This window comes from Electrophorus electricus, chromosome 11, assembly GCF_041902795.1.
Source record: "Electrophorus electricus isolate QZ-2024a chromosome 11, ASM4190279v1, whole genome shotgun sequence".
Taxonomy (NCBI): Eukaryota; Metazoa; Chordata; class Actinopteri; order Gymnotiformes; family Gymnotidae; genus Electrophorus; species Electrophorus electricus.
The window spans coordinates 12,457,967-12,602,145 of record NC_137507.1 but is presented as its reverse complement, the minus strand read 5'-3'; the positions used below and the strand labels follow the sequence as shown (position 1 = coordinate 12,602,145).

The window sequence follows — 144,179 nt, the reverse complement described above, 5'->3', positions numbered from 1 at the left end:
ATCTTTCCACATAAGTAATGAGATTCACAAGGTATTAGCAATCATCACAAGCCCCTATTGTACACCTTAATACAGTTTTTCATTCACAAGAACCAGCCTTATCATGTCTTCTACTGACATATTTGCAGAATAAAGATTGCACTGCGTTCACTATCTGAAATTGTCTATACATTTAGTTTAGATAAGGTATGTTTACACCTCAGTGCATTTAAAAACATCCACAGACAATGTGTCTGACAGTTTAACAACTGAGAGACGACACTTTACATTACTAGTATAAAATGTTAATTGAGATCCATGAAATGTTACACATTTTCAGTATAGAAAATAAATCACTGGCTTCTTAACAACACACTTGTGACATTCCATTAATTCAATTCTTAATCAATTAATTAAAGTGCCTCACAATACAAGTGCAAATAAAAAAAAAACTGCGCGTCACGTATCACTAATGACCATTGGTTCACGAACACACCCCAGAAGCTTTACCGGCGAGGGCGTGGGAAGGGGAGTGGGCTTTTCACTGGCACGTCGTGTCGTTTGGTTGTAGCACCTGTTGAAGATGTTAGCGTCCGGCGTTGTTCGTAAGGCTGATGCAGTGTGACCTCTGAACAAATGTGCGTCCCATCGCAGGATCTACGACTGAGTATTGACAGCCAGCGTGTTGACATAGCCGTGTGGGCACATGTCGTTCTCCGAGACGCAGTGGGAGAATTGGGCTGGGTTGCCTCCACGTGCGAATCTCCGGACAGTTCTCACTGTCACGCATTGCTCAATTAATTCCAGGAACTTGCACCCCAAGATGAATATGTTTTTTAGCATAAAAACAGATATGGGCATCTTGTAAAGAAACACAAAGAAACATCTTACCACCAACAACGGTGCATTGACCACAACGCTTGTGAAGAACCTCGCCCAAATCCAGCGGCAGTGCATCCTTGAGGCCGTTAGCTCGTAAAGCCATAGAACTGGTACGCCTAGTGCGACGAAATACACGGATATCACGGTATATTTCAAATATACGTTGGGAATCTCGTTTTTAAGGAGCAACTCGACGAGGGTGAAACTGTCCAGCACGTCTATACATGTGGTCATAAAGCAACTTTGGGAATGGTACCGAATCGCGCCATTTGGATCCTCTATAACTGAATTGATGAGACAGAAAAGCAAAGGCGCCGTGAGCAACATGGTTATCTTGAATCCGGTGATGCCAAATGGCACTTTGAGCACAATCAGATCTAGAATGGAGGTCTCCAAGATGAGTACCACTTTCGGAGTGCACGCAATCACGTAAATGAGCCATGCCAAATAGGCGAACGTGAACTCCCCAAGATTGCAGCCAAAAATCGAGCTCTTCTGATGAAAACCACAAGCCCGCTCTCGCTTACTCCTTGCGTTTTTAATGAAGAAAATCCCCCAGCCTGATATAACTACAAGGTCCGTTGCTATCCAGGAGCACCAGTACAAATCAGTGAATATAATGAGGTAGAAATCCAAGATGCCACCCTGGAGAACGAGCAACATGAAACACAATATCTTATAAAATAGGTTCTTCTTAGATCTCGGGACAAAGAGGGGAGTAGATTGCATGAATTCGCCCGATGTCATGGTGCAAGACGGGGCAGCAGTGGCTGAAGATACCAGGGGTTGGGTGCTGCCTTCCTCCGGGTTGGCACTACCGGTGGTCGTCTGTGTGTCCCTCCTGGACGCGACACTTCGTATGAAGAGCTGCCCGTTTTCCGGTGCTGAGGAGACGGGTGAGTCAGGGTAAATCGCCACTTCGGCTTGAGGATAGCTAGCTACCGTATTGTTTTTTCTAATTTCTGCAATCATGGTATTCATGCCTTTTCTTCTTCACTTGTTTTGTCTCTGCCCGCGTAGTGACAGATGCTTTAAGGGGGAGACAAGCAGGGGCGCGTAAATCCCGTGATGGAGCGCATTGGAATGGAGTGTGCTTTTGTGAGAAAATGATGCGAAAAGAAAATGAAGCGCTTTTTTGGAAAAGGAAAATAAAATACAAAGAGAATTCAAATCTAAATAGTATAACTTAACCTGCAACCTTAAAACATTTAACAGAGATCCTTGCCATTCCCTTCTCCGAGGTTTAAATCTATTTACCCTTTTGCTGTGATGTTAAAATAAGGCACAAGGCCAACCAGAATATCCAATCTAAATATATAACCGTCTGAATAAGCAATTCAAAACTGCTAAGCGTGTATTGCGGTCTGCCAAACAACACGGCATCCAAACGTCCTTGATTTAGCTGATGTACATGCTCGCATCGCTGTGTATCGGAACGTGTAGGGCGTCATGGCTCAACTGAATTAAACTGATGAACACTTATTTAATCCACCTGATACGGCCTGGCGTTAGCAGCAGTTTTAACTATCTCAAGAAATAAAGTTTCTTAAATTGAGATACCCTAAGCCTTGCAAAGCTAATGTGAGTATAGTTATGACAACCTAGCTTTTAGTCAATGAAGCAAAATTCTTCGATGGCCCAATATAACAATACTGTGGGTGAAATGATGGCAGATCATTTGTTGTTAACTAAATTTAAGGCCACCTCATTTGTTCGGAGCACAGAGGATTCTTCCCTGCAATCCATTCTTCAGAACTGTGACTGTCACAAAAAGTCATCTTGAAAAGGTATTCATTAAGAGCAGCTTTGAATATTTTATAATTTATGCATTAAAGTGACAAGATAAACTGATACTTTGATAATAAACTTTAATTTTCAAGTTATGCTGGATGGTTCTGGACCATAGAAAACAAGCACATTTCAGTATAAACATATGTATTTCAACCAAGTTCGACAAGAACCAAATAACAATTGTGTGTTTGTGGATTGGCTACTGACAGCTGAGCTTAATATGCAATACTGAAGCAAATCATAAATTTTACAAGTAATTGACAGTTAAAGTGATGAAACACCCAGCTTCATATTTGAATGCATTTAAGTCTGCTTTCTGGAGTCCAAATTCACAAATGTATCGCTACACTGAGGAGAGACTTTCCATTTGATACCACAGGTGTTCCTGAACCTGTAAAGGTCAACTAGATTTAAAAAAAAAAACCAAAACAAAAAAAACACCACAACTGACCCCTAGGCCAATTAAAGAGAATTAGAGAGAGAAAAGGGAGGGGGAATTAATGTTCAGTGAGAAGTAATCTTTATGAACGTTAAGAGTGCATGTGTGCATTTGACATCAAGAAAGTTAATCTCCATGACCCCACCCATTCATAGTCAGTGCATGAGGAGAGAGGAATAATCCAGAAATCAGTTACAGTGAAACCTTACAAAGCTGCAGTATGCACCAAGTCCCATTTAAGCAGGACCATACCTGGGTACATGATAAGTCAAACCTACACTTTAGAATAAAACCATTAAGATTTATTAGCAATATCATTTCATTTTTTAAATGTATAACTTAGTGTCTTTTTGTAATTTTTGAACTTTGTAAATTGTTTTTTTTTTTTTTTTTTTTAAATCTCTCTTTAGTACATAAAGTGGACACAGACAGACCCGCAGTACAGAGGTTTTCTAGAAAAAGGTTTTAGCATGAGCACACAGACCTGTTTTTCCTTCCTCTTTTCCCCCCTCTTTTTCTGTCTCATCTGATCTTTTATATATTTCATTTCCACTCTGGACTGAAGTCATGATTTTAATGGCCTGCTTAAAAGGCACTGCCATGACACATGGGGAAAGACTCTACCGCTAACTCACTCACACGAGACAATCTTGCCTTGTTTCTGGGATGGAGGGCAGGGGAAGGATTACCAGGGAAGATTAGTGAGGGAGAGAGGAAATGTGGGATTAACAGAGGGACGCTATAGGTAGAGCTCGTAGTAATCGTCCAACTCTTCATGAAACAAGTCCCACTCGTCTTCGGAGTCGGTGACGTCGTCGTCTGTTCCCGCGGCCAGGAGCATGAGAAGCATCTCGCTCAGCTCGAACGTCACCATTTCTTCGTCCTCATTGTCCATGGAGTCGCTGCTCTCCCGCTCGTCCAACAAATCCCAGAGGGGAGTGCGTCTAGAGTTCTGCAGAGCAGATGTCAAAACACAGATTTTGTTTGGCAAAAAAATGCACTTATCAGTATTGAGACAAGAGGAGCAGGATGTTAACCCCGTTGACTCTTTCATTTAAGAGGTGGCCCAGCTCCCTACACCAGTCACTGACTACTGATTTCAACTAATATGGTGGCAATAGAGATGATCAATAACAGAGCTCTGTGTAACATCTGTGACCCTGTCACTACACAGCCTGCAGCAGCAAGCAGGGAGTCATGGACCAACCGCTTTCCATTATATTTTATTAAAAGTCAAGATTTAAAGTTCAATATTTTATTGCTATATTTTTAGATGATTTATAATGTAATACTTTTTAAAGACATCACAAACATGGACAATAGTTACTTATCCAAGAACAGTATGATTCATTAAGGTGGTAAAATTGCAAAAAAAACAAACAAAAAAACAAAAACAAAACCATTTTTACACAGCTGAAAGCAAGAATAGGTTTTCCTCTCCAGAATGGGTGAGCAAATAGCATTTGGAAAACTGGACTGCATTCGACTACAAAGGCAAGTCACTGACAGGAGAGCTCTTACCCTGTTCCTCCCATTGGAGGCAGTCTGCCTTCGCTGGGGCGGTGCCGAAGACTCCTCTAGATGCCCATCAGGGAAGGCGTGCTTATAGAAGCAGTTGGCTCCAAATGGACAAGTTCCACGTCCCTCATCAAAATATCGACATGGTTTACTCCTGTTGAAACATGAGCATAAGGCCAACCTAACCTTGAACAAGAAATATAGTTAAAAAAGATGACCTCTATATTTGTCTTGTTAATTCTTATAACCGGACAAAGACCTCTAAGAGAACAAATCATGAATGATCATGATGAACTGATGACATGCACCTGACTGAGGCTCATTTTGGTTATGATTTTAGGAATATTGTGGTACTCATGAGCTGGTCAGCTACCAACAATCAAACAGTGCAGGTGGACTGTGTCTGTACCCCATGCCATCCTTGTACTTCTGGATAAGATTCTGCTTCTCTTCCTTGTCTTCCACCCAGTACTCGCTTGGGATGACAAAGTTGGACGTGATTCGACACTCTGGGCAGGACCTGGCACAGGATGAAGAACTCAAATCAGAACTCTTTTGGACGAGGGATTATCACTGACTTCTTAAACCACAGATGCACAAGTCCAGAGCAAGGGCATACAAATTGTACAAGGTCCATCAGTCTAAGGCTTACTTTATAATCTTGCTCTCAAATTGCTTAGCACTCCTCCACTTGCGGATGCACTTGAGGCAGTAGCAGTGGCTGCAGTTGGAGAGGATGCCAAAGCGGCGCTCACTGGGGTTGGCCTTCTCAAACACCACCTCCATGCACACGCCACACATCATGTCCTTACTGCGCTGGATGGCGAACGAGATCTCCATGTCTTTCTCATGGGCCTCTATGCACGCCTGCCGTTGATATTTAACGAGAATCCCAAATACTTTAGAGGAATTTAGGGGGGGAAAAAACAATGAAAGGGCAGGATACTCCCAAGCAGAAGCTGCTAAAGCAGCAGGAAGAGCTGAAGGACACACTCACCCTGATATGCTGGGAGCGCTGGGATGTGTCGGTTGGGTGGAGCACCTGCAGGCCGCACATGTCGCATGCATCGCCGTGGAGATAGGCACAATTGAGGCCATAGCGGCACTCACCCACAGCGGCGTAAGGGCACAGCTGCTTCTTCAGCTGGCTGCTGGCTCGCTCCTTCTCATACTCATCCTCAATGATAGGTCCTGGGCCCTCCACAAACACAGGCTCAACTGAGGGAGTGGGGGGTGGGGGTGGTTTAATGTGTGATATTCATAAAACCAAAGAAGGCAAACTCAGCATTTGCAGTTTTATATTATATATATATAGATTTTTTTTTTTGGTACTTTAAAGCCATTTGAGCACAAATAGTCATAGGCCTGCATCCTAAAGTAAGCAGAGGAAAGCATGACCAACAAAACAGCTATAGATTTAAATTCTTTACAATATCCTTCTTTAAAAAAAGTCACATTCGGGGAAAAAAACAAAAACAAAAAACGTCTAAAAACAAATATTGAGATTAACAAATTAAAATCAACATCAAGATAAACTCTAAAAAAAAATGAATAAGAAACCCCAAGCAAGCAATGTGCAGTGCTTGTTATTTTGAGGAAAATTGGGTAACCACCAAGTCAAGGATCATGCTTTTTACTTGGCATGAAGAAAATGTAATGTTTAATACGGATTATGGATGAGACAATCCAGCTGTAATCCCAAAAATGAGGTTCAACTGGCAGAATGAGTAGCTCCTGACAGTTACAGCAGTGACTGAAATTGGTTCATATTGTTTTCCTGTGCCTGCAAATATTCTGTGAGTTCACTGTGTTCTAAGTCTGCCAACCTGAGAAAATTGCACCTGCTTTTCCTAACTGAGCATGTGGCTACCACCCAATGCATGAAAGGGGAACAGCGCTGCGCTCTCAGCTCTCTGCCAAAAAGGCCACAGCATGAAGAGGGAGAACTCTGGTCTAGGCCAGCGAGAACATATGTTTAAGATTTAACATATAAAAACTGTATCTGGCTAAACGAGTAATCATCTTCCTAGAAATTATTTCAGATATAGTTGACATGCATGTGTTTGTTTTCCTAATTCTCAATTGCAATTACCATATAGCCAGTCTGTGGGTCACTATGGGTTTAAAACACACACAGCAAAGAACAGTAAATCATAAATCAGTTTTTTTTCTTCTTTTTTTTTTTTTTTTGACTGGGGGTGGGATGTGCACTTCAGAAACCAAAATGCTGAAAGATGTTTCAGATTTCAGTTCTTGCTCCTGAACATGGAGTGCCAACTCAAATGGTGCAATAAACAATTTGCAGAGGGTAGCAATAGAGTTTAGGATTTATTTAAATTATGGGTAACATACTGCAGAATCTGACAGACTCAGCTATAGTGCACAGTGGAAGCCTTTATGAGCATCCTCACTAAACCAACATTTCGGTATTTCTAATTTCTACAGCCCATGTGACGTGCTCATTCACGTTTAACAAACATTTACTTTGGATACTGCATATTTCCTGGCACTGGCTTACACTGGCCAGTGCCTAGGGTTATAATAATCAAAGAAGGTCATGTGCTCCTTCACATGAAGAGCAGGGCCACTGCCAGTAGCAGGATGCATGCTTTTCTGAAGTTGCAATTTCTGCATAAAGTACAGTAAAGAGAATGGATGAAAACACAGTTGGATATCTCTGGCTCTGGCTGACTTGCACTGGCTTGTATTTATACTGTACTCCCACTTCCCAAACTGCAGTGTTGCACTCTGTCCACATAACACAGCAGACTGTAAATGAAGAAGAAGAAGTAGTAAACCCTGCAACACGTGCGCTTAACTTGCAGTACCCTGCAAGTGATTACGGGTCTGCCGATGTCACACTCACCCCTCCCGCAGTATGGCTGGCCTGGCACAAACTCTGCAGCATTGATCCAGTCCACTGCCCCGGAGCTGTGGGGCCTTTCCTGATCATCGGCTGTACCACCTGGCCCACTGGGCACGGAGTCAGGGGTACCAGCAAGAGCTAGGAGAGCAGTGGGAAGCGGCATCATCCCTGGGAGTTCTTGTTTGGATGGCTTGGTGTGTTCATACCTACATCAAAAATATTAAGAAAAGACTATAGCTAAAGGATAGATAGATACATCTGTGCCAGATGTGGGCTATAATTGGTGGCGGGGGGGTGGCACGATTAGGACAAGCAGGCAGGTTTTCCAGAGGCTTACATTGGGGAAGCCTTTTGCAAATCAGGTGACACAGGCAGCTTGGTGAAATGACAAAGATTTTGTTTGGAGTGAGGATGGAAACCCATACCACAGTGCAGACCATTATTTCGTCTCCACCACCAATAGGAAATTTTCACATTTCATACATTTTTGCACAGTACATATGAATAGTAAATGACTGTACATTAATGAAATCTTTAAGAGTCAAGATTCAAACAGTGTTGCTAATTTGCTTCTAGCCACCTAAATGACACCTTCTAGTCCCCTAAAATTAAAGATTATAGCCATGTATACAATCCACCATAATGAGGTCATATGTAATATCAAAGAACAATTTCTTCAGTCATTACATCAGACACAGCAATCTTTTTATTTAAAAAATCTAAAAGGAATGAATTCCTGATAATACACAATCACTGACTTCCTACACTGCAAAGATGACACATTTCTTAGCGCTACAATGTTTGCTGCAAGATTAGACAGTGATAAGGCGGTCTTAGAGCCTAAACCAAGCAAAACCCCTAAACTGCAGGGGCTAGAACTCGGCAATCAGAATCACAATGGTCACCTGTACTTTCAGTGACTACTAATTTGAACGATTTTGGAGTCGTGGATTTCTTTAACTGCATCGTCTCCAGCTTCCTGCCCATGGTGCCACGCCTCAGTTTTCATAACACTGCGTCAGTGACAAAACTTAGGTTTAGCTGTTCACGGCCACCATTTCAATCACGTATACACACGTACCGTACACATATCCATCAAGCGCGCTGAGCGACAAAACCACCAACGTAATATAAACCATAAACGAAAATAACGTTACTATGACGCCTTCGTGAAAGTTTCCTAAAATAATTTATTTTTGCAAAAAGAAAGAAAGAAAATTTGTTTACGCTAATTTGTTTGTGGACCCGCGGGAGTTCTAAATGGATCTGAATAATCTTGCATTTCTTTGGAATTGTATCCAGTAGGGTTTAGAGAAGCGCAAGATTTAAACAGCCCACACTAGTTCCGTTTAACAGTTTGCCTTGACTTTAAAACGTCAACCGATAATCACTGAAACGTCTTATCGACTACCTGTTGCTTTATTTAATATCAAAAGTACATTAATTCATAGAATTTACAACAGTTTGAATGAAGAATATATTTCCATTCAAACTACAGAATTCGCATTCTGTCAAAGGATGCACGCAAGTCAGTCTCATTTCGTTGTATGCGTTTCTATTCTAAAACATGCAACTGATCACAATTAATCTCACCGTCGCACTGCCAAAGGAATTTTAGATTTCGAATTCAGGAAACACCATAAAAACGTATGGCGGCAGACACACATACATTTCCATTCGAGGGGAGAAAACTAAAACTATTCAGAAAGACGATATAGAATAACAAGCTGACATGATGAAAGCTGGCAACTGTAACTTCACCAATATATGCAAAAGTCATGCTTGTTCGTTCCTTGTTCCTCATTTCACAATGGCAGAAATGTTTCTCTGGAGCCTCTAAAGAAACTGCATCCCTGTATGTGTGGTGTGTGTCTTCATTTATGCAAAAGAAGTGATGGCCTGGTGGTTGCAGCTTCTGCAGAATGGCAGCATGAACTGGGTGAACCCAGCAGCAGCAGAATTGAAGGAATGGGAGGGGGCAGAGACAGACACAGAACGAGAGAGAGAAAAAACATTTTAACACACAGGATTATGTAATTGTGATGCAGGCTGCAGTATGCTCTGTCTGGCCCAGAGGGTTTTGAAGGGGGAGACAGGGGAGGGGAGCGGGGGAGAGACACAAACAAAAGACAACATAAAAGGCAGAATTCATCCACAATTAAGTCAGGCGTACATGGGTGCTGCTTGTATGGCCCCCTTATTAAGAAGCTGGAGGACGCACTCCCACAAAGACAATAATGAGGACAAAGTCCAGGAAAGAAGCGTATGAGGAGACGAGCATGACTGCATGTAGTGCTGCCTAGTGAAGGAATGCCTGACTACCTACCCTGACAGCAAACCCCATCAGACATATACAGGCGTCTTTGTAGACCCAGACCCAAAAGTCACCATTCAAGCGTGGGGTGGGGGTGGGGGTGGGGTGGGGGGCATGATTCGCCCGACATTATGCAATGCTGTCATAAAGCAGGGCTGCAGCACACAAAGGCATTCCCATGCTGCAGAGCTGGTAGGAGCAGTTACTATGGGGATGCACTTGACCGCAGACAGACATGAGGCAAACACTGTCGGTTCTGTCTGGCTGGGAAGCCAATTCTTAGACAGCACAGAAAGACCGTCCCTACACTTCAGCATCGCTGCTTCCACAGGGTTTTCAGCAAGTGAGCAAGAACCCTGTCGAAAGCAAGATGATCTGTGTCTCTGAAAAATAGTGGATGTAGCCTAATGCTTTGTCACTGGGTTTATTTTGTCAGAAATAGAATAGTACAGTGATATCTTACAGTTTAAACCAAGGCCGATACCCTTCAAAATAAAGGATAACTATCTAGACAGAACTACAAAATTAAGAAAGCAGATCTTTTATTAGGGTTGTCTATAGTAACTGGATAAATTGTACAGGCAGTCTAGCAGCAGAGATGGACACGAAACTTCCAACGTTTTGACAGTAAAAACTTTAGATTTCACGTGCAATGGAGCACATCATACACCACAATAACAATTCAAATAGACTTCATTCAGCGACTAATTCATTCCTGCACATTCACATGATGTGCTGTTACTGAGCTAATGCAGTCTGTTAAACATTTGAATGCAGTTTGGCAAACCTTTTTAAAAAAAACATTTTAGGACAGGATAATACACAGAATAAAGTACATGACATCAGTGCCATCTGATCCGTTTCAAATGAGTTTAGCAAAAACTCTGTAAACATCTGGAGCCAGGACAAAGCTTATTCTGTTTAAAACAAAAAACATTTTTTAAAAAGTATATATATTGTTTTGAAGATGACACCAATATAAAATTCTGTAAATGGATATAAGACAGTAGGCTAACTGCCCAATTAACATATTCTAACATGCTTGGAACCTGATAACTTCCTTACAGGTTAACTTCATAAAAATGTATATTTGACAAAGCACGTCTATTTCTTAACACAAAGAAGAGATTCTAACATTCTGAAATGTTACTATACATCACACACATACACATTTCCAAACAATACTACGTCTTACCTGCAACGGTCTCCAAATGCACAACAACCCTTCTGAAAGAACTTGCAGATCATGGCTGGTTTGCTGCTGCTACGGTCATGGGAGTATCGACAGTTGTTCCCCTCTTTGCAAAGACCATGCATGAAATACCTTAATAAATAAACAAGAGGTGTTTGTCTGGATCCACATTTTTTGGTTTCTTCTGGTATGTTTTTGATATTATGGATCACACAACTGTCTGCATAGCACAATTTTGCTATAGCACATTTTTTGGCAAGTCACTTGCCTAAGTGAAAGTAGTTTGTTTTTATACAAGTACAGCATGTTCCTGGGTAAAGAGATGTGTACAAAGAAAATCTTTTTACTAAACAATGAATGTTTTATGGGCTTAACATTTTCCAGCATTTCCATCGTTGAGACCATTGTTCCCAGTGTTAGCTGGTGGTAATAATAGCACAAAACAATAGGGGCTTGTAAACCAAGATTAAGCAGAGAAACTTGATGTTGAAAGCTAGACGCATATAAATCTGATTGTGATTTATAAAGGAAATGGCCAAGACGACTAACTAGGAAAATGGGTTTGAACGTAACTCATTACCTACTGCTCACTGGTGGTAATACTGATAGTGAAACAGCACCCAGCCATGTTCAAAAACAGTCGTTTCGCAAACACATTGCGGAAGCATTGTTTACTTCAAAGCGTTGAGTGAACCGCTCAGCTCGATACTATACTTAAGTGAACCGACCTCGCTACCACATATCACAAGAAACACATCTACTTCTTAACTACAAAAGACGGTCTTGTCAGCCTATGTGTACGGCAAAGAGACGACATATCGGTTTAAAACATATGAGCATTTTTAAATGGGGGAAAAAGGACAAACACATCGCGGATTTGAACTAACCTGCAGGTTACGTGTTTCGTCCAGCCTCCTGTTGTTGTTGGAGCCGCTGTAGATGCAGCCGCTGCCTCCGCCATTGCTGTTTATGTTGAAGCCCAGCACCCGGATCTTCCGGCAAGCTGCGCTCCGTGTCGGGTGTTTTCGGAAAACCGACACGCTAGCTAACGCCAGTGACCACCGTCAGGAGGCACGCAAGTGTTTTAACACGCTTGTATACGCAATTTTAAATAAACCAGTATATACTTCTACACTGACATTTCAAATAATGTTAACAATAATAACAATAATATTTACAACAGCATATAATAATAATAATAATAATAATAAGAAGAAGAAGAAGAAGAAGAAGAAGAAGAAGAAGAAGAAGAATATAGCCGCTATCAATGATCCTTCAAGGTTCAAGCAAATAAGGCCAAAAGTGCAATGACTCTTAAATCACCAACACCTTTAGCCAAGTCCACCAATCTTTGTAGACTGATCCAACTATGAATTCAAGAAGATATACATATATTAACGAATTAATTAATGTCATTTGTGTTATGTTGCTATGTGGTTAATTAAATATGTGACAAAGGTCAGATGTTGTAAAGTTCTGTATCAGTAAAAATGACTATTTAAATTTATACTGCCAGAAACAGCAATTCATTATTATTGTTTATTGTATAGTATAGTGTTTGTTAATTTTTATAACAAGTCATCATTTAATTAGTATTTCAAATAATGCACATCTTCACAGTAAATCATGTCTACCATTACTTTGCAAATATAATACCCTTTTTTAGATAAGATAATGATTTTCATTCATAATATAGAGAAAACTTGTTTTCAGAAGTACGAGAAATCTAGGACATGAGTGATGTGCTTGAACAAAACATTGGGGATCTGTAGCATGCACCTGAATTTGACTCTGGACACCCATATAGAGAAAAAAGGCTTTAGTTTTATTTGGGCATTAGAAAATATGAGAGGTAGACAAATGTATCTTATTAAGAGATCAACTCTTTGGGATTGAAGATTGAATGAAGAGGTTTGGGAGCTGCTATAGTAGGCTATGTGCCCAAGGGAAGTTTTCCATCACAGGTGGTATGTGGCTGCTGGTCCTACATATAATTTATATCTTTGATGTGCTCTAGTGTCAGATAGAACCAGGTGGTTCTTTACATGACCTCTTTTGAAAGGGTTCCACCATACAACAAAATGCTTCCCTGGATGCCGAGATAGACAAGCTGAAAAGCTCCAGAATAGTTTTGCCTGGAATTGGTTCCAGTCATTTTAGTCAGATGTGTATGGTTCTGCAAGTCATTGGGTACAGGAATTCTTGCCTTCCAAACTGTGCTCTTCATAACTTTAGACTTTTGGCTTTGTGCAAATGACAATTTCATTGTTATTCAGCTTCTTCCACTGAAAATCTATGTTTAACTTTGCTAGTCATGGGAATGAGAATTGTTCAAATAACATCTGTCCAATAACATCTCTTATCCCTGTTTGGTTTGTTGCATCAGTGGCTTAAAGAATGTTGTAGAGTGAACATACCTGTTACAGATCTTTCATTTCAGTCACTTAGTACCCACAATCTGCATTGTTCGTTTTATCACTTAGAAAATGGATTAAAGACCAAAACCCTATGCTTGGTTACCAAAATATACACCAGCCATGGGCTCACAAAATTATACAACACAAGAACTGTGTATATATATGGCAATTTCTAAAAAGAGATGTGAGATTGATTCCATAGCAAATAAAGGAAGACATAGTAATTCTCAGTTCTCAGTTATTTTTTAATCCTATGTAAGTGTGCTGTACAGTTTGCAATATTTTCCCATTCCCTTCTTCTTTATTTATTCATGGTAACTAATAACTTTCATCAAGCAACTGTCTCTTGTTTTCAGTGCATTGACAACTTGCTCATCTAGGCTTATGGTAGGAAGGTGTGGTGCTAGTTAGCATGTAAAAGACTCTGTTTCAGACAGTACTGCTGCATTTGCCAAGATTTGAGCAAGAGTATGACGTGCAGAAGTTTATAAAATCCAAGAATGAAATTCAGTTACGTTCTTTTCCTGCTCTCAATACAAGTATTTATCACTTTTGAGTTGGGTGTTAGAGTGAAGAAAAGTGGTCAGGATGGGATGTCCATGGCACGTGGTGGAAGGTTTGCATTGCTTAGAAGAAGGCAGATGGGGCGCAGATTGGATTAATTAGAGCACATGTTGAGTGATTTTAAAGTTAGTGGAGGGACAATCTACAGAATTGATTCTGAATATTTTGAAGGTGTTGGCTCAGGACTTTGTAATGATGTTTGCAGTGAGCAATATGGTCAGTTCAACTCTGACATGGTAAGGCTTGTATTGTACAGCACGTGTGAAAGTATGATTCAATTAAAAGCAACCGTCAGATCAATTCACTGCATATAAAACATTTAATCTATCTGTGTATTTTTGAGTAATTTGTGTTGATAAATTCAAAAGTTTCGTATATGATACATTTCAGGATCACTTTTAGATGTTTGCATCATATGTATCTCTCTCTCGTTTTCTCATTTATTACAGTCTGGTTGCAATGGAATTGAGTCACGAAGGTGTACTAAACTATGAAACTGTGCTGGTTGTCTGGGTCTGTATTCCTGTAAAGCCTCTGTCCGCAAGTGCAAACTAAAGGGATTTTCACACTCTCCCAGTGGGTCAACATCTCTATAGCACATGCATCACAATAATGTCAACAAAATATTTCATATGTGCAGCATATTAAAATACATTAAAATTTTGCTAATTAAATCCTTCAGTTTAAAATCCTACATGGGCTAGTATAAATTTGCTCATTTCATTTCTGATGTAACTATGCTGTGATGGTTTTGATTATTAAATAATTGGTTATTTTATATTTATTGTTGCTACAGGTGGATTCCTTAAAAACCTGGAAAAAGTCTGAAAGAACTACCATATTCCATAAAAGCAGAAACAAAATAAAATGTCTTTTATATAATGTTGATGAATGAGATTAAAATAATTTGGAATGTATCAAAGATAATTCAGAAGGTTCCTGTCCATGCCCTTTTTCTGCATTACTGACCATTCCTACTAAGTGTAATGCTGGGAAATCCTTGTTTTGTAACTTCTGACTGAAAATTTTGTGAAATGTTTCTAAAAGTATTGTTTTAAAAATGCTACTTCCATTGTCACATCTATGCATTTTTCCTGTTGTTGATTTTAAGAACATAATATTTATATAACCTATTTTCTGAGAGAAACAAATTTGAACATTCTATACATGTGTGGTTTTATATTTATAATCACGGTTTCCAATGTACTACATCATGAAGAAAAGGTTTCAAATGTATGAGCACTTCCTGATTTCATAGGCCTCACACACATATGAACACACACATTTTCAAAAAAGGGAAGATGAAATACTGGTCATTTGCCATTGTGCTTTATATAAGCTTCTGAGAAAAGAAGTTTTCAACCACTGGAGCATAAGGAAATAAGAAACAACCTCTCTGTTGTTTGTTATAGAGATTAAGATTGATTTCAGACCCTTCGGAAAAAAAGGCATTAAGGTAAATGATTGTTTTAGTACAGATTTATCTTTTAAAAGTAACTATATTTACATGTTAGAGTTTTAGTGTTCCTGAGAGTTGATATAAAACTGCATTGTGTTGACAACTAAATTTACATTTACAATTAGAAACTCATCACCCTATAGTGAAAACAATACAATCTATACACATTCAGAAATATGTACATCCTAAAGCTGATAAATATACTCACTTAAACTTTAGGTTTTATAGTAAATTTTAACATAGTCTTTTCATTATTTTTTTTCATTTAACATTCATTTTTTTCAGACGCAAAAGTTTTATGTCATCCTTGTTTTTTTCACAGTATGCCAACCAATTTATGGGTGATTGCAGTTCCATCACTCTTACTTCTTATGTTCAGACCCACTGTTCTGATCAATGAAGATAAAACATTTCAGCTTTGCTCCTCTATGAGGGAAAATTCAAAGGACCTGTCCTACCACAACCTGACAGGGATACCACAAGACCTACCAGATGGCACTGAATACTTAGACATATCCCATAACAATATTTCCAGTATTGTCCGGGCAGATCTGTGTAGGCTAAGCCGCCTGTGCTCTTTGAAGATCACTCACTGTGGTCTTCAATTAATCTCTGCTGATGCCTTTTATAATAACTCACAACTCAAGGTTCTCAACATGTCCTATAACCACTTGACCATCATTTCATATTTGCCTTTGCCACAGCTTAGGATCCTAGACCTCTCCTGCAATCGTTTTGATAGCTATGCCCTTCCAGGCTTTTTTAGGAACTTAACACATCTTACCACCTTTGCAATAGGAAGTACAAAAGCAACTTCAGTCGACATTAAGGATTTGACACCTCTTCAGAACACAAGCTTAAAATGGTTTAGTTTTGGATGTGGTTCTGATTTGCAAAAATATGAAAATGGATCTTTTGCCCAGCTCAAGTCATTACAGGAAGTGGCTCTGAGAGTGACACTTTGTAAAAGCTTCGATATATTCACAAAAATGATCATGGACCTTGACCAAGTGCATACAAAGAAAGTCAAGCTACACAAACTCTTCCCAGATAAATGTACTATCTTAAGTGATCCTTTTGAAATCTTTAAGGAGCTCCGTATCCTTAGTAACATAACTATTGTAGACACTTGGATAAACAGCTCCATCATGGTCAAACTAATTCAAAATATCTGGAAATCATCTTTTGAGGAACTTGTATTTCTAAACATAACTTACAATGAGGATACTCCTCATGGATTTCAATTCCCCAGTCAAAACCACACAACAAATTTACGAGCAATTGTTTTTGATGGTGTGAAACACTATCAGTACCAGTATCCTACCGTCAACATGAGCATGGACCTCATTTCTCAACTGACTTACATGAAGTTCTCTGGTACTGGTATGAATATCCTTCCATGCAAATTAATTTCAGTTATACCATCGCTTCAAATTTTAGACCTGTCAGATAATCTCTTAGATGATACTGGGTTTTGGTGGTTTTCTTGCTCATATGAAGATGTGTTTCCTGCTTTGAGGCATCTATCACTGAGTCACAACCGTTTTTATGACCTAGCATTCATTTCTAAAAAGACTTATGAAATGAAGGTATTAACATCCCTTGATTTAAGTTTCAACTCAATTTACATTGGGGAACCATGCTACTGGCCCTCTCACCTGACTGAACTTAATCTTAGCCATAACAATTTGGGCAACACAATATTTAACTACCTTTCTCCTCAATTCAAGAAGATTGATCTCTCCAAAACAGGCATAAGTGCCATTTCTCAAGATGTCCTCTCTCAGTTCCCAAGACTAACTCATCTCTTCCTAAGCTTTAACAGCATACAATGCATCTCCTTCAATCTCCATGCACATGCACTGCAAACACTCTATGTTGATCAGAATGCTATGACATCTATTGGCCAGGATGAGCTGAAGGGCCTCACCAGCCTGGAGACTCTAAAAGCAGGCAATAATCCATTTGTCTGTAACTGTGACTCTTTTTGGTTTGTCACAGTGTTCAACAAGTCCCTTCTCCCTGACTGGCCTTTAGACTACACTTGCAGCACTCCACAATCACAAGCAGGAAAGTACTTGGAGAGTTACCAGCAGGACAAGTTTTCTTGTATGCCAGGACTCCAGGCAGCAGTGGCTCTGCCAGTAGTTATTGTCATTACAGTTGCCTTGGGCATCATATTTTATGCCTTTGATGGCATCTGGTACACTAAAATGCTTTGGGTATGGATAAGGGTGAAAAGGTGTAGCAGCAAACGGGCAGACCGATTGATGAATGCCTCTTTTCGTTACCATGCATTCATTTCATACAGCCAGCATGACTCAGCGTGGGTGGACACCCAGCTAGTGCCAGGATTAGAGGGCTCAGGTTTGTCCATCTGCATTCATGAGCGAGACTTTGTACCTGGCCAGTGGATCATCGACAATATTATTAGCTGTGTGGAAGGTAGCTACAAAACCCTGTTTGTTCTTTCAAATAGCTTTGTTCAGAGTGAATGGTGTAACTATGAGCTCTTCTTTGCTCAACACAGAGCCATTAGTGTAAACGAGGACTCATTAGTCTTTATTCTGTTGGAGCCCATCCCGACTGACTCTCTGCCCAAGAAGTTTCTGAAGCTGAGAACTTTGCTAAGAAAACAAACCTATCTGGAGTGGCCAAAGGATGAACACAAGAAAACATTTTTTTGGTCTAGTCTTAAGGCCATTCTTCGGGCTGCAGACAAAAGCATTATCCTGAAGGAAGCTGCTTTAGACATGACTGAAACTTGTCCTTTACTGAGTACTCAAGGGTAATTTTCCCTTCAAATTGGAAATGGAATTTGTGATTTTATGAGCACATTTTTGCATTAATTATAGCTATAGTTAAAAAAGAACATATTTGAACATGTTACAAATTACATTAGTTAGATAAATGTAACAAAAACGAAATTGTGTGATTTATTTTATTTTGTAAATACTCTCTTTTTGTTTATAAGCCTATTTGTCCATAAACTACTCTGGTTATTCAGGTATTCAGCATATTTACTGTCCATCATGAACAGTTTATATGCCTAATGGTTTGACAATGTCTCCACCTGCTGTTAAATGTCTGTAGCACATAGTATTGCACACAGAGTACTTTCTGTTTAACCTTTTGAACGGAAAATATCATTATTACTTATTTTGATGTTGATATCATTAATTATTATGCCTTTAAATTAAAAAATGAAAGCTATTTAAAATGCTTACAGAATAAAACTGAAAAGCTTAATTCTGTACTTTATCTTAATAAAGTACTTTAATAGAGGAAATGTAGTAGATATTTGTAATGTATCTCTCCTAGTCACATGTAACTTTGTGTCCTATTCCAGTATGGGCTTTAACATTCTGCTAGGAAGGAAATCATGATCCAATCTCTAATTAACTAGAAGACGTTTGTCTGATTGTATTGAATATCATTATACCACAGACACACCAGTGGGACAAAGTTTTACTGAAAATATTGTACACTGAAGGTGAAATGTTAAGGAAATATAGGATCTATTACCTAAACAACAATAAATTTAATTTTTCATTAAAATGGTTAAGAAGAATGAATATTAAACTGCCTATAATAATATATATGGCTTTCTACAATTTATTGAATTCTATTAACATTTTATTTAATCAAGGATAATTGAACAATATATGTATAAACTTTCCATCGTTGATATAAAAACAAATTCTGGCCATTAATTGCATTAATTCAAGCTAGTTATTTCCCTAAACTCAAGAAAGATAATAGGGAGGACGTTTACTCTTGATACTACATAACCCACAAAACCTTCAACTGACGCATGCGCTCTGAGTTTATACTTGTCGCCCTCACCCTCCTTCACTCCCTCCTCCCCATTTCACATAAGATGGTGGTGGGAAGGTGCAGCTGCTGTATATGTTCATAGTGGCTGTGAGAAAGGCTTGATATTTTCACTTAACAGCAGAGAAATAGTTCCCTAAAGAGGTCAGGTCCCTGTTTGCTAAAACTTCGGAAATCATAAAGATTTCTTAACAAGCACGTCTCAGCTGCTGTGAATAAATCTTAAGAAGAACAGATTTAGACAGGGTGAGTATCCCAAAAGCTAAGGCTAGCTAGCTAGCAAATAGTACTCGTCAGATACCGTACCACTAGCTAGCTAGCCAATGGAATGACAAAAGTTTGGTGTGCACTTTATGTAAGTGTTTGTTTTAAGCCAAACCAAACAGACACCCTTCTCATTATTATCTATTTGTTGTTCTGTGTTTTGTTTGATTAAAAAATCTTAAATTTTAGTTTTCAAAGTCTTATATTCATCTTGAGAGATTGTCAGGCTTTGCCGGGATAGTACAGGCCTCACTACTAAAATAATGAGATCAGAGCGACTCTACTGATTAGCATTTGGCACAGTTAGCCAGCAAACCTTGCAAGCTAAGCTAAGTAGCTTTAGCCATCTTAGCTTGTTTGCCGCCTCCACCGTAGTCGTGTTGTTAGCTAGTTTACTTTGTGCAAGTCTTGTGCTTTGTCTGCCTGTTTCTCTGAACTCTGTCTCTGAATTGTAAATGTGTAAGTCTGATGTTTTGTCTGACTAGATAGGTGACGTGTTGCCAGTTGGCTAGCTGGTAAAGTGGCTTGCCTGCCATTCTAACTTTGGTTGTCTGTCGGTTAGCTAGCTATAAACAACAACCATGTCAATTAACTTAACCCACCCACCCACCTACCTAGCTAGCTTTAATAGCTCGCTGCAACCACTCACCGGCTTGTGTTCACACTGTTGGGCAGAGCAACATAAATATTACTTACAAGTGTGTTTAAGTGTTAGTTGATTACTCATGATCAGTATATTGCAATTTCTGCGAATTTAGGTCCTTTTGAGAACTTGTTCTAATTGCTAGCATGCTAGGTTAGCAAGCTGTCCCCGCCCATCGCTTAATTTAGCTAACCAAATGGCTAAAGGGCAACAGTAGTACTAGATATGATTTGGTTCCTCGTTCAGTGAAATTAGACAATGACTTAGTTCATATTTTCATTCTAGTAGCCGTGGGCGTGTTATCGGTCATATAGGTTGTTAGTAGTTGGCTAGCTTGATGATAAATTGTTTGGTCAGCTGCCTCTAGCCAGTTCTGTCCAATGAAAGCTTTATAAATGGCGTGCGTGTTTATATCTGTGTGTATGTATGTGGTTGACTAGCAATGGCTTAATCAGTATTGTCAGATACTCTGAGTTTGCACTCGCCGATGCGGCTAACTGTGAAATTGAACCTTCAGTTTGTTGGCAATGCACTTTTTATGCTTACCGTTTGTTTGGCTCATTCTAATGGGATCATAACATGCAGACTCTGAAGTGTATGTGGTGTTGTATTGAAAGCTATTTTTCCTATGATAAAAGCTATTTATAACATTTTTGTATAACATGTAACATTTCCTTTTTCAAAATTAAGTGTATTTTATGCCAGCAGTGTTGTGCATAAATAACTTATTTAAAACAAGCTTGATAAATTAATAATAATAACAATAATAATTTATTATTATTATTATTAAGCTTTCTGAACCTTTTGAAAACGTGCTTATTCTTCTATACAGTAATATCCAATAGTGAACTATTTATTTCTAAAGCCATACATTTGTGTTCCCAAAGACATCAGATTCTTGAAGTCAAGTATGTGCTTTCTGATAGTTTAATCATAACATCTAGACTTATGTGAGCATCTTGGGTTTTAAAGGTTTAGTTCTTTAGTCTGAATAGTCCTAATTAAAATAAGTTGGCAACAATTGGTTGCCTTTCCTAAATGTCTGACGTATCAGTTATGCATATCTGTAAAACTTTCATCTAAAATGAAAGCTCAATTCAGCATTGTTCATTGCTTATGATCAGTAGGCAGCTGTAATATTTGTTTAGGAGATACTTCAATACAGAACTATTCTGGAAGTAAGCTAGCTTTTGCTGTCTTTTCATATTGTTACTCTTACAATTAGTGACTTCTGCTTTAGGATGGCACCTCTTGGTAGAAAAATGATTCATAAGTTAGAAATCCTAATAAAATGTAGTTGCAAGGGAGAACAGCATCAGCATCACAGGATGGACTGCTTGTTCAGCAACCTGCCAGTTGTTCCCAACCATATTTGGCTTTTATTGAAAGGCAGGCCTGTCCAAATCCTTAGGTCAGCAATAATCTTTTTCCTACATGTTAGTGTATTTTCTAGCCTGCTGTTATAGGATGTTTATATTGTGGCAGCAACATGACGTGGATGCATAGTCTTTGTTATTGACCAATCATATGAAAATAAAAATGAACACACAATGAAAATGGATTTTCCATGTAAACATGGAATGTGCTCTGTTTCTACACATGAAGTGTCTGACAGCTTTTTACTCGTCGTCTTTAAATATTTAATTTGCTAGGAGGTGTGTGTGTGTATATATGTGTGTGTGTATATATATGTGTGTGTGTATATATGTGTGTGTGTATATATGTGTGTGTGTATATATGTGTGTGTGTATATATGTGTGTGTGTGTGTGTGTGTGTATATATATATATATATATATATATATATATATATATATATATATATATATATATATATAAAGAGAAGACTGAATGTCTGATATCACAGATGTGGAAACTGAGACCCTTTCAGATGCATTTTTGAGCACCATGGGCTGTATAATGTAAGTGTAACTACTACATATAATAATTTAGCCTTATTTCTCATAACAATTTGATGTCTGTGTTGTAGCTCAGTGGTAACAGAGCTTTGTAATTGATCTGCAGTTCTTTTATTTTGGTGTTGAACTGTTGTTATTTTGTGTAGCTACCAAAACTCTTTCCTTTTGCTTGTTTGTCTTAGAAAGAATGCAGCATTCATTGGAAATGGAATCTGTTGTCTGGTTGGCATTTTCATCAATAACCTTGCTTATTGTTTGCAAAACATTCCAGATTCTAATGAAAGCCTTTTTTCCACTGGGTCTCCATGTCCCTATTGACTCACAGCTCAATTATCTGCACTGGCTCAATTACTCAGGTAGGCTAGCAATCAAAATATCCTCAGTCATATCACATTACTGTTTTGTCAGAATTGTCAGTGCATTAGCTGTTTATAATATCAAACAGACAAATTAATTGGTAACCACACAACCTTGTTTGTAAATTACTGCGGCTTATGTCTTATGGCTTAATACTTATACCAAATACTAGCAGAAATATACTTTGAGCATTAATTCATCCCAAAAACAGATTAAGGACGAATAGGCCTCTTAGATGGAGACTTTTACTTTTGTAATAAACAAGCAAAATATGGCCACTATGTAAACATGAATAGCAAATGGTGATGGCTTACTCTAATTTCGGCTCAATCTCCTGGTGACTGTATATATTTGTTGCACGAAATGTCAACACCACAATAATGATAACCGTTTCTTGTATTACAACCAATGGTTGTAATGACAACCATTCCTTGTATTTTCTATTGTGCAAGATGTTCCCTCATGCTTCAAAGAGGTTTACGATAACAGAAGAATGTACATCCTCTTGGCTTACACAATGCATAGGCTTATCTGGAAAAAGGCTTATCAGTGAGAGTTTGTTTTCCCTGAGTCTTGGCCACTTTGGAGAAAAGGTCTTTTCTCACTGATCTGAAATTACACAATTACCTGCTAAATTAGTTTTTGCTGAATATTTTTAGGAATCTGATCTGATGAGACTTTCCAAAGTTAGATGATAAAGAACTAATAAAGCAAACTATATTAATTTTATTATACACTTATTACTCAAATAAGATTCAGTTAACCTTTATTCTCATTGTTCTCTCAGACACAGCAAGAAGTACAGTCACAAGATTTAAAGAACATGTTTTTGGTTTGGTGCTGGACCTCATTTTTTTAGGGAAGCTGCAGACAATTGTTTAAATAATTGAATAATATGCTCAACTAGACCTTGAGCAAATTGACGTAAAGTTCCAATCATAATATTTCATCAATAATGATTTGTCAGAGAGTGATGACCTCTGTGTGTTGACAATAGGCTTTTGTCTCCTGCTGGGCTAAAACCCTCTCTGAGACTATTTTGACAGCATAATTGTTTGCCCTGCAGTATGTGTTTGTTGGGGGAAGTGTCCTTGTAGTTTGTGCTTAATTTAGTTTAGAGCTGGTGTAGGAGTGAGTTATTGTGATAATGCAAATAGGAGTTGACAAACTGCTTGAAGTTTTGATGAAAACAATATTGCATCTTAAAGCCCTCGTGTGGGCTATACAGGATGGGTCTCTGCGTGGACTCCGTGCTGCCTCAGGGGTTTAAAAAAACATCCACATGCTGCTAAGACAATCCAGGATCTCAGGAGATGGTTTATTTCAATAAGCTTGTGGGCCCTTCTTGCCTGCTCATGACCTCTTAGGCCTGGAGAAACACTCATGTCCCTACATGTAAAGCAGCAGGACACAGGGAGGGCCCGCCAAGCCCTTTCCTAGCTTTCCATCGCCACTTCCCTTTTAAAGAGTGAACAAGAGGTGCTGGCATCTTTCTCGACAGCCAGTTTGCCTTCAGCAAGGTATTTTTAGCTTACTAAACCCCACCCCCACCCCCATCTTGTCACTCACCCCTGGTGCTCCCCCTGCAGATGCACTGTGCACACTACATTGCACCTTACACTGCCTTGGGCAGAGAATAGAAAGATACACCTAGGTCATAGAATGGCAATGGTGAGGAATTAATCCCATGTTAGGAGCAGGAGCATCCACTTTTTTTTCAGTGCAACATAAAGCTTCTCTGTACTCTGGTCAGAGTGACCTGTTGTGCTTGTGTGATGCAGCACATTTGTCGGATGTTTGGCAAGGCTGAGTCATGCTGTCCTCATATATAGTGCAGGGTAAAGGCTATCTGAATGAAAGCCCTATGCAAAATGTTGGTTCAATGTGCTCTTTACTGATGGGTAGCTTTGTTTTCTCACAAGTGCCACTGAAAGCTTTGTTCAGTAAGTGACAAACTATGGTCGTCATGAGGAAATGGTGTGGCGTGTTTGAGAGCTTAGAAGAGGAAATGCCTCACCCCAAGCTGTACATTTGTTCTGTGCCTCCGTGGTCATAGTAAAGATGAGCAAGAGGGCCTTTCCTTGCGTGACCAAACATTAGTGTATCAGCTATGCTGGCTCATTTTAGTAACTTGTTTAAAATGAGATTTAAGCCTGTATACAGAAACAAAACCTACAGATGACACTGGCCCAGATTGGAGGAGGAGGAGGAATCATCTTTAATAACAGAAGATCATCAGGACATACAAGACAGATGTAAACAGATGGCCGGTTCTCATTTGCTCTTTAAAATGTATATTAATTCCTCAATTAAAGTGGATTACTTCTTTAGGATATTAACAAAGGTTTAATTACCCCTCTCTCCCTATTACAGGCATCTGTTATGGTTCTGTTTCGCTGTCCTTATTCTGTTAGACAGGTTGGTGCTCTGATGGGGAGACGTATGCTTTTTAAAAAAATTTTTTTCATTCCAGTGCTGCATGATTCTAGTTTAAAATTTATTTCTCACACCCAAGAAACATCACACTGTACATTCCTTGCAGTGAAAAGCTTGGCTACAAGCTCTCTAGCAGTGCATGAATGTAAGCAATGCAATACCTGTCACAAATCTCAGTAGACGGTATACAATAGACAGCAAAACTCAACTACACTGATATGCAACCCAAGACAATATGGTTTGAGCAATAGACATTTGGTTTAAAGAAACTCTTTGGAATGTTTTGTATAAATAGAAATGAGAATCCAGTTTATCTGAAGTATTACAAGTGCAATGTGCATAACTGTTGTGTGCATAGAAAATAACATTTAGACTGTATGTACTGCATTGTGAAGCTGAATAGTGTTTGGGAAATGGCTCTTTGTAAAACGGTCAATGTTTGTGTTTGTTTACTGATGGCATCAGACAGAGGTTGCTGCAATATGGTTGTCTGGAGTCTGCAATGACCCATTGTGCTTTGTTCCTGCAAAGTCTTGAGTAAATGTCCTGTAACTGGTAGAGCTCCTCCTGTAATGCATTCAGCAGACTACACAACCCTACATTGGACCTTACACAGGACACGTGCTGCTTTCCATACCACATGTTTCCTGTCAGGATGTTTGCTATGGTGCTTACTCCCTCTTCTGGGGTCCTATTGGTAATGAGAGGTTTGTAGCTCCTAACCTCTGCTTCTTTCCCAAGTCCACCAGCAGTTTTTTTTATTTGCAGATGTACAAGTTGCAGGTTGTTGTCCTGACACCACCGTGTTTGGCTTTCTCCCTCCTCCAGGTAGGCCTGCTCATCAGTGTTGATGAGTCCTACTACAGCAGCATTGTCAGCAAATTTGACATTATTGTTGGTGCTGTTTGTGGGAAGTCTTACAGAGCAGACGACTTCTGTGTCCTGTACTAGTGTTCGGGATGAGAGTTGAAGAGATGACTGTCAACGCTCACTGTCTGTAGTCTCCCCTGTGAGGAAAGTTGAAGATCCACATACACAGGGAAGTGCTCAATGCTAAGGTTGCTTCTAAAGATGGAGGGATGAATTGTACTAAAGGCACAACTAAAGCCCTCTTGCACTCTAGACGTCACTCCGTGTGAGTTATAGTCTGGTGTGTGACCTGAGCATGTTATGAACTCTCCTGTTTACCCATAAAGGTTTCTCTTTGTGTTGCTTTCCTGCTCATCTTGGCTATCTCAGGGATGTCCCAATCTACTTCTTTTGCCCCCGATCCTCATTCGAGTATTTTAATAGTGAGTATATGATGGTACTGAGTCCAATCCAATACTTATATTTTCATTGGTAATATACTTTTGCACACCAATTGTTAGTAAAACCAATCCAAATAAAGCAAAATGCATCATGCTTGAACTGAAATAACTGCTTTATATATATAATGCCTTAAAACAATAAAAATTTATAGAACAATCTGAGAATACCAGTTCATGCAAAATTGTGCTTAAAAGTAGTCTTAATAGCACTCTGTATTGCACAGAGTAATGTAGTATACTAAAACCAGTAAAAGCCCAAGTATTTTTCTTTTGTTAGCAATTGTATGTGGTACTGTACTGTACATGAGCATCTGCTTTCTCAACCAACTACACCTGGTGTTCCATACATACGGCACAAGCACCACCATACCATTCACTGCTTTTTTTCTTTTCTTTTCTTTTACATTGTCCCTCAAAATAATGTGAACCTGTTTTTTGTCCATGTCTCACATATTCAAGAACTGCTTGATTGCCTGCTTGGCTGAATGAGAACCATGAGATTGACTAGCATGCAACACTGCACATTTTAAAGAAAAACTGGAGTCTCTGTGTTTAAACATTACTGTAAAGCTCTGGCATGGCAGTATCTGAAATCTTATTAATGTTGAAGAGGGAGTGATGTACCATGGAAAAACCCCAGAAGCCAATGAAAACCTACATTCTCTATTTCAGACACTGGCTAGTCATCTAAAGTAGTGAATTCATCTGAACTCTTAATTTTCATACCTTGTCACTGGTTTCCTTAATATTTGAAAACAATCTAAAGTATTTGTTGATCACTGTTTTCTTGAGTGTACAGCATAAAACTATTCTATGTATGTTTTTGAGTGTTTTCTTTTTAGATGCTTTATTATATTGATTGTTTTGAAAGCTCCCTTGTTGCTACCACCACATGAAATACTGGTATTTCATCCAGTCCAAGTGGTTGTTGTGCTGTTTTCAGCTTCTATTTCGAAATAATTCCACACTTGACACATTGCCCTGCTTGTGAGGTCCTGATATTGTGCTTCAGTACCGCAAGTTGTGTACATCACGCTAGTTAGGTAAATGACACACTGACAACGGTAACAATGGATCAGACAAGGACCATACTTAAAATAGCAAATCCAGATCCATTAGAATGTCCCTGGATTGGCACCGATATTTCGGTTTATCCTGGGACATTTATGCCTTTTCTCTGAGTCGCATATATGTGCAGACCCATCCACCGTCAGACTTTCTGATTGAGACACTTGATGAATTGTTGATACTGTGCTCAAATGTGCCGGGAAGGAAAGTGCTGCCCAGTTGGCTTTATATAGGGAACCAGCACCACCTCATTACCCCAATATAATTTAATCCAAGTCACACATACATTGGTCCCAATTTGAATAAGTTGTAACTGTGGTTTTGTCGCCAATCCATACCCAATTTTAATTAGATTTCTTGTTACATTCAAATGCTTTCCCTTTTATTAGAAATAAGATACGGCTACATTTTAGATTTATTCAATCAAGTTTATAAACTTTCCACACCCTGATTTCTATGAGTAATAGCCCAATTCCACGGGCTATCTTTGAATACCCAGTGCTACTGTTGAATTTGTGCACCATTTTGAAGTGAATAAAAATATTCCTTCTTTGTCCCTCTGCAGTCTCGTGCCTGCCTTGCCCTCTACTCCTGTTACAATGTTGCTTCTTACCACCTTGTGCCATAGGATGTCCCGTAGCCCTGAGGTCAAGGAGGACCCCATGGAGTGTCCCCTGTGCATGGAGCCTCTGGAGATCGATGACATCAACTTCTTCCCCTGCACCTGTGGCTACCAGATCTGCCGCTTCTGTTGGCACCGCATCCGCACGGACGAGAACGGCCTGTGCCCCGCCTGCAGGAAGGTAGATGCGGGTCTGCCCCGTGCCACCACTCTTAAAAGGGAAAAGAGTTCACTGAAGTGCGCAGAGACTGAAAGCTAGCAGCTAGCTATTTTGTGTAATTAAGCTGTTTCTTTAAATGTGATCCATGTCTGGTATTACCCATCGCAGAATTCTTGGTTTATTCGTTGTGAAAGTGTCAAAAAAGCTTAGGAATCTTATTTGCCTGCTTTTTAGACAAGATTTGGAGAAACATGGTTTTATCTATTAACATAAAAAAAACAGTTCAGTTAAGTTTGAGCATCATTTAATGTACTATAAAATGTACTATAAAAAAAAAAGATTTTCATGTTTTTCTGAGTGTTAAAGCACACATTAAATGCCATGATGTGTCCTACAGCAGAGATGGATTGGAGAATGATTTATGAATACTATATTTCTTACTATAGTTTGGTGAGCTTCTTCACTCCTCTAAATATGAAGGAATATCAGCTATGATTATACCAGTGTGCACCTAGGGTTATGGGTGAGGTTAGCCTAATCTTATCCCTACATGTTATTGAAAGTAACCAAGGCAATCAAACTCAGAGAACTCTAACCACCAAGAAAATAATCTTACAATTGAATTTTTTGATGGCTACAGCTTTCAGGAATTGGTAGGAATTGTAGAGGCCCTTGCTTTGAATGACTAAGCATATCTGTACTCATAGGACATCACTAATTTCTCACACTGCTCAGACTTGATCTTGTTCCACTTTTCTTCCAGTCTCTTCCACAGTTTGGTAACCTTAGCAAGTTTCTTAGCCATAATTTTCTAACCAGTGATCTTCCAGAGAGTCTCGATCAGGTTCAGATCAGTATACGGGGCCAGTCCTTTAATTATTCGCTTTACCTTATTTGTACTGTGACACAGGTCAGTGACTTGCATAAAAATTGCTTGCTAATTGGCAGAAGTTTGTAGGGACGAAACTGTGCTGCTGAAGGAAGTTTGAGTAAAATTCACATGTATAAGAGACCCAACTCCTGCTGCTGCAGAAAACATCCCCCAAAACATGACACTTCCTCCTCCAATCTTAACTGACTTCTTCACACTTTGAATTCAGTGTTTCCCCCAAACATAATGTCTCCCATATAACCCAACTATATTTAAACTTGCTGTCCTCACTAAAGTGAACTTTGGACAAATTCTTCTCTATCCACAGTATGCTTATCAGCAAAGGTTAGTCTAGCCTTTTGCTTCTCTCTTCTTACTGTGGAGTGGGCCTTTTAGTTTGAATTTTTTCAGATGGCAAGATACTGCATGCTGAGGCAGAACCTCACTGAACTGGGGAGCGATTCCAGCTGATTCTACATCATTCAGCTCTTGTGCGTTTGTCTTATGTGGGCACCCAGGATGTTTTGGGGACTTGAATTAATTACTTGAATGTCATTTTAAAGCTTCAGAAATATGGAACTATTGCTCTTGGAATGACCAACTTATCTTGCAGTGGCTGAAAGGGTCATCCTTTCACAGGGTTTCAGACCCCTTGGAGCAGCTCATAAAATGATGGCACCTTGCTTGTAAAATGATGGCACCTGTTGCCAGATAAAAACAGCAGCCAAATAAAAAGGTCAGATCAGTAAGGAAATAGCCAGATTATTCAAATTTCACATTTAAGTTTTTTATATGTTGATGTAGAATATTTTAAAATTATGAAATGCATGTCCTTTCTATTCCTGTGATGATACAGATGATTTGTCTGAAAGACCAGCAGAGTTTGAAATTGAGGAGGAAAAGTTCTCATTTTGAGCTTTGCTGTATTATGTTGATTTTAACATCTAATACAATCACTGCTCTATTTTGTTTGTTGTTGGTTGCTTGCTAATCATGGAGATTTAATTTAAGAAGTGTTGAATTGGTTCTCACCTAATCTTTAGATTCCATTACATAGATTGTCGGACATCAATTGGGCATTTCTGAAAAGCATAGATGTGATCCAGATTTGATCACATTCAGAACACTTTCTCTTAATATGTTTTTAGAATTGTCTTAGTCAGAGGATATCCATATGGGTCTTTTGTGGAGCAGCACTTTATTTTTAGGAAATTGCTCCCCTTGACTGGTGTTCAACATCATGGCAAACGTTGATAGAAAAATTCACACTTGCCCCATTGCCTCAGTGTTTGAGTTTCACTGATGTGGTGCTTTGCAGCTGTCTTGGGAAACGTAACAAACTGAACACTCTCCTTTCACTCTTTTAGTCATAAACACATCTTCCTTGTTCAGTAATCAATAAGACATTCCCCAGTATTCGTCCTACACACAGACTTTACTGTGCCTCACTTTAATGAAACTGCTCTAGCACATAATGCTTCTATAGAGGACAAATCTCAGGCATTTTGCTCCAGTCCTGCCTTTTGTAAGTCCAGCAGGTGACTGCTTGGTGACATGGACAACCTGACAAGGTTTAAAGACGTACCTTCTGACAGAGTTTAAAGACGTGCACTATTAACGATGTGATCACTCTGCTCCAGCCCTACCCAGAGGACCCGGCTGTGTATAAGCCCTTGTCCCAGGAGGAGCTGCAGAGGATCAAGAACGAGAAGAAGCAGAAGCAGAACGAGCGCAAGCATAAGATCACAGAGAACCGCAAGCACCTAGGCAGTGTGCGTGTCGTCCAGAGGAACCTGGTGTTCGTCGTGGGCCTGTCACAGAGACTCGCTGACCCAGAGGTGATTTAACACAGCACACACATGGCCTACACACAGACCATTTGAATAATAATCAGGAGAGAAACTCGCTGTTTAACAAGTTTTGAGAAGAGGCACAGAACACAGTAGAAATCGAGGAGAACATGCAATCACTAGTCGCTTCCTTTATGCTCTTGCAATAGGCTTCATATTGAGCTGTATTGCAGATCATTGCAATATTTACAGAAGTGAACTGAAATCATGACCACAGTGTGGGAGTGATTGTTCAAACATGGTGGGGCATTTGCTCAGTGTGACATCACATCAAGCAGCAAAGCTATTCAGTTCGTGAAAAAACAGCTCTTTAAAAATGGAAAACGTGCAACAGTCATTGCACAGTTATGTGCGAATAAAAATATAATAAGGTTGTTGTAATAATGATGGTCATCAGAATAAAATATTCACGGTTACGAATGACTTCAGACATTTTAGAATGTTTAAGATTTGAAGTCTTTTTTATGAATGCCAAGTAATGTTGACTTCAGGCTGAATGTAATTTGTACATTTTCATTCATTTATTTTGTCATAGCTATCAGTTTTGATAACTATTGATCATATTATGCAATATTACACATCTCTTGATGGTAATATACAGTGTACAAGTGTGATGGAGGTTTTTGTTAAAAAACACATTTTTAATTATATTTCGAGATATGATTTACTCCATATGTCATGACAAGAATATTCTGTGGATTTGCTCTCTGACAAATTGGAAAAGAACTGCCCACCAGCTCTTCTCAGACTCTGTTGGCAGCGTGCTCACGGACATCGGTCTCTCTCACACTCTCACATATTCTCTCTCTATTGCTTTCTCTTACAGTCTCTCTCGCTCTCCCTCTCGTGTTCTCTTACTGCCGGTTTTCTCTCGCTCTCTCTCTGACGTTCTTCTTTCCATCTCTCTCTACGATCGCTGCTGACGTCATGTGCCCTGAATAGCTCCCGGCACAGAACAAATTATTCACGGCGAAAAGTGGAAAGGCAGAGCACAAATATGTATGCCTCTTCCAAGAGAGTCTGAATGAGATTAGCTCCACAAAGCTGAGACCCTCAGACGGAGGGAGGCATGCAAGGCGTTAGGGGACTAAGAGCAAAGCTCAGCTTTAAGTGCTGAAAGTTTCTCTATTTTCTGTCCTCTTTCTCAGAGTTTGATGCCTTCAGGCTTTTGTGCTTTTGCACACTTTATGAATTCTAATTAATTTATTCACTTTATTAGTTCTTCTGTTCTGTTCATGTTTTATTTCTCCCTTCATGTTTGAAGGAAGATTTGGGGGGGGGGGGGGGAAATGGCGAGAGAAGCGGGTGGCCTTGGCCAAACAAAGGCCACAAAGAAAGCTCCGGCTCCTGGGTTCTGCTTTAAGAGTGACTAGAATCTCAAAAGCATTGCTCTGTCAAACCGAATCGTTTTGCCAATGAAACAACATTCAAAGCCCACAGGCTCGGTGGTGTCTCATTCTGGGAGGCTCACCCACAGTTTTATTCCTTTAACAGTGTTGATATGGCTCACATTGTAAACATCCTGTTGATGTTTAGGTCCTCAATTCTGAATGCAATTTGTCCACTCCACAGACCCAGTTTTTCTTATTATTCTTATTTCTTATTCGCATGGCTGTGGGTGTAGCATTCTTTTTATGTGCAGCCTCCAGAATTATTTGTTTACTATGGGTTTGATATCTCCAGAAACATGGTTATTGGATTTAAGATTAAAATTGTTCAATTATAAAATGCCCTCCAAAATAACACTCTTATTCAAATCGTACCTTTGTGTTTTATTCTTTTGTTCTTTTTTGGTAATTTCTTTGTGCTTTACCACATGTCATGTTCTGTTTTTTACTGTATGAAGTTTGATCATCTTGATTATCATTTCCTGATTATTACTCTTTGGCCATATAAAGAGCATTAAAACGTACAATGGATAATTTTTTATAAATCTATTTTAAACATGGCCACCTCCTCGTTGGGCGCCGCTTTATGGAGCATAAACTGGTTCATTTGAGGATTTCAAAGTGATTTGATTATTCATCTGTAAAAAATAATCACTTCTAGAATTGATTTGCTACTTTTTGGTGGGAAAAATAACTTGAATTATTTGTTTCTCTCTTCCCTTTTGAGCACAGTATTTTTACATTATTGCTCCTTTAAATGTAGCTTCCATACTGTGTCCCAGGTCCTGAAGAGACCAGAATATTTTGGGAAGTTTGGGAAGATCCATAAAGTGGTCATCAACAACAGCACCTCCTATGCTGGCTCACAGGTGAACCATGAAGTGTCGTCTTCACAGCTTTCAATGTCCCTAAAAGCCTACCTTTGTTGTCTTTTTAAAATGTCTGTTACTGGCAGTCTTTTTATACTGTCTGTTACTGGCAGAAGCTTGAAGCAGTTTTTTTTTTTTTTTGCATGACTTTGTACAATTCACTCCACTTTCTTCCTTAGGGTCCCAGCGCAAGCGCCTATGTCACTTACATTCGTTCAGAGGATGCTCTCAGAGCTATACAGTGTGTTAACAACGTAGTAGTAGATGGCAGAACACTAAAGGTAATATAATGTAAAGGTTATCTGATCGTGTTTATAATGTATTGTAATAAAAGATGTCATCTTATGGTCCAGGCAACTGACATTACCAGTTTTATTGCAGGCGTCTTTAGGTACAACAAAGTACTGCAGCTACTTTCTAAAAAGCATGCAGTGTCCCAAACCGGACTGCATGTATCTGCATGAGCTGGGCGATGAGGCGGCTAGTTTCACAAAAGAGGAGATGCAGGTACATTAGGCCTGGACATTTTTGGCCTCGTCTTGTCTGATATATGCCAGGCCTGAATCTAAAGCAGGTTGTGTGTCTCATTTTCAGGCAGGAAAACATCAGGAATATGAACAAAAACTTTTACAGGAGCTCTACAAAATGAACCCCAACTTCCTACAGAGTTCTACAGGGCCTGGAGAAAAGACAAAGGGCAAATCAGGCTCTGTACAGAGGTTTGCATTTTCCTGATTCCTGTGTAGATCTTACAGTTTACCTTGTATATTATTTCATAATTGGGAGTCATGGACTAATATTTGACTCCTGTGCTCTGTATTTTTCTGTGCTTATCGGAAGGAGCAGAGGGTACCATAAATTGATGTTCTGTCCCCCTTTTTATGCACAGTTCCAACAGTAGCAACAAAGAGGCGTGGCCATCATTACAACCCATGGAAAAAACGACCAATGGGCTTTTAGAACATCGCAAGAGCCCACCTCTGGATGGAGGCTCAGACTGTGAGCAGCTGACTCCAGATGGGCTTGACTCTGAGCTGGGCCTCGGTCCCCTCCCTGCCCTCTCCTCCTACTCCTCAAACTGTGAACTTTCCAGGTAGACATACCAACACACTGTTTTCATCATTTACACAGTGCTAAATTAGTATTTTTAGAAAGCTCATTAGCAGACTGAGCAAAAAAAAAACTTTAATAGGAGTGGGTATTCCTTTGCTCATTTCCTGTTTTGGTAATGTTGATGAGCTCTAGTTGTAGTTTATCTACTGCACAGACACTAATTAATTAATTAATTAATTAATTAATTTTTAAATTCTGTTTGTCCAGTGTCCAAAATGAGGAAGTCGAAGTTTCTTTGTCCTTTAGGCTGACCATAATGTAATATATCCTAATGTAACGTTAGACACAGAACCCTGTGTCACAATGGCGTACGGAATTGCAGAAATGAAGGTGTATCTAGAAGGCAGGTACAATTTTTGTTTATATAAGCACAGGTGCATCTTTGAACGGTATGTGCAAAGGATGTTGTGAAAGGCAGTCTATAGAGTAGGCTGTGGTGATCAGTTAGTACTTCCTCAGCCAGTCATTAATCATCTTGGCTTCTAAACAGCTGCAATGAGCACACGGATGCATCTCACAAACAGCACATCTCTTACATAATTTAATTACATTATTTGACACAACTTGGAATATTTGATCAGGTCATTAGATCAGCATTTTACTGGCCTGTTGTAGTTTGATATGGAGGGGGAAAAAATCAGATATGCTATGAAGAGGTTTGTCAAGCAAATCACATTGTTGCACATTTTTGACCTGCACAAGGTAACCTTTTGATTTCTGATGTAGATTTCCATTTAATAAACACAGACATTCCTGGTTTTGACAAACTTTTTAGTTGGAATTACAAACATTGCTGAGGTTTTGGAAGTTGTTTAAGGCTCCAGCATCTTGCTAAACTAATCTTAGCATGGCACTGGCTATTAAATTCTATGTTGCGTAGAGAGACATATCAAAATTGGGACAAGTGAGAGAGAATGAAGCCTAGCGCTGTCTCCCGATGTTCAGTGCTTACTATTCCACCATTAAGGTAGGCTAATAGCTTAGCATTGCAGGCTGCTCTGCCAAGGGTCAGTAACTGTCCTAGCTGTCTAGCTGTGTAACATTTAATTGTTCTTTAATAAATGCCATGAAATGTAGCTATGCTTTGATAACTAGCTTCAACCAGTTAGCTTCACTGATGAATTGACTCTTGACTGTGATTGGTGGAAACACCATCACTAGCACTTACAATTCAATCAATTTGCACAACCTTTTTAAAAAAATGTTTTTCCCCTCCTTCTTCCTTATGGCTCTGGTTAATTGAACCATTGCTATTGTCGAACACTGCCTGTTTACACCTCTCTTACCCTATTCTTATATAGAAAGTAAGAGAATGGTGCAGTTTATCATCCTTTATGACAACTGTTTGTCTGTAAAGGTTATTAATTGTATCCATGTACTGTCAAACAGTACCATAACTTTGGTTACACAGGATATCATACCATGAACCTCTGTAATTGGACCACATGTGTATATATAGCAAGCAGCTTTTTGCAGCTGATGGACTCTCAAAAAATTTATAGTTCATTACACCAAATTATCTTGTTGGCAGTTGCCTTTGCATATGGATTCGCAAGTTGGACTGTGTCAGTTCTCATAGAATGATCATGTCTCTTCCTACTCAGCCCTAGTGACAAACCTCCAGAAGCCATCAGTTTAGGGAACGGAGAAACATTATCACAGGTAATTTCTAGACAAGTACAACTCCAGGCTTCATTTTGGAAATATTTAATATAGTAAATAAAAATTTGTGATATTCCTTCTGCTTACACACACCTGCTTGCTCATTCTCCCCTCAGATCCCCTGCAGTGACTCTCCATCGCCACCTCCTGGCTTGCCCAAGCCATGTCTGGTGGTGCCCATCAGTGTAGCAGGCTTGACGGCACGCTCGCCCTTCGAGGGGGCAGCCGCTGAGTCACAGTCTCTCTTCTCTGATAACAGTAACTTCCGGCACCCTAACCCTATCCCCAGCAGCCTCGCAGCCTTCCCCAGCTCCACAAACAGCAACACGGACTGGCCCACTGCTCCCGAACCACAAAGCCTCTTCACCTCAGGTTAGCAGACTCAGTGTATATATCTCTATTTAATTAGCCCAGTGTATATATCTCTCTATCTAATTACATGAGGAATGTAGAGGGTTTTCTGGTCAGATTATAATAAATAATTAAATAATTGGTGTAATGTGACACACAAATTGAGTTTAAATAATATAATTTATGTAATTATATTTCAGTGACACTACAGACTTGCATGAAATAAGCTTTAAAATTTGAGCTGTCCCCTTTGGTCAAATCAACATACATTGAGTGGTTGGATATTTTAGAAAGTCCTGCCTTTAGCAGCTGCAGTGTGCAGCAGTGTAACAGTGAGCCCCAGGATGAGCAAAAGCGTACATGGAGACTGCTGGGAATAGCTGCCCAGAATCACTCAGAGAATAGTTACCTTTTATACAACAGGTGCTAAATACATCATTGCATGAGTTTGGACCTGAAACATGTGAGACAAGCACGTATATCCACCCTGATTCCTAATTCTAACGTAACTCCTGTTCAGGGTCATTTTGGTGGCCCCACATAGCTAGGCAGCTATCATAGATGTACATGCCCTTTTGTATTCTGTAACTGTTACCCTTTGATATGTATTCATATTTTGTAAAGAATCAGATTTTTATCTTTTTCATTTATTTAGATAAGATTATTGAAAGCAAACAGCTTTATATAAAATGTAAGTTGTTGCAGTTTAGTGGTATGCAGCAGCAGACTGATCTGTTTAGCTAGCTTACCTAACATTAACTAGTTATTTAGCTGACTAGTTATATCCCTGCATATTTTGTTAGAAATTCCTAGCAGAAGTATTGTAATCTGGACCATACTGGTGCTCCAGCAATACCAGGAGGCCTCTAAGGCAGGCAAGGTGAACACCTTCTCCAAGTCTGGTACATTGCTTCAGTTACCCTCAGTCTGTCTAGGTGACTACAATACTACTAAAATACCAAGTGCAGTGTTTAATGAATTTGCCACTCTGTCTTCCTAGAGTTGAAGGGTGAAAGTGACAGCTTGTTTCATGTTCCTGGAAGCAACTTTTGAAATAAATAATTAAAGAAATATATACATACATAATTAGTTACATGAATTATTAAATGCATAAATTGTCAAATTTAATTATGGATATTGACTTTTCTTTTTTTAATTATTTAGTGCCACATTGTCATGTATTCCCTCTCCCCCTCCCACCCCACCCCCCAAAAAACACTCCACATAGGATTGACTTTGGTTAACATAGTTTGTAAAATGGTACAAAACATTATTGCATCCATGTTTGAACAACTCATGGAAATTGATCAGAGATTACAGTACCAAATAGCCCCATTTTAGTGTTCTCACTGATTTACACATATTGATCAAGCTTTTTTTTTGAGAGTCTAAAAGAGTATATTGATTTAATCCGGCTTTTTTCAAGACCATGCTTCATATTCTTTGGCAGATACCATACCAGTATCATCCTCTACAGACTGGCAAGCAGCATTCGGTTTCGGCTCGTCCACCAAGCAGCAAGAGGACGACCTCGGGTTTGACCCCTTCGACATCACCCGCAAGGCACTGGCTGACCTCATCGAGAAGGAGCTGTCGGTGCAGGACAAATCCTCACTGTCCATGGGCCACATGACCCCTTCGCTGGGACTGCCCCATGGGCCTGCACACAGCCCTTTCCGCGGCAAGGGCCCGCTACTGCCCACCTCCCATGCACACTTCCCACCAAACTCTGCATTGCCTCCACGCGGCTTCTCACATCTCCCCCAGCGGGCCGTCTACAGCTCGTTCAGCTTTCCAGGCCAGTCACAGGCCTTGCGCCACAGCTGGCTGGCTATGTCGGTGCGTGGGGCAGTTCCGCACCTGAACCACAGCGCTCCCGCTGCCCCCTCCGCCACACAGCACAGCAGCTTCTTGGACTTGACTTTCCCACAGCAGCACAGCACGGGGCTAGGAGGAATACCCATCACAGGTGAGTTTAGCGGGTGGCTAGAGGGCTTGTGGGAAAGGCTGTCATTTCCTGACATTTGTGAGATGGCACACAGAAGCCTTTTGGCCGTGAGAGGTTCACAGGCTTCTGGGAAAAATGGTTTTAAGGACTGGTGAGAGTGAGTGCTGGCCACTGGTCAAGCAATAAGCTTGGAATGCAAAGCTTGATTTTGACTAAGTGTGGGGTTTTTTTTTTTGTTTTTGTTTTTTTTATTTTATTATTATTATTTTTTTTAATAATGTAAAATCACTTAATGGTGCTGCATATCTATGGTATCAGTGTTGTGTAAAGGCCAGTAAAGTTAATGTTTTTAGTTGTTACAGGTACCTTTTCTTCTTTGGGTATTATGCTGAAATTTCATGCATTATGTATTTTTTCCAAGCTTTGAGAATTCCGTAGTAAGGTAAATATTAATATGATGTGCTTTAAAAAAAAGGGATTTTATGTCTGGTGAATGCATTTCTTATGGGGCACTGTTATTCACTAGGTGGCAGTGTGTTGCTTTGTTGGTAATAGGATATAGCTTGTACATGTAGACTGCATCAGTTGTCCTCATTAGGATTATATTTACCAGAATTTTCTTGATCAAGCTCTACAGTGGTGGAAAGGTGTAATAGCTCAGCGATATAAGTTTTAGAAAAGGACACATGGTTCCCCCAGTCCTTGCTTGTCACACATGTGCATCATTAGCAGTCCTCTTCTTTCAGAACTGCTTTAGTAAGCAGTGTATCCCACTGAATTCTTAAAAATGTCACAGTTCAGTTGTGCATTATGTAGATTTGCCCCAAGATCATCATCTCACTGCCTAGACTATGTGGCAGTAACTTTTGAATAGTTAGGATCATCTGCCCCATACATTACTGTGGTGTGTTCTTATGCAGTGTGGTGTAGTTATGCCTTGTGTTTTGTGATTTCATTAGAGATTCACTGATATTAAACTATTGGGCATATAACTCTCTCTCTCTCTCTCTCTCTCTCTCTCTCTCTCTCTCTCTCTCTCTCTCTCTCTCTCTCTCTACCTATCTATCTATCTATCTATCTATAATATAAAGAGAGAAAAAGATGGATAATATATCAAACATTTGTTACAAACGTATTGTAGTGTAATCATTAACTGCGTTCAGTTACACTATTACTTTTCTCTGGCATTTTACAAATATGCCCTGTGATAGGTCATCCCAAAGTCCACCACAGCAGGTCATTTTTTAAGAACAATGTTCATGCTATTCAGTGAATGATCTTCGGTAAACCCACAGATAGATGGAACTCTATTGATCCTGGGGGAAACTGCAGGGAAATTGCAGCACTAGGGATGTCTTAAATGTTTAACTTCCAAGTACATCCAAGTACTGTGTATTCCTATGCACCTTTGGAGGGTGGCACTGTTTCCCTCATTAGATTCTAAACAGTTTATCTTGCATTCATTAATGGATGTTGTTAACATGCAATCCTTGTTATCTAAATACCATATGCTCATACAGTTCTCATCTTAATACCATGTGTTAGAGTCTTTAAAATGTTTGTTCAGACCTTTTATGCAGGACACTACCTGAATTCCCAACCACTGCTGAGTTGAACTGTTCTGTGGTAGAGATGCGGTCTCCCTCAGGAGGGCACAGTGCTACATTTTTATTCAAGCCCTAACCTGACCCCATAGCTAGCAACACTTCAGAGAATAAAATCTGAAATACCACATACCAGTATTGAAGCTCCATGCTTAATGTCAGCCGATCACAAGGACACGCACCGTCATTCATGCGGAGTTCCCCTCATGTAAACACCCTTGGTGCCTGTGCTTCCTCCATGTGCTTATAACCACAGTCTAGCTGACGAACATAGGGTGCACTATGATGAACATAGTTCATCAGCCTCAATGCTGAACTGATTTCTACATATGATAACTGAATTTCTTTTCTGACCAAGGGTGTAATAGTTTACGAGTGCAAAATTGCATTTCAGAACATGACATTTCGTAAGATCTGGAAATTAATGTATGATGCCTAAATGGTGAATGATACTTCTTTCTTAGCAAAAATGTAGAAAATGTAAGATTTTGTCTAATCTTTGTCATACAGAACCAGCTAGACAGTGCGTGCATGTGTGTGGGGTCCTGCTGCTGTGGACTCGTGTCTGTTTTCTTCTTTTCAATGAGATGCATGGAAGCAGCTCGATTACCTTGACCTCCATTTAGTGAGGAATCTTCAGCTTGTTAAGCATGCAGAAGTGAGTGAGTTCAGGCTAGGTCTAGAAGGTGCCTCGCATCTAAAACTATTGTTTCTGAAGGCATGTCATATATGTGGCAGGGCTTCCAGAGAAGAATTTCCTGTCCCCGGATCTTCTGTGCAGCCATAGCAATTAATTCATATAAATCAATTGACTTGAATTCACCTCGTTTAATGATGTTTGCGTTTTCTTTCACGCTAGCTCCCAGACATGTTCTGTGAACTAGTAGTTATCCACTTAATTCAATGCTGCTGCCTTTGGGGTATTTCATTTGTTAAAATGCTGTTTGTTAAAATGCCTGCCTTTTCGTTCAAGTGGATGAATGGAAAATTCAGTGAATATAGACATCCTAAGTTTAGTGTTGCATTTCATGACTAGCAGCATTACAGAATTTTCACTGACTACAGCAGTGGTCAGTTTTTTTTCTGTTTGTAATATTGCTCATGCTCACCCTCTTGGAGAAACTAAAACATCCAATATCCTGATATCATAGAAATGCATTTTACACCATCTGGTCTCGAATGTTTTTTGTTCATTGTTCATATTAATAAATCTATGAACCTGAATCGCTAACATGGCCACTAAGAGTAATAGAAGCCGAGAAAATCCTGGCAGCAAAACAAATGTATAAATTGACAGTGTTGCTTGAAGTGGGTAGCAGAGATCAAATTAGACATCTTGCAGTATATTTGGCTTCACTTTGAAGCCACCAGCAATTTAGCACTTTGAAGTCAACACGCTTCAAACTAGAGAAATTGGGGGAGCACAAGGCAATTACAGCGAAGCAGAAGCCCACGTGGGCAAATGGACTCTCCACAAAAACAGTATTATTGGAAGGAACCTGCAGAATCGAATGCTTGATTTTCTTCAGGCACAGTGAAACATTCTGGCTTCTAAACTTGGAATAGACTTTCTAAGTCCATCCATCATCTCATTTTACATGAATTAAACATTACACCACTTGTTTATCTGTGCATGCAAATAGCCAGACGGGTGATTGTGTTATTGCTTGCTGCACTCCACTCTCAAGAACATTCAAATGAAAAGCAGGATGTTTTGGGGAGAGATTTGGTGGTAATGCTGAATCCTTAACTTTGTGTTTTGTTACCTTTTTGTTTTAGGTTGCCTGCTTAGTTTTTAACCATTGCTCACAGAAGTGAGGTCATTCTGACAACCTTCATAATGAGCAGTGTCTTCAGCTACACATTTTCTCTTTGAAAAAACCCTGTTTACAGCATTTTTAGAAAGGATTGTGACTTTATTAATAGAATTAAATAATTCAAGACACAGCACACTAGACAACACAGGAAATGGATAATAAAAACAAATACAAAACAGATATTGTTAACTGCTTTGCGCTTAAAATGAATGTTCATTTTGACTGTTTTAATGCTGGTTTAAGATGCTCCCATTTTTCTACTCTGGAGAGTCAGTCTCTCACCTCTACCCTCATCAGTGTGACCAAGCTGCTGCTCTTTTAGTTCAGGGTCATTTGAGAGGGCCTTATGCAAATTACTCTGAAGTGACAAAACCATCACACTTGGCGACCTACAGAATAGCTTGTCCATTTGACATAATTAATTAAAAGAGGACTTTTTGTATCATAAATCTCCAATTTCCTGGGTTCAGGAATTGGTTGCTTAGTTTCATTAACTGGCGATTTTCTGTGCTAAAAATTGGTCAGTTTTAATGTTTCTTCCTTTATTAAACGTGCACTCTAGATTGAGTAATTGATCTTATAACAGTTTCCTTCATTAATTTCAATGGAAAACATAAGAGCGAGGGCATATAAACTACTGAAAAAGTGAACATTATTGCTTCATCAGCTTTAAAGTGCTCAACTGGGTGATAGGATCCATGTGTAAGTCACTAAGCTTGACTGAAACAATTTCCTAAACTGACTTTCTGAAATTTTGGATTGGGCCATTGAATCTGTCTGACAGTTCTTCATCTGAGTATTCATGCAGTGTTCAGATTATGCTAATATTCATGCAACCATGGTTTATTCTGTTTCAGCAAGTGTGTAAGAGAAGGTCTGAGCTTCTGCTGGATATACTGCTACAAACATGTTGCCTGTTGTCACACGTGTTCATCACGTCGGCTCCATTTGTCGTCTGGCGCTGTCTTTGCAGGAAAGTTTATTACAGTTTGAAGATCTTTCCACACAGTGCTTTCTAACTAGCCTCCCAGTGTGTATTGTAGTGGGTTTTCTTTCTGCTTTTGGCAGACAGTGCTGGTTCTAGGGGGGGACACAAACAGGCTCCATGTTTGTTTTGTCCTGAGTCCTGGCAGAGAGTTGTGTTATGGAAGAAGACTTTTCTTATGTTATTGTAATAGTGTGTTTGCTTGCTTAGATGTAATTGAGTATTGATTCTATATTGGCAAATCTAGTATGGAATTAACTGATGTGCTCCAACCTAGATCTGTTCCTCATGTGCTACCCCATTTTTGCCTGTCTTCACCTTTTTTTTTTACAGAAAATTGCAGTTCAGTAGAGAGTATAAATGTGAAAGAGTGGCAGGACGGCCTCCGAGCACTTTTACCCAACATCAACATAAATTTTGGAGGGCTGCCCAACTCCTCATCCTCCTCTTCTTCCTCCTCCTCCTCGTCCTCGTGCAGCGTGAACCACACAGGGGGCATCACACACAGCTTGAGCTGGGATGGCACAGCCAGCTGGATGGATCCTGCCATCATCACAGGTAGGCTACCTCCAGGGTCACAGGCAAGTGTCCATTGCTGGCAGGGCACGAAGATTCAGCACCGCCAGTGTTTTAGAACATGACATACATAGTCCACCAGGGGAATTCTTTGCTTTTCAGTCTGAATTTTGCAGTTGCGAATGTGAATTTTTTTTGTCAATATCAGGGTGATGGTCTGTCTAATTTTAATTAATTCTAACTAATTTTGCAGAGAGATGAGTGTCATAGTAACTGTAATGCTTACTTTCCAGATTCCAGAATAGTGTGTGTTCGGTTAGTTTAAAAAAAAATGTGCACAAATTTACAGCCTTTTTATATCAAGTGGAACTCCAGCTACCTGTAGCGTTTCTGAGCTTGACAGAAATGGCCAGTCCCTGTTATGTGTTGAGTTTTTTGCATGTGCGCATGTCACTGCGGAAGTTATCTATGGCATGTTGACTCTGCCTAGAGTTTGTGCAGTCATGAAGAGAAGGGCAAATGAGCTTCTGTTTTCCTTGCTCTTTATCCAGATTTTCAGAGTTTTGATCAATCACTGTTTTTACGCTGATATCTCTGTCCTCAGTTCTCAAACACTGTTATCCTTCCATGTAACAGGGACTTGGGCTGACATTTTGTAAAACAAAATATTTAGCCTATTCTTAACAAACAAATGATGCATTAAAATTGCCTTGCAAGGAAGTAGAAATAATGCATTTAGCAGTTTTTTTTTTTCTGTAACCTTTTCACTAAAAATGTCATATGTAATGGTGTTATATGGGTCAGAGAGGAGGGCACCTGTTCTAGATTAATTTTCCTTCTTGCAAGTTTTAAACAGACCACGCGGTGTACAAATGCAGCCATGAGAACTGAAGCTGGCATGCTCCTATGGCATGTAATACCACACCAGCTTTGCTGATCCTCAGAGCAGACCCTGTGGCACTCCGTGAGAATGTGTTAGAAAATCCATTAGAATCTCTGCCATCTTGAGTCTGTTTTCATCTGTGCTTCAGTGAAGTTATGAAGATACCTTTCTGATCAAAGATAGAGGCTCTTTTCAAGTGTAGAATCTAAGCTGCGAGTAGGCATTGGTTTTAAGCGAGTTGATCCGGCTTTCTGTCATAAACATAAACACGGCAGCAGCTAGCAGAGGTTGATCTGCCTGTAAGTCACGTCTGTTGTCTGGGTGTTTTTGGTGGCTGCCGGGCGACATCTGTCATCTCCAGGAGGTTTGAAATTAATGATTTGCAGCGAAACCTTTGAGCTGGGAACATTTTCAACTTCCTTAAATGTAACATAAAGGTATCTAGAAATGTTCAGTTTCCATGGTAATTAATCTCTTAATAGAACCTTGGTAGGAGTGCCTGGTACCCTGCATTCTAAGAGGTCTTGAGAAGAAAATGGACTCTAACTATTTTAACCAGGGAGGTATGGTTTACTCGAACCACTTGACTGACTTGCTGTTCACCTCTGTGCTGCAGGTATCCCAGCATCCTCGGGTAAGAGTCTGGACTCTCTTCAGGATGACAATCCTCCACACTGGCTTAAGTCCCTGCAGGCCCTCACAGAGATGGACGTCCCATCTGGCTCCACAGTACCCCCCCAACCCCCGCACAGCACATCCTTTGGGCCCCAGGTCCCCCTTCACAGAGCCAGCTGGGCCCCTTATCCACCCCCACCCTCAGCCAACCCTGCCAGCCAGTTCCACTCTCCTCCACCAGGGTTCCAGACAGCATTCAGACCCTCAGCCCAGGCCCCCACAGACCTGCTCCAGAGTGCTGCCATGGACCGCCACTAGGGAATGTGAAACTAACACCTCTTCCTTTACTTTGAAAAAGCCCAACAAACACAGCAAGCCAAATCAATTCAAAAATACAAAACAATTAACAAAAATAAGATTATGTATTTTTTTCTTCCTCCTGTCTTATTACATCTTTCTTAGTTTCATGTCTTCTTGGTTCAGTCTTTGTATTCACCAGGTGCTCTATCCCAGCATTCCAGGCCTCAGTGATCATAAGCAACTGAGTTCTCTAACACATCATATTTAAGAAGAGATTTAAATATTTGAGGATTTTTAGCATGGGGAAATTGGAAAGTGGTAATTCCAGTGAAATGTGTTGTATAGAAATTAGTGTTGTAAAAGGAATGGATTAGAGTACTGGAGAAGACTCCATTGAAGCAATGCAACTTGGTCTGAAACAAGTAGTTCTGCCTTTAAAGCTATACCAAAAAGATTAGTACCCATTTAACACCTGCCTGCACAGAGAATATGCTCCTTTCCACAAATCTTTAAGGCCAAGTCATTCAAATCAATATCCAAAAAATCCTCCTTTTTAAAAAAAATCATACTTACTTGGCATTCTGCTATAGAGGTTTATTGGAAAGCAAAAGAATGCAAAAAATCTTTCCCTCTGTATGTTTGGACTTTAACACTGTTCTGTTCTGGTTGCAGCAGTAAGGCTTTGTGGGGGTTCTAAGTGCACTCCCCTCTTAGAATGTGGTTATGACTCTTATGAGCCAAGCCTTTAAAATAAAATCGAACAGGATCTGCCCTGGACCGCGCCCCATTTTATTGGCACAGCCTTTTGGGGAGTGTATTTCCAACCCATATGACTGGTACTAGGTAGGTCAGGGAGCTTTTTAACTGCAACACTGCACTTAACCTCTGTATCAGAGGGTGGTGCCTTGCAAAAATAAGACAGATGCCTCAGTTTGGAAGAGCAGCGAAACTGTAAAATCTCTTCAAGCAAAGGGTAGGTGCAGCAGGTAGGGCACCACTGTGTGGTGTATTTTAATAGCTGCCCATACCTGAAGAGGACATGCAGAAAGTGCTGTGTGTGCTACAGGGTTAGATTCCCTCAGGAAACGATGGCTGCAACATGGTGAAGGGCTGTAGGAGATATTGCTGGGTGTGCTGTGTCCACACTCAGATAGGGGACTTGTTTTGAGGAGACACATGAGACAAACCCAAAGCCATTGTTTTTGTTCTGCTTGTAACATCAGTGAGGAAAGCTCTTAATTTTGCATTCTTTGAACTGGTGGGTGTCTGACCGAAACAAACAAATCATGGGTACAAGTTTTGATTGAATGATGTAGTGCAAGAGAAAATGACTGACTGTTCCTTTATTCATTAAAAAATGTCTGTTTTAAAGGTGAGTTAACACTGTCTGAAAAGTACTGGAGAATGATCATCTTACTTTTGTTCCTCCCACTCTTGAATACCTGAGCAAAGTGATGAGCTGGCCACACTGATGGTGGAAGCTGGGATAGCAGTACTGGTAGGCATCAATCATTCTTTGAAAGCAGGGTCTTGCCAAGGGCCATGTAACAACCAACTCTCTCCTCCCACTGCAAATTATCTTCCTCTTTTAATGGTCTTAATCCTGTATCAGCTGTGTAGGGTCTTGCCAACTGTTCAGTATTCAACAGTATTCAAGAGAAATGATTGAACTGAAATTCCAAGGAAAAAACATTACAGTTTAACTTCGGGTTTTATTTGATGCTAAACAATAAGGACGTTTAAAAAAAAAAATGAGTTAAAGGCATTGTACCTCTCTGCAGGTCTGGAAGAAAACAATCTTAAATAAAAGAGGAATTATGAAGATGTTGAGCATTTTCCCATCTTTTAATCTCTGCATAGCACACTTCTCACTGGACATTTACGAAACAACACATTTAGCATTGAATGTCTGCCAAAACCTTTCTAGGCTAACAGTGCTTTGCATATATTGAGCCCCATTAATTCATCAGTGCATGATGGACAGAGAGGATGACCATCCGTCATCGTGCAGTTGAGAGGTTTATCACATGTTCACGCTCTTAAGCAAACATGTGCACATGTTCTCGTTTGTATCAGCATTAGGTTTTCATGTGCCTGCATTCATCCTTTTGAAACCTTGCGCTCTCAGGCTTTTTGGAGCCTATAACTGACATGGGTGGGGGTTTTTTTTGTTGTTGTTTTTTTTTTTGTTTTTGTTTTTAAATGCCATTTGCTCTAGTGGGCGTCCCTACCAACCTCCGAACAGGGCTTCAAATGCTTTCAGTCTGGGCAATTAGCTGTATCTGAGTGAGGAAGCAGCAGAGCCCAGCACATGCATTAGAACCTTGTGATGAGCTTCTCCCAGCACTCAACCCTTGGCACGAGTCTTAGCCGCTTCTCTCATACTCCAGAAATTACTGGAGTACTGTACGAGAGTACTATGCCTAACAAGCACATATGTATTTTTGAAATCATGCTTATAATAAGTATTTATCTCGGCTTCTAGTTGGTGACAACCCAGAGGTTAAACACAGACTTTGAGCTTGCTGTAAAGATTTTTGACTTGTTCTTTTTTTCATATGATGAAACTTTGATTTGAGGAATGTTGTACAGACTTTAATGTCAGAGCTGGTAGGGAGATCATGTTTTGTCATTGCAAGAAACTTTTTAAACTAGTTGTTTGGCCCATTAGGTGGTGAAACACATAAGACACCAGTGACCTAAATGCTCTTTATAAAGTTACCACACACTAGTTTTAAGTTTGAACTACATCAGGGTTTGCATAGTCCAAACCTAGTATTAGGATTAAATATACTATTAGTATTATAATAATAATTTTTCCACTTTTGGACCATGAGAAGAATTACCTTAATGACATTTTAGAGCCAAAGTAATCTTTCAGAGTGCAATAAATAGGTAATCAAATGTGGGATGGGATCTATGAGTCAGGAGAAGCCTGCAACTTCTTGGCCTTCTAGAGCACACTTCAAGAGCTGGCCCTTTCTAATTAGCAGCAGGTATTCATAAGCACGTACCCATTTTAATACTTTCATGAAGAATTCATTAACGCTTAAACATGAGCTTTTCATCTCTTTAAATGGGCCTCTTAGTGCCTCTACACTTTTGCAGAGCATTCAGAGCCACACAGTCTGTTTTCCAGTTAAGGTCATATGCAGAATTCAGGTTCATCTGTCTGCCCTTTACCGTATGGTGTCCGTTTATGGCGCTTTTTCACAGAATGTGGGGGGGGGGGGGATCCCCAAAATCAATTAACTTTGATTTAATGGTAAATTAATAAGCACATTTGGATCTTTCTCCACAACAAATGGGAATTATCAGTTTTATGTGTGCATTTGTTTTCTGCAGGGTGTAAGATGATTTAACATGGCATACAAATAAACACATCAATGAGATTTTATTTTATGGTTTTACATTCCACAGTTTTAACATTTCCAGGATTTTTTAAAACTTTTGTACATTTTTATATTTACGCAACAGACACATTACTGATGAAAAAGATTTGATAAATCTTTAGATTTTTAACTGTCCCATAAAAATGAGAGTTGCAGGTTCTGTGATTCTGCTATTTTACATCATATTTGAAAAGAATATTCCCACTCATTCAAACACTTATCCCCAAATTTCCATTAAACAAAAATTATACAATACTAATGTTTGGCTGTTTTCATGTAAACACATAGATCTCATGTGGTGATGGTATGACATGACAGTTTCTTTTGCCAATCTTTTATAGATGAGAACCGCTATTTATTTCTAATGCCAATAATACAGCGTTCATATTCTAGAACTTGTCACTTTTTATTTTGTAGTATTAGATATACAGTACTTGAAATAGTGTCTTACTGAGCATTCTTGGCCTTGGGTTCCTGACCCAATGCATAAAAGGTTACCAAAAATGACCTCACCCTGATTTTGTGTTAAGCTCTTGGAATGCAGTGTAATGTGCTGCTCAGCTAATCTGCCAGCAATAGATGTTAACCATCTTAAAACAGCAGAAATGTGCTTTAGCAATGAAAGCAAATGCCTGACCCAAGTACATCAGTTCAATCTGTTCCCATACAGACCTTTTTTGCAAAGTAAGTGAATGAAAGTGAGGAGAAGAGCAAATGAATAAAGTATGTTGACTTAATGAAGTCAAAGTCCACCCCTCTGCAATACTATGAATAGGCAGACACGGTTTTGGCCTGCAGCTTCTGAGCTACTATATAGCTGCAAGGAACGGAGGCAAATGTTGTATGCAGGCAGCTGCTGACCCCGTTTACATTTATGCATGGTTATGTAATCCTTGCAGACTAAAATATTTTCCATCTTAAGTGTGTCAAGGAACACTCTCTTATATAAAGCCAGATGGGCTTAATTCAGGGAGCCTCTGTGAGCAGACGGTTTCTTTATTTACAGTGCTCATGACCCTGATGCTTCCTGTTGGGAAAATACACTAGTCAGAGACAGTGTTGTCCATGTGGGACTGGTTGTAGAATTTTCTGTCAGATACAGCAGATTTTCAGTAATGCCTTTTCTGATAAATGTTCGGTGGGGGAGGGGCTGTTGAAGTGTAGCCAGTTGAGCTAATGTAATTTCATGGCCAATTGCATTATTAGCTAGCATTCCAAGGAACAGCTTTTCCAAAAAAAAAAAAAAAAAACCAAACAAAAAAAACCCCCAAAAAACTGCAACTACAGAGTGCAAATGGATGAACGCCAGCACTTGTAGAGTCCACCCCAAAGAAAACTACCCTACCCAGAGATTGAGGGAGACACTTTCGTAAAGCAATCCTGCTGTCCTGATGGCTTGTAGAGAGAGGAGTGTTCATTTCAGCTGTGCAAATGTGTAATTTTGGCAGCGATGGGCATGTACATTTTATAGATGCATATAGTGACCCAATTACAATAGCAGCTCAGACTATGATTAGGCTGGAGCAGTATTTCTCTATTTTGGTCAGGCAGCAGTCCTGCCCTGAACATTCTACAGTGCTCTGACACACCCACTGAGCCACCTGAAGGGAGTGTTAATTAGCCAAGAAGTAGCACATGGTAGTGGAGGGAAGTACCTGTGGAAGAGAGCTACCCCAGCCCAATTGCTATGTATTCTTTGTCAAGGGTAGAAATGTCCGTCCCCCCCCCCCCCAAAAAAAAGAGTGTTCAAGAATCCTGAACATTAATGAGAAGCATCTGATTGTAAAATGAATGCTGTGATCAGGGTAGGAATAATGCTTTTATATCATTGTAAGCTTTGCACCTTGATGTGGGATCAGAGGAGCCCAACAGTGTTATGGGTTTAGCTGATTGCACTAAGCTTGTGCTTTATTTAATGGGAGCTCTTATCCTCCATTTCGAGGCTTTTTTTTTGCACACTTTCTGCAATTTCTTGATCACTGCTATCTCATGTAATCGTCAAGCACAAAAATACCGTGTCCTTTCAGAGAGCCCCTTCGGTATGGGCCGTCACAATAACTGCAGAGGAAGCCAACATCAAATGAGTGCTGCTTTTGCAGGCACTCTCAAATGAGAGTCAGCATGTGTTCCTATCAAATGGAATAAGTGCCACCTCACAGACAAGCTCAAGGCAGCGACGGTGCGATGCTGAGTCTTCTTTCCATTTCTGCCAGTGCTGCCTAGAGGGGTGACTTCCAGAGATTCTCTGCTTAGTTCTCCTAAACAGGATATGGCATCTTTCATTTTTAGTAGCTTTCTATTCATCAAAGAACCTCCCTACTGTTCTCCCAAGGCAGGTTTTGAGTATAAAGTATATTTTTTATGACAGAATTGTTTTTTCCTTTTTTTTTTTTATGTATAGATCATGAACATCCACCCTGCCACACAAACATTTATCGATGAGAGGACAGACATGCACACATTCATTCATGATGCTTTTCAGTATTAGAAAACAAAACCACATGGAAAAACCACCATGTTAAAAATGTTTGATCCCATTTCAGGATGGATGAATGAAACTCTCGCATGGAAAAGTAAATGATCCAAAATATGTCCTCATTGTATTTTTTTTTTTTTTTTTTCTGGATTTTTTTTTTTTTTTTTTACAGTTTTATAGTGTACAGCAGTTGAGAGATACTGGCACCAGCAGATGGATCCCATTCCTCAAAATATTCTGTCAGAAACGTCAACTTTTACTGTACCGGTAGCTGCACCCTGAAGTTCATGTGGTATCTCCAGTGTCCACGGTTGCTTTTGTCACTTCATGCGTAATAGAATCAGTTATCACAGAATTCAGTACTTGTTTCCGAAGCGTTTCCGCTCTTCTCCACAGTCAACCATCATGACCTGCTGACTTTACACATTGGCACTGTTCCCATTCCACGCCCCTTCTTGGTGCTCATTTTTCAGTCCCGAGCACCAATTACATCGACAACAAAAACCATCTAGGAAACTTCTGGTGCACACCTTTCAAATCCTATGCTGCTGGACTTTGTACTGATGGACAAGTCTCTGTCGCCATCTGTCTTCCCAAGTTCTAGTGGCCAAGGATTATAATCATGAAAGGAAAGTTTTTCTGTCCCCACTTCGGCTTCTCAGTAACGGCGAAGTTCACGAACATATTGGCTTACAGTAGTACGTTTTTACGTTTAATTTTCATTTTATTTTTCATTGAACAATCAAGACACTCATTTGCAAAGTCACACAAAAATGGCATCTGTGGCCTTGTTGGTGTGATAAGAAATGACTCTAAATGGACGTATAGTTTTGATAATCAGATGTCTTATATATATGTTCCTCGCTCACCACAGAGGCTTTGTGGGAGACCTGTCTGGGAGGCTTCCATCTAACATACCGTGCCGTTTTCTTGCCGAGACTTGGGGCAGGTGGAGCGAGGGATTGGTTGGATGGAAGGCGCTAATGTGCAGAAGAAGCCAGCGATTAGCGATAGGCCCAGTCCGCCCCAGGCACAAAACATGGACCAGCCGTAACCATGGCTGATGTCATCCGGGAGACCATACAGGTAGCGCGGGTAGCGGGACAGCTCAAAATTGATTCCTGCTACGCAGGTACACAGCGAGATGATACAGAATGTACCTGTAAAGACCACAAAAAAGAGAGAACATTTCAATAAGGACAAATTGTAACTGCTGTTATTCTTTTAACATATCCTTTTCACTGATGATTCATGCCTCTTCAGAAGGTGCATTCAAACCACGTCCTACACGCAAAATCTGTTCTGCTTGCTGGGTTCACAGATAACACTGTTGTCACACATTAGTGGAGAAAGGACTCCACCTCTAATTGGGGACTCATTTTCCACGTGGTGTGACTGAGCAAGCATTTAGCTGGAACTCAGCTCGCCCGTAATCTGACCCTCAACGCTCCTTCTGCTTTTATGACTTAGCATCTTAATTGGCTTTTTAATTGCCTTCTCATTATTTGAGAGCAAGACGCTGCATTAATCCTGCGCATCTTAATTGCGTCTTCGCTTTTCTCTGTGCAGTGCTGGAGTCGCATATTACACGTGGGAGAAACGGCCTGACACAAGGCTTCACTGTAGCTGTGAGAGAAAGCTACTCTAGGAGGGCAAATCCTTCACAGCTCAACATGCTTTCATTTGGGATTTTCGATTTATTTAATTTATTTATTTGACTTTTGATTTATTATAGAATTTAGGATATTTTTCGCATCCTCAACCCATAAATGAAGTTCTTTTATTTTGCTCTGTGCTATAACATATCCAAGGCACTTGCCTTAATTTTCTTGAATTTCTGCAACAAGAGTTTCTCTGAGTTTATGAAACTACACACACACACACACACACACATGAGACTGTCTAACCTTGTGTGGCCCAGGGATCTGCATGCTTCCTGCCACTGTTTTATTCATATGTTAAAAAACAGTGTTGGAGGTGTTTTCAACACCTGTGTCATAATTTATTCATTCACTCTCTAGTCCTAGTGCCTAGTGCTGCATACTATAACAAGTGGGATGAGTAGCTTGTTGTGGTGCACTTAGAGCAGCGGCAAAGAAAGGAAATGTACACTGGCACACCTCTCTGTAAGCGCCAGTGAGCTGCAGCAAGGGGTGAGATGTGCTAGAATGCTGTCAACTTAAAAAAAAAACGTGAAATCAACAGCAGTGCACGCCCACGCCACTCGCCACTCTAATCTGCAATTAAAATGCTTCAATGGGTGACGGGCAAAAAATGTCTCAAAACACAGTTTCCTTATGAATAGGGGTGGAAATTTAAACACTTACCAACCGCACCGAGGTGAGACTTTACACCATTGTGTGCACAAATGTTCTCTTTCTAAATATATTGAGAATGTTGTCACTATAAATGGTGACTTGTTGTTTGACGTGCTAGGACTGGCAGTGCAATATTGTATATAGTTCTAAAGTTTCTTTATAGTGCATATGTAATGAAGTTTATGCCGTGTTTACACCTTACACCACCATCCCTCATATACAGTGTCTATTGGTAGCAGTTACCATTTTGTGAAGAGCAGCGTGTGTGCATGCATGCGTGTTTGTGTTGCTGCACTTACCACCCATGAGAAAGAGGAGGCCTGCCACGTACTGCATGAGGCCACGGTCCCAGCAGCAGCCAAGCATGCCCACGATCCAGCCGAAGAGGATGATGGCCACAGCCATGCCCATGAAGCCTGCTGTCATCCTGCGCAGGTCTGCATGGGCACGAACACACACACACACACACACACACACACACACACACACACACACACACACACACACACACACACACACACAAAAAAATATACAGAAGGTCATGGGGCTGAGGTCAGGAGCATACGACGGTGTGCGAGAAGTCAGTGATTATAAGAATTTCCTGTTCGTCTTCATGGTCTGGGGGAATTATGGATTTTCAGTGGTTTTTCAAATGAAATGTCAACTTTTATTGACTTAACATTCAGATTAGCCTTGAACATTGTTCAATATTCGAACACTGTTATGCTAATCACACTATGTAAATCACACTATGGTTTTATGGAAATGAGAGCAATTTAGTTTGAAACAATTAATAGGAAGCAATTTTAAAGGGCTACATATTTTCTCAAAAAATAGCTCACCATAGGACACAGTAAATGCAGATTAGGTTTGAACTGCTTTAATTTTAAAGTCCACTATGAGTTTTGTTTTGTGTGAGGAACTTTTTCAACCCTAAGCAAAGTAGAGCAATCCAAGGCTTGCATGTGTTTGCATGCACGTGCTCATATGCGAGTGCCCACGTGTGTTTGCATGTGTATGCATATGTGTAAAGCAGTAATCTAAGAGCACAGGCTGGGTATGTAGGAGGGCCAGATACAGGGCAGGTCACACAGCTTCCATGTTCGCTTGTTCTTTCTAATATTAAAGTTGAGTTCTTTCAGTATGGAAAAGGCATTTGGTCCAAAATGCCTGGGACAGAGGCCTAAGTTAGCCAACTGTGAAAAGGTTACAGAATTTCCCCTATGGCGAAGATCAGTCACCAGTGGACAAAACCAAGAACCAAATACTGGAAAACCATATTCACCCCATTCTAGCAAGGTGCTGGTGTTTGAAATAAAGTTGACTTCTGAATGAAGAGGAGTTTGCCTAAAATAAAACAGAATTAAAGAAGTAGTGCGATATGAATAACTTGTATGATTCTTTTTGGGAGGTGAAGGAATTGATATTCCTTATATTGTTTGATTTTGTGATTGTTTTGGATTCTATTTTATGTTACATTTGTACTTCTATAATTTTTCTGAGTGTCTCTGTTACTGTTTTCTGCTCCTTGTGCATCTAAGCAGCCAGCAAAGTCAGGAGGTGATACCATGACAGGCCCCACCCACCCCTCTCCCTATCCCCCCCCTTCTCTCCTCCTCCTGTCTCTCTCCCTACCCCTCCACTCTCCTCCTGCCACCCCCTATTGCCCCTTCTCTCCTCCTGTCTCTCTTCCTACATGTGCAAATAAACAATGAGTATTTTAGGATCAACACAGTCTTCTGACTCTTCACTGCTGAAGTGATGAGTGTTTTGTGAGTGATGGCTGCCTGACCTGGTAGGAGGCATCTAATGGTCTTTTCTGTGACTGCATGGAGGTGTCCCTGCAGTGCTCTCTGAGAAAGCGCATATCAGCCCAGAGCATACAGAGATCACAGGCCTGCTGGCGACAGCTTGTGGAGGAAGGTTCATTCTGGAGGCCAACCAAAGTGGCATCAGCATCTTTCTGATGGACTGTGCCGTAGGTTATGCAAGAGAAAAATAAGAGGAAAGTGGGGAGGAAACGGAAATGTCCTAGTCTGTTACAATTCTGGAAACAAGCTACCAGGAATCTCTATAGCCAGTCTTCTTGAGCTGATGTGTCTGTCTGTTCTTTTTTTTTTTAATTCTTAAAAAGTGAGTTAGGATGAGATAATAATGGCTGCTCTCCTGTGCGTGAAGAATGGCACTCAAACCCTCTAAGGCAGAGCTGTGTAATTATGTGTGTGGAAAGATCCAGCAATTAGAACTCCCATGAATATGGAACAAGTGAGAGTGTGAATAAGGCAGGGAGATAAATATGTTCTTTCCACTATTAGTTGATGCAGGAGCTTTTTTTAAATCACAATCCCTGCAATCCAATATGTCAGCTCCACATGATCCTGCTGTGGGGACCCTGGGAATTCTTGGAGTATGTTGTGTGGTACCTGGGAATTCTTGGAATATGCTGTATATTTGAGAAACCACAGATGCCCAGGAATCTGGTCAATAATGCTAGCCAAAAATGTGATCCTTTAAACAGGGCATCGATTGGGGCTCATGCATCTCCTCGCATTGATCGGTAGCAGGCTTGATGGGGCCATGCTCAGGTTACTGCCAAAGGCTCTACAGTGGCCCATTGGCTTTGCCAAAACCTATGTTGTCTCATGTGTATGATCACTGCTATTCCTCTTCTGGAACACTGAGTTTGTTTAGGAAGAGGGCTGTATCTTTTATGCCACCCTGCCCAATTGGAGGCATCAAACACTGCTCATGAGTAAACTCAGAGATGAGGATAAAGGAACAAATGTATGAGATTCCCACTTGTGCCTAGCCATTCTTCCATAAGAAATACACTTGGTGGTAATTAACAGCACCATTCAAGCAGGCCAAATGAAGCAGAACTAAGGAAGCAGAAACGTATAATTGTGTCTGCACTTGATCAAAAGCACACACCTGCTTCCCGTACACACCCTTTTATGGAAGAAGATGTATGGTAAAGTGGGAGTTAGCAACCAGAGCTTCCTTCCTTAATGCCTGTGCACTTACAATTATCCTCATTAGGCTCTTAGCTGGAGAGCATGGCCAATGCTTGATGTGAAAATCACTCTCTTCCCTGGGCCACTCTTTGCTGAGACAGCCGTTGCTTTTCTTGGACATACTCCATTCAGGCACCACTGTGTGTGTACATATGTGCATATAGAAGTACTGCACAAAGTAGAAGCAGAGCCAGAAAATGCAACCCTGCCATTTCCTCCTGACATTTCTAACATGACACAGCGCAAAGACTCATCATTGTCATGAAGAGGCATGAGATGCATTACATGGAGATGTGCGGGCAGTGCCCTGTGGGCTGAATGAGAATGAGAGAGATGGTATTTTGACTGCACCGTTCAGCCGGCTCCTGTAATTCGGCTTTGGACTGCTTTGCTTAGGCTGACAGCCCTGGCCTGTTCCTCCAGTACTGGCCCAGTAAGCCCTAGCTTAGTGCAGTCTTGTTCATTTATTTACAGTATCAGCTGTTGACAGGCTGCAGAGCATTTGTTGGTCCTATCTGGCTTGTTAGCCTACACTGTTTGAGCCTGCACCGCTGTCGTCTTTAATGCTTTTTTTTTTTAATTAATTATATTGCTGTGCTCAAAGTTGACTCTGCAAATGAAAAGCTCTTAGGGGCAAAATGGAAATTTGGTTTCTTTTGCTGCTGATTAGTGGGTGCATGTCTAGATAAGGGGACTCTCTTTTTGTGGTGCTTCTGCACACAATAGATGTGCATAATGATGTGCCTCAAGGAAGTTTCAAACGATGGCACTCTGTGTGCCATAACTAAAAAGTTAACTTGGTTTGCCAGTGGCTTTCCTAAACCTCGAGTGGATTTTACTTTCCATTCATATCTTCCAGCAGATTGGAGACTTGGAGACCAGATTGGAGACCAGACTGCCCTTAGTCCCTCATCCAGATTGGCACTCTTATAAATTAACAACTCTGACTGATTGGCTACTTCTATGAGCCATCATGTCTTGCGGTTGCAGGAATGGATTTGGAACAACTCGACACATTCGAGGGTGGCACTCAGCGCAGCCTTGCAGTGCTCATACAAAGAGCTGCTGACTTACTTTATTGGTGTGTTTGGTTTCATCTGCTTTGACTGCCACAGAGGCCAGCCCCACCTTGACTCGCTGGGAGGATAATAGAGATTAATTTTATTACCCCATGTCAAGAGCCACCAGGGAGAGAACAGTTGCAGTCCTGGAATTGAATTACCCAGGAGACGGTAGAAGTGGCAGCCGTCTTTGCACACTGTAGCCTCCGGCGGAGTGCTGGTATGACGGTTCATGGGGTGAGGGGTCGCAGCACTGCCCAGGGTTGGGGCCCACTTGCATATTGGCCCCTCCTTCTCCTAGGAAAGGGAGGCTGAGGTGTCATACCCAGGACCAAAACACCCACTTTAGAGTAAGCGCTAAAAGATCCTTAGAGAGCAGTTTGGCCAGTCCATTGGAATATGCCAGTCAGAGAGTACAAATCCATGTGGGTGCAGGTCAATGCTAAAGTCAGATCCATCACTTCAAGAAAAGCAAAGTGGGACATGGGGCTTTCAATCCAAAGCTCAAGGAGAAACCCACTGGGAAAGTGTTGAGTAACAGCACACCTGGCCTTCTGGTTGTCTTCTGTGGTGACACACTGACATTGGGATGTTGAGGGGAGAAGACAGGCTTGTTCTAGTGGGAAGCCTACACCCAGCTTCATCGGATAGTGGGGTTAGCGTCTACCATTTAGCAGCTGAGCATGCATGTCTTGACCTGTTCTGTCTCACAGCCAGATTGTAGAGAAGACTATTAAGCAGCAGACCAAACCTTTCCACCACCCATTTAATTAGTCTAAATTGTAGTGATTGCAACCATGGAGTGCAATGATTGCAATCGATGTTAAGTGTCAGGCTTTGAAATATTGCTCAGTTCTGCAATAGGAAATAATGGCATCATAAGAGCTATAGCTCGTAATCGGTGACTATCTGTTTCAAGGAAATTGCAGGACAAGTACACCTAAACATAAGCTTTGTGCACCAGGTTTTGATTGATTAATAAAGAATCAACTCCCAAAGGCCATACTGAACAACTGCGGAAGGTCTTTAAAAATCCATTGTATTCCATATCTCTTGTCACTTACAGATCCTTCATTGGTGTCATCTGTGCTGTTCATGTAGACATGAAAATCCAATTCAGAACCAAGTACTTACACAGCACTCTACTTAAATGACTCAAAAAAAAATGCCATTTATTTATCGGCCTATAAAACATGGGGGGAAAAATCACTTTTGCTGAGGATGTTTCTAGAAAAATTCAGAATAACTCACCTCTGTGCATTATCTCATTGTCCTCATCTTCTGCATAGTGGAGTGTGGGAGTGGGGGATTAATAATTTTTTTTAATGAAGCTTCGAGGTCTAGTGGTTTTATGAGGTCATGCTTGGCTGGGGGAGTGCTGATGGAGGTGGGGGGTTGGAAGGAATTGGTAGACAGTTAATCACTCAGACTGTGCTGCAGTCTCCATACATTACCTCACTGAAATATCAATTTGCATTAAGGGGTGTCTGGTCAGAAATAAGGGAACCCTTCTCAGCACCGGGGTCATTGGCTGCCGGCTGGTGAAGACACCGGATGTGTTTCAGCGCTGTTGCTGGCAGCGCTTCTCCATTGAATTTCCCTCACTTACACACTTTGCATTTGTGGCTATACTGTGTACAGGTCCACACCAGGCGTTGTTATTAATTCAGAGGAAAACTCCCCAACAGCATCTATTTTATGCTTTGCTGGACATGAAATCTAGCAAGGCATGTCATGGTAAATATAGGCACACTGCTCCAATGTTTTTGTATCTCACTTGGATGAGCCTCCCTATTAATGTTCTTGGCAGTGACCTGGGACTTGCTGGCATCTCCAGAAAGTGCTGACTGGAACACAGCAGGGGCCTTGGCACTGGAGCCAGATGTCAATCACTTTATCCACTCTTCATCAGCTGCTTGGAGCAGACATCGCAGGCACGAAGCTGCGGCCAAATTGGGCAAGGGGGCTGTGCTTCACAGTGACAGCCGCTTGACATTGTTTACTCAGAGGCCGGCAGACGGTCGGGTGTAGGGGGACGGGTGTGTGGTAACACTTGCATACACGCTGCAAAATTGTTCCGTGCCCCCACAGCGTTTGAAGGTGAAGCCATCTTGGTGGCTTGGGTCCCCTCTCCACTTAATGCCAGTCACTGCTGCTGGTCACAGGCATGGAGGGGCCAAAGGTCAAGACTGGCATGTCAGACCAATGTAGGAGGGGATTATTGGGGGAGTTTGACATGCTGCTGTCAGCAGACTTGGTGTGAGAGCATGCTAGACCAGTCATGGATTTCCATACTGAGCAATGGACCAACATGAGTGACTGAGACTGTGAAGGCAAGTGATGGAAAGGAAAAGAGACACTGAGAGGAGCCACTGAAAGCTCAGAGCGCACTGATAATTGACCTGGATCCAAGCATGGAAATGTGTACATTTTTGAGGAGGTGAGGACTTATGAGGGTGGAGGGAGAAAAGGACTGAACACAGAGCAAAGCAGAAAAGCCATGATATAATGCTGTTTCAGAAATCCTATATGATCCTATATGTTGTATCGTGGTTGTGGATTATTACAATACATTTGTCTGTATATTGAACAACATGCTATGTTTCATTACCTCCATGACACTGATGTAACTTTTTATGTGCGGGCTAAGTGCTTTTCACCATGGGCACCTTTTTATTCTTTACTACACCAGACAAATCTGACAGTGTGTGTAAGGCATCGAACAATGGTGGAGTGCAGGAAAACCATTAGAATGTCGACCTGCTGTTTAAGTCTTGGCACGAAGTGGTAGTGCAAATATAGCGTCCGTCAAGTGGCACTTCCTGCTACTGAAGCTCACGGCAGTGCGCAAAGGTGTGCAAGCGTAGCCCACAAGAACATGTGGTGGAGGCACTGTGCTTCTGCGTGCTTGGGCATCACTTTCATTTTGTGTGCTTGGAAGGCACTGTCCTGTCATGTGCTTGGTCAGCACTGTCCTGTGCTTGAATGGTATTGTCCTGCCACATATTTGGACTTCACTGTCCTGTGCTTGGGTGGCACTGTCCTGTCATGTCCTTTGACAGTACTGTCCTGTGCTTGGATGGCACTTTCCTGCCGCGGGCTTGGACGTCACTGTCCTGCTGTGGGCTTAACCCATCTCCCTCTGTGTGTTAAACCATCACACACACCTCGTACCACCACCACTTGGCAGGGGCCTTGGCACTGGAGCATGAGCCAGACAGGCCCTGTGCCACTTCAGAGTGGGACAGCCATGCGGAGCTCACAGGAGGCTGACAGGGAGAGAGAGAGCAAGAGAGAGAGGCTTGTGGTCGGTGGGACAGTGCCTCTTTCACGGGCTGACCCACACCCTGCTCTTTGTTTGGAGCAGGGTATCCGACTCCACTTGCCAAACTGGTCGCTTCGCAACCAAATTATCCTAAAAGCCCCGTGTGTTTGTGCGCCGACACCCAGCTGTCAGGTGGTTCATCAACCCCTTCTTTCAGGATGGTACATTAAACAGTATGCTGCATCAGCATGACCACACCTTTGCAGATGTGCGAGTCTACCTCACCTAGAAACAAGAAGCATAAAATGGGTATGTCCTTACTTTGTTTTATCAAAATTCACTTTAAGAGCTGCACATGTCTTGTTTAGGGTATTGTTTATTCCATTCTTTATTGCACTTATTGCATTCATTGAATGATGTTAGCTGTTCCTATGTTGACTAACTGAAACTCTAGTACTTATTGTTTATTGCATTGATTGATGTTTGAGATAGAGGTTATGTATTTTGCACTTCTAGGCATGAGCATTGGTATCTTGGACTCTAACCTACTGTACTGGCTAGGATGTATTCTATGAGTAAATGACAAAGCACTTTTGGAAGTCGCTCTGGATAATGCCAAATGCTGTAAATGTAAATGTTTTGAAATGCAAAGGGCTTTCTAGATGCCACCAGTGTCCCACTAAGGTCAACAGCTGTTTGATTAAGAGGGGGCCACCACCCCCAGGAAGCGTTTGTGCCCTCTATTCAATTACTGTGCCCTTTCTCTTCCATTAATCCATCTGAACCTACCTCTCCTGTCCTTCCAGCAGCCGACTGAGCTTCAAATTACCTGCTGGGCCCACTGAGATTCTCCCTCACCTTACTGGACAAACCAAGCAGCTCAAGCTAATGGAAGCAGAACACAAGAAGATGAGATGGAGAGGGAAGGACAGGAAAGTAATTATGCTCTTTTTGAGTTCTGTGAGGAACATTAAAACTTAAGGGACTGGGTGGGCCCTCTGACTCTCCTACACTGTGTGACAGCTTTCCGGACAGTTATACACAAATTTACATGGGTGGCTGGGTTGAATCTGGGTAACAGACAAGAGCTGCAAGGCTAGCTGATAAACACACCACAAAGAGCGAGGAGCGTTAGGTCCCCCAGATAATCCAGAGAAGTGTCTTGCCTGCTGGCCAGAAACTGAAACAGAGAAATGTATACCTTTGATGTACCAGTGAAAATGTCAGCTTTGCTGTGAACAGCACTGTGGGCACACACAATTTCTGGAAAGTTTTCATAGCAGTATGTCCAATCTAGGGTGAAGATGTGGATTCATAGACTATACGTGATTTGGTCTGTCTGTTGAACTTCCTCAGGATCTAAGTAAAAAAAATGCATTCCTTGGCCAGCAGTTCCCAAACGGCTCTCACAAGAATTTGTGTCAAAAGTTTGACACCAGGTTTCCTCAAGTGGGTTTTTGTGCCTGAGGAAAAGTAGGACAGCAATTGGGAAAGAGTAGAATGGTCCTTTCGAAAGAAGAGACACTCACTAACTCTACTTCCCATTCATTGATTCTCTTTCTCTTTTTCTTTCAAGCCCACTTGAATCCAAACACTCATACTTAGTGACTTTGCAATCGTTTGGATTTTTACAGACCCTTTAAATGTTTCAATGGATTGAAGGGTGTTGCATTCTGTCAAGATGTGACTGCTGGATGCGGTAATACTTTTGCTTTGCTTTAAGTATTAATATCTCTGTACAAGAACAGCAAAAAGCTCATAATTTCTTCATGATATGTAATAACCATTATTATCAGCCATTAAAAAGATGGCCTTTAATTGCTTCTGCCTCTCACTTAGATGGCAATAAGCAAATCATGAATGCTAATAAACATGAGGAATTGTAAGTGTTGCATATATAAACCCACAGAGTCCACGGTATGTGGACAGGCAAAATTTTCAGCTACTATTTGGTCATAGCGACTGCTCTGTTTTATTTAATGGCCTGGGTTTTATGAGTGGTTGTTTTGACACAGCTACAGCTGGGAGACCCAGCAGCTGTGAAACAGAGGACACTTGCTCATTGACCATAGTCCATTGCTTCCATTCGCTTTCAGGTTCACCTTTTGCCATGCTTGCTATAGACTGTGTCTCACTTCATTGGTTCTGCTGATTGGCGAAAGCATGCAAGGCATGCTCTACATTGCCAGCGCTGGATCCTGCTAAACCACTGAAGCACTCTGGGATATGCATAGGCAACTGTAGGGGAACTCCACTTGTCACACAGCATGATGGGCTGAGAGACGCTGACATTTGCACAGTTGATTTGTCACCAGCTGTGATGGTGTGAAGCCCACTGTTGTCCTGTGGCACAACACTCTCGGCCTCCAAATGGCCTTCTCTCTTTTATAACTGATTCTTGGTATTAAAGGTTTTTAGCAGTTGAGTATTTATAAGGGGAAGTAGATTCTAATTCAGCACGCACACATAGTAAAAGTGGAATCAGGTGGCAGGTAGTGCAGAGTTTAAAAGAAATTTAAAGAATCCTAACATTGCCAGCTCCTTTGTTTGGAATGCATCATCATCCGAGTTTCAAATAGTCTCTACTTTCAACAGAGAGAGAGCGAGGGAGCGCGATATAGATGACCTTGAGTGTTCCTGACCCTCCTTCAGCGCTGTGCACCGAGGAGATAAGGCTGTGGCCACTGATGCTTGCCCCCTCTCCAAACACCGGTCAGGAGCTGTGTCAGGGCAGTGCACAGACACAAGGACCATTTGCATCACAGGTGGGCAAAGAGCCAGAGGAGGGTGATGATGCTGCACAGCTCCTCGCAGAGCCGTTGCAGACACAGACCAGACTGACAAGGTCTTGTTGAAGGACTTTCTTCAGTCACTCTCTGGGGAAGCAGCTCTTATCTTACTTCTGTTTCTGGGCCTTGAACAGCTTCTATCAGTACATGTGGTAATGTTTACATACCTTGTCATTTTTTGTTTGAGGGGGTTTGGACTTTGAAAATATATGCTTCTTCTAGGAAACGTTTGGGAGAAGATACTATGTCATAGGCTCAAAGAACATGGCTTGTGTGTTGTTAGTCTAAAGAATGCATTCCTCAATTGTTCAAGGCCTTGTCTGTAGACTGAAGACTATAGGAAAGTGTAGATTTCATCATACATTTATCCTTATTGAAACTGAATTCAGGTTTCTTTCACTCTCCTCCTAGAGCCTTTATTTGCAACAACATTTGGATCCAGAACCATTTAAATGTAATTTCAACCACCCACTTACAACCTAAAAACATATCTATCACTGACATCACTTAAAATTTCAATGTACGTTGGAACAAGTAGGTTAGAAATGTTCGATTTATCAGGCCAAAGATTGTTATGGTGCTGTTAAATGGATTATTGGAAATTTGAGTTGCTTTTGAAATCATTTCAGAGGAATGTTGTTTCCATTTTCCCATCTAACTTCAATTTGATTCAGTTACATTGGCGAAGTGTGTCTATCTGATGACTGAAAAATTGATGCTTGTAGTCAGATCCCCAGAGGAAGCAGCTCTACACTACAATCCTATGATGCTGCCTTCACCAAGTAGACGTGAACATGCTCACTGGTTTTGTTTTAGATCATGTGTTATTGACTCATGACTGAGAAGGTCGATATGTGTATGAAACAACCAGATGATGATACTCTTACAAGGTTTTGTCTGCTACACCACTCTATAGTGTAGTACCATTTAATACAGACTCATGCCTTGATGCCATAAATCAGGCCTAATCTCTAATCCACACACAACATCCTGCCAACTATAGTGGCGAGACAACTGTATTATGTAACTGTATTACAACTGTATTACGTATACAGCAAAGTGGGGCAGTGTTTTTGTTGTAAGTGGTGGTGATCCTATTGATATGTTCACAGGGCAAAGAATCTGCATCGATGGAAACATGTTCACAAAGACCCACTGTCAACCACTATGGACCATAAGCTGCCCAACCACCATGGATCATAAGTTGCCCACAGCAAGATACAAAATCATAAAGGCTTGAACAAAGACCTTTGTCTTTCCTCCCCCACCCATGTAAACAAGAGAATGTGATCCCTTCCAAAATGATATTTATTGTTGGCTTCTGTATGAGCAACGTTGTAAGAAAAGATCTGAATAAGAGACCCAACAAGTTGAGTTGAACTCTGCAATTGTGAGATCATGAAGCCTGCATACAGTGCATAAATGGTTTTGTAGTTATCAGGAGATAAAATGTATCCATGAATCAAAATGGAAACTGCTTTAATTGATCCCCTTGAGAATGGCTTTTATGTGGTGTTTTCTTTAAAACAAAGAAGAAACAAACAACTGAATTGAAAGCACAAAAAATCTGATATGCCTTGGGTTTGTTTGTTTGGAATTTGGTTGTCCTCTGCAAGTGTTTATTTATGCACTTGAAATGTTTTGTTGTGGTCTGATGCCAAAAATGAATCGCTTATAAGGTTAAAAAAATGTAAACAGCTATGCTATCTAGTCTTCAAAACATTAACTTAAAAAATGTTTTGGCTCACATAAGATGTTTGTATATTGATCTCCTGACAACACATCACAGCTCAGGAGATGCCTACCTCCGCTATCTAAAAAAAGGATCTGAGGAGGGCTCGGTGACCCATTTCCCTAGAGTGGAAATTACAAACAGATGGCGAGGGATATGAAAAAGTGTATGTTGGGCAAAGCTCCTCCAATGCTGTCACCTGCCCCACGCACTCTGCTCCAGGTGTACCCTGGATCACATATATGTCCCTCGGCTGAACTCAGCAAGACAAGGGTCCAAAACCTTGCTGTAAATCAATAGGCCTTTCACTTAGCAACCCTGGCTGCTACCTGTCAGTTTCCTCCACCTCCTATAGGGTGCTAAAAGACTTAGCGCTGGGTGACCTTGGACTGCTGGCGTTGGGAAATATTGTCATACTTGTCTCAAAGGATGGATCCAGTTCTTAGCATATGCCACGTTAAACAGCCTCTCTGCTCTCTATGTTAAATATGCCTTTATGAGGTAGAACAGTGCAGCTTTATTATGGAAAATCAGGGTAAAAAAATACTCCTGCAATTCAAGTTTTATGTTTTTAAGAATAAATTCTCCATACTGTAGATATGCATTTCCAGTAATATAATACCATTATAGCCAGACAGACACTTCTCTTCATGTGGAAAACATACTGATTTGAACAATGTGTTAGGCCATCCTATTAATATTCATAAAGAAGCACATGCATTGATTGCACAGAGTGCCTATTATCAAGTATATGGCCGCAATTCTAAAGATGCGGGTTGCTGAATTTTAATCAGCATTAATGTCAGATTAGGTGTATTTCTGAGGTGGGTGCTCAGCTAAACCATTCAGTGATGGGGTGGTTCTTGGAGGAGAGCTTTAATCTAAGGACAGCAAAAAGAGGAGTGTTACCGAATGGAGCAGTGTGAAATTCAATGTGGCACACAGCAAAAGTGCCACAAGTCCCATCCTCCTCTCCAAAGTCTAAATTAGTTTGGGATTTGCCAGTCAGTGGACACTCAGGGCCCTGCAATGTAACTAACCAGATTACCTTCGGGGCGGAGGAAGTAGCCATGGAGGCAGTGGCTGTGTGGAGGGATAGAGTGCCCAGAGCAGTAGCTCATGTTGGGACCAAAAGGGAATCCACATGGAGTTAGGCAAACGGTGAGTTCCTTGCGCTCAGTGTATCAGGGAGGGGTTTGTCTATGTCCCTATTTTATTTTTTGTACAGTCTGTCTACATCGCCTGCTCCTAGTCATCACTGCCACTGATGTAGAACATGGGCATCTGCCTGATTCCACTGAGGGCTCCATTCACTTAAGCTCCAAGTGCTCTACATTTTTTAGTTAGCCAATGTTTTGGGCATTTGTATTTACTTTCATCATATCGAAAGGATTCCACTTGGCACTGATATGTTTGAGTGCGCTTTTGTTTGCTCCAGTGGCTTGTGTGATAAGCGGTTAATTTTATGCATCCTTTTTTTGTATGCATTTGCCATGCAGTAAATGAAAGGTTTATTACTACACTCATAAAACAGTTATGCTAACAACCAGGAATTGTTCATAAGAACAGTTGAGGCATGTCTGAGTTTAAATAAGCCATTTTATGCATTATATTTTGGGTTGTCAAAAGATTAGCATTTGATTGATATTGCACACAGTAATGACATGTTTCTTTCTGACAAAAAAAAAGAAGAAAAAAACATGGAGTGATTAATGGTTGATTAATGAGTTGTGTAAAGCCCAGCAGGATTCAGCTGTCTGCGAGCAGCTCATATCTCTGTCTGCTGGAGTTGCCAGGGTTAGTACTGTTTGGATATCCTCTCTCCCCAGTGCCTTAAGAGGAGCACCAGTGTTTGAATGCTGAGCAAACACATGGCACACCTCCAACCTCCAGCTCTTACTCATGCAGTTTCAGGCAGAGCAAAACACACACACACACACAGACCACAAACACCACAAATACCACAACAATTCCTGCCCTTCCTATCACATGGAAATAACATCTGTTCCCCTGAGAGGATGATGTGGGAGACCTTACCACTGCTGTGCTGAAAATTCCCAGTGATCACAGTGCAACAGCTAAATTCCAAACATGTTATTCACTGCTGACAGCCCTAAAACTACAGTTTTGCTAGTGGCATTTTTAAATAAATTAGTAATTATGGATTAGGCTATTGAGGGTCCATGAATAATGGGAGGGAGCTGTTGAATGTGTCACCCAGACGGGAACAGAAGCCGGTGTAAGAGACCCCTGCAATCAACCCTGCTGTAAATCCCAGTTTCTGCACCTCAGACTTAGACTTAGCCAGTCTGGTCCTCTGGTGCAGTAGAAGTAAACTCGATGCTAGGAAACATGACTCTATTTAAGGAACTAAACATTATGTCCCTCATGACAGGACAGATACATTTAGTTGTTTCTAGTCCCTTGTGAGCTGAATACTGAATTATTCATTTGGGTGTCTATGCAGAGCTAATTCCCACTGATGAATATAGTCTGTGAGCCATGGGTGTTTATGCGCAACAAGAGAGAGCTACAGAATACCATTTAATACTAACCTGTAATTCATCAGATCACTAGATAAAAAGGGGGCACATACATAAGGAAAGACATGCTGGACTATTTGAAGTGCTGATCTTATAAAGGCTTTACAAATTGGATGGTGGGGCATGTGAGTCATCATCGCTTTATAGCTCATAGAGAAATGTAGTGGAATTCTCAATTATCCATACAGGACAGTCTAAGCTATTTTTGTGCCTGAGGGATGCACTGCAGAAAAGAGATTATCCATATGGGTAAATATAGAGCAGTGATGAGTGGATTAACAGTAGAAAGCAATTATGCTTCACATGCATTGCAGCCATTCTGTTGTGCAGATTTAGTCATCGCCGGTTGTGTCTGTTTTGTCTTCCAAAAGCATGCTACATTACTTTGCCTATTTATTATTTAGCTTGTTTGTTTACGCAATGAGTTCATTCCCTCAAGTGAAAATAAATTCCAAATACACAGAACTCATGCAGAAACTGAAAATGTCATAAAATCATCAAGGTCACATTTTTCTGATATCTGATTTCGCATAGCATTTAAAAAAAATCAATAATGGATGTTCTCAAGAGTAAAGTCAGACATGATCAGTGATGGTACATGGCCCTGTATGGCTTCAGAGCCATATATCATGGCAGGGTCATGCATTGATTATGCCTATAGGACGATGTCTCTGAAAAGGACTCAAATATATCACTGGTCATTTGCTAATGTAATGCATGTGCAATGGGTAATGGCTACACCTGGTGAAATGCAACCCAAGCTCACTCAAAGACAGCCTATTGATTCTGCTCTCATGAGAGATTGCTTGCTACATTACAGAGAGAAAACAACAAAATCCCAAGAGCATGAACAAGTAGAATTTCTGGGAATTTTAGACACTTACTGTACAATCCAGTATGACCACAAAAAGTACATTTAGGATTTCTCATGAGATCTTAGCATCAGATGAATAAATCCCTTGACTTTAAGAGCATATAAAAATCCAATCCAAAATCCAATGTGCTTTTGTAATTGCCTGATTTTAGAGAAGCATAATTGTAGGGGAGGACAGTCAGAGTTTCATGATTTGCCAATAGATATATGGTCATCCACTACTAACTGTCTTTAGTCCTAGTTCTGTTAATGTCATACAAACATCCCACTGTTTGATGCTGCCCAGAGGAAAGTGCATTCTTTTGACACCGTCTCCTCTTAAGTTTTTTTCCATATGGCTGTGCAGGGATATTTTTTCACTGCCACTGGTGCCTTCGGCATTCTCACTAGGGGTCTACACGCAGACTTCTATAAAGCTGCTTTGTGACAATGTCTGTTGTAAAAAGTGCTATACACATAAAATTGAATTGGACTGAATTGCATCTTGAGGAGTGCTTAGTCTTCACTAAACAAAACACACACACAAAAAAAACCCCAAACAGATGAGTCATTAGGATGGCAGTCATTAGGCTGCCCCCACTCAAGCGATTAATGAACTCGGGAAGCCACAGCTGCAGTCGAGCAATTCGGCTAATCCAGGAGAGTCTCTGAGGATGCGGTAGCCAATGGCAACGAAGCCTCTGCTTGCTCTCCTTTGGGGATGGAGGTGACAAAGTCTTGTGCACAAGTGGCTCCCTCCCCCCTCATTACTTAGCTGTTATGCAGTTCTCCCAAAATCCCACTGGGAGGCCAGTCATTTGAGATCCCCTTTACACTCCTTTCATCCACACAGGACTAGATCTGGGTTGTTCACGCCATGTCACTCTTGCCTTCTGCCTCAGCCTGATCCCTCATTAGTTAAACAGTTGTTAAATACTGAAATTATGTCCCTGAGGATATTTGCAGTTCATATTCAAATTGCTGCATGGTAAGGTACACTCAATAGAAGTACTGGGCTATTCACTATTGTAGCAATAGGTCAAAGCTGCTGACCTTGGCAACCTGCACTAACAATGCAATAAAAAAGAGGGGGGGGGGGGCAGGGCTGGCAGTGTGACCTTGCTTTCTCCTGTCACGTTTGCTGCCACAGGGCTTCATGGAGAGTTCCTGGCTTAATTTAATCAGAAGATATGCTGGAGCACAACAGGGTTCAGAATTGGCTAGTCAGCACACACTTCAGGCAGCAGTGAATAAGAACAGGCTTGACCCCTGAGTTATGCTCCAAACAGTTGCACTTCTCAGTACATTGCAGAAATATTAATGGAAAAATATAAATTACATACCAACTATTACAACCATATTCAGTCTAAAGTTGTACTCAAAAAGTTGTTGCATGGTGTTATATAAACACTGCAAAGAGTAAAGGATTCATGCAATTTAAGGATGAAAGAAATGGCTAAGCTATCACATTGATATGTGGAACACAAAATAAATAATATATATATATATATATATATATATATATATATATATATATATATATATATATATATATATATAATATGAGAGAGAGAGAGAGAAGAGAGAGAGATAGATATATATATTTATATATATTTATATATATATATATATATAGAGAGAGAGAGAGAGAGAGAGAGAGAGAGAGAGAGAGAGAGATTATATATATATATATATATATATATATATAGATATAGATATAGATATAGATATAGACTTTCCACTTTACAGCAACATATAAAAAACTGCTAATTTTGTTCTGTGGTCAAAATGCAAACAAAAGCAGCTCAAAATAATAGGGCAAATCAGAAATACCCATCATATTAACATGACCTTGCCATAAAAGACATCAGTAAAGATGCAATTTAATTCCAACTTGGTATCACAGACACAGTGGGTACCCATGATGTTAGCATGAATCAAAAAGCCAGACCAAGCAACCGCAGCACTCGCCATGCTAAGACCATTCTTTATGCCTTTCATATTTTTCCACATGGGTATGGGGATCCAGGACATCTCTGATCTCTTTGGCCATGAGTCGCTTCTGGCTGGGCTGCCACTGGTCAAACTAAAAGGGATTCTGGTGAATCCAAAATGCATAGAGTGCGCGTGTGTAATGAGGTGTATCGATCTGGGACCGAATGATCGGTGTGCACCACTGCTATGTTGGACCTCCCTACCCCCCATGCTAATTACTCTTGATTACATTTCCTAGCCATCATTTGCAAACAAGTGAGATTTAAATGCGTGCAAGGTCTGCTGTTCTCTAGTCCATTTGTCTCACTGTGAATGAGTGCTGGTAACTGCCAATCTAAAAAAAAAAATGTTGCACCTGAAAATGGAAGATCAGTCAGCAACTGATTTCATTGAACTGAATTGCAAAGTGATTAGCAGCTGTGTGCTCAGCATAATTAACTTAGTCTGTTGTTATAGTTCTGAAAATGTGCATTTTTTGACAAGATTGTTTGGTGTAATTGGGGGTGTAATGCTAAACTGAACATTTTTTGAAGAACTTAATTTTCTGTTATCAAAGAGCTGCTCCAGCAGATTGATAAGCATTTTAAATGAGCAAAATAAATGATCATATTATTGCACTCAAACACCATTAAGACAATATTATCTTGGTTTGGGAATATATTTTTTTATCTTTGTAGTAATCTTCTGTCCACTGTTAGGAAACCATGCTTCTCAAAGGCACCAATGTCACTTGTGCTGCATTACTGAGGTTTATATTCAAATTACAGAAACCTCAGGTGTTCAGTCAGCAAAGAAAACTAAATACAGACAACCAATACAGTAGTCTCACTCCAAATGGCTGTACCAGCTTGTAGCAAAGATTGATGGGAACAACCACACCTGGTCTCAAACCCAGGTCTTGTAGACAATAAACGTGTGCTAACCACAGGAACAAAGACCTGGCTCACTAACACAGCAGCCAGAGCACCCATGTTACATTCCTGCGTGGCAATCTCCATCACACAGTTTAGAGAAAGACAAGGGATAATACAGAGAGACAGTCTCATTCAGCTAAAGATCTTAAATAGTGATGTGTGGTCATGTATGCAAAACATTTTGCCTGCCTTTTTTGCATCACATCTTTTTGTGATTGGGGATAAATTGTAGAAGCAGGTTCTGTCTCTAAGATCCCCCCACTTACTGTCATGAATTGGCCATTGGAAAGGTTGAGGGCTTCAAACAGACGTAACATGGAAAAATGAAAAAGGTCTCATGCCTCTTTTTTGGAGGGGGGGGGGGGTGTTTGTCATGATCAGAAATGTCAAAATGGCCAGTCACAGCTGAAATTTCGCTTCCTTCTCTTGTTGCCTCTCTCTGACTCATACCTACTACACTGGCAGCTACACTGATGTCAGCCCCAGATGGTCCCACTTGTCTCCTGAGTCTATTTTCATTTTCATTACCTATTGATGCAAAAAAGCTTGTTGAAATATCTTGTTTGAAGGAAATTTAATCAAATAGGAGCACTGAACGATAGCTTTAATATGGCAAAACCCTTAAATTTATAATAGTAGATCAATAGAGAATGATGAATTTACACTTCTTTCCTGATTTTCTGTACTGAATGAGTTAATACTGCAATTCTCTTTAGTCAGTACAGTTACATTAATTACTTTACCCCACCTTAACAGTAGCTGATTGTACCAGTGACAGTTAATTATTCTTAACATCCTATTTCCTCTGAGTAACACAATCTGGGGTAAGGAGATTAAATTACAGCTTGGAATGTTGCCATTACAGATGGGCGTACTAAATTACAATGCTGAGTAATCAGATGGTAATAGAGCCCAAAGACAATAACAATGAAACCACCAAATGCATTTTTAATGGAAGGTAAAAGTGTAATTGTATGGTCTTAAGGTTGGGGAATGTGATGTTTGCTGCTTCCCTATTGTGTAGAGATGGCCTGTGGTTCTAGCATCATTTCTACTGATCAAGTGTCATATTGGATTTGTAATATCAGGACATTGGGGCAGTGGTAGCTCAGTGGTTAAGGTACTAGACTTGTAATGGGAAGCCCTACCACTTGCAAGTTGCCACTGTTGGAATGCACAATTGCTCAGTTGTACTCAGTCATAACTGTAAGTTGCTTTGGATAAAAGTGTCAGCTAAAATGCCATAAATGTAATGTACCACCGTACTGATGGAGTGAGCTGAAGGACAGGGTGTATGTAATGTACACCGCAAACAAGTTGTATGCAATGGACATTTCATTCTGTGGGTTGTACTACTGTCTGGATTTGTTTTAGTCCACAAGGTATCCTAAAGTAAGGCTTGATCAAGGTCACCTTTGATCTCATTATTACTATAGCTAAGTGTCTCTAGATATTGCTTATGTCCACACATAATGTCCAAAGTTGTAACCATAACTTCATGGCCTGCCTGCTGCTCTCTTGGCACATTCTCCAAGATAAATTTTGTTCTGCTGAAAATTCAGAACATGTTTAAGACCAAGACAAACTCTCTGTTACATAGCCTGTTTATAAGCCAAACAGTAGCAGTACCCTCTTGCCAATTGTATGATATGTTCCTAATGTAGTAACAACATTTTTATACATACATGATAAGGGCAATTGACTTCAACAGACCGAACAGCCAAGCATATACTCTCCTACTCTTCTTTAGATGTATGATGTAAGTTAGCAATTAATTAATGTAAAAACCTTCTGTAATGACTTCCATTCCTTTAACTGTCTCAAACTGCCATATATTGTAGAATATGATTTTAGGCTTCAGAATGGTAAATCTATCTAAAGGTGTGAATTTATTATCCTTGCTGACCAAAATAAAAGTAGGGTTTGTCTTTGTGCTCAGTGTGCATTTATCATCAGCAAACAGTCCTGTCTGTGATCAGTATGCTGAGATGGGGGCGATTTTGCTTCCAGGGGAATAATTAGTCTAGTCTAACACCTTTACCCATCCTCTCTGATTATACCCTGTCATGTTCATTGACAGCTCATTTTGTGTGCATCCTTTTGATGTTACAAAATCCCTAAGATGCCATATTTACGGAGCAAGGCCATCTCTCTTGGAGACAAAGAGGAGGAAAAAAAAGGAAAAAACCCAAAGGCATCGAGTAGGTTTAAATAATAAATAGCCAATGCTGTCCATGGCTGGAAACAAAAGATGTAGGCATGTGTGTGCATGCAGATAGAGTGTTCTCATCTGTTGCTTTGATATTCAGCTGTAATAGAAAAAGCATCTTCATTTGTGACTTTATTGCTGCCATGGCTGCTTCCAGAAGTCTGACTGACATGTACAAATAAGTTCTGTGTACATTTCACAAGCTTTGAAGCTCAGCTGATGTCACTCGAGGGTTGCTTCAAATACATATTACAGAACTGAAAAAAAAAAAAAAAAATCAAACCTGCCATCGTGCGGTTTCACTCCCTTCAAGAAAGTCAAGTCTAAGCCTGTCAACCAAGAAGAACAGAGTTTGAAAGTGACCAGGCGTGATATGATACTACCTGTTGCATACCACTCTGCCAGCCATGAGTGGACACCGGTTGCAGTGTCCTAACTGTGGGCCACTATCTCTGTGTCATTCTATCTTTCTTTCCTCTTCTCCTCATCTCTGTAATGAAGTGATTTTCACTCTGATGTGCTGAGTGATGTGGGATTCATAGAAGCGGTTTGTTTTTCTTTATTTGGCCTTTTTTATTTTATATTTTATTACTTTTATTTTTACAATGGTGGCAGTTTGGCCCTTTCAGATGAGCAAATGACATGCCAGCATGGCTAGTAATGAGGGTGTTAAATCTCTCAGCCTAACACTACCATGACCATGAGACTGACCTTCTCTTTTGAGGGCAGTATGTTTCTCCACTGGATAGCTCAACATTCTTAGATCCAACACCCTGCTGACTGAACAATGTCTGTGCCCCTCTTGTCCTATACTTGACTCTAAACGACTGTCAAGAGGGTTTCTGACTCAACAGACAAAAGATGCGTTTAAAGGAAGGCTTTGAAAATAGGCAAATTATTTTTCTATGGCGCTGAGCTGCTTTTGGCAATGTTTTATGAATGTAAGCTTGATCAGAAGAGAGATTCTTTAGGAAGAGATGCTCTAGAAAGGAGTGAGTTACGTGAGTGGTGACAGGACTAAAGCTGTCTGGAGCTGGGCTTCACCACACACTGATTCACGTTGAACACAGTGATAGTTCGGAGCAATACGGGGGGAAAAAGCAAACCATAGGAAAAGCATCCCACTGCAGAACACATGCATTTTTCATTGGTAGCACTTGACCGCACTGAGCACTGGGTCTCCATCAGACTGGAAGAGATACAGCCACAGGAGGCTTGGGGGGTAAAGGAATGTCATCTCTCCTGTCACCTGACAGAGGCCGATCTTTGCGGCGCGGTGAAGTGTGACATCCTGACAGTTTGAGGGTATAGCACATTCTAATCCCTCCACCGTCTCCGTTTGTCCTGTTGCCGTGTGGACCCCGGCCACGAACTTGCCCTTTACAATGATCTCTGACAGGCCAGCACCCTCGGAGGATGAGCCCTACTCCAGCACTCTCATTCACACTTCTGCTCAATGGCAGCTTTCAAAATGGTAGACCAAATTGTTCCCAAAAAAGCTTACCGTTACTCGGTGAAGAAAAATCTGACTTTTGCGTGACCATGGCCTTTAGCCCAGAGGAGAGTTGGGCTGGCTTGTCATATAGTTACTCTGTTCTTTCTTCTCTGCAGTCTTCAAAACCAGCTCAGTTCTGTTATACTCACAGCTGCCAGGAAAGGCTTTTGAATGCTTCTGTGCATGTTTTATAAAATATGAATGACAGCTTTTGCATCACTTTTAATTTACCAAAACATTTAAAAGCAGTAGGACCTTTACTGTATAAGCAATTTTAACTTTACTGTATAAGACCTGTGGCATCAGGACTGGGAACTAGCATCCTATTTAGAAAGAACAACAGACTGCCATGACTATATTGAATTAGTTGGTTCCATTGGGAGCTCAGTAGCAAATGATTGACTACACAATGCTAACCCACAGTTCCACAACTTTCCCTAGCTCCCTTTTTTGGTTTTGATTTTGTTTTTGTTAACCTGAATCGCAGCGTTCTGAGAAAGTGAGTCATGAGGGTGTCTCTGCCAGACTTTAGCACTGTTTCTAACATAATTGCCTTCTTTGGAGGACAAAACAGTTTGTGGAGGGCTCTCTCGCAAGGATAGTGGCAGCAAGTCAAATGAAGTACATGCTACAATCCAACAAAATTATCATGAGCTTGAGTAAAAAGAAACTCTGTTACTTACGCAAGGAGTGCCACTCATCTTGCCGGATGGTCTTGGTAATGTTATAGGACAGATTCTTAGGAACTGTGGCTGAGGAATAGTGGTATTTGATATAGGAGCATCTTGCAATAGCACCTATAACCAAAAAGAGATCAAACAGTTAAGAGACCACCTGTCAGCCACATGTAACCATATTCTGCAGGTTAAAGCAAACAAAAAAAAACAAAACACTCCATTACAAACAGTACCAGGTGTGGAAGGCTGCAGCAACACATGCTGTGGATGAACAGATATTTTCTGCTTTATCCAAATGAAGTCAGTTTCTGATTTACAGCACATCTGACTGTAAATGGTTGCCCACTTTGGTGAATTTGTTGTGAAACCATCACCTGTTTTGATACATAATTCTTTCAGTGATTTTATCTTATTGTTTTTTCTCAAAATCTGAATAAGTAACAGTATATGCTATTCTTTCATTCATTCTTTCCTTCTTTCTTTCTTTTGTTCTACCTGTTTTCTGCCTGTTTGTCTGCCTGTTTGTGTGTCTGTTTACCTTTCTGTTTCTTTTTGCCCTAAGCACCTCCATACTAGCATTAGTGTTCTCCTGAAGTTATTTCCCAGACATCAAACTCAAAAAGCATTATAATTCAATTTTTCTCTCTTTTGGACAGTAAGACAGTTGCATTGCTGATCATGATCTGACAGCAGGTTCTTGCAGCCTCTGCCAGGTTTCCAACCATAAGTGACCATTTTGTGAACACTGACGTGCCTGTCCTTGGATAAGAGGGAGAGATACTATACATATTTCTTCAAGGCTAAAGTGATTTCAATAGAGAACAAACCATTTGAATCTTCTGCTGCATGAATATGAAAACTACCCACTGCCTTCACTGTAGGCAGCAGGGCAATACTCTTGCTTGTCCAAAAGACACACAGACACACACACACACACACACACACACACACACACACACACACACACACACACACACACACACAGGAATATGGATAATGAAAAAGGTAATTATTATCTGCTGAATCCTTGCTACTGTATATGCCAGGAATCATCCTAGCTTGCATCACAATCTAAGATATCATTTCCTGTTAATTATAATGCTATGCAGATTGGGCACAAGCACTTCCTTTCATCCTGAGTAGGGAATTACAGTACTTGGCCTGCTGTTCCAGGAACATGTGCCTCAGTTCTAATTTACTGTATATAGTACTTGAGAGGACTATTCCAGTGTCACACTGATTAACTAGTGATTAGTGTTATGGTTTGAAAATTGTTGTCTCAATTCTGTAAGGGCCCATTTGGGCTTTTTCAAGTTATAGACTCATATAAATGTCTTACAGTGATGCAGGAATGGGGAACACAATGTACGTTTTGGGTTGTGAATAACTAGATCATTTCAAAAATGAGTTTTAAAATAACTAGATGCTCCACACTCATCTCTTTAGATGTGGCTTATGTGGGAAAGAACAAGTGTCTCTGAAGGCATCTCTCATTACACAGCCCTCTACTCACCCAACATTATGGTCAGAGTGGCCGGTTTTTGTGGAACAGCAGCTAATGTGCATGGAGTGTAAACCGAGAGTATTCCTTTTCTTTGCCTCAGCTGATGGGCCTGAGATACTGGATGGGTTCTCTAAAAAGCTCGGAATGGTGACTGAGGTTGACTTAGGCTGGTAATGCGCTTATTCTTTAATAGTCCTCTTTAAATGAGGCCCATTAAATAATGATTAGAAAAGTTATCTAAGGAAGGGAGAGTGGAATAATAGAATTAGCAGCTTCTTCAAACGATCATTGTTGTAATGGGCAGCAATTTCTTTCACTGGTGGATTCATCCCAGCTGCTCCTGCAACATCCTTCTACGTTTTTTGCCCATAACGCCACAGCAGTGCTGATAGTTAGCATTCTCAAGCCATCTGTAGCCTGCCACTGGGACAGGTCACGCCGCTCGGTCCAGCTGAAGGCCATGTGGGTCTGTCGCAGCCCTGGCACAGTGCCTCCTACTTTCAGCCCTGGGTCTCTCAAATAGGATCTCTCATTTCTATGTTATGTTTGTCCCAGTGAAGTACCTGGCTGTGTGAGCCTGTTTCAAAGTGCAACAGCCCAGAAGACAGCCCTTACGTGCCCCTGCTTGTGTTACAACTCCCATGTTCCTAGGAAGGGGTTCGAAAAGTTTGCAGAGGCTCTCTTCTAGTCATTAATCTACTGCAGTCCATCCCACATGTCAGGTATTATCGAGTGTAATTCTTTTAACCTTTCTTCTGAAGGGTGGATTTGATACGTGCTTCTCTCTTATCACAAGGGCATTTTCACCTGCTTTTCTGAAATAAAATGGGAGTCTTTTGCAGTTGTTGGCACTGGTCAACCAAAACCCAAATTAAACGACCTTGTTTTCCTCATATCAGATTCCAAATTTGTCACAGAGTCACAACTGCAGAATTAATTATCCTTGAGTTTCCCATTGATCCTCTGCATTGTGATTTTGTAATGTGACTTTGGCCAATTTTAATAGACATCCTTAAGCTATATCCATCTGAATTTTTGAAATCACTTTGGCCAATGCACATCTTCTGCTGAGCCAAACAAAACAGTTGCAATGGTATAAGCTCACAATGTGCTACATAGTGTGATATTGCAAAGTACGCTGAGTAGTGCATGTCTGTAGATAAAAAGTCACATAAACAGTTGGCTGATTTCTGCTTGCAGCTGCATTTGATGGAGTCTGTCTAGTGTTCCTATTATATGTAAGCCTGACCATTGTGTCTTTAGCTCCTCTAACTTAACATCCAAAAGGAAGCAGGGAGTCCAGATCACATTTAGCATCAGAAATTCTACTGAAATCTAAAGGTAAAAAATGCTGTATTTTGTTTTAATTTCAAAACATCAAGCTTATGTAAAAAAAATATTAATCCATTATTATAACCAGTTATTCAGATTTTGGATTTGTCATCGACCTTATAGACATCTCATTTGAATATGAATATAAACAGCGCATGAAATTTTTTTAAAATAGATTTTATGTGTAGCTGAACAGCAGACATGTGGGTCAAGTGTCAATCATGCAACTCTACAGTATTTTCTAAAAGATCTCTTATGAACACATGCATGTGCATGCATTATTAATTCACAGAGGTCTCTTTTATAAAACACAGCTCTCGCTTCTGTAAAATCATGTTAGTCTTCTCATTTAAATATTTATAAAAGAACTTTCGGTCACCTCTGCATTTGGAAACAATCTTGCTGCAAACTTGGTACCAGGAGCACAATGTTCTCTCCTTTTCAAATATTTATACAAGCACAGCCAATTACACATTCATCTACGTATTCTCTGTCAAAGGCACTGGTGGTTAGACTGACAGTGTTTCATCACTTGTATCCTATATTGAATAGGAAAGGGGATCAATGATTTCTGTAGTCTTATCCATTTGTTTCTGAAAGTATGATCCTCATCGAAAGCAGGGATTGTGTTCCTCAGAACTACAGGACAGATTTGCAGAAGCATAAACTGAAACGTTCACTGTGTATTCTCAATCAAAATTCTGGCTGCAGATTACAGCTAGGAATCATTTTAGTGTCTGCAAAATGACCCTTTAACTTTTGCATTATTGAATATGATCCATTAGCGAAAACTCAATATCAGATGACATTTTAACATAGGTAGGCATCAAACCTCATATTCCTTCCTTTTGGAAAGATCTCTCTGTAGGTAAATGTTTTGCATTATTACTGCTGCTTCCACTGAGTGTCCTGTGCACAGTCATTCATTCTGGTGATGCAGAGTGCTTGCCACACAGAGATATGGTGTTGACAGCAGGAGTAATCAGAAGCTGCAGTCAAGGTGGTGCTTTTCATTCATCTCCTAATCAATCATGAAACTCTGCTGCTCAGTACAGGAGCTAGTGGGGTTGGACTGTACAGCTGTGTCTGCAGTAGCTCTCCTATCCAAGCTGAGGATAGAAGTATGTAAATGGTTGGGTGGCTGGTGCGTTTATAGATGAATGAAAAGTCATAGTCATAGTCAAAAACTTAAAATTACAAAGAATATTTACAATATTCTTTAATCTTAAAATAGCAAAGCATCAGATTTAATGTTTAACTGCAAATAAAATTAATTTAAAATAATTGATTTATCATGAAGTCATAAGTACTCACCCTTAGACCTTTGTAATGCTGACAACTGCTGTACCAAGATCTTTCTAACAACTTTCAATGGTAAAAGCATTAAAAACCCTTTGAATTACTTTGAATATAATTTTTTAAAGAATTGATATTAATGTAACAATTAGCATTTATATTTCATCCATATTTAGATCCTTGTGATTCAAGGAGCCTGCACCTCAGCCTTTCTGGGATAGTGAATGAGTGTCAGAGTGTAGCTGCATAATCAAGCCTGGCAGTCCCTAGCTGTTTCTGAGCTCAAGTCTGATCCAACGGCCTGGCAGTGCTTGACCTGCGCTCCATGGCCTAATTATGAAAATGCCTCTAGTGATAGGTGTCCTTGTAATGGAGATGATAAAGATAGTGGGAGACTTTTCGAGTGCACGAGTCAAGACTGTGTTTAGAGCCACTTTATCCTGTCACCAGTGCCCATATGGGCATCATAGATCACTGTCATTGCCTAGCATACAGCACAAGCTGTTACTGCACAAGACTTCAGGCTGAATTGGCTGATAAATCATGTTCTGGGCATAGCTTAAGTACTAGATTTATAATACACATAAGCATTAATGTAAACTATAGGGGGGTTTGTTACTGTACTACTTACCTACAAAAGAAAAAAGCGATATTTGTAAACCGTTCTTGAGTTTCAGAAAGGTGCTATATATATGCAACTAATAATAATAATAATAATAATAATAATAATAACCACTGGATAATAGGTGCGAGCAAAAATTATGTTCAGAAGAGCATTGTCTATTGTATAGCCTACTGTAAGTTACAAGAATATGCAAAACTAACTCTTATTGTTAAACCAATCAGATGTTTACCATTTGGCTATCATAATTTATGTTTCAAGCTAGTAAATGCGTGCAGGAGAGATTGCATACTTTACAAGCCTTTTAGTTATATATTTAGTTATACTCTGCCCCCGCTGCACTCTCAGCTTCACTCCCAAAGACTCAGAATTCTTGCAGTCTTATCTTGACCAAGTACAGAGTTTGCCTCCCACTGACCATTTAAAAGTAACCGCATACTGGTGAAATCCCCCACTGTAAGACATCCATTATGTATCACACAGAAATAACAACTAACCATTTTGGATGTGTCAGTGACCAATGAGATTTGAGTATCCTAATGTCTATGAGAAACTACAGATATACATAGCAGTGGGGCTAGATGAGAATACAACTTCACAGACCAGAGTTTGACCTACATATGTGTCTATAGAATTATCGAAGCCATCTCCCTACACCCCACAAAAATTGTATAAGAAATGCGGATTTCAAATTGAATTCCAAATTCATGAAAAGTGAGGGAAATCTTGGTTAGCACATTAATTCATTATCTATTCAAATCATATTTCATAGTGCAAAGAGAAAATCTTCTTGAAGCCACTTATCATTCCTCAGAATATACTGATCATGCACAAAAGAGAGTCCTCTTCTTGCTTTGCCATTTTCTTTTTTTGAAATAATAATTAGTTACATCATAGGAAGACAGGTGAATAGGATCGGCAATAAGTGTCAGTAGCAGTAATCCTTTCAACAGCACAGAGAGCTGGTGAAAGCACATATAGTGGAATCTGTCTCACCTTGTATACAAATCCCAGTACATGTGTGGTTGTGGATGGACCAAAAAGCTTTCTCTCCTGCCCTGTTTCTTTTCTAGCCCACTATGCCTCTGGCTGAGATGGGCACGTGTTGCTGGCAGATGGACACTATGACATGGCATGTGGCCTGGCCTCATTACTGGTGACCCTCAGCCTGAGCCCAAGCAATGGCAGGCGAGATTAATGTATTGAGATGCAACTGTTCAGTGGGTGAGCAGGCATGTCACAACAACCAGCAAATGCTCTAGCCCAGCTGGTGTTTTGGTCTGGTGTGATACTGGACAGGGCCAGAATCCCGCTTGACCCACTCATGCTGCCACCTCCACACCTCAGCCTTCGCTTTAGGACCATGGAGAGCAACCAGCCACAGTGAAGAACAGCATCTGTCCCAATTAGGCAGAAGGAACTGCTTACACATGGCTGGAGGCTCAGAAGGAGACCTAGAGCTCTGGTACACCTTTGACCTGGAGCACTTAAACACATCATATCTCTCCACTTTCGAACACTTGTGAGTGTAAATAAACACCACTCCTGGTGTTTACTGTTTCTGAGTGTTTTATGTTCATGCAGTGCACTGTTGTGTCCCTCACCCTGTCTAGTTCATTATACCACAACACCTCAGAGAAAATACCATGGACACTTCAGCCAGTCAGTGAATAGAAATTGATGGTTTACTGGAAAATGACTCAAAATGGATTCTACCCACCATCAAATACATTGCATTGCTAATATTTATAATATTGATAACTCATATATCATGACATTTTTTGAAACCCATCCACTTGGATTTGACTGCCTGTGTCCTGATGCTTGATTGGAACTCACATTGCATCTTTCAGTACATTTCTAGAAACAGCATCAGATCTACTGGTGTGGTCAAAAGAACAGTGCTTTATGGTCACTCCCCTATGTTAACATATATCTTCTTCAAGTGACAGTAAATGGTTGTCTGTTGGACATTTCTCACATTCACACTTCTTCCATCAACAACTTCACTTCATATGTATAATAAATATAATAACGTAGTTTAACCCTGTCTAGTGCATATATATAGCAGGCAAACCTGTGTTGGGAAAAAGATGCAGTGAATGATTACACACCAGCCCACCCTGGAGGAACAGTTCATGATTGATGGACCCACATAGAAACATTGACCTTGACTGAGAGTCTTCTTTCATGTTCACCAAGTGAGTAAGAACATTAATATACATTAATCTTCATGCTCCCTTGTGAGGGCATTTATATACAGCCTATGCTATAGATCACTTCATAACCACCTGGCAAAAAGACATGGTGCCTTTCCATGGAGAAGACTCTCAAGTAACTGATTAATCATATTAAACAATAGTATACATGAAAAAAAAAATGTTTTATAGATCTTCAGTTCAAGTGGAACATTTAAAGATTCACTCTAAAGACTCAACAAAAAATGTTTCTACCTGATAGAAACGTGATGCCAAGGGCTTTTCAAAGCCTTGATCATGAAGTGCTGAGCTTTACATCATGATCTTTCCCTTGGCTGTAGGACTTTGCCATTAACATTTCATCTCATTTCAATTGTATGCTGTCTGGCCATGAGTCATTTTATCAAAAGCAACACAGCAAGGTGCTCTATGTAATCAATAAGGAGGCAAAATGGCTTTTTATATATGAAGGGTGGTGCCCAGAACACCACAGACCCACAAAGAACCTTTTCTGATAAGTTTATATCTCTATGTGACAGTGTTACCACAGGACAGATGAATGTCACAGCTGGCATGTAGACTTGATCATCCTACTGTTTTGTTTCAGCTTCATGCAGTGAGAGTTTAGGAGGAGCACAACCAGACCACATTAAAAAAGGGGATCAATTAAAAAGCCATTCTACTCACTCATTAAACGCAGTGGGTGGGCAGTAAGGCTCATCCTTCACCTGCAGTGCTCGGTAACAATTTCACTGTGATGCAATCCTAGAGCTACAATTTCATAACTATACTCCAATTTCTCTCATTTATTTAGAATCCTTTAAAGTTCATTTTAAAATAACATTTTAGACACACACCGTTCTAGGGTCTGTACATTATTCAGATGTTTCCTTTGCTTCTATTAGTTAACAGTATAGCACAGTGAGAGGATGAGATAATTATAGACACATTATTGTTATCTGTAGTAAACCGTTCGTAGAGCTAAAGGAAGCCATTACTGGCTGATGCTATCTTGCCACTGGGGGAGAGATGGTTAATTAAAGGTCAGAAAACTACTGCCACTTGACTGTCCATCTGTCTGAAAGGCATAAGCAGCACACTACTATTTTACTGATGCTCATAGGAACTGGATAGACTGACTTATAGTAAATGTAAGTTTGACATACAATGCAATCAGAAGCTGCTAAAGTTGTGGTTGAGGTAGTGCTTTGTAAGAAGGGTATATATGATGCTCTTTAAATAGTTTACACTAAGTATTATGGAACAGATGTCCATAATTTAGAAATCAAAGATTTATTTAGGTAATAATAAATTATGTGGTCAGCTGACTTTTGGAGACCAGCTAAAGAAGCAGGTGGAAAAAGGCAGTCATTTTTTGCTATTACTAGAGATATAATCCCAAATTGCTGAGATTGGCATAGTCAAATACCCCAGGTTGCAGTTTAGGTGATTATCCCTGTCACTCTCTGCTCAACAATCAAATTATATGACATGTTCTTCATATAACTGAGACATTACCAAACATTCTTAAAGCTCTCTTCAAGGCTTAGAGGTAAGAGTGATCAGAAATAACATTCTCTGTGTTGCTGGGAAAGGGCAAAGTGAAGGAAGAATAAGGCTAGTTGGCAAATTTAAGAGATTTTATGTCTCCCTTTTTTGTTGTCTCACTTTTTTCAGTTCTTAATGTGAAAAGTAACTAATCTCCTTTGAACTCCGGGATCCTCTCGCCTGGTTGGTAGGTGTGGCATCAAAACGTAGTTTGATATGGATACGCAATAAACTCTTCAGGGTTGTGCTATTTCATAGATGAGTTTAATCAGTTGTACAATTAACTCATACTGCTCCTCAGTTCAGTGTGATATATTGTAAACTTTTTCAATTGCCAATTCCTTGAAAATGCCTGGCAATAACCCAATTGATTGTTCCCATGTTGTTTGACTGGGCTAAAGAAGGATAACAAGAAGTCAAATTTTATAAGCTTGCATCTCAACATATCATAATATACTCTGCACACCAACTACTCATCAAAATAAATTGAGCACAAACAAAGGGAATGATTCCTTGTTTTTGGGTACAAAACCTTGCCATTAGGCAGAGGTAACCTTTTTTGTTTCCAACTCTGAATCTGTAAAAAGTTGGTCCCAAACCTCCTGTGTGAGGTTTATGAGAACAGATCAAACGACCCAAAAAGGAATGAATTTGATGCTGTGAGCTTCCACCCACGTTTTCAAAATTCAAGAAATTCTCTGGTAAGTGATGATGCTTCAGTTCTCAAAACTAAGGGAATTCCCTTATAAGTAATGATGCTAGAGATAATAAATATATAAATATACTTTGAAGTTCATAGCTGCTTCATCTCTGCTGTTTCCTCAGCACAAGATACATATATGTGTCACAAATATGTGCACATACAAATATATGCTAATGTAGCTGAACATCCAAGCTGCCACATGCAGTCAAACTGCTATTGGAGGGACACAGTTAGACTGAGAGAAAGCAAGAGTGAGACAGAAAGATGGGGGGTGGGGGTGTGTGTTTATGCATGCTGGGTGACTGTTCCAGGCTCAAATATCCAGAGAATGATAATGTGATGGAGTCGGTGAGCAAACACATTCCATTTTGCACTGACGGAGATGCCATGAAAAGTACATGGAAATATGGATGCACTAGGAGCACCACAGGGGTGCATGTGAGATGGAATATTGAATGCTGAAGCCCTGTAAGTGAAGAGAGAAACTACAGTCCCTCAGGATCTGAATGGCCTTGCCTGGCACAGTTGCCCCAAATACAAATCATGTATCAGAAAATTCAAGTTACCACCCCCCCCCCCCCCCCCAGAGTTGAGTTGTGATATGTGGGCATCTAGCAAAGAAAGGGAATATTTATTTATATTTAAGTGTAGAAAATTTAATAAAAATGCTTCCACTTAACCCATGGCAAGTCAAGCTGCATGATGAAAATCCATGCCAAGAAGATTTGGTTCGTCATAAGCCTGAGTGTTCCCTTTACCATGATACTTGCCCTTCCCTATAACTCCAACTGCTGAAGAGGATAGTAAAAAGACTCCAGCACCTCAGAACCCTTCTCCATTTCACTAGTCATTTCAGAGAAATTGCCACTGTGCTAAATCTCCCAGAAGCACCCTCTCTGCTCCAGGCCATGTCTGTGTCTCCTCTTTTGGGGTTGGAGTTGGCAAGAATTATGGAAGCTTTCAGCCACAGAAGGACTAATGTGAGGATCTGACTGATCATTTGCCATTAGAGATTTAGGAGAGAGGGAACCAGGGTAGAAATGTGGGCAATGCCGCTGTCATGAAACGCGCTTTTGATTTTATGCTTCCAACTGATTCTTTATCTTAAAATGACACATTGCATATGGAAAAAAGAGCATGTTGATTTATTTGAAGCCAAACTGCAAGTGTCTGTGTCCACAACTTGATTCATGTAGAGACCTGGGTATTTGTTTCACTTATTTTACTAAATAGGTTTCCTTTTTAGTTAGGAATAAGAACTCATTAGTGGAATCACATACACTCAGAAAATGGAATGAGGAATCATTGGATGTACTAGACCAAATCAGAGGCTCAATTTAATAAATTATTGTTGGACTGTAGAGTTGCTGAAACAACACAAATGCATCTGGCACTGTTAAAGCAAACACTTCAAAAGTTCATCTTGAGTAAATCTAGTTATTTTTTCTGAAGGCTATTTTGTACATTTGGAATAACTATCTGCAGACACTGTAGCCATTAATAGAGCAAGTTGAGCACTCTTGGGCTGGAGAACAGTGCAGTCATAGTCTACAGATGAGACAAGACAGTTTTCATTGTTTTATTGTATGGTCAGAGCAGAACGCTATTCATTCCATGAGACACATATTCCACTGGATTCTTACCCTGTCTCCTTCCAGCGGCCCACATTCTATGTTAATCCCATTGATTTCACATCGACTTCACAATGCAGGCCTGAAAAGTAAGTTTCATTAGTGAGGTGAAATAACTGTTGGTATCCCCTTCACCAGACGACCCCAGTGGACATCTAATGTCAATCTAGTTTGGGAGACAGTGCAAGATCACTACATACAAAAAAAGGGGGAAAAATGACAAAGGGACATTATTTTCATCACAGTTCTCAGTGCTGCGCTTTCTACTGTAACAGTCTCCACTGCCTGGAAATGCTCCCTGATGGTATATTAAGATATAGGTCAAAGTGTCTCTTTCACCCATACATAAGCAGACTGAGAGGTTAGAAAACAGAGTGGCATTGAGTCAAGCTCAGACTATGTTGTCACATGCGGTTGCATTTGGCCCCATGGCTCTGCTCCTAGGATGACATGCTCCCCCTGTGCACTAATGTATGCCATCTCTATCCAAGCACGTCATGTACATGCTCCAGCATTGCCACGCATTCATGCAGAAATACTTGGATACCATTGCAGGACTGATAGAGATGGGGAGATAGAGAGAGATAGAGAGAGGGAGAGCTTGGGGAAAGGATTTGGGAGGCATATAGCCTTTCTCTCTGCAGGTTTTGAATTACAAGGAGTCCACTTCAAGAACTCTGTATTCCTAAGAAAGCTGTAAGCAGAGCAGATGAAAAAAAGATTATCCATTACTCCACAGCCACGGAGAGATAACTATCTACTGCAAATCTCCTATTCAAGTGTCCTTAATACACTCCTCTGCCCATTCTAGTAGATGCGGAGCACACACACTTGCACTTGCCCTCAGACTCTAAATGGGACCTGTCCATCCACAGAGTGTGCCTTAATTGATTGATAGGATTGCAAGTTTCATAGCAAGAGGCCTGGTCCTGGGTTAGTCAGTCCCCATGACAGTCTTGATACAGCAAGGAACATGAGCATGGACTTATCTCCAGGTTGCATATGTCCATTATAATTCTAATTCACACACACAAGGCAACGGTACCACCTACTGATATTCCACCAACTCGCATTCTCAAGAAATGCTCTCAGATCAGGCTTGCCTTCACTTAATATATTGCATTCGCTGTTACATGCAAACCTAGAGCTGTTTGCAAATCTGCTTTTCACATGGCAAGTCTCAAAACTTCTCTCCTGTCTACAAGAGCTCCCAGCCATTAACTCCCTCTATATTTATCTCCTCACTTCTCCATGTCTCACCACTGCTGCTCAGCCACTTGGGCCAACTGCTCGACTGACGCGAACAGAATGTTGCTTTCCTCATCTGCCTTTTTCTGGCTTGCCTTGTGCTAGATTTTAATGATATGCTGTCTCCATGCTTTCCTGAAGCAAACCTCATCATTAAATAAGAGCAACCAAGTGTCTGAATTACCATCTGTAATGATGCCTCTGTAGCAACTATAGAGCTTGCTCTATCCCCTAAAGAAAGGTGAGGATTGAAGAAGTAAGGCTTCATTCATTTATAGAACGATTGATGTCTTTCACTGTTCTGCTAGGTGGTAACCTTAAAATAGGTACTGTATAAATACTCCAAAAAGGCTTGTCATTTTAGACTCCATCTGTTCAGCACTATGTAGCCCTGGCAATGGTTATTACCCCTGAAGCCTCAGAGGATTTGGGATGACCTCTTGAGGGTGATAAACCTGGGAGATTTTTGCTTTTGTTTCTGTCAGTGAAAGGTATATATCCACAAAGCCAGTGGCTGTCTGTGGGTTCTGCAAGCTTAAAAAAAAACAGAAGAGGCTTGCTTGAATACTGCATGGCTCAGGGGCCAAAACAGGCAGCAGATCCATGGATTAGTAAAGCAATTTCAGACTGGGTTATCCCTCTTGACCACCTGTGTAAACACACCCCTAACACTCTCCAAACAGACATGGCAAAGTATATTTCAGGACACTGTCACAACACTAACTGTGGACATATCTTTAAATGTTTGTGTTTACCCCTGCTCCTCAGAGGGATCTCTTGCAAGTCTACACTCCATGGTCAATCCAGCACGACCTACATGCCAAGTAAAAAAAAGGCAGAAAACATTTTCTTTTGCCAATAGAAAAGAGCATGAAATGAAAGACTGCCTATCTTGGCTGTATTTTATCGAAAAGAGATTATTTTCTTTTTTATAGTGTTCCACATGTCAGGTAGATGACTAGTTGACATGAAATGTGGTGTCCCTTCTTGGGTTTTTTCCATATCTTGTTCTACCACTTTCTTTATAAAATAAATGGCACATGGCTGAGACAGGGGAAATAGGATCTCAGGGGTGTGCTGGAGGTAAGTGTACTAAATCTCAGTCAAATATTTATGTTCTGAAAAAAAAATTAATTAGCTCAGTTTAAAGAAAAAAAAAGATAGTTTGGATTGCATATTTTCATTAACAAAATTCTCTTTTGAACTTTTATATGTAGTCATGATACAATGCGAGGTCTTGAACTTTTTTCTTTTCTATTCTCTTGCTCAGCACCTGGCTCAGATGTTCAAATTCTGACGGTGACCGAAAGCCCCTGGTAATTACACATGCTGTGATATGTTCACTGTTTGCCACTTTGCCCCAGCGTTTTCTTGCTTTTGTGTCTCAGCTCGTCTGGGTAGGAGGCGTGGGCCGGACTAGCAAACAGGCAGGAAAGCGTCCGTAAATACAGACACTGGGTAGGCGTACACTGTGGCGGGTGCCATCTTTGACTGCAGACTGCCGAGACAGCCTCTTTACTCTGTGTCACCTTCCAGATGGGTGAGGTTACTACAGGACTGTCAGCACATTTGTAAACCAGAACTACATTCTGAATTAGCATCTCATTAAAGAGGGCTTGCAGTTCTCTCAATGTCCTTCCTTGTTGCAAATTAAATCTTGGATGCAAAAGATACTCCCCATGTCTGCGCTATCAAAATGCAGACACATACCACTTAATATTCATATGTGTCAGGCCAGGATGGTAACATTCTCTACCTTAAGACTAGTTTCATTTAATTCATATCACAGTAGACTTTCACAATAGATGCACATCTTGATGCACATTTCATTGGTACACTTTGTTAGGCCAACACTAGCTAGCCAGATGATTACATTAACTATTCTGTACACTTGGAAAGAGTTATTCCACATGCATGAGTTTAATTTTAATGGTATTTTGATACAAAACCTTTTCTGGTGTAATACAAAAGTACAAAATAGTACAAAATAATATAATGTATTTGCAACTTGGTAACAATTTTCTGTTCTCTGCCATGTTTGTGGTAGATTTTAGATTTTGGTATTCTGTAGCTCACCTTCAGTCCTTCGGCTGGTCATGGATACCACATTAAAATGACCCTACACTTGATGCTAGGCAGAGCAATTCAATTCCAGAGCTGGTGGTGTGATGTGTAAGGCTGTCGAGACTCCTTCTCTCATCATAACAGACTGAACTTAATGAAGCCTGCTTTTGGAGACACTGCGATTGTTAAAGTCTTAATATTCTCAACTTGTTCATGCAGGCATGAAAACTAATTGGTGATTTGATGTAAATGTCACTAAAGTCATGTTTCCGTTGGTGATATAAACTGCAGCTGACCAGAATGTCTGAGAACTGTGTGACTGGAGTCTTAAATTGGCACTATGGCCCCAAGGCTGTTGCTTATGATTCAGGATTTACCGGCATGTGTTTTAGGACAACTGATGAGTATGCAGCATTTATTTAGATGCAGTGACCCATGCATATTAAATATGGTGATAATCTAGGCTTGGTTGCTCTCACTTAATATAGAATGAATTTTAAAGGAATGAACATTAAAACTAATCCTAGATTAACATTCATACATACTGACTACTTTTCAGACTTAAGATTTTAATTGTTCTAAAGAGGACTTAACAGTGTCATTACATTACAGGCTTTAGAAAGGTCTGAAGTGCAGAGCTTTAGATGAAACTGGTGAGTCAATAATTGCACAAGGACTGCACATTGTTGAACCCAGATAAGGTTCCACATTGTGGGGCCCTTGGTCTTCCCACTTACCAGCCTAATGGTGTCCATCATGGTCATTTCACAATATAAGACTCATAGTGTTCCCACATTCCAGGAAATAGTGTATGTGGATGTTTTAAGCCAGCCACACACCAGCACAGTAACTGCAGTGGCAACACATTCCAAGTAATAATGTAGTTTGATCTCACACAGTAGTCATGCACTTCTTCACATTCCACTGAAGCTGATGTGCTTAAAAATATATACATTTACATAGTACATGGGCCTAATTCAATGTTATAAATTATGCTTTTGCTAGCAAGAACATGAGCTGTTTATTATTAATGGCACACAAGTCTACCCCTTTCTTTGCTATTTACCAATGTTTTGTTTTGCTTTATCATCACTGACAAACATAAACCTGAATTAAAATCTATCCTGGATCAGCACTGCAGTGCTTGTAAGTTTGGCACTGGTATTCAGGGTAGTATTTGAAAACAATGAAAAACAATTATATGTCTGCAGCACAGCGTACCACATCTGTGTCTTTGTCCACTGTGGGCACTCCATAAAGGACCCATGTTTCCCAATCAGCAACCTACAGTGGACCAATTTTCGAAAGCACACTAGGCTTTCACTGGGCCTGCATAATATGGTCTGCCCACATATGGCCCTTGCCATAGATACCACAGTGTCTATGCTTTCCATGCCAAAAGGGGTGAACAGTAAGGAGGCCACACAAAGCCCATTTTGTAAGTCCAAAGGGCTCCATCCCTATGCTTGCCCACATGGAGCTCACAGTGACAGGCCCATGATGTTCCCCCATTCAGGCACAGCATGGTCCACTATGGGACACTCTATATTATGGAGTGCTTAAGAAGCCCAAATTCCAAATCGAAAGGAGTCCACTGTAGGCTGCCCACACTTGGGCCAATGTTCGATTTTCTAATTGATCACATGGGGCCCACATGAGGTACAATTTCAAGTATATACTGGGCCTAGGCAAGATTTCCATTAATTAGCACATATTGTAACCAGTCCTTTGCACTATGTAAAGTATCCATGTTTCAAGACCTCCATTGCCAACCTTGAATCAATTAAGGCCAATATAAGCTGCCTAAATAACTACATGCCAATAGCTTTAAAATTAATAGTCATGAAAAGCTTCAAACAGCTGAGTCTATTAATGTTCACCTATAAAGTAACTTCTCAGCAGCTGATGCAGTCAACCTTTGTTTATCTGCACATTCCAGGCTCCTAGCTCTACTTTGAACACATTTGTGCCAGAATGGTGCCATGATAAACTGCTATCACTGAGGGTGGATCTGTCCATCTGCCAGTGAACTGTCGACTTCCTGTCAGACAGGAGACAACTTGTGTGCCTGAGACCTTACCTGTCAGAGCCCCTAGTCAATTCAATTCAAATTTGTACAGCACATTTTTACAACACCTGTTGTCACAAAGAAATCATCTATACAGAGAATTCGGCTCCAGGCCCCTAATAAACAAGCCAAGGTGACAGCCAGAAAAAACTCCCTGAGAGCATGAAGTAAAAACCTTACAATAGCAACCCTCCCTTCTCTGGTCCGCACTGGATTGCAGTCTGACAAAACATAATAATGCTGCCTTTTGCTTTTACATTTAACTTGCTTTAAACTTATAAGTGTAGCTTATAAGACTTAAATGAATAATATTTGACAGCGGTATTAAGACTATTTTGAGAGAACCAATTAGTATTTCTAGCCAGTGTGCACATAGGAAATATCTAAACACTGTCTATCAGGAGAGATAATGGAGGTCGTGATGGTCTGGCTATCAGCACTGGGGCTCCTTAAACCTTTATACTCTCACCACTCTATTCCTGGGACACCAATGAGTGCATTTCCAGTGACCATCATACTGATAAAATTGGCTACTGACACAACCCTAGTAACAAGAATGAAATCACTTACAGGAGTGAAGGAGCTCATTTTGCTAAGTAATGTGCTGCAAACAACATGGAGCCCAACAAAGAAAACAGTAGTGATGGTGATAGATTTCCAGAAGGAATCCATCCTTCTACCTATAGTGCAGTGAGATATAGTTCAAATTTGCTCATGTGCAAAATCACTACTTAAAACTTCTGAAAGTGACTCTGCCTTGGAGGGAGAACAAACCTAATTGGTTCAGACCAAAACCAATGTCATTCAAAATAGCCTGTAGGCAGATCTTATCCTTGTAAAACGATGTGCTTCCTCTGTAACTAAGTTTTATGTGCACTATATGAAATGTACACTATTTTAATTGTGGTTTTTCCTTTTGTTTTAATCAATCCTTTTATATGGGTTTAGTTTCGTGGAAAGTTACCTGGCAACCTAGCTAGATTCTAAAGCATCTTCTTTACTCGCTTGTTTGTTGTTTGCAAGCAAGGTGTTGTGCAGGTAAACTAACATTAACTGCTAGGAATGCTAGCTAAATGGCAACTTGACATCATGCTGGCAGTCTTAATGTTGTGCAGTGTGTGAGAGAGGGCATGTTTTTGCTGTTTTTGTTGTTTTTTGTTTTTTGTTTTTTTGTTTAATCAATCCACTGTTTTTACTTGTGCTATTTATGCTCATGTATTGATATTAGCCACGTTTCTATCCTAGAGAGTAATTTGAGCTCGATATTAATGTTTGTAACAATGTCTTAATAACTATAAAATTTTGTTTTTGTTGTACCTGAACAATATGTTTATTCTTAGCCTGTTGACTATTAACCAATCATGTTCATTCTGACTCAATGGCAGAGCTGCATTCAGGACAGTTTTGAGCAGTGATTTTGAATATGAACTTCAAATTCCTAGCACCACCATTGGCACTGATTTCAAGGAGATTAACACACCAACCATCATCAAAAAAACTCATCTCATGATCTTTTTGAGGAAGCTGCAGAAATTCAACATCTCTTAACCATTCCTGTCTCAGTTCTACCGATCCACTCTCAAAAGCATCATAACCTCACTCATAACAGTGTGGTTCGGGTCCGCCTCCTCCTGCTGACTGCAGCAGATCATCAGCACAGCAGAAAGGCTGACTGGTTAGCAGCAGCTCTTAATTCAAGAGCTGCATGACATCAGGACCAGCAAGTGAGCTAAAAACATCGCCATGTGCCCCCAACACCTGTTTCAGAAACCCACTTCAGATAAACAGTACTGCTCCATCAAAACCAGAACCACATGGTACCGGAACAGTTTTTCCTCAATGGTGGTTACCCTTTGCTTTATATATAGTGTTGTATGTGATCTTGGCATCTGCGTACTATTTTGTTGTATTGTACTGATTCTATTTTTTAAGCACTTTTGTGGGTTTGCACATTTGCTTGTTGCACAATATGTTCTTCACTGTTCTGTAAAGTTACATTACTATGTATGTACTGAGTACATGTGGCAAATAAAGTGGTTCTAATTCTGATTCATACACAACATTACATTTAGTCAAAAAGGGCCCCCATTGACCAAAAGGCACTGCATATTTCAATTGTGTACATGTGTAGAATGTTTCTGGGTTTGCCCTACAATGCCCATAGAAAGCCCACCATTGCTCATATGTGTGGTAAGTGTAGGAAGTTCACCAAAGGTTAATCCACAGTGTCTTGGACATCTTGTGCATGATCACTTTGGTGTGCTCTAGCCCACACTATTCACAGAAAACCCATGTGGGTATGTTTACTGGACTGCATTAACAATAATGCATTCAAGGTCTGGATTACACAGCCTTTATCTTACACATGAAAAAAAACAGTTGTGGCCAGTGCTTAATTTGTAAATCAAAAGGTGCTTAAGCTCATAGTAACTACTAGTGGGTGCAGAAGACAGAGAAAATTAAAAGAATTAAAAGTGACGTATGTAAACTTCAAGACCTCAGAATGCAGCAGCATGTCGTGGAACATAGTTTAAAATCAGAAGTGCAAGAGAAAGCTCCGGCACAAATTAAGTGCTGGTTGTGACCATAAATCACAATCTCACAGACTCTTGTTTTAGCTTTCATTTTCACATTAATATGTTAGTAGGTGTATGTGAACATTGGACAGAGATGCCAATTATACACATCCCTTCCTAGTCTAGAGGAGAGGAGCTGAGAGAAAATCAATAGCCTGCCTCAATCCGAGATTTTCCTCAACCCCCATCCACTCCTCCCCTTCAGGTAATTTCTCTGCAGATAATTGTGTCCCTCTGGGGCTCCCTTAGGCACAGCCAGCGAATCTCTAGCCTGTAATCGGGTTTGTAATGTGTCATTAGCAGAGTGGAGACCTTGTCGAGTTGAAAAGTCGCCAAGTTGATTGATCTAACGTCACAGCATTGCACTGCAGTCCACACACTGCAGGACTCCTAACAGGAGGCCGTAAATATCAGATGAATTAGATGGGTGAATAATGCCTGATTGCTGATAATTACAGGCCTAGCATTAGCATTCGGTTTCATTTTGAAAGTGTTCCCTCAGGAAAAACAAACACGGTCATTTTTTTACTTTTGGAAAAAGCACATGATGGAAGCAAAACAAGCAATCAGATTTAATTAACTGAGTGCTGGCCAGTTGTCATTTTCATGGTACTCTACCTTGGCCAGTGTAGGCCAGGCCTGGGCTCTTAAGTTATTGCAGATTGGATGTAAACTCAGCTGGCTGAAAGCAGCTGGAAGCTAATTAGGGAGAATGGCCCAAGTCTGCCATTTTGATCTCTACTTTGATTTCCCAGTGGGTGGAAATAAAGTTAAGAAAAGAGAGTTCACATTTGTTTAAAAGCTTTTGGCTGCATTGCTTTAGGACCTGACCTTGAAATGTTTATAGGTGCATGCCTGTGATGATGTCTGCATGTAAGAATATTCCAGGAAAACCAAAAATAACTAGTCTTTGTGGGTTTGTGCATGCTTGTGAATATAGTGCAATGCTTAACCATACCTGTAATGTAGCATAGATCTGAGAGGGCATGGTCAGGAATGTCAAAGTTGAGAGAGTCCAAGGCACATTCACAGATGAGGAAGCAGGGTGCTATTATGAGGCGATCTCACATGGCAGTGTGCAGGTGTGTGCACATGGGGAAAAGAGAGTGGAGCAGGATGAGGAGAGAGAGCCATACCAGAGGTCCAGATAGCCGCAGGAAAAGGCAATTATCCAGCAAGCTCCTCACTGCTGGTCGACTGAAGATACAGCTAGACAGACAGTTATCAGCCTCACCTTCATTATCAGCAGAGTGCAAGAGAGCTAGAATGAAAATGCTTACAAAACATCTTTCTCTATCTCTGTTTATCCACTAAGCTTTCACCAGTCTCTCTTTCTTCAGCTACACATCACCTCTCTCAGACTCTCCCTTCACACATTTTCACCCCCCCCCCCCCCCCGCCATTTCCTTTATAACTGATGGGGTTTTTCTTTCTGACTGCACAGTTTGATTTACAGCTGTCACAGCAGCAGGTTGGCACGGAATGGCATGAGAATGGAATGGCATGGCAAATTTACTTTTATAGCTGCCACTCCTGAACAAGTCAGTGAGGATGGATGGAGGCAGATTGATGACTGCTGGTTCATTGGAAGGACTAAGGAAGGAGGCTGGGTCTCTTAATTATACTCAAATGGGTAGAGCACGTGAAAGACCTTTCAGTGAGACACGTGGTATGCCAGTAACTTGCCCAAGCTCAGTTTGTTGCAGAATTTTCTTAAAACGTTGAGCACCTCTAGGAAAAATTAGTCTTAATGTTATTATATGATTGGCACAATCAGGCAAACAAATTTGCATATCATAACATGTTAATTGTTATCTGTGTTACCTGAATTCCCATTTTAATCTGGGTGTTGGTAAAAGCCAAAAGGCCACTGGCTGCCACCAATAAAATGCACTTTCATTTCTATAACATCTTAATTTAGTTAGTCTTTAGTTGTTGTTGTTTTTTTTAATTATTTTCCATTTTTATTTACATTTTAGGTCTCTTGTAGCCCTTGTAGCACTTACTTTTTAAAAAATTATTTGATTTATTTTTATCTTTTATCTCAAAACTCCATTTATAATTTTATCGTACTTTAATTATTTTGTAATAATTGTTTTGTAATTATTTTGTTTAATACTTTTTTCAGTGTTTTGATATGTTTGTGTAAAGCACGTTGAATTGCTGTTGTGTATGAAATGTGCTACGCAAATAAACATGCCTTGCCCTGCAAGTGCTTTTCAAAGCTCTTTACACTGGTAATATCTCTTGGGCACTCACTGCAGATAACTGGCAGGTTGCAAATAAGCAGTGATGAGGAAGAGATCTTTCTTTTCCCTTGAGAGTGCTGTGTGGAGGCGGCCCTGACACTGTTTGCCCTTCTAGTTATAACTTTATCAAGTGTGCAATTATGCAACAGTTGCATAATTTAGAGATCAAATTAGTGAGAAGAATGTTTGCTCTGATTATCTGCCCTCTGTGTGTGTGTGTGTGTGTGTGTGTACGTACATATGTACATGCATGTGTGCGCATGTATTTTGTGCACATTTCTGCAATATATAGTATATCTCATGCAGAACAGACAAAAATACCTAGATATTTGTCCTGAATGCAGCTGTAACTAAAGTTGTTTATTTGCTGAATCACTAACCTTGGGTCAAGATGCAGTCAAATGTAACCTTAACCTACCTTACAGGTCAATTCAGTTCTTATTAATCTCTTTGTACAAATAAGCAGGACCCAATGTTTTTTCACTGTTTAAACATCATGTCTGAAATATTTGATGATGGTTGTGTAGCCTAGGTGGGGATGATTGAAAGTAGTTTTGGTGTTATGCATTTTGAATGGGATATGAGCACTAGTTGTAAAACTGAAAACAGAATAAGGTCAGTGTCCATTTGGGGTGCAAAGTGAAACCCAAAAGAATCATTCTCACAGGTTCCACTAAAGACATAGAAAATAATAGATATTGTAGGGGACAGATGACACAGGAGTCTTATTCTGTGAGGAGAAAAAGACAGAGAGGGAAAGAGAGCTCTGCACATCATGGTCTCTTGCCCATCACTGTATGCCATGTTAGTGGCACTTCCTTCGGGCAAGAGAGAATTTTATCTCCTCTCTCTGCGTGAGAACAGTCAGGCCCTGCTCCATCACTGGGGATGTAAATGGAAACTTGATGCCAGTCTTTTCTCTTTCTCTTTTAAAATATGTCTTTTGTTATCTTAGACCACGCTTCTCAGTGGTTGTCCATTCTTTCATTGCCCCATTTTCAATGTAGATTCAGAAAACATATTTTTTATTTGGTGTACCTTCTTATTTTTCTTCCTCCTTTTGTCCATCAATTTGTTCTAGTCTTGACAGGAGTCTCCTGACTTCTCCATCTGCCAAGCACTGCCCTATTGAATGGTCTGTGCATAGCCCGAGGATCTCTCTCTAGTGAAAGGCTGAGGCAATCATCCAGAAACTAGCTCCGATTCACCATCTATAGCTCTAATGAATCTGTTTCATCATTTAATGCATGTTGCTCATGCTTTATCCTGTAACTGGCTCTTCTATAAGTATAGCATTGCTTTGCTTAATCAGCAATTTCAGACCAAGTGGTTGGTCTATATTTGCATTTCATAAAACTCCACTATGTTGACTCACAGTAGGGCTCAAGGGATGTGTAAAATGAGGCATTCAAATATGATACCATCTAAATGTTTTTAATTTACCATAAATCACAGTATAATCATAGTGTTCTTCTTTTTTATAGATGCATTCTTGGCCACAAAAACAACGACACAACATTCTTAGCCACAATCAGAGAAGACTCGGCTTTATTTTACTATCACTCAGGTAACACACTAACTTAGTCCCAGCAAGACTCTTAAAACTCAATGCCCACCTTTTGACACTGCCACTGCTAACAATCAAGGTCATTCTCTTTCACACAGATATTACCAGTTATACTGGGGCTTCATGTAATTATAATTGCTAACATCACCTATCATTACAATAATGGCTAAATGATAAAAATTATTCTCTCAAACCTTGATAGATGTTTTAATTTATTTATTTTTTGATACTTAGGAACACTTTTTTTGCCTGTTTCTTAAAGAAATGTGTTGTCTCACACAAATCAAATGATTTTCACATTCAAATGCACAACACAGTTTGCTCTTGGACAGAGTACACTATAAGAATACTTGAATAATCATTACTATACACTGTATGCACATTGTGGGTGGTAGAATTCCACATTCAATATGATCTGCCTAGATTAGCTTACGCAAACATGTTCATATTGCAAGGGACCTTAAATGCACATTAGTGAGCAAAAATGATTGACCTGTAGGCGAATTTGCCCCCTGGCACTATTTTCTTGCTTTATTCTTCTGAATACATACAGATAAAAAACCTTCAAAGCCCAACGCCAAAACCTAGAGGAAGAGGAAGGCGGTTTTGAAGGGATCTAAAATGTCTGCTCTGAGCACATCTAATGACAATTATGTAAGAATTTCCCAGGTTTCATATAAGAGATGTTATACTGTGTCAATGTCAAACATCAGCTGTCATCTAAAGTCAGGCTGCATTTAGAGATGAACACTGTGACCCATTACATACTGGAGGAAAAACTAGAAATGCTTCAATTCTATAAAGTACCCTAGTTTCCACTGCAAATGTTTTGAAAAATGAAGAATTTGAGTATGAAGTATCACTGTCTTTGCTATGCATTCTGGTATGCGATACTGTATATTTACAAATGAAAGGCCGAACTGTAAATGAGCCTTTTCTCTAAGCAATCCCTCATTATGAAGGCTAAAATTTCCATCCAACCAGGATTGATAAAGTTCCTAAAACTGTCCAGGATTTTCTTTTGCTAATTGCTCAGAAGCCCTGTATATTTCTGTTCATTCCATGCACTACAGGTAGAGAGTAACTTGGTACTACACATAATGTGTAGAGGAATTTCTAGGAAATGCACAAGGGTTTGTTTTTTAAAAAAGCTTGTCCAGCAGCTTGGTATTGTTCACTGCTATGAGAATAGTCCTTAACAACATCACTTCACCAAAGCCAACAAATTCAACATTCCACCATTATGAAGCATCAAATCTAGTTATTTAAAATGAAGTTTAATGAAAGTTTAAATAAATCTATTTTTCAGTTAATTAACATTACATATTATGGTCATCTTATAAATGAGTACCTTCACATTTTTGCCTTTCTTAGTTTCTCAGAATAGGCACTCCTTAATAGAACTGCACTTTAGGGCATTAACGTGCTGAGTAGTGTTGTGGAGGAAGGCTTTCCTGCGTATTTCTCTTGCCTAGTTTTGGCCTTTTGAACCTAGCTTGGTCATTAGCAAACTAATCAGCCAAATAGCCTGCTGCAAAATAAGCAGTGTCACTCTAAACCTTTGGTGCATAACATTTAAGTCTCCAGAGGTGTGTGTAGAGATTTTGCATTTTAGCAGGTTCAGTTTACGTTCTTTCAGTGGACATGACAGGAGCAGACCACAAACCTATTTTTAATGAGTTGTTTCTCCATCACAAACTCTCCAACCAGGAACTCTCCAACCACAGATGATATTTGAAAATGTATTTGTGAAATAATAGACCAATATAATTTCCTACATTTTTACCCATCTAGGATTTCCAGTTAAGATAACACAGAACGCCTTACTTCTGCTGAAAAGCAACACATAAATCCTACTAAATGCAATCTTAAGGCAACCTGAGCAATAGCTTTCGATTATGCCTTTGTGAATTGGGCTAACTTAAAACTTACATAGTAAAAAATGCATCAAAACTGAATATGATGCAGATAGTAGCAGCTTATTCAATAAAAGCTAGACTTTACATTACAAGCTAAATAAATATCAGTGCACCTCTCCAACAATAGCAGACATCTGTAGACACATCCAGAGTCAGAGTCTGTGTGGCAGTGAATGAGAAAATGTGGTCTTAAAACTAGAAGATAATCAATATTGGACAAAGACTTTCAGAAACAGCCAGCACAGCATTCTGTCTTTATTTTATGATAACAATCATTATCTAGTATGGGATTGTTTCTTTCATCTCTTTATTCTTTACTGTGACACTATTGGCGACTTTGCAGCTCCAGATGGACTATATAGTAGTGAGGAAGCCAATATCTATTTCATTATCATCAGTGGCAGGGACTGATGCAATTATTTGTTGGGAAATAGATGTCACTCAAATTTCATAGCCATTTTCTTAATTAAACTCATTTTTATTGTGTGCATGAGACTAGCACATTTTGTCTATGGGAGTTTTGCAAAGTGAATGATGTATATGAACAAAGAAGACTTGCTTGTTCACACTGCTGATTTTAAAATCAGTGGCTCAGTGTGAATGTGAATCATTCTTTGATTAAATACTTTAGATATGGCAAATGTACCTGCACCCATTTAATGTCAGTGCAAAAAGAAACAAAGCTACACCACTTAATCCCTGTAAAGGTTTTTCTTCACTTAACACTTTGTCTTTTTATATTAACATTTAGAATCTCTTGCACAATTTCTCTGAACCACACTAGTCAATACAATGCCAACACAACACATATGCAGTTTGGATCATTACCATACACACCTTCACAGATGCTTGTATAACAAGGACACCTTTGTTGATGATACAGTTTAGTCATTTAGATTTCCATACAGGCTTGTTCATCATCATGTGATACTTATAGTTAAGCAATGTTTACATCTATGTTAATTGCATGCACACACACGCACACACACACACACACACACACACACACACACACACACACACACACACACACACACACACACACACATTTCATGCTTCCTGTCTCTCTTCAGTTCTGCTCTGCAAATACCAAAGCAATTAAAAAGCTTGGGGAGGGGGGGGGGGGATGAACGCCTGCTTCAGAGTGCAGAAATAACATCTGTCAGTGTCCTCATGTTGCCATGACAACAGAAGCAGAAGAATGATTACACTTTTTCTTTCTGTTCCTAATGCATGACGTCAGCTTGGCTCAGGCTAGGCATGCTTGTTTCACTGAGCAGCAGGGAACAACCCTCAGGCCACTTTGAAACATCGCTGTGGTTCTCTCTACCACACAAAGTCTGTAGGCTAGGCCTACCCCTGCTGCAGACAGCTGTGATGACAACTAGAGTCATTAGAATGTAGCTATGGAAGTGCAGAGGGCCATACACTGTTTAATTGCATGTACCATGCACAGAGGAAAAATGGCACCACTTCAATGGCCCATTGTGCCTCTGTTGTTATGTGATTCTCAGGAAGAAAATTAGTGACTTGTGTCTGAAACTCACCTAATCTCCACAAATAGGAGGCCTGATTCAGCAGCTACAACTCAGTTTCCCCAGGTGACAGTATTGCCTTGACTCTAGACTACACTAGTCCAGTCTGTTAAGCGCTTTTGGTGCTAAGAAGCCTGAGCAGCTGTATGGCTCCTCTCTTTGGCATAATTCTTGCTTTGTGGACCATCTGAAAGGTCCCCATTCAGCAGGGCAGCTGCAGTGGACGTGGCTATCATTAAGAGAGGCCAGCTCTGCCGCTCTGTATTGCCTTCAACAAGCAACTCATCTTTCCCCTCCCCTGAATAGGAAGCTGATTGGTGTCAAATCCCTGTGTGCTTGGCCTCAGCCAAGTCCAGCCCTTCTGATGAACCACTGATCAAAAGGGAGGGGGGGAGGAATGAAGGGAGCTGGGTGAATGCCCACCTGGAAAAGTGAGAGGTCATACAGCAGAGATCAGAGCTGGTCATGATCCCAGCCAGTGGCTCAATCAGCTCTATTGAGGCCTGGTCAAGGGTACAGGAAGTGTGGATGGGATAAAGATGAAAGTTCCTCTTTTTTATGTGTGTGTGTGTGTGTGTGTGTGTGTGTGTGTGTGTGTGTGTGTGTGCGCGCAAAACAATGAATTCTCATTTTATTTCGAAATAAAAATGCTTTTAGCCTTCTGCATTTGTTAGGTGATGAGCAAGCAATTCAATGTGTTTCATGCAACATCTACAAACAGATTTGCTATTCACATGAGTGACGAAAGAGGACTTTTCACATTCACGAATTGCATGGAATAATAAACTATTTTGCTTTTAGATATTTATTTCATTAGCCTGAAGAAATTTGTGTTTAAATAAAAATATTAAACTTGATGAATAATAATTTTCTAATTCTTGTAGTATTTAACTTCACTAATTAATTTTTATATTGCAACAGACATTTTATATTGCAATAGACATTCATTTGACCTGCACATTGTTCATACTGCCCATTGGCTTTATATTTAAAAAAAATAATAGCTATCAACTAAAACTCATTGCCATCATTTAATAGTTCCCGATGATGATATTGTGAGTTGCTGTCCAGAGGACCTTCATAACTTCTGTTACAGTGCATGACAGTGCAAAAATTACCCTATAATTTACACATATTCTCTCATCTATCTTTTCCTTGACCTCCTCCTGTTTTAGTCTTGTACAGCTCTGGCTAGACTTTTTTTAATCTTATTTTATATTAGTAAGATTTATTTACACACCATATTTAAAACAACTTGTGTTGAATCTAGTGCTGTACACAAAGTAAATGGAAATGCAAGGTTCAATGGAAATTCTAAAATAAAGGCATAGAAAATAAACAGGTTAGATGGAAATTCTAAATTAAAGGTACAGAAATTTTTTTTAAAAGTTTCAAATTACAAATATAAGATGGAGATAAACCATTGAGATCTTTAAAAAACAAATAAAATCACTTTAAAATATATCTTAAATTCAACTGGAAGCCAATTAAGGGAAGTAAGAACTGATATAATATGGTCTATTTTCTTTGTGCTAGTAAGTAACCTAGCAGCAGTATTCAGTAAATGGTACAACAGGGACTATATAATCCCAATGTATAAATAATTACAGTAATCAATTTGAGAGGAAACAAATGCATGGATGATTTTTTCTATGTCAGAAAAAGAAAAGGCTCAAGTTTAGAAATGTTTCTAAGCTGAAAGAAACTGCTTCTCACCACAGATTTCTCACTAGAAACTTTGCACATTAGGACAAATGACCAAGGTTATTGGATCAGCTTTTAATGAGAATAAGTGGAGCCAAATAAAATGGCCTCTGATTTGCCTTCATTTTTACTGAAGGAAATTGACAGCCATCCACCTTTTAATGCCTTTGAAACAGTTTTCTTTAGATTTCATGAGGAGATAAAGATGTATGCTGTCCTCATAACAGTGAAAACTGACATTATGCTTTCTGATTATTTGCCTTTATGGGAGCATGTGAAAACAGGACAGGCCCTAAAATAGACCCTTGTGGAACACCACAGGTTGTGTGGGCAGAGAAGGGAAAAAGTTACCAATATTCACCATGTTCTGTATGTTCTGAATGTATGAAGGTTCTGAATATTGAGAATGTTCTGGTAAGAACTAAACTGCCTAAGAGACACTCCCTTACACAATTGAATTTATCTATTATATCATGTTTATGTGATGGTAGGCATCTTAAGAGCCAGCATGAACAATTCAAGTAACATATGTTTCCCATTTCTTGGATTTGTCAGCTCTTAATATGATTGAAAAAAAAAGTGATACTGTTGTAGCTGTATGTTTTCATTTACTGATCTCTGGAAACAGAAATATTTCTCTTTTGTACCTGCAGATAGCATTTTTTTGATGTCCAGACAAATCAGCCAAGGTGCTTAGCCTTATAAGGTATTTTTTGGCATCAAATATGCTAATTCACAGTTTGCAGGAATGCATGCTCTTATATGAACAGAGCCTTTGCTGAATGTGATATGGCAGAGCCAAAGGAATTCACATTATATCAAAAGTGTGACAAATTTAGGATCGGAATACAACAATGTTATTGCTTGTGCCCCAACATTATCTAGTCAGTCAAAGCTCACATGGGTGCCCTTATGTGTAGTTTTACTTGGGATTTAGCTTTGCAGCCCTGGTCCATCCAGTTGTACCACTGATATATTGTTTCAGGTCTTCAGATATTCAGATTGCCTGGTCATTTTCACATTTGCCCAGATATCTCCCCTGCAGTCTTACATTCCTTCGTGTCTGTTTCCCATCTCCAGTTTCGCACAATTGTCTCCTCATGATACAGTGATCAGAAGATCTAAATCTCAAATGAAACTCATGTTGTCCCTACCATTATTTCAAAACTCAAGACAAGCCAATCATCAGCTGAGTTTCTGTTTCACTGTTTATAACAGTTTAAAATGAGACACTTAAAATGTCTTTGCTGCCCATACTTTCAATCTCTTGGCAACTTGTCGCCATGGAAATGCCATACATAAAGGTGCACATCATTGTGAGAGGGACAGCCTTGAGAATAGAGAATGATGCTTTATGCGCCAATGATGTGTTTTTTCAGTTTTGTTTCTATTCAGAGATGTGAATGGGAAAGAGGAAAAGCAGGGTGTAGGTGTGCATCAGACACAAAATACATTTTTAATCTAACTTTGCTCCAGCTGATCAATAGAGGTGCCGTTGGGTCACCACCTCCAGTTTATCTGTCCTTACTTTTCCCTCCATGTCTACTTGTAAATGCAAAAAACAAGCCGGGTCCTATAATGCGAGTAGGCATTAACATTGTCTCTAGTCAATGTCCCCTCTCAATTATTTTCTGTCCCACTCCTCAACAGTGTAGCGTTTACCATGCAAGGTTTCTTCTGAGGACAGAGGTATGATGGGCCTCACCGGGGAAGGCAAGGAAAAAAGAGTGGAACAACTTCAGGTCATGAAACACTGATGCCTGCTCTCTGGCTCCTGGCCATATGAAATAACAACATTTATCATGACTTCTGCCCACACTGCTCATTTAAAATCACACAGGCCTTTTCCTTTACACAGCTGAGTTGGAAGAGCTATACATGCCCTTGGCGCAATACAGACACAAGATTTTGCCCATAAATGACTGTGACACTAAAATGTCATGAAAATCCATTCATTTGAATCCATTGTTGTGGTTTGCAGTGAGTGTTTCAGGAATTTTAACTTTCAAGGTGGATAGTTAAGCACAGATGGGACTGTTAAACTGTTAGATTAGTGAAAATAAACATAATTTAGGCTGCTGACTACAGCCATATTTAGATTCAGATTTTAAAATACTCATCTTAAAGCCTTCAGAACTCATTATCCCAATTGCTAAATTAATGCTTAATATATTGTATTTCAAAATAAAAGGAAAACATCATCATGCATTTACATGTTTATATATATATATATATATATATATATATATACATATACATACACTATTGTGTGTGTGTGTATATATATATATATATATATATATATATATATATATATATATATATATATATATATGTACCATTGTATACCACTGTAGTCAGCAGCCTAAATTATATATATATATATATATATATATATATATATATATATATATATATATATATATATATATATACATATACATATATATATATATATATATATATATACATATACATACACCATTGTGTATATATATATATATATATATATATATATATATATATGTACCATTGTATACCACTGTAGTCAGCAGCCTAAATTATATATATATATATATATGAATGATACCACAGACAATGAGCCAAGTCATCACATAAGCATGTGAAACAATTATTTTAGTATTATTTTGGCTTTTATTGTCCAATGTTGATTTCTCATTATTGTGTCTTAAGAAGTAAGGTTGCTGCCCTGCTCTGACTGAAAATCCTCAAGAAAGGGTTCTCAGTAGAGTTGTGGAGTTCTGGATGCATCAGTTTAAATATATGAAACAACTTTGCCTCCTTAATGCTTAAGGTTCCATGCTATATGAAAGAGGCAAGATAGCAATGATAATATTTTATGAATTCTGGTATCTGTTGCCTGAGCAATGATAGTGGCACAATGGTAGGCTTCTTCAAAAAAACGGACAAGATTTTAAAGTTAAATCCCTTCTCCGTGTAATAATAGAAAGAGACCGAATACCAGAAAAAGATGTGACATAAAGTGATAAAAAAAAAAAAAGTTTCTTCTTTTTGGTTACTCAGAACTCCACAAGCCAAGCTAGGACCATTTTAAAATATTTTATATAGTCTGCACAAAAAAGTTTTATTTAACACCTAAAGAACCCTAAAATGGATTTAGTTTAGGCTTTTTGTAGAAATGGTATCTCCTGCCTTAACACTTTTCATTCAGACATTTCAACCCAGTCAGGCACTCATAAACCGAACTTAGCAAAATGATTTTCACCATAAAACTTTCCTATGGGAATTTCCAAGTGAAATTCAAAACACTATAACTTGTATCTCATTAGAAATTCCAGGTGCATTGGAGATGCAGCCCAGTGGCCTTTCATTTGATTAGTGTCATTGTTCCTGTCCCATCAGGGCTTCAGGCACCGGACCAGGACGGCAGAACATCCTTTGCCCATGGGGTCCAATTTAGATGCCCAAAGAAAAGGAATGTCCCTGGGGAACTGGAAGGTAATCCTATCCTCATCTCATCTAACTATTCTCCTCTCTCTCTCTCTCTCTCTCTCTCTCTCACTCTCCTTTCTGTCTGTCTTCTGTCTCATGCATTAGATTAGAGGACAGGCTATGTGGTTTAGGTAGGGGGTTGACTGTCTCGCACTCTGGCTCTTGCTCCCTGTGATTGAGCTCTATGGTCTAAATGTCTTCATCATCTCCTGATGGGTTTCCTGCGGGGAACTGGGGACAGATGGTGGACGATGTAAGGGGTTGGCTTTCCCTGCATGATTTCTCTCTTTCTTTTTTTCTCTTTTTCAGTCTCTTCCAGATGCCCGTACCTCGTGCATCATTTCCCCTGTACCTTTACCTTCTTCTTTTCCCTATCCATCACAGTTACTCACTGTCATCATTTCCCTTTTACTCATTTATCAGCTATTTTTTCCTTCTACCATTATCCCAATATCAATACATTACCTGCACATACATCTAGAGTGATAACTACTGACTAGTCTGAATTTTCCTAATGTTATTAATATTCTTAATTTATTTTGTGTGTGGAAGATTTAGGAATGGATGCTTACATAATTGCAAATTCTGCCGTGTAATCAAAGACAAAATATTTCTATGTGCAAACATACTTGGCCAACAAAACCTGATTATGATTGTGTTTATTTACTCTTTCTGAATGATTCTATAACTTCCTTCATAGGGGCAGTGCAGGATGAAGAATCTCAATATTTCAAATAAAGGTCACTTCTAACTGGTGCTTTTATAAATGTGACATTGTTTTATTCTGTTATGCTACAGTGTTGACTAACTCTGTTTCTTATAATAACTTACTGGCTTTATGAAAGAGAGTATTGGTATTTGGTATTGGCTTCTGATGGTACAAATTGTAAGGACTAATAAACAGTGATGGATAAGCAGAATCCCTCTTAATGCGCCTTCATTTTTCACTCATGTAAAATATGAACCTCTTTTTTAAACCTCTTCATGTTATTCAATGCATTCACTGTTCATTAGTCCACTCTCCCCTGCTATTTCTCTGCCTCATCTATCACTCATTGACCCCCCACCCCACAGAATTTTTTTGCAGTGTAGGATCAGAGGAACAGAATTTCTTATGGGTAAGGACATTGCTAAGTTGAGTATAGTCAGCAGATTTCAAGACCTATCGCTTGTCAGGATAATAACATATAATGAAATTCTGCCAGGCACCAGTCACTTACACACATTCAACACCCCCCACATACACTGATGTATTTTCATCACATTTCAAGCAGTGTCTGACAGCTAGTTACCTCTACAATGCACATATTGCAACAGATTCTGACTTACAAATTATACTACATAATGTACATTGTAACTGACATATATACAGTACAACTTGGTCAAATATTGTTTGTTTCACCGTCGAGTATGTGGTTTGAAATGATGGTGATGTGCCTGAATTAGACTGCCAATCATGGTGTGAGATTCTGAATGTAGCTGACAGGGACCCCATGTGAGAGGAGAAGAGCATTTGCTGATCAAACAGAACACAAGCAGCTCGTGCTATGCAGTCTTGTAGCATACCCAACGACAAGAAAGTCGATGCCTCCTCACCACAGATAACCAATTACATAATCCTGCACATACACACTTGTTTATGTGCTTTGTGTTTTTAAATGTGTGTGTGTGTGTGTGTGTGTGTGTGTGTGTGTGTGTGTGTGTGTGTGTGTGAGAGAGAGAGAGAGAGAGAGAGAGAGAGAGATTCACAGAGTCCATTTTGTGCTGCCACCTGCAGATAAAAACATGTTCACCTTGGCAGACAGAGCCGGAGGGTAGCTTTGGCAATGTTGTCTGTTGTTTGTGAGAACTGGCCGTGTCATCTTGGCATGCTGATTTTTTATAGAGGAGCATCCCACAGGCCATACTTTGGCCTGTTCAGTTTTATTATGATGAATATATAACCAATGCATGCTGCTGTTAGTAACTATAGTGGTAGAGTAATGTGACCAGAAGAACCAACCAATGTACATGCAAAATATGTGGGAACTCTGGGTGTGGGAAGTTAATTAACCTTGTCAGGAGAATGATATTTACTCAGCAGGATAACCTTGCTTAACCCCAAGATTTTGCCTGGCTACACGGTATAAAAATGAAAACGGTAGACTACCTTGTCTTGTTATCTGTCAGTCTCAGAGTCACCATAAATGGCCTCGTAAGCGCTTACGTCAGTTATGTTAAAGGTTTAGGTCGACGTCGTAATAGCTCAGGTAGCTCACACATACAGTGCAACGCAGTGAAAGTTACATCAACTGCAATTTAGTATTTTGTGAACTACTTACACAACAGACAAGGCAACCCTAAATGCTTAATTGCTAAAACACTGTCAGTTTACAATAAAAATAATTTAAGGCTTTCTAAATGACGAGTGTAAATTACAACCAAACACAGCATCACAGTAAGCCTTACCTTTCCGAATGCGGTCCTCGATATCTTGGTCGAATCCAAGACGGTGACATTTGCTCCACAGACCCATGTTAGTGGAATTATACTGCCTGCTGCACTCGTCCGCGGCGCTCATGGCGAACAGCTGCCGTCGATTTCGGGCCAGGAGGAGCTTTTCTTCCCAGCGGTCCAGACGCGAGCGGCTAGCGCGCAGCGGGAGGCTGTTGTTGGGAATGTAAATAAAGCCCGGGTCTTTCCGGCGACTAGAGAAACTTCGGCACCGTTCCCGGTACCTTCGGGCATCCGTTTCGTACCAGTGGTCAGAGCAGATAGCCACAGCCAACATACCAAGCGCACACAGGGAAAGAGAAAGACCGGCGTAGAGTAGTAACTTTCCGGCAGCCATACTCGCATTCCTCAAAGCCGCATCAGCACCACAAACAGCTCGGACAGCTCCTTGGCGTGCACACGCATCGACTTGTTCAGCTTACATCACCTCGCGGTACCAATAGCAAGACCATCATCGGGGAAGTAGGATGCAGTCTACCCTAAATACACGGACAGAAATGACTGATATTCGTCGGTGCTCCGGAATTTGTTTTTCTTGCGCAGAGAAGTGTAGGGAACTGAAGCGGTTGTGCGGCTGCCTGACGAAAGAAAAGATTCCTATCGTATCCCGGCTTTAATGTCCATCCGTAGTCCTTGTAATTCGTCTGAATGAAACAAGACAGGGGAGGGGGTAAGGGATTTAGAGCACTAAAGCCTGTCCATGAACACGTTTGTTCTATTAAGGGGGAAAAGTCAGACGACCACAGAATTTTCAAACATGTACGAGAACATTCTATTAGCTTTTATATTTACATATATACAACAAACAAATTGAACACATGCTATACCTATACCAGTGTAATTAAATGAAATAATAATACAAATAACAGCATAATCGCACTATGGTGTGATGATAAATGTTTTGAAAAAGAAAAAAAAAGGGTTTCGCATAATTAATTAAATGTTTTGTTGTCGGTGTGCCCATACACCCCACCCCTTCACATCTATGACACACCGCATCTTTGCTCCCGAGTAGCAGGCTACTGTATCGTTACGTGGACTCTGATCTTCTTACTGTAGACAGTATCAGAGTTGTAAGCAATTATTGTTTTTCTCGTGTTTTGATTATTTCCGTAAGGCTAAGATAGATCAACAAGACAACGGGTTTTCATTGTAAATGTAAGCTAAGATGAACACAGGGAATTCAAGGGAATCATTAACATTTTATACGTCTACGTAGATCTCCATTCATTAAATAAAAACGTTTTGCAGACTACTGTAAAGGAATGCTTGGGCATAAGAAAAGCGTGCGTTTTTCAGCGCTTGCACACACATCAAAAATCAACGGGCCTGATTTCTAGTAGTTAGGCTATTGATTCATCGCAGTCGTTCCTACTCACCGTCCAGTAATAATTCTGGTCCCGAGCTATGGGTTCAGGCCATTTCCCTAATTCCTTATCGGTCCACTATAATGTAATGTATAGTGTAAAGCTGAACGAAACGTGATATCAGTGTAAATCTTGGACAACGCAACACACTCAAACACGTAGGTTAATTGTTATCAGACGCAACATCTCCAAAAACCTCGTGGAAAAAAATCCGAAAAATTATACATATATTTATAGGCCTATGTATTACAAGTCGGCTGCTGCAGACTCCGCGGATAGACTAATATGGCCTCGACATTCTCTGTGCATGTTTCTGTCTCCAGAAAATACAGCGGTGATGTCATGCTGTCAATGGAAGACGTTCATTGTTTATTAACGCACCTTCTTAAAGGAATAGTGCCGCTTATGGCTCTGAACCAGGCAGACAGTTGTAGTATTTTCCAGTCACATCTCTCATCGGAGGAGAACCTATACACGTAGCTGCTTCATGCTCAGGTTGCTGTCCAGACAAGGCGTTAGCCTATATTGCAGTTTAACGTGCGGTGATAGGATACGACTAAGCAAATTCCTCTCCCCACAACAGATCCATTATGCATCTATTGTACCGTCCACATCTTGCAGTATATCTTCTTGCAGTGTATTGCTCAATAATTTATTAGTCTAGTAGTCATCTGTCAGATACTGAAATGGTGTGTCAGCGTATCTATGGGTTAGGCTAATGTTTTTAATACCATTCAGAAATTATTTTAATGCCAACTGTAACTCCAGGCTTTCCTGCCGTATAGGAAATCTATCAGTAGAGTTTTAAAATTATTCAAGTTATTTTGTAGCTGTTTCACTACTTTATGGCAACCAAACATCTGTAATGTCATCCTAATTTCACATCTAATTTCAAATCATGCAAGTTATTTATAACTTCAGATAGTTACTTTCAAATTATTTTCACTTTTAAGTGGTTTATTTATTTTAAAATCACTTGTAATGTCACTCTTAAGAATGGTAAACATGAAACATGCGCACATAGCGCAAACTTTCAGCATTTGTTCATAAGAAAGTTTATGTGAACTTTATGAATGGTTATGTTATGGACATCACACCACTGCACTTATTAATTTGCCTTACTTTGCAGCCACTATAGACTGTTTTGAGAGTTTCACATGCTCATACAGTATTTTGACTTAAATGTCTTTATATGGAATGACAATTCTGAACACATTTTGCTACTGCATGTATCGAGTTTACTCTGATAGATCATTGTAATTTTAAAGGTAATTACTAGCCACAATGCAGAATAAACAGCCACAGTGCCACAGAATAAAATCTATTAAATCTGATGCAGACTTAGTTATTTTCAATGCTGGTAAATTTGCACTGGCACACAAGCTTCAACACCGGGTCTCACCTTCTAGAAGCATTCAACACTTTGTTGTTTAAAAACACCTGTTAAAGCAATTATGTGCAGTGTTTCATAATAGCCTGCATCAATAACATGCTAATATTACACACTATGGTGTATTTCCCATCCCTGTAAGAACATATCCACCATGTGAGGGCAGAATCGCAAGTGGCCAACTCTGAAACATCTGTTATTGAAAGACAAACAGACATTCATGATGTTCTTCATGCAAGCTTCTACAATTGGTTTGTTCTGATCTAAGTCTTCCCAGGGTCCAAGGAAAATGCTTACCTTCTTGGTTGCTCCCATTTTCTATTTTCAAGAAATACTGCAGTCAGGTGGCACAGACTCCAGACCAGTGGAAAAACTCACAGGCTCCTGCAGCATGGCTTATCATCTGGCTGCACACATCCTCTTACACGAACTCCCAACTGCCCCAGACCATTTGTATGCACCAGCTCATCTCTGCCCCATACAGGTAGCCTCCCATGAACAGTGACATACATGGCTACATCCTCACACTCTCTCCCGAGGCTAAGATACCTTGACACCTGCCAGCAGGTAAATTAAAACCCTTATCTATCTCTCATTGTCCTTGGATTCATGTGTTTATACTCACAATCTCTGGAGGCAACACCACAATCCACGTGGAGGTGAACTTCTTTTTTAAAGGTGTACTGTATGATGCCAGTACTCAGACTGAATACCCATGTTTCAAAACACCAAGGTTTTGATTCACATCTAAGGATACCATCACTGACAGAATACTAAAACTTAACTCACATGTTTGGTGTTACTCTATAGAGAGGTTGGGGATGGCAGACATCAATTCGGCCAAATGTGGCAACTAAACCAGGAGATCATTTTTAGTGCAGCTACTGCAGTGACAGATAGTGAGTTTGATGCAGGTTACCCTGAATTCACTTGATAACTCTTTATCAGGACTAACCCTTGTCTAGTGCATCTACCAAAATATTCTTCTGGAAACTGATCAGTCAGGACATACCAGTAGTATCTGAGTGGTTCCACAATAGTTAGAAATTTTGGTAAGCACATGACAGCTACAATGAACCATGTGAAGGACCAGACAGCAAGCAAATCAATACCACAGAGAATCATTAAAATACTGGCCCAGGATGTCAAATATGACTGTCCTCCCCAGAATATCAATCTCCAGTTACCAAAAAAAAAAACCCAAAAAAACCCAACACTCTTCTCTATTCAATTGTCCATTTATGATACTCAAGCAGCTTACTTATATGCTTCAGTTACCTAGAGTCTCTCCTCATGCCAGTGGTTCCTGATCACTTGCAAGAGATGGCAGCCCAAGAAGAAACTTGTCCTTCCATCATCATGCAAAGACAGCCTGGATGTGCACTTCATGCCATCCTGAATTCATGCCACAGAGTTGGCCAGTTGTTACTGGGTCCACCCTGAGAACATACTTGACACCATGATGATGGCCAAGTCCAACCACCTCACTTTGTCTGAAAGAGGGCCCTTTGGGTATGGGGCTAGATGATCCAAAGGGAGATATCTTCAAATGTGTCTCAATGGAAGAGAGGTTTATTTACATTATTTACATCCCATTCACAACCTTTAGCTGTTGTTTTTTCTTTTCTCCATACAAATTTGTCAAACTTATAATAAATCTTTGAGTATGCCCAGCACTTAAATAATGCAACCGGACCAGTAAAGTTTACTGAACTGAATGCCTTTAAAAGTTTTAAGGATATTCAGTGGCACAATGAATGAGCATTTTTCACATAATGTAAAAAAATGTCATATCAGTGACAGTTGTCATGTCTTTGTGATTTTACTCTCTCAGAGGAGAGAGGACAAATTTGTATTACTTGACTTTAAAGCAGCAAGACTGCTTATTTACCTCGAAGAGAACTAGAGTGTCAGAATATTATAGCTGGAATGGTAGAATATTGTTATTCCACATAGGGTGATAAAATAGTTATATATTTAGTGTGGCAGTTAAAAAGGAGTACAGAACATTCTTCTAATCTTTACCTTCCAAGGTTTCATTGTTTGTCTGTCTGTCCACCATCACTCCCAAGCCACCTGGACAGTTTTTATTTTTCCACTTTACACTGAATTCTGAGTATGCAACAGTAATTTTCTTTAGGACAGTATGAATGACAGCTTGACAGCCAGATTTTAATTATATTTCCGGCAAGGCTGGAACTTATTTGTAGCACTTTGGGGTGCCAGACAATGTAATCTGCAACTGCAGCAGATACACCAGAGCAATTTGTCTTGTGCGGTGTAAGGATGCGTTATCTTGGATGCGGTTTCTTTTTCTTTTTTTTTTATCCCCAGAATTGTGTTAATAGATACATCCTCTGTGGGAGGACGAAAAACGTGATTCACTTACCAATGAGAAGCGACATCTATCAGTTTTGTATTAATATTAGTTTAGGCGGATTTTGATTTCATGGGCATATCCCCATCTAGTGGATAAACAAACACATGACAAAAGTTTAAAAATGTGCCAGATCTCAATATCTCAGTAGCCCATGACTTAAACACACGGCATTTTTTAAATTAAACTCTTTGTTGGGCATATATAATTTGTGTATAACTGTATCTGCAAACAACACATCATATTTTGCATTGCATATACCATAGCTGTTGTCTTATTCTTGTGAAACCAGCTGATGAAAGGACGGATGAATGGATGGATGGATGGATGGACGGATTGATGGATGGACAGGTGCCTGGATTTTCGGTTCTCCGGAATTGCAGACTCGTGGGCTTAACCTGCAAGTTCCCGAGATAGTCAACTGGGCTGAAGGGCTGTGTAATTTATCTAAAGTCTACTTCATCTAGATTTTAGCTTTACGAACTTCCTTGTTGATAGGGGTATTACAATGTAACTGTTTTAAATTTTAGTATATCTGCTGATCTTCGATAACAATAGGTCCACTGGTTATGACAGTGTAACATATTTTGTAACCTTTACTAAGATATATTACATAGCCCTGGGTGGTAAGAGCCTAAACAATTGGATCACGTATAACAACAATAAACCGTTCTGCCTCTGAGCGCCAGTTGGGGTTATTAAATGCACAGTAACGTAAACATCAACAGTGATGGTTTTGTACATCTTGGCATCATATTTTGTTAACCATAGAAAGGAGTCGAGCTGAAGTCTCACAGCACTTTGTACACGCTGGCCGCCACGCAGTCTCGTGTATTCAGCTTCATGACATTACCACTTAGATAAAGGTCGGTGAACGTTCCAATGTCCGGTGTCCGTGAGACGGAGAAAACGGTTCTGCAGTCCTATAGTTTAGACTTGGCAAGTCAGACAGATTACATAGGAATACTATGGAGAGAGCAATTTAGTCTTTTTATGTTGAAAGACGCTTTCTCCAAACAAATTATTTGCTTGTAGGGGTTATTAGTTACAGAGTCAGTTAATGATATTTTGGTCATTATAAATATGATCATTGAATGTGATGTGATGTGTCTAATGTGAAAATTGTAGCTAAAGGTTTGAAGGCTGAGGGTTGGTTTTTTTTGTTGTTGTTTGTTTGTTTGTTTGTTTGTTTGTTTTTTGACGAAATCAATTCGGAACTACGTTCGGAGCCTGTGGGATTCACGGAGTCAATACAAAGACGTACTTTTTCATGACGTCATCAGATAGGCTTAATTATTACATAAAACGTTAGGCTATTAGACTAATACTTTAAGTAAACAAATTAACCGCAATATATTAAATAATAAACGTCCAGCTGTGTGGTAGACCCACACAAATCTCCACGAAACACAGAGAAGGATGGAAAGATGATAGTGAAAGATTTTTAACGTTCCCCAGGCCAGGCTCAAATCTTGACAAGCATTTTTTTGTTTTGTTTTGTTTTTTTTGTTTTTTTGCAAACTTAAAAATTTGTGATCGCTTTCAAAATGAGTTAAATACATACTGTACATACTCAGATATAACACAATATCGAGGAAATATCTAACAAATATATACAGTGTTTGGGATTTTAGAAATAGGATCATTCCAGAAAGGGCTGATTTGGCAAGATTACAGCAAAGAGGGAGAAAGATGGAGCATAGACCTTTCTTTTATTTAATTAATGCATCTCGCGGTTATTGTTTTCATTTCTGGGTTTACGTTGCAAACAGTTATGACTTCTAGCGGCACACACCTGAACCAATTGTATTTCAGTTGTATTTCTTTAAGTCAGCTCATTAGTAAAATTGTAGTTTATACTCAAATTATCTTAACATTTTAGTAATCATAAAAATTACCTCATGCGCTCACGGATCAGTGCAGATTAAAGGGACTGATAATGTTTGATGAAAACCTGAGAATCTTGTAGAAATTATTGTAACTGACTTGTCTGCACAATGGGAATGAATATCCCGTCCCTCTCGCGACACTAAGAAATTTTAGTCGATTTATCGGATTTCAAAAAAGATGGTAGATTAATGCCACATCTTGAGCTCTCACTGACAAGCTTTGGTTATTTAAAAAAAATAGAGGAAGTTTTTGGTCGCCAATTCACCAATCAGAAGCACCCACGGGCGCTTGCGCAGCTCACATGTTTTAGCATGCAGGACGATTAGCTTGCCTCTTGTTAAGTTAATTTAGCAATTAGTAAGTCTTTCTACGAGCGTAACATAGCTGTATGATCACGCAGTATTATGCTTTTACTGTAAAATTGTTTCATTTGTCAATTTGGTTTTTTTTAAGTTTCGGAGTGACTTTCGTGGTTTCGGTGAAAGGTAAGCCATTTTGTCTTTCGGCCAGCGGACAGTCTGAATGACCCTCACGTTGTTGTAAATTTAACCAACGTTATAGATGCTCGATGCTAAATTACACTTGGATAGAATATAATGTATGACCCCCGACCTCAGTATAAACTAACATAAACATCTTCTCATTATCTAGTCATGGCTAATTTGTCAAATTACGCCAGTCGCATGGCGCGACTTAGTGCACGCATATTTGGAGACGTTGTGCGTACTACGGATTCCAAATCCATGAAGGTGGTGCAGCTGTTTAAAGAGCCCCCCTTGGCCCAGAGGAAGGAGGTGTATGACTGGTATCCCCAGCACAATATTTACTATTCCTTAGCACAGAAGCTTCGATTCATGGGACTGTTCAGGTACGCTGTGTTACTTAAGTGACGTTGTGATGATATAGGTGATTAGTGGTGATATTGACGCATGCCCTGTTTTGCTGTAGAGATGAGCATGAAGACTTCAAGGACGAAATGCGACGTCTCAAGAAGCTGCGTGGGAAAGGAAAACCCAAGAAAGGAGAAGGAAAGAGAGCATTAAAGAAGAAATAGGCAAAATCCTAGTATACAAGGACCTTTTCATAGGAGAAAACGTCAGCCATCTGGAAGATGAACTGTATGGAAATGGATTGCAGCACATTCCTTTTGAATGTAGTGACTTCTGTGTTGCTGAATTCTCTGTACATGTTCAGTACATGTGTCTGAAGATTTTAATTATCCTTGGCTTGTATCTTTTTTGGATTAAATATTCACTATCATTCAAGTTTGTACTTGCCAATTGATCTGATCAGTAGGAGCTAGTTTCCTACTACTTGTCAGTAGTTCTCTCATGTTTGCAGGTTAGCAGTGATCCTGATGTAACCTAAGTTGAGGGTGCAAGTTTAGAAAGATCTTGACCACTTGGGCTAAGATCTTCACCCTATGTCACTATCATTTTTAAGCCTTAATTGTTTTAATTTTATACCGGTGAAGGGAAGAAATGCTTAGCATGTAATAAAAGCATATTTTTATTTATAAAAACAAGTCAGACTTTACAGGTCTCATTCTAAGGGGAAGAAAATCGCTACTGCAGGATTTAGAATAACTACAAAATAGGTAAACATCTTGCAGGACACTCCTTTTGATAGCATTTTTAGCCATTTTGTGTTTTCTACACAACATAACTTTCTACCTAGCTGTTGATTTCTTTGTACTATATAGGCATATATAAATGGCTATTTATGGTGTAACATGGGCAAACCTAGTCCAATAATAAGAAATCTTAATTTAAATTTTTACCATATTTAATCTAAGTATTAAATAATGCTTTAATTACTATGCTTAATCTGTTTGTGCTTAAAGAACGTGGTAAGGAGTGCTCATATTTTAACCTATCAGGTATTGCTTTGTTCTAAGGAAGAGTGGTTCATTGTAGGCTTTAAATTACCTGTGGTGAAGTACCAGATGCTTATCCAGTGTGTTTTTGCTTTTTTAAAGCCTTGCTGTATTACAAAAATGAGATCAAGTAGAACATGTTGACTGATCCCAAGCATGCACAAGTTAGTGCTGGCTGTGCACTGGCCAAGGGAATGAAAACCAAAGCGTCTGGTCAATTTACTCCGTTTATCATATTCCTGCCCTGCAGCTAACTCACCATTCCTAGATGTTTTGACCTGTCCTCTCAGCTGTTGCCTTAGAGCTAATAATTTAATTCAATAATCGAACTAATATCATTGTTGTTATTGTCCTCAATATAGCTTAAAGTCTGCACGCCAGTAAGGTTTCGGGTGTACTGCTTACTTAGTAGTACTCCCCATAGTTTGATTTACAAGAGGACAATTATTAAAAATGTACCATGCAAGTAAAGAAAATTTGAACAGATGTATAACTTTTATAGCAGTTTTTAAAAAAAAACGCGAGTAGTAAATTACAAGAGGAAGTAACACTTTATATGTAAACTAAACATTCGTAGAATAATACTTCCTAATCGTTGTTATTTTTATTTAGCTGTTTATATTGCTAATATTAACAATAAACCCATATTAAAATTGCAATTAAAATGCCCAGATTTCTGCTATCCCCATTTGCTCCTGAAAGGGTTTACAGTTCTTGAAATCTGTCTCCACCTCCTGTCTTGTTCTCTCTTTCTTCTATTTTTTTTTTCCACTATTTCTCGCAGTTTAAAATGGCGGCGTTGAGCAGCGCCGAGTCCCCACCGCCTGTGTTCAACGGAGACACCATGGACCGTGATCCGGATCGGGAGCCGGGACTACACGAGCTTGGCGCGGGGCTTGGGTCCACCTGCTCCGGGGGGCTTCGTGAGTGTCAGCAGGACATTCCCGAGGAGGTACGCGGCGTGTGACAGGGTAGAGAAGAGCTAGGGAGTCGGGTGCTGAGTGGAGCTTGGTGGATGTAGATCTTCAGGAAACACCGGCTGTAATATGGATCGTGGGGATGCATTGCAGGGGGGCGAGATGATGCACAAAAATCTGTTTGACTGAAATTAATGTCGTGCGTGGATAAATATGCAAATATATATTCGCAAGGTGCATTGTCGAGCAAAGGCAATCATTATTTTCTTCCATTTTTACTGCAGTTCTCTGACCCAATGTTTATTACAGGGCCTGCCCATATTTCATTCGCGTTATTATTTTTTTTTTCCTGAGACTACTGCAGCTGTAGCCAACAGCTCGCGAAGGCTAGCTCGTTAGCACCCGCGCTAGTTCATTAGCGCTCTGCGTTGAAATCATTCTAATGACTTCTAGCTCCTCATTCTGCGCGTGCCTTGTTTGTCTTCTTTATGTTCTAAACTGCAGTCTCGAACCCGCGCGACAGTTATCGCAGGCATTTTTGTGCGTGTGTCAAATCTCTTGTGTTGTCATCCTTCTTGTGAAACCCTGCTTTCTGTAGCTTGCTAACCGTACATGATTTTATTATGTGATTGTAATTATTGATGCCATGTCTTATTTGGAATAATACATTAACATTCTGAAATAAAATTGTAAGGTGGTGGCTCTGCTGGCATCATGAGGGTTTAATTTCCCAACCAGCTGACAGCCTTATGTTAAAGTGAGGGCCTTCTGTGGCATTACTTATCTTTGCATTAGCTAGCTACATTATTATGGGTACCTGGTACGTATATACTATATTATTACTGGTGACTACATGTATACCAAATTTAATTGGCCCTTTTTTTTGACGTTGGAACCAGGCATGCTAGTGCTACTGTTACCCTTATGAAAACCGTTCTTACTAATACAAGCGAGGAAGGTAAATCCAAATAGACCTCTTAATAAATAATAAGTAATTAATTTGATCCCTTACTGGCCTCATATGGAGCCCGGGGATCTTGTCTTAATTTAAAACAAGACTTACTTTAAAATATTTTAACTCCACTTTTAGCCTGCCCGTGATTTGCTTGATGCTAGGCCTACTCACACATTTGCAGATACTGCAGATGGAGTTGGTCACAGCTAGTTTTGCAATAGTTCTCTTACTGGTTTGTGACCATATTAGGCACATGCAGCCTGCTGTCACAAGGTGCATGTTGCAAATGACAATAATGTGGAGCTGCCTTTATTTAAAAAAATAAAAAAATTAAAAAATAAGTCAGGTCAGCTTTGTCACAGTTATTTGTACTAGCAAGAATACAAAGTAAAGGTAAACTGGTTTTCCTATTAGTTATGTATTTAGTCTCTTGAAAGAGGAAGGGGGCTTTCCTCTTAATTTAAAACAAAGCCATTTTATATACAAAGATTATGATCAAGTGCCAAATTGTTGCCCATGAACACTGTGACTATTACAGTTCTTTAGACAGACTGGTTCGTTAGGCCTAACCTCTGATAAGACAATTAATCTGTGAAGCATTCCAGTATTTTCAGTGAGCTTTTAAAGCAACTGTGATGGTTTTAGCTGTGTTTTGTTTTCTCCTATGACCTTGTGTCTTGCATATGACCAATGTGCAAAGGGGCATATTGGTAGGCTGTAGGATATTGGAACTTATTTATCCATATTGGGGGGGGGGGTGTAAAATAATATTTATTGTCAGAAATTAAATGTCCTCTCTGTGTGGTATAAATATTTCCATTAAATGTGGCATTACTATGTATATTAAAATTCAGTGTTGACCTAAGTTATATTCAGGTTTTGTCATATATTTAGCATCTTAGCTAAGGTGTTCCTGTTCAGGCTGCTGACTTTTATATCTGACCAGCCCCTGAATGCATGACCATTTTGTGACTCTACTGGAGAGATGGCATTGTCTTGTCAGGGCATGAGTCTCAGAGCTCAGGTCATATTTGGCTGGGAAGCCTGGAAGTTATCGCAGCATCCAGCTAAGCACTGCTGCTGTGGCTCCCCTGGGTAGGGCCAGAGATGGAGTATTCTGGATCAACTTTTACACCTCAGTGAAAAGAGTCTGCAATAAGTTTTGGTTTGCAAGTCTAAACGTAAAGTATATGCATTATCTACAGGCATTCATGCTAAGGCTAAAGATGCAGTAACCAGGATGTGAATGAGACACTTTAGATTTGCTAAAGTAGAGTTATGTTTCTTGTTTTGTACAGATATGGAACATCAAACAGATGATTAAGTTGACTCAAGAGCATATAGAAGCACTTCTGGACAAGTTTGGTGGTGAACACAACCCCCCGTCTATATACCTGGAGGTAAGTAGACAAGATATGCAAAAGTGCCACTCCTCAGCTGTGGTGAGAGAGATGACATATGGTGAAGCACTGGTAAAATGGAAGACTGCAATGAGGACTGGCAGATAGTCATTATTGCCCAGAGCACTAATTTGTCTTTATAAAAAGATTCTGACCAAAGTGCAGTGACTAAGACCTATAATTAAAACATTTCTGAACCCAAGGAAGTACTGGGGAACATATGAGACTTAACTCTGAGCAGCATACTGTAGGTAGCCCTACCTTAAGAGCATGTTCATGTTTTAAATGGATTCTGAATAACACAAAATTGTGTACACTTTCAAATGGGATGCCACAGACTGTTGAAGCTGTCATTTGGAAGTAGGCGTGAGTGGATGTAAAGGTTGAGTGAAGCACATGTCCACAGCTCAGTGCTCACCTGTCCCTTCCAGGCCTATGAAGAGTACACCAGCAAGTTGGATGCCCTGCAGCAGAGAGAGCAGCAGCTCCTGGAGGCCATTGGGAACAGCTCGGAGTTCTGCTCCTCTCCCACCCCCACCCCACTGCAGGTGAAGCTGGGTCTCCAGGCTGGCCCAGCTGCACCCAACACCCTGACCATGCTGCAAACCCCTAGCGACGCTGCCCGGGTCAACCCTCGCTCACCTCAGAAGCCCATCGTCAGAGTCTTTCTGCCCAACAAGCAGAGGACAGTGGTGAGTTGCAGCTGCATGCTGCACAGGGAAGAGTTCTACCCCATCCTTGAAATGGGTTCCATTAGTTTGGAATTAGGGTGGCTCTTTTTTGGTCAAGGGTTGAACTGAGAAAGTCTTTGGAATTTTTCATACTTTGGTATTGATGTTTTGAGCTCAAAAGGAAACTCAAGGAAAGGACTATGAACTGGTTTTCTACTACGTTCAAATTGTAGAGCTGAGTGAGTTCTCAGGGGAGTTGCCGCGGGGTCTCACTGATCTCCTGTTTTCCTTTGTCTTAGGTCCCAGCGCGTTGCGGGATGACTGTGAGGGACTCCTTGAAGAAGGCGCTGATGATGCGAGGCTTGATTCCAGAATGCTGTGCTGTCTACAGGATTCAGGATGGGTAATGGCATATAGCACACATTCATCTGCCTCAGCTGACTCAAATAATGCTCTGCTTCTTCTCCAAGGGTAGTGGTTCTCAAAAGGCAGTTCCATAGGATACCTGACTCAGAAGCCTGTGATAACAGCATAGTAAATACTGAAGAACATGTCCTACAGATACATTATGAATTCTGAAGAAGTGTTCTGTCAAGCTTGGGGTGGTGTGGTTCTGGAAATCTGAGTACATAACTACTGTGTTTATCAGCATTGCAGAGTATTAAGCAGGGTGGGGAAGAAATCTTGTGAGGTGATATTTAATCTACACACACTTGCTAATAACCAGTAATGTACCAGCCCTGCCTGCTAGCTTTAAATCAGTAGGAAATTAGTTCTTAACAATTGTTTTTAATGAGTTGGGAACCACTGCTTTAAGGGATATGCTGTGTGTGATCATTTTAAAGAAGCATTAAATACACTGACGATTGTTTATAATCAAGCCATGCATAACCTCTCTCTTTTCTCTCCAGGGAGAAGAAGCCCATTGGCTGGGACACAGACATTTCCTGGTTGACAGGGGAGGAGCTCCATGTGGAGGTTCTAGAGAATGTGCCCCTGACAACCCATAATTTTGTGAGTATGACATCAACGCTTTGGAAAATTGTGCAAATGAATCTAAACATGGATCCTGCTGAGGTTAGGGACAAAGATGAATCGTGTGTGTGTGTGTTCGTGTGTGTGTGTGTGTAAGTTTGTTTTATTTGTCACGTACATCGTCATACATGATATAATTCGCAGTGAAATGGTTTTTGTGAGTGTCCAACCTGAGGAAAGATACAGGAGTGTATATAGAAATATATACAAAAGATCAAAAATATATAACAATACATGTATAATGTGTGCATATATACACGCAATGCATATATGTGTATGTACACAATGTGCAATTCCAGTTTACAATTTACAGTCATGATATTATTGACATCATGATGGTGGTCCCCCTAGTTTATCAGTTGCCCTGATTCAGGGCCCAAATGGCCTGTGGGATGAAGCTTCTCCTTAGTCTCTATGTATTGGTCTTCAGGGAGCAAAAGCGCTTCCCTGACCTCAACAGAGAGAAGAGCCTAGTGTTGGGATGGGTGGGTCCTTCACAATCCTCCTGGCCTTGGTCTTGTAATAGATGGTCTGCAGGTCAGGAAGTTCTGTATGAGTGATGCGCTCTGCTGAACGCACCACCCTCTGGAGTGCTTGTCTATCCTGCTGTGAGTGAGAGTGAGTGAGTGAGTGAGTGAGATCTACAGATGTATGCTTTGTGTCTGTTAAAGGTCTAAGCATGTTCATTTTTAAAACGTGAGATCTGCTTACCTTAGGCCTGTCCATAATAGGGAAGCTCTATGGGGAAAAGGTCAACTTTTCCTCTAGAGGGCGGGTCACATATTCAAGTCACCTTGACTGTGTGTGTGGTGGTGTTTGTTTGTTGTGGGTGGTGGTTTTTTTTTGTTTTTTTGTTTTTTTTTAAATGAAGCAATGCTTTTTACCATATAAGGATTTACCCAAAGATTTTGAAGAACCTTATTTTGCTAATGTCAATCTCTTAAATGAAGATGGAAGCTGCTTTTTGTTTGGCATGTTTCCAGACTGTCTGGCCTTTGACCTTCTGGTCTTTTAATATGATGCATCTCTATTTTGCTTTTGAGGACTAGCATATTTACTTCTTGTGACCCTCAAATTCTGAGGCATAAAAGGGTGACCATCTAGGTAGATTTCCCAGTTGGGTCTTGTTTATTACCATACAAGTTCTAAGGTGATGCTTAGGTGGCACTTGTGACTAAGGTGCCTAGCACAGATCTGAACTATTAACTGTTGCCATGGTTGCTGTTGCCAGGTGAGGAAGACGTTCTTCACCTTGGCCTTCTGTGACTTCTGCCGGAAGCTCCTGTTCCAGGGCTTCCGCTGTCAGACATGTGGCTACAAGTTCCACCAACGGTGCAGTACAGAAGTCCCACTCATGTGTGTCAACTACGACCAACTGGAGTGAGTGCTCATGGGAAATGTAGTCTGAGGCCTGTCATAGAGTATTAGTTCTCATAGTTTGTTTGAATTTGCACAGTTGTTCGTTTTATTCGCATACTCAGATATTGGGTAATGGTGTGAACATTTGTCATCTTTTTCATTCAAAATTGCAGTTTTAAGAATTATCCATGATTTATCCCATCATGGGTTGTGACAGCAGCAGCTCTACAGACTGATGGCACTGTTACCAGGCGCTAATGTGCAATATTATTATATAAATAATCTGACATGTCTTATTTTTCTCTTTATGCAGTTTATTACTAGCGTCCAAGTTTTTGGTGCACCACCCCATTACCCAAGAGGAGGTGTCATCAGAGGGCACTACACCCGTGTCAGAGGTGTGTCCATCCATCCTGCCATCTGACTCTGCGGGGTAAGAGCAGCCACTGAGCCTGAGCTGCAGTGCTGTCGAACCGCCATGCTCATGCTGTTACACTCATGTCATCATGCTGATGAGCATGCATCTGACTCCTCCAGGTCACTTTGCCACTCGGCCGTGTCCCCATCCAAATCTATCCCCATCCCACAAAGTTTCCGGCCCGGAGAGGAGGACCACCGTAACCAGTTTGGCCAGAGAGACCGTTCTTCCTCAGCCCCCAATGTTCATATCAACACGATCGAGCCAGTTAATATTGATGTGAGTGATTAAAAGGCACACACGCACTAATTTAATCTCTCTTTTGTGGTGAGAAAATAAACTTAGCAGAGTTTCTAAGAAACTTGGAGTGTTTGCAGATGTGTAGCAGTGGATGCTGATAGTTATTATTAAATTTGTTCTCAGTATTGTGTAGAATCAGTGTTTTTATTTTTTAAAGACTGTAAATCTTCATCACATTCTGTTTTAGGACTTGATTCGTGATCAAGGTTCACAGAGGTCAGATGGAGGTAAGAGTTCTTTATAAAATGCAGCATAAACACTCACATCACAGAGGTTTGAAAATATGAGCAAAGACTTTGCTCATATTTTGCTCATTTCCTCACAGAGGTTCAAAAGCTTCTCCTCATATCACACTTTTTTTGCTGTGTCATTGGCATTAAAACCTTCATGCTAGACCATTCCATACCTCCTGTTTCTCCCTACAGTTAAGATGCTAAACACATGGAGCCCTGCTTCCCTCTCCATTCTGGGTCTTTAACAAAAGCTTTGCCATAAAACTGCCCTAGCTTGCTTTAAAGTGACCATCAGCACTTCAGCTTGCTTTAAAGTGAACATCAGCACACCTGCCCCTGTCCTCAGTATGTAAATAGTGGCACAAACTGCCCCCAGCAAAAACCTTTCAATGTGACCTTATAGCACAGACACAGGATAGTTGATGATTGGCGAGGGGTGTTTGGGGGCAGTCATTGTGTGTGTCTGTCTTCCCCTGCAGCCCCCTTGACCCACCCAGGTCGCTGCTCAAGGAAGCACCGAACACGGACCTCTAGCCCCATCCTGTACTCCTACCCCAATGCCATTGTGTTTGATTTTGAGCCCGAGCCTATTTTCCAAGGTAGCTAGGCCTTTGTGCTTCACTGTGCCCCATGTCTGCTTGCATGCGTGCGTATCTATCTGTACAGGTGATCAATGCCTCCAGTGTTTTTCCGCATTTTTGCTATAGTGTGAATTTTTCTTGTGCATGCACTTCTCCTGCAGTGTCTTGTCAAAGGCTGGAGATGCTTGCTCTCAATTTGGATCTTATGTGGTCCATTGCTCTCTTGCACAATAATAATGCAAGTCTGATCATATAATAATTGTTGCTGAAGGGAGAAGTGGAGTTGCTTACATGCACATGCACATACATATACATGGGGATACCTATATGACACAGAATAATCTCAATCATTTTAAGTCACGCACTAACCTCTGCAGCTCACCTTTCGATTGTAAAAGCCTGGATACATGTGAGTGTATCAAAGTACACTCAATACAGTTGTGAAATTGGATTGGTTTAAGGTAGACTGGGGGTTTGAGCTGGGTTTCTAATAGTTCTGCTAGACAGACCCTTCTAAAAAAAGAGAGAGTTTAGTTTGGACTCACATTATAAACTACATTTCCCAGAACTCATTGATCTCTATCCTCACATCAAACTGCATGATCTGTGTGATATGACTCCTCCACTACACATGTTCAGACACTTTTATTTCAGTCTCTCTGTGTCTGTCACTCTTTATTCTTCTTGCCTCTCACACTGTTGTTTGTCATTAACATAACCTTTTCTCTTTCTCTGTCCTTAATATCTTCAAAACACAATAAATTAGGTGTTTAAATATATAAATAAAATCCTTTCCAGGCTCCACCACTGGGCTGTCAGCCACACCCCCTGCTTCCCTGCCTGGTTCCCTGACTAATGTGAAGATGCCGCAGAAGTCACCGTGCCAACAGAGAGAGCGCAAGTCGTCATCCTCATCTGAGGACCGCAGTAAAATGGTGAGGGGGTGCTGCTGTGACCCTGCTCTTTACTTCCTGCTGTACCCGGATCAGTTTGATCCTGGCAGATAACCAGAGTTCAGCATAGGTCTTCGGTGGGATGCTAAACCCCCATGCATTTGGCTGATTTTATTTTTGTTTAGCTCAAACACAGCACATTCTTGCACCTTTCACTGAGTCTGCTCAGTGAAGTCAGGAGCTGTGTTGTTTGCATGGGTACACCTTAATGAACTCCCAAAAGACATTGTTGTTTTATATGCTATCCAGGCATTGCACCATGTTTAGGTTGCAAAGACATTTTATTTATGACATAATCCATTGTTGTGTGTGTGTGTGTGTTTGTTTGTTTTTTGTTTGTTTGTTTGTTTGTTTATATATATATATATTTTATATATATATATATATATATTATATATATATATATATTATATATATATATAATGGCATTGCTATCTGGAAGAAAACTCTGGGCAGGCGGGACTCTAGTGATGATTGGGAGATTCCAGAAGGTCAGATCACTCTGGGCCAGCGGATAGGATCAGGTTCTTTTGGAACTGTCTACAAGGGGAAGTGGCACGGTACGTCTTCAGAAACCTTGCATGGTTTCCGCCTGCCTTTCATTTCTGCAGAGGTACACAGCGATAGGATGGCATGGGATGGATGGGAAGGAATTCCACTGTGGGAACACGTTAAGTGGAATCTCAGCACTACTCTCATGCAGGAACTCTTAAATATTCCCCGCTGCCTGACATTTCTACTTCAGACATCATTAGTTATGATGTCTGATGTGTTTCAGTGAAACATACTAAAGTGGGATTTAAGATCTCAGATATCTCTGTACTTCTCAAAGAAGTAATGGACATTGGCCTTAACATGCCTTCTTCATCCAAAAAGGGGAAGGCCTGAGTCTGTTTCCCTGGTGCAGTGAATCCAGTTACCAACTGACATCATAACCTCTGCTGCAATGTATGCACCATTCCGGTTATGCTAATCCCTCAGATCTGGCTGACTACATTTGCTATTCAAGCATTTTGTTTTTGTTTTGTTTTGTTATTACCTTCACAGGTGATGTGGCAGTAAAGATGTTGAATGTGACTGCTCCCACTCCTCAACAACTACAGGCCTTCAAGAATGAAGTTGGGGTCCTCAGGTAAGGACAGATCTGCTCCTATTCTATGACCTCATCCCAAGTTGCTGTCTGTCTGTCATTATGGATCTAACTTTGACACCTGAAAAACCTGATGGTGCTGCTGTATGAAGAAGAGATGGGGGCATTTCTCTGCAGGTGCTTCAGTTTGGGCCATGGTTGCTGTTATGTTGGAGACCCTTAACATCAACTTCAGATTAATTTATGGCTCTTATGCTAATAAGTGGATCATTGTGGATGCATGTGTCCATCGAGGTTGTCTGTTGCAAGCTCTGCCCTTCGTCCATGCTAATACAACTACTCATCTCCTCTTGTTGGTGCATGAATTTTCATACCGATTAACTGGTTCATGAGTGATCTGATGCTCGATTGCTAGATTACAGGGTCAATCATGCCTGTTAAATTACAGGGAGCACCATATGTATAGTCTTTGATTTAGGTGAAACAGCTGTGACTAATCCACGCAGTGACATTTTGTCCAAAAAAAAGAAAAATCCTAATAATTTGGTGCAGATCTTCCTTTCATTTGAAGGGCTAGAACTCAGAGCTTGGGCTCAGGTTCTGCCTAGTTTCTGCTGGTGCTGAAAGGACACTTTGTTTATACCGTGTGTCTGTACAGCAGTTCCCTTTCATGTGAATTCTGTCTTTCTTGCAGAAAAACCCGGCATGTCAATATCCTGCTCTTCATGGGCTACACTACCAAGCCACAGCTGGCCATTGTCACACAGTGGTGCGAAGGCTCCAGCCTCTACCACCACCTGCACATCATCGAGACCAAGTTTGAGATGATCAAACTGATCGACATCGCCCGGCAGACGGCCCAGGGCATGGAGTGAGTTTTCAGGAACAAGGGCTCCTTTTTTTCATTTAAAGAGGTTCTGGCCAATCTGATAGAGGTTTTCTTGTCTCAGAATAACTGCTGATATGTGTAAATTTCGTTTAGGTTTATAACTCTTAATTGTGTTTTTTTATCCTCTCAGCTATCTGCATGCCAAGTCTATCATTCACAGAGACCTCAAGAGCAACAGTATCCTTTCTACATTTGCCTTGCATTGGTACATAATGAATTATTATTATTGTTATTATTATTATATTTATTTATTTATTTATTTATTTAAAATACACCATGTAACAAATCACAAAAGATTTTACTGCGTGCTGTGAGGATTCCAACCAATCCCAGACATTTCAAGTGGGTGTTTCCATGTGACATCAAGGGATCACCTGTGAGTGTTAATATATTGCAAAGTATATCTCCATGACACTGTAATTGTACTCTATTTTAAAAGGTATTGTGATTTATCCCTATAATGCATCCTAGTTATGATCTTTAGGATACATGTATTGTAGTGGAGACGAGTCTTAACTGCACCACTCTTCAGATATCTTCTTGCACGAGGACTTGACAGTAAAGATCGGGGATTTCGGTCTCGCTACTGTGAAGTCCCGCTGGAGTGGGTCACACCAGTTCGAGCAGCTTTCTGGCTCCATTCTGTGGATGGTGGGTGCAACTGCAAGTTCCATTCACATTGCTCTTTTCCAAGTCTGCCTGAGTTATGTGGAGTGCATTTTAGAATATTTTTTAGGCTTTTTTTTTTTTTTTTTTTTTTTTTTTTTTTTCTTGAGAACATGCTTGTATCTACATTTTTACTTTTTTGATTTGTAATTTTCTAGTTTACGTACGGTTAAGTGGTAATAGTAGACAAAAGCCTAATATGGACTACAGGAGTGGTGGAGAACACTCACTTGAGGTTTCAGAATGTTCAACCTTTTTAAAGTGCATACTTTTGCATTTTGTTTTAAGGTGGTCCCAAAGTAACCTAGTTTAAAAAAGTCTACCGGGCTTTCAGAGCCAAATCCAGCAGCGCTGAGCTAGACCAGTTGTTGGCTCCTTTAACTGCAAATCCAACTCAGTGACCCCCATTTGCGTTTGATCTTTGCGGCAGTGAAGCAGTATTACTGCTACTGAATGCAGATTCACTTGGAACTTGTTCACTTTACTCAGGCTCCAGAGGTGATCCGGCTGCAGGATAAGAACCCGTACAGTTTCCAGTCTGATGTCTATGCTTTTGGCATCGTGCTGTATGAGCTCATGTCGGGGACATTGCCTTATTCCAACATCAACAACAGAGACCAGGTGAGAGTCCTCTGGAAGTCCAAGTTGGTGTCCATATTGTTCCATCCAGAGCATCAGGAAACTCTGGAGCCATAAAACTCAAATTGAAGAAACTTGGATGCAGTGGGTGGAGGAACATGGCAGGCTGGCAAGGGAAAGAAGAGTTTCCCTGATTACCTTGGCAGTGTATTTTGAGTCATTGTCTTTCTGTACAGTGAAGTGCTGACCATTGAGTCTGGAGGCATTTAATTGGAAATTGGAAGATGAGATGATTCAGCACACTTCTGAAGTAATTGCTTTAGCTGCATTACGTATAATGATGATCTAGAGACTGCTATGCTATCTCTACTATATTAGATATCAATATGTATACTATGAATCTGCTATTTTGTGTTCGTGTGCTTGTTTTTCTTCACATCATTTTATCACTATGCAGGGAGTTATGACCTGTACTTTTTTTGGTAATAAGGGGAATTTGCACTTTAATGTGTGACCTTTACAATTTGGCTATCAAAATATTTTACTAACGGTAAATTATCCCTCCCCTCTGGAGGTTAGAGATGGTAATGGCTGTTTTGCATTAACTTTTATCTGATTATTGCTGAAGTAAAAAAAAACAAAAAAACAAAAAAACTGTCCTCCTTTTTATTTATTTATTTATTATCTTTAGCATTTATCATGCTCAGTGTTACAAATAGAAGTTATTTTCTTTCAATAGCCAAATTGGATATATATGTTTTTATAGATAGCTGTTCATGTTGGTGTGTCCCCACTAACACTAAAGGTAAGTTTGCAGACTTTGTATGGCTGTTCTGCATTATAAAGAAGCAGTCCTGTAGAAGAATCAACTTTCTGACCATCATCGTGAAAAGGACTTTTTTTAAGCTCACAGACCTTTTGTGAGCCTTCATTTGTTTTTGTTTTTGTTTTTTTGTTTGGTTTTTTTTGTTTTTTTTTTTTTTGTTGGTTTTTTGTTTTACTAAATATTTCTTTTGGTTCTAAGCAGAAGTTTACCTTTAGTAATGTAATGCCATACTTTGCTGTAAATTTTATTTTATTTTTTTTAAAGTGTTAGTCATTCAAAGTAAATAAAGCAATAAAACCCAAAGAACTACCCAGAGACGCTCTATGCTGTTCTCCCATGTGTTTTTTTTGTTTGTTTGTTTGTTTGTTTTGTGTTTTTGTTTTTTTGTTTTTTTGTTCAGTTGTTCAGCAAAGACAGCAGACTGAATAAACTGCACCAGTATACACAAAGGAAACTCAGGACCTACACACTGGAGTGTCTGTACGGTTAAGACCTCGGAGTTGGTCTGTGTGTAAACCTACTGCTGAGAAGGGCTCTCTCTCTGTCTTTGTTGCGCTGTAGATCATCTTCATGGTGGGCCGGGGTTACCTGTCCCCTGACCTGAGCAAGGTGCGCAGCAACTGCCCCAAGGCCATGAAGAGGCTCATGGCTGACTGCCTGAAGAAGAAAAGAGAGGAGCGACCCCTCTTTCCTCAGGTAAACAATGACATACCTGGGCGTTTTTTTTTTGTGTTAGTTTGTTTTGAAGCCAGCAGTAAATCAGATTTATTTGGTCAATTTTCTTGTGTCCAGATTGCAAGTTACAAGTAGTAGATCCAATTTGCTTGTTTGGACTGTGATCATGTTTGCTCACATATCAACATTGGTTGTCATAGTTTACCATGACAGGCATGCTTAACACAGAGTAGTATGGGGCAGCTAAAGCTAGCAAGCTAGCTACCAACATGGAGTTTGCCTTGGTTTAACAAGACATTAGTCATTCCTCTGATTTTATTGGCATAGGCAACAGCAGAGAAAAGTATGGCACACACCAAGTTTATTGTTGTCATAATTGGTAAAATGGTTAGGTGTGAGATATTTGTCCATGCAGGGTTTCCTCAATATTGTTTAAGACCTTGTCAGAATTCTGACATAAATAAGTACTGCTCACCAAATTAGGACTGAGGTTGGGGCTGGAACATGCACAATCCTATCTGACCAAAAAAAGGCAAAAAAGCTTTTTGAATTGGACCTGAAACTGGTCTTGAATCTGATTGGAAAAAGTCAGATGACACCAAAGTTTATCAAATCTTTGTTCCATTCTGTTCCTCATTCAACAGCATTTACATGGTGATTGTGTCGGTATGGGTGTTGATGCTAAAATCTCATCAGACCCAGTAATAATACTGCAGTGTTTACGTTCAGCATCACTGCTGGTCTGGGAGAGAGCTGTCCCTCAAAAACCTTCTCCCACCTGGGAGAACCTGACTCCTGGTGAAGTAGATGGCAACAGATATAAATTAGCAGTTTTGAATGTATACCTACAAGGCATTTAAGTTTCTAAGCAGCTGGTGAGTGCATGTTGTGTTGTGTGATTTTGATAATCATCCTTTTGCATATACTCTATACATGTGTTATAAGAATGTTCTGTTATCCATATTAGAAATGGACAAGTGGTCAATTAAGTTAATTTGTCCTTTATCCCAGATCCTGGCATCCATTGAGCTGTTGGCCCGCTCATTACCCAAGATCCATCGGAGTGCGTCGGAGCCATCCCTCAATCGGGCTGGCTTCCAGACGGAAGACTTCAGTCTGTATGCTTGTGCCTCTCCCAAAACTCCCATTCAAGCTGGGGGCTATGGTAAGTGTTTATACATATATACATATATATGTATATGTATAAACATTTGTGTGTGCACGTATGTATGTGTGTGTGTGTGTGTGTGTGTGTGTGTGTATACTTTTTTAAAATTAAAATATCAGTACTAAATTTTTATTTTTATTTTCTTTCTCTGCCCTTGTAGGGGAATTTTCAGCATTTAAGTAGTGCTGCCCTTGTCACCTTTAAGATGTCTCATGTTCCTACAGTGGGTTCATCCATAACACAGAAAAAACAGCTAGTTTCAAAGAATGTGCTACTTTTCTTCCTCTTTACCTGAAGAGCAAAGATGTTGATGGAATCACTTAAAAAAACAAACAAAAAAAACACCACACAAACCTATTAAAAACCTACAGCTGACCACCATTTGGTGATACGAAAAAGGAAAAAAAAAAAAAAAAAAACAACCCAAAAACAAAACTTGAAATGATGCACATAAAGTACAATTGACAGTGAAATGAGTTGCAAACCCTTGAAGGTGGCTGCTATATGAAAGAGGAATAAATCCAGGAAGTTGGCAAGAAGTCTTAGCAAGCGAGCATGGACTGCTGGGTTACAGACTGTATGATGGAAGCGTCTGACAGATGGAGCTGAGCAATGTCCTGCCTTGCTGCTCCCCTGCTGGGGGCACTATGCAGTACTGGTCAACCAGAGCACAGGAGCCACACCTTGACCAATGGTTTGTTTTCTGCAGTAGAACTGCCTGGTCAGCAGTAGTTAATTGGATAATGTGTGGGACTGAAGTTAGGTCATCAGTCATGGAGAGGATGCTGAAAGATGACTTGAATGACATTTACAGACATTTCTTTTTCTTGTACTATGTTTGTTACATTTCAATGTTGCCTATGGCCGGAGCTGCTGATAAATGTTTTTCCTTTACCCTTATTTTTCATTCTTTTTTTCTGTTTTCTTTGGTATTGTACAGTTTTGTTTTGTTTTTTTTTCCTTTGCCTTTTAAGGACATCAACATGGGTCCAGTACATTCCTGCTAGCACACATCTGTTTGTGGAAAGAGGTAAATTATGCATCAAGAGGAGAACTAATTTACCACCTATCAGGCTCTTTTTAGATGATGAGATATTCTACACTTTTACAGATGTCCAATGTTGCCCAAGCACATAATGCTCCTTTCCAGTGGTCAAGATTATTGTTCTCCTGTGATCAGCATTGAGTAGGAGTATACATGTTCTCATAAGATGAACTCCCAAGGAATTTTTTCTCCCTTTTTTATGTCTGAGTTACATATGAATGTGGTGTGCTATGAGAGAGATGAAAGAAAACTCAACTTTTTTGTAATGCTATAGCTTCAGTAACATAAGTAAGATTAAGGTCTGATTTATTGTATTGTAGGATTCACCAAACCTTCAGGGAGTTCTGCTAGTTACAAAAATTAAGGTTGTGTATCAAAATTACTTAAGTGCTGATATGGGATCAGTTCATGTGTAACATCCTAAACGAATGCAGGTTACCCCTAGCTCAGCAGTTTTACTTGGACAACTGATACTCATGTGCCCTGCAATCCACAAGTATCTTTTATGTTGCGTTAGTGGAGTACTTCCTCAGTGCTGCTGCCATGCTCACTGTGAAGTGGCCGTGTGAAATGTCATGCTTCTATACATGCCCCTACACAAAAGCTAGGCCATGTTCTTTGTCTCAGACCTGATGAAAATAGACCTTCCTTAGAGACCACATCTTTGAGGTTTGTAAGGTTTGGTGCAGCGAGGGTCATGCCATTTGTTCCATTGCCCTTTGAGTCATTCATTGCGGTATATTGACTTAAGAGAATTTTACATTGTGTTGTTTTTTCATGGACAGGCAGGCCTGCACAATTAAATTTATTTATGTAGCTTTAATTTTATTGCATTTTTTTCCTTGCCTCTAGGAGAGGTTTATTTTTTTTAGCTAGTTGTTTTCTGTGATTGAGTAAATGGGCGTTAAGCTGTGTGTCCTTTGCACTTTTTGTAAAATGGATTGATGCAAACAAGCAATTTGCCTTTCTATAGACAAAACATTTTGTCAGAGTGTTCAAAGCATGACTAAAACTCAGTATCACAATGTGATTTAAATAACTTGTGTGTTATACGATATGGCCATGGGTTATAAAAGCCAAAGCTTTAGGTAAAAATGGACCATAACACCATTTGTGACACTGTGTTGACGGTAAAGAACCCTTGTTGGATTTTTCTGATATAACACAAATTGCACACTTAAACAGATTGCAGGTGCCTTTTTTTGGCAAATATCTGCCGTTATGTTCCCAACGTAAAAATGTCCATGATTTCTCATGTAAAGGACAACACATGTTTGTCTTATTAAACCTTCAGATCCCCCAAATGCTTATTCGAGAGATTAGAGGCTTCTCGGTTTCTTTGTCCCTTCCACTCTAATACATACAAGGAGTTTTACCCAGTTGCTTGTGTCTTGTTTTTCCCCCAGGAATATCAATATTGTAGTTTGAATCAATTAAACATATAATTCCGAAGGAAGAACAAGCGGGTGTTGAGGGGATTATGGTGTATATGATTATGCGTGGTGCCCTTTAGCATCCATTTTTGAGACTATACTGATTCTTGCCCACATGCTGTTGACTCCCAATCATTTTAGTTGGCATACCTAAAATAGGACAGAAAGAGATGGCACGTTTTTAGGAGTGCTGTATTTATTTGCAAGATTTTCTTATTTTATACGAGAATGTTACTAAAGAGGTTTATCTTTTTGAAGGATTGTTCTCACTTGACTATGAAATATTTGGGGACCTTTTTTTAAAACTTAATTTTCCCCCACATGCCTTTCTCAACTCCCACTTATTTCTTAGTTTTCCTGTTTTGTGTCTCCTTTATATACCCCCCAGGCACCTTCCTTCCTTTGCCTTGCCTGCACCTTAAAGCCCTAGCAGTTCATTCACATGAGAACCATCATTAAAGCTTTTGGGAGACTCTTTTCACCTGTAAATAGCTGTACAAAGAAAATATTGTCTGTTTGCTAGGAGGCATGGAGTTTAAAAAACCAATAAAATGAGTTATACAGATGTTTCCAATAAAGAAATAAAGGTTAAGAAAAGACATTTTGATAGATGAAATTCTGAAAAAAAAGTGTAAAAATATTTAAGACTGTATAATATAAGAGGGGAAAGAGCTTAATGTATTTGTTGTGAATATGAAAAACTGATATATTAAAGATGTGCATGAAAAATGTCATTTTATTGGCTTTTTATTATTAAAAGCTCATATCTTATATTTTTACAACATATAAGCAGCTAAGTAACAGGCATGAAGAGAACACAATGAAATTTTACTTTTAACAAGATCCACTTAAAATGAAATATTTAATCCCAAACTATCTGGTTTGAAAAATGAAATCAACTGGCCCTATAGCTCATAATAATGGCAAAGATCATATACTCTTACAAGATACCAGGTCTGTTTTTGTTCGGTCTATGAACTCTGAAGCACGTTGATTTATGCTAACTGCTATGTTTTCAGTTGCTTCTTTTATAAATTATATTTTTCAGGAATGAATAAATGAGCAGGTGATATGTATATGCTGTGCATTGCATGGCTGTATAAATGCATAATATAAGTAATATGTCTTAGAATTAAATACAGCCATAGAGTAGGTGTATTAATAAAGTCATCACTTAACAGTAATTACCATTCCACACATTTATAGGGGGATTATTACATCAAAGGACCTCATTTAATTTAAAATGAATTATATCACTTAAAACAAATTTTAAGTCAAAAGCAAATGTTTGTTTGCATTAGGGTAAGTAAATCAGTATACGACAATCTGTTTCCACATATTTGTTAGCATTAAAATCAAAAAAGGACAGTTCATTAAAAAGTGAACATGAACATTTATAGAATTTTATTTCAAACCACCTGAAACCCACAAGTATCATTCACTCAAATTAGCTGTTTACTGTGCTTTCTAAGCATTTGAGAACAGTAAAACCTGATTATAAAGCATCAATACTCTATATTAATTTATTTGGAAAAAAAAGCTTTAAAATTGGTAAATCTTAGGAATATGTAGCAAAAAAAAAGCATATTAATAAAAAGCTCATTATTGTTATATAAAGAAAAGCCATGATGGATGTTTCTATGAAGATTTAATCAAACTGGTCCTCAAGATCCTGCTGTTTTTCTTTAAATCCAGCTTTGACAATCTCCTGGAGCTTTTCTGTTTCCTCTAAAGATGGTGGTGGCATGACTGCCTTCAGTTCCCCTTCAATTTTTGCCAGCCTTGCATGAGTTTGGCTTTCAAAGTTAAGTTTGTTTTTCTCGATGAGTATTAGTATGCCTTCTTGAGCCTCCTCACAGGAGTTTTGCAGTTGCTGGCGCTGAACATTGAAATCTGGGTTGTTGGGGTCCAAGGCCATAAGCTTTCCAAGACTACTTATTCTATCCATAAGATATTTTTTGGACACCTCAGTGTAGGTGCCTGCAATCATGTTCACCAAACTGGAAATGTTGGAGCAATAGAAAGCTTGAGTGTAGATCATGTCTTTGATAAACATTATTGGTGAATATTTGAGTTTGGATGCTGCATTAACAGTCTTGGTGAAATCATTTAGGGAGGTGCTCAAACACGTCTTGATGATATTTGATACCATTTGGAAGAAACGCACCAATTTCTCCCACTGTTCTTTCACTCGTCCCATGGCATCAAGACCCTTGACCAAAAACATGATTGTGGTGTCAAAATCAATCTTTTGAACTTCGCATTTTCTCATGTCTTGAAGGACCTTATTTAGCTCCTCCTTCTTTTTCTTCATTTCATCCACATACTTATCATAAGTTGCTCTCACATGTTCCAGTTGAGCCCGACTCTGTTCTATTTTGAAACGAGCATTTTCTGTAGCTGTCTGGCTAGCAGTTTTCTTTGAGCTGCTAGACTGTATTTGAAGAAGTTGGGGAGGTTTTGCAGCGAATGCTGGAGTTCTGGTTACAGCCTTACTCTTTGAATCAAATATTTGTGCCAATTTAATTAGACTGCGCATGTCAGAAACCAGCTTGTTGTTCTTCTCTTGGTCAAATTCCCCCTTCTCTGCATACTTGGCCAAATCATTGCAAATCAAAATGCCATTTTCACAGATTGAGAGGACTTCTTGTTTTGGTTCACACTCTGCCCTCTTGCTGATGTATTCTTTAATTGCCTCAAAGTTATGTTTCTGGAAATCTGATTTTATGGTTCCACTGCTCTCATCTCTTATCTCTGTCAAGCTGATTTTATCATTAGCAATGACCTGGTTAAAAGCTTGACTCAACATTAAAATGTGACTTGAACTGGAGAATATGTCATTTAGGGCTACTGGGTCAGATTTTGCACTTTGCTTCTGGTTCATGCCTTCCCCACTGACGCTTGTATTTGATTCTGTTTTTAAAAAATCTGTAATAAATGCCCCTGTGCAAATAGAGGTTATTCCAGACAAAAGGGAATTCACTGAGCCTGTCATACCCTCAACAAAATCCATTCCAATCATTTCCCATCCATTTGGTAAAGAGTCCATTGACTGCTTAAACATAGTCTGGGCCTCTTTAAGTTGACTACTAAATTGATTTACAGATTTTTCAGCCTGTTCATTTATTTCCTTTAATATCTCCTTCTTAAGTTTTGCTGCTTCCAGCTTTTGCTTGACTTCCTTGAGCTCCTGTGTGTAGCTTTGTTTGGCATTTAGGCAAGCCTCCAGAACCTCCTGGATCAGCTCAATGACTTCCATGAACTTCCTCTCAGTTGATGCTGCCAGTTCCAAACAGTCAGTGGCTATACTGTCAATGTTTTGGAGTTGAGAAGGGAGAAAGCTTTGGACAAGTTCATCTTTATCTTGAAGAAGAATTTTCACACACATTTTTATGTATTCAGGAATGTTGCCAGTGTGGAGGCGAATCTGATCCATGTTCTTATGGGCCTCATTGAAAGCACGCCATCCAGAATTGCAAATTTGCATAAGACAAGCTCTGAAAGATTCTGGGTACTTGATGAATTTGAATCCATCTTTTGGTGGATTTTTATTGATGGAGAAGTCCACCTTGGATGAAATGAAGACTAGTTCTCCCAAGATGGCAATGGAAATTGGACCTGGTGTCAAGTACTCCTCCCAGTTTGCATATGGCTGCATTATCATTTTGGTGTCATCTCTGCAACTTGATGCCTTAGTGATATTTTTTGTAGCTTTGATAATGTCTGCAGAAGTCATGGTTTGACCTATTGAAGAGTGAATAACATTAAAAATGTTTAATTTAACAGGAACATACTCTGATACTATAATCTTATAGAATTGATAAAGTATAAATTCATAATTTATAAAAAAAAAAAATATAGCGCCTGACCAAAGGTTGTAATTGGGTATTTCTAAATTTTGCACACATCTTAAAAAATATTCTTAAAGGGGGAATTAATTGATTATTCAAAATATTACAAATGGTTCAGTGAGAAGTGAGGATTCAGAAGAGTTTATAGCAGCAATGAGAAAAACCATGGTACTGAAGCCTCTAAGGATGTCTCAAAGAAATAAGAAGATTCTGGAATAGGTCTGGTTATGACCTGGCATGGGTGCACTCGTTCTGAACCAGATCCATATCAAAGCTGTACCTGGGACCCTTGTTCTGAATATGGTTTCAGTTTTGGTCTACATGAGCTAGTTTCAAGGTGTTTTCAGAACAAATAGTACCGAAAAAATAAACTGTACCTAAAAGATGTTTACTACTATTTTTCAACAATTCATAATATTCAACAAAAGATGACCATCTCTGCATTATCCATATCTGTAAACCTAATAGATGTACATCAACACTGATAGTTGTGTAGAAAGCAAAATATCTCGTTTGTGTGTGTTTTTATATTTTGTAATCCCTTATCCCTATCATAAACATTTTAAAGGATTGAAAAACAGATGACTTTTCTAGATTGGGCTATTTTTCTTTTCAGTATAATTGTGTATTACTTCTCAATGAGCTGGGCCAGTTATGCTGAAATTGTGAAAACAAATGTATGAATGTATGTATATGTATATATATATATATATATATATATATATATATATATATATATATATATATATATATATATATATATATATATATATAAGCATGTACATGTTTTACATGAATGTAAGATCATAAATGTAAATTTACTTTCAAATGAACTATTTATTGGCTATTGTAACGCGGGGTGGCCCGAGTGCGGAAGGGCAGGACGCACAGGCTCCAACGACGTGGACGAATATTTATTCAAAAACATAGACAATGGCACTCACACGTGTTACAAAGAGCATTAACATAAAACGATTAATATTAAACAAACACGAATACATCTAACAACGACGAGTATAACATTTAACATTGCCATTAACAACAACGACCAACACTCTACACACTTCGACACGAGCTTAAATACATATAAAGAAAAAAGGTGCAGCTGTGCGCAGGCGTGGCCACAAACAGATCCTCTCACTACACGTGGCTGGCCAAACCACGTGACTCGCGGGAGGCGAGTGTTCAGTGACAGCTATATCTGTACATTGCACTATTCTAGAGAGATATCTGTAGCGAGATTAAATAAATTCCAAACCATATTCTCATTGTAGCCTTTTAAATGTTTCATTTAAACAAATGTTTTTAAACACCGTGTAAAAGAACAAATGAATATTCCCACAGAGAAGCAAGTGATATAACTGGCTGCACATGGAAGCAATTTAAAATCTGTTCTAAAATTTAATTTAATAATGGTACAGCAGTTTAAATAATTACATTTAACTGGTTAATTATACTTGAAATACAATTATTAATTAATTAAAAGCACTGAAATTTGTATAAACAGAAAAATATACCATTGTATCCTATATGAAAGAGTGGTAAGAAAAGTTGGCTCATGAGATTTTACATTCTACTATTTTTTTATTATTATTGTTTTTTACACAGTTCTACAAATGGTAAGCATTTTGTTTGCATACTCTCTTAAAAGTAAGTGTGATACCCTTACCTTTGTGTGAAGTTTCAGCACATGTACTGATATCTGGTGCAAGCAACACACTTTTGAACTGCTGTTTTTATGTACATCTTTTTGCAATCTCAGTAAGATAAGTGTGAAAACACTTGCATATATAAGCTTAGAAGTTTAAAAAAGGATGTCTGTACTCTACTAGACACTGAGCTGACTATAGCAGGTATGAGTAGACCTTTATATGAGACATATTTTTTTCAATATACCTTAATTTAACATTCAAGTGCAAATGTTCTTCGCAGTCTATTTTATTACATACTATCCCATTTGTTCTTCTGAATTGTATGAAATCACTTATATCATTATTAATAGCATGCAATGACTGAAATAGTCTATTAAGCAAAATAAATCAGCTCTGATGAATGCTGAAAAATTAGTCAGATAACCAAAAATAAATAAATAAATAAATAAATAAATACAATTTTGAAAATATATGAAAAGTGAGTAGTGAAGTTTCTTCTATTATTTTTTTTATTTTTTTTTATTTTTTTCCCCCCACAGGCTTTGAGTCAACATGTCAATCCAAGTAGAAAATCTTGGGCGAGAATTTATAAAGGCAGTGAACTCTTATCTTAAAAATGGATTTAGTGCTCTCAGTGACTTATCCATAATCCTCTTAAATGTAGATGTAGACTTTGTGACTAGAAGTGACAGCAGATTTGAAAACATTCGGAGTGCAATACTTGCTGCACAACAAAACCTGCAGGGAGCAGAACTGGCAGCATCCTCACAGCTCAAAACTGTGGATAAATTCTATGTGGAGCTCACAGTTAAAAGAAGCAATCTCAGTGTAGAGCAACAAAGCAAATCCCTCAAACTGCAGAATTTGAAAAATCAGCAGAAAACAAACAAATCTACTTTAGACATGTTCAAAATGTCATTAGATATTGCAGTACAGAATCGTAACACAATGCAACAAGTACTTTGGGATCTGGAGAGGCAGAAGCAAGAGGCAGAGGAGCAAATGAATGTGGGAATTGGAATAACATTTATTCCTATTTTTGGTTGGATTGCTGGTAATTATTTTTTTTGGTTTTTACTAAAATACTTTAACCTTTCATCTTTTATTTAGGAAATGTCTGGTCCTGTGCAGCTAAGGTGATGTTAGTTCTGTCCTCTAATTTTAAGCAATAGTCCCATTGTAGAGTAATAGTCCATGCTTATAGTTCTTCTCATGAACTGCAATAGAAAACTGAAGAAAGAAATAGCCTAATTATATTGCTGGGTTTTTTTTGTACACTTTTCATTGAAACAGGTCCATTAATGATCAGTGCAGCTGAAAATGACATAAATGAAGCAAATTACAAAGCCAGCGAGGCTGCGAAATTGGTACAAGGATTTGAGTGGCAGGTCAGCAAGTTCTCCTGGAAAGTGTCTGACTGTGGAAGAATGATTGAGGACACACGCAGTGAAATATCTCGGACAGAATGGAAGCTGCATCAGATAGCCCAAAACATTGATGATATCCTAATACAAAAAAAGTTTTTTGCTGATTTCCAGGCTAAGATAAGGAATTCGCTCAGTTACCTTGGCTGTCTCGTAGGGATAGCCAATGTGGCAGAGTTGCAAACACGCTTATTTGTGTTATTACAAGCAATGATAAAGTTGCTGCAGAACCTCATAAAGTTGGCTGAAACTGTTAGAGAAGATCGCCTTCTCTATGATGAGGGCATGAAAAGTCTCATCACAAATATGCAGGTGCAGTACATAAAACTGCAGGCTGTAACTGTGCCTAGTGATACTGCTGCCATTGAAGAGTTCATCTAAATAGCTATACAATTTCGAAAGCCAAAAAACTGAAGGAAAGAATTTAAATCAGCATTTAAAATATGATTTTTTTTTTTGTGTATCACAGTATCCGAGTTTTTAATGTTTAGCTAGCCAAATGATTAATGTATTACAATAGTTCTGGCAAGAGAATGAAGAAATGCAATAAAGCTTCTTGGGATCTTTAAAAGTTTAGTTTAAGGTCTGAGTTCAATACAATAGCTACACTCATTACACTTCCATTTTAAAAATAATAACTATTATATATTAATTTATAAGGACCTAAGGATATTGTGAGCTTGTGAGTAATTTACAGAGAATTATATTATATATTATTTTATACTTTTATATTCCAACACATTAGATGCAAACAAAATTACTTTAAAAAGAAGAGAGTGACTTCAGTATAACAGTATAGCATAAGTACATTTGCAATCAATAATAAAATTGCAACTAATATATTGGGACATAAAGGGATCAGTAATGTGACAAAAAGAATAAAGAGGACATAAAAAGTTCCTCAAAATGGAGACCTCATAACAGACACCTCCATTGCCCAATTCCTCAGTTGATGCTTTGCATGCATTTTGTTCAGGAAAAGAAATGCCAGTGTTAACCACACATATCAGTGAAACCACTGCGTATGTGCTTTCGCAAACAAAACATATCACACTTATTAATGAACAAATGTTACTTTTCACAGCATTAATTTTGCTGCAGAGTATGCACAAAACACCAGAGATGTTGAAGTAATAGTAGAAGTAATTATGCTTACTCTTTTTTTAATGTGAGAGACACTGAAAATGATTCCTCTTTATATTTATTCAATTCAGATATTTCTCTCATACTAAAGAACTCTCATAAAATGAAGGAAACAATTTGAATTATGTGACCAAATAATAAATATAGCTTTAAATGCAAGAACCAAATGCAAGAACCGAATCATGATTTTGCTACATTATTACTGAAATGTAGAAAACCCCCAAATATATTTACATAATGATATGACAAGTTGAGCTGTAATGTAAATGAGAACTCTACTCAGGGCAATAGGACTGGAGCAAAATATCTGGGGATGGATACCTTGTGACAGAATAAACAAAGAAAAATAAATATGTGGTTTTCTAACTGCCTCTGCCTCTGTTTCTAACTGCCTCTGTGCTTAGTTTCTAAATATTTGATGCAATCCCCAGACAGCATTGTATTGTTTTACAACTGAAGAACATTCACTAGCATGTGTGTAATGCTCACTTGTTTTTGAATGATCTATATTAAAGTATCATTGGTGAATCCCCAAATCCATTGCTTGCAATTTTACTTATGCTATACTATTATACTTAAGTTACTCATTTTCTTTTTTAATGCAATTTTGTTTACATTTAATGTATTAGAACATAAATATATACTCTAAAACCATTCTCTGTAGACTCCTCACATGCTCAGAAAATATTCTTGGGTCCATAGTTCATATATGGTAGTTACTCTACCATATATGGAAGTGTAATGAGTG

The 144,179-nt window shown here is 39.7% G+C and overlaps 8 protein-coding genes and 2 long non-coding RNA genes across 17 annotated transcripts in view; 5 read left to right on the top strand and 5 right to left on the bottom strand.

Annotated features, from left to right (window-relative positions):
* Positions 1–1,871, bottom strand: part of tmem121b (transmembrane protein 121B) — a 2,856-nt gene extending 985 nt beyond the window's left edge. The window contains exon 1 of the mRNA XM_081723147.1: positions 1–1,871. This exon is cut by the window's left edge and continues 985 nt beyond it. Coding sequence (XP_081579273.1) covers positions 637–1,842 — 1,206 coding nt within the window. The 5' untranslated portion in view covers positions 1,843–1,871 and the 3' untranslated portion in view covers positions 1–636.
* An 841-nt stretch (positions 1,872–2,712) lies between these two features.
* On the bottom strand, positions 2,713–11,994 carry mkrn1 (makorin, ring finger protein, 1). Its single transcript, XM_027002172.3, has 8 exons — positions 11,869–11,994; positions 10,985–11,113; positions 7,476–7,681; positions 5,607–5,827; positions 5,262–5,476; positions 5,019–5,129; positions 4,613–4,763; positions 2,713–4,043 (listed from the first exon to the last, which is right to left on the bottom strand). Exons 1-8 carry the CDS (start codon positions 11,940–11,942, stop codon positions 3,831–3,833), a joined length of 1,320 nt encoding a protein of 439 aa, XP_026857973.2. The 5' UTR covers positions 11,943–11,994; the 3' UTR covers positions 2,713–3,830.
* A 3,325-nt stretch (positions 11,995–15,319) lies between these two features.
* On the top strand, positions 15,320–19,002 carry LOC113572559 (toll-like receptor 1). The gene is made up of 2 exons (XM_027002240.3): positions 15,320–15,418; positions 15,744–19,002. Exon 2 carries the CDS (start codon positions 15,745–15,747, stop codon positions 18,211–18,213), a length of 2,469 nt encoding a protein of 822 aa, XP_026858041.2. The 5' UTR covers positions 15,320–15,418; position 15,744; the 3' UTR covers positions 18,214–19,002.
* Positions 19,003–19,294: 292 nt separating this feature from the next.
* cnot4b (CCR4-NOT transcription complex, subunit 4b) lies at positions 19,295–46,626 on the top strand. Of its 6 annotated transcripts, none has more exons than XM_081722583.1 (15): positions 19,295–19,501; positions 25,641–25,700; positions 25,824–26,007; positions 27,879–28,053; positions 30,544–30,741; positions 32,924–33,010; positions 33,190–33,291; positions 33,392–33,517; positions 33,605–33,729; positions 33,900–34,103; positions 35,728–35,785; positions 35,902–36,157; positions 37,614–38,105; positions 42,824–43,048; positions 44,506–46,626. In XM_081722583.1, exons 3-15 carry the CDS (start codon positions 25,952–25,954, stop codon positions 44,820–44,822), a joined length of 2,421 nt encoding a protein of 806 aa, XP_081578709.1. In that variant the 5' UTR covers positions 19,295–19,501; positions 25,641–25,700; positions 25,824–25,951; the 3' UTR covers positions 44,823–46,626. The 6 variants fall into 6 exon arrangements, with proteins under 6 accessions (XP_081578709.1, XP_026857985.3, XP_026857986.2 ...); XM_027002184.3 differs by having other exon boundaries at positions 37,587–38,105; XM_027002185.3 differs by lacking the exons at positions 25,641–25,700; positions 25,824–26,007 and having other exon boundaries at positions 37,587–38,105.
* Positions 46,627–49,877: 3,251 nt separating this feature from the next.
* Positions 49,878–112,390, bottom strand: tmem178bb (transmembrane protein 178Bb). 2 transcript variants are annotated; one of them, XM_035528032.2, is made up of 5 exons: positions 112,323–112,390; positions 109,224–109,912; positions 75,544–75,657; positions 53,290–53,427; positions 49,878–51,832 (listed from the first exon to the last, which is right to left on the bottom strand). In XM_035528032.2, the coding sequence occupies exons 2-5, from the start codon at positions 109,603–109,605 to the stop codon at positions 51,582–51,584; spliced, it is 885 nt and encodes a 294-aa protein (XP_035383925.1). In that variant the 5' UTR covers positions 109,606–109,912; positions 112,323–112,390; the 3' UTR covers positions 49,878–51,581. The 2 variants fall into 2 exon arrangements, with proteins under 2 accessions (XP_035383925.1, XP_026858026.2); XM_027002225.3 differs by lacking the exon at positions 112,323–112,390 and adding an exon at positions 110,648–110,945.
* Positions 112,391–114,449: 2,059 nt separating this feature from the next.
* On the bottom strand, positions 114,450–116,449 carry LOC113572515 (uncharacterized). Its single transcript, XR_003410121.3, has 3 exons — positions 116,301–116,449; positions 114,664–114,800; positions 114,450–114,490 (listed from the first exon to the last, which is right to left on the bottom strand). It is a non-coding gene; the product is annotated as an uncharacterized LOC113572515 (long non-coding RNA).
* Positions 116,450–116,571: 122 nt separating this feature from the next.
* Positions 116,572–117,557, top strand: mrps33 (mitochondrial ribosomal protein S33). Its single transcript, XM_027002167.3, has 3 exons — positions 116,572–116,777; positions 116,944–117,160; positions 117,241–117,557. The coding sequence occupies exons 1-3, from the start codon at positions 116,681–116,683 to the stop codon at positions 117,344–117,346; spliced, it is 420 nt and encodes a 139-aa protein (XP_026857968.2). The 5' UTR covers positions 116,572–116,680; the 3' UTR covers positions 117,347–117,557.
* Positions 117,558–118,925: 1,368 nt separating this feature from the next.
* Positions 118,926–133,318, top strand: braf (B-Raf proto-oncogene, serine/threonine kinase). 2 transcript variants are annotated; one of them, XM_027002195.3, is made up of 20 exons: positions 118,926–119,120; positions 121,339–121,440; positions 121,872–122,132; positions 122,411–122,514; positions 123,023–123,125; positions 124,378–124,526; positions 124,819–124,938; positions 125,043–125,202; positions 125,411–125,450; positions 125,936–126,055; positions 126,836–126,972; positions 127,433–127,550; positions 128,038–128,122; positions 128,775–128,951; positions 129,100–129,146; positions 129,502–129,620; positions 130,125–130,256; positions 131,602–131,736; positions 132,727–132,880; positions 133,044–133,318. In XM_027002195.3, the coding sequence occupies exons 1-20, from the start codon at positions 118,959–118,961 to the stop codon at positions 133,064–133,066; spliced, it is 2,448 nt and encodes an 815-aa protein (XP_026857996.3). In that variant the 5' UTR covers positions 118,926–118,958; the 3' UTR covers positions 133,067–133,318. The 2 variants fall into 2 exon arrangements, with proteins under 2 accessions (XP_026857996.3, XP_081579131.1); XM_081723005.1 differs by lacking the exon at positions 125,936–126,055 and having other exon boundaries at positions 118,929–119,120.
* A 2,889-nt stretch (positions 133,319–136,207) lies between these two features.
* On the bottom strand, positions 136,208–140,932 carry LOC113572533 (uncharacterized). Its single transcript, XM_027002197.3, has 2 exons — positions 140,882–140,932; positions 136,208–139,105 (listed from the first exon to the last, which is right to left on the bottom strand). Exon 2 carries the CDS (start codon positions 139,095–139,097, stop codon positions 137,010–137,012), a length of 2,088 nt encoding a protein of 695 aa, XP_026857998.3. The 5' UTR covers positions 139,098–139,105; positions 140,882–140,932; the 3' UTR covers positions 136,208–137,009.
* A 109-nt stretch (positions 140,933–141,041) lies between these two features.
* Positions 141,042–144,179, top strand: part of LOC145659905 (uncharacterized) — a 4,533-nt gene continuing 1,395 nt past the window's right edge. The window contains exons 1-3 of the long non-coding RNA XR_014126070.1: positions 141,042–141,065; positions 141,404–141,918; positions 142,158–144,179. The exon at positions 142,158–144,179 is cut by the window's right edge and continues 1,395 nt beyond it. This is a non-coding gene — a long non-coding RNA (uncharacterized LOC145659905). The remainder of the gene's footprint in view (positions 141,066–141,403; positions 141,919–142,157) is intronic.

What these genes read in the sequence shown, in the direction of transcription:
- mkrn1 (XM_027002172.3), bottom strand. Translation starts at nt 11,942, where the DNA reads ATGGCGGAGGCAGCGGCTGCATCTACAGCGGCTCCAACAACAACAGGA. An exon ending in GCATTTGGAGACCGTTGCAG is followed by an intron (nt 7,682 to 10,984) that starts GTAAGACGTAGT and finishes TTTTTGATGTAG; the next exon opens with GTATGAACACACCAAGCCAT. An exon ending in AGCGCTCCCAGCATATCAGG is followed by an intron (nt 5,477 to 5,606) that starts GTGAGTGTGTCC and finishes TATCAACGGCAG; the next exon opens with GCGTGCATAGAGGCCCATGA.
- LOC113572559 (XM_027002240.3), top strand. Translation starts at nt 15,745, where the DNA reads ATGCCAACCAATTTATGGGTGATTGCAGTTCCATCACTCTTACTTCTT.
- cnot4b (XM_027002184.3), top strand. Translation starts at nt 25,952, where the DNA reads ATGAATTGTACTAAAGGCACAACTAAAGCCCTCTTGCACTCTAGACGT. An exon ending in CACTCTAGACGTCACTCCGT is followed by an intron (nt 26,008 to 27,878) that starts GTGAGTTATAGT and finishes CTTGTGCCATAG; the next exon opens with GATGTCCCGTAGCCCTGAGG. An exon ending in TCACAAAAGAGGAGATGCAG is followed by an intron (nt 33,518 to 33,604) that starts GTACATTAGGCC and finishes TCTCATTTTCAG; the next exon opens with GCAGGAAAACATCAGGAATA.
- tmem178bb (XM_035528032.2), bottom strand. Translation starts at nt 109,605, where the DNA reads ATGGCTGCCGGAAAGTTACTACTCTACGCCGGTCTTTCTCTTTCCCTG. An exon ending in AGATGAGTGGCACTCCTTGC is followed by an intron (nt 53,428 to 75,543) that starts GTAAGTAACAGA and finishes GTGCCCATGCAG; the next exon opens with ACCTGCGCAGGATGACAGCA. An exon ending in CCTCCTCTTTCTCATGGGTG is followed by an intron (nt 51,833 to 53,289) that starts GTAAGTGCAGCA and finishes TGGTCTTTACAG; the next exon opens with GTACATTCTGTATCATCTCG.
- mrps33 (XM_027002167.3), top strand. Translation starts at nt 116,681, where the DNA reads ATGATCACGCAGTATTATGCTTTTACTGTAAAATTGTTTCATTTGTCA. An exon ending in TTTCGTGGTTTCGGTGAAAG is followed by an intron (nt 116,778 to 116,943) that starts GTAAGCCATTTT and finishes CTCATTATCTAG; the next exon opens with TCATGGCTAATTTGTCAAAT. An exon ending in CGATTCATGGGACTGTTCAG is followed by an intron (nt 117,161 to 117,240) that starts GTACGCTGTGTT and finishes GTTTTGCTGTAG; the next exon opens with AGATGAGCATGAAGACTTCA.
- braf (XM_027002195.3), top strand. Translation starts at nt 118,959, where the DNA reads ATGGCGGCGTTGAGCAGCGCCGAGTCCCCACCGCCTGTGTTCAACGGA. An exon ending in CCCCGTCTATATACCTGGAG is followed by an intron (nt 121,441 to 121,871) that starts GTAAGTAGACAA and finishes TGTCCCTTCCAG; the next exon opens with GCCTATGAAGAGTACACCAG. An exon ending in CATTCAAGCTGGGGGCTATG is followed by an intron (nt 132,881 to 133,043) that starts GTAAGTGTTTAT and finishes CTGCCCTTGTAG; the next exon opens with GGGAATTTTCAGCATTTAAG.
- LOC113572533 (XM_027002197.3), bottom strand. Translation starts at nt 139,097, where the DNA reads ATGACTTCTGCAGACATTATCAAAGCTACAAAAAATATCACTAAGGCA.